Genomic DNA, 117,796 nt, shown 5'->3' on the forward strand with positions numbered 1-117,796 from the left:
GAGGAGTGCCTACATGTAAATTGCCCGGTATCAGGTGCCAGGAGAGACTCCCTAGCCATGGGAAATTGAAGCCCGCTACAGAAGCATCCTGTGTAAGTGAAGCATTGTTTCATCCATGCTGTGCTTTCCTTGGAGACTCTGATACCAGTATACAATGGACAGGCATATGTTTTTGGAGTGCTCCCTTGGGACTGATAATCGGGTACACGTTGTTCTGCTCAACACTTATTTTAAGATAGAAGCAATAGTGTCTTGGGAGAGAAGAGAAATGAAAGAGGCTCATGATCACCACAGAAGGAAAGTATCCACCATTTTCTGAGAACCTGCTATGGCCCTGTAACATTGCTCTTCATTTTGCATTGGATACCCCAATGCTCCAAACACCAAACACTGTGAGAAGTTGATTTTTATCATCACTTTGCAGGTCAAGAGATTAAGATGTAGGAGATAAAGTCATTTGTCCCAGACCACAGAGCCAAGGCTTTTCAGACTCATGATGTAAATTCTGGTCTGTCCAGCCCCTAAGCCTCTTCCTTCCACTCCGTATCTATAAGAGGGAGCCCTCTTATTCAGACATTCCCCCATCATCTCCCACCAAACTGATATTCCCCAATGAACCACAGAAGCAGGATGTACAGAGAGAAATATGCTCATTTATTTATTGACCAATCAACAGGTATTTGCTGGCAGCCTACTGGGTGCCAAGCCTTTCTGCAAAGAAGATATTGGTGATAGGACCAAGGCTTCACCACGGAGTGCCCCAGTGACCCAAGCGTGGGAGTAGAAGGGAATTGCCAGACCACACAGAGTAGGAATCCAGAGCCACTTCCAAGTGGCAGGAATCAGGCTGTGAGAGAAAATGAGATCAGGACTTCAATACAGGAACCAGCCAAGTCATCTCCACATTCTCTCCCCAAGAATCCCCTTGAGATAGAGAAAATAGCAAAAGGTGCTGATACAGTTGTATGAGTCTTGGTATCAGGGGGCTGATTTCAAGTCTCTATTTTACTAGAAAACTCTAAGGTTGGAGCATTGAGCAAGATTATCCTCAAAATCCACTGATCTCTTGGGCTTTGACCCTAGACATCTTGGAAGTAACCTTAATAATACATACTTAGTGCACAGTGCTTTTGACAATGCACTTTCAAGTTCATTATGTCCATTTTACAGATAAGGAAACTGAGACTCAGAGTCACTTGCCCTGGGGCCCTTATTCAGAAGGGCTGGGATATAATCAGAGCCATGAGCCATCCTATGGAAATCCTTGCCCTGAGGCCTGGGGAACAGGGCTCTCGGAAGACAAGGGAGTCAGGCAGAGGCTTTCCTTGGGGTCCAGATCAGGAGTCCCCCTGTTTATATGCCTGGAACTCCAGAGGGTTGAGACTGAGAGAGCTGGGGGGAAGGAGGTCAGCCTGCCCCAGCCCCTCCTTACCTTTCACAGGGGCCAAGCATTCTTTCCCACAAGCGCCCTCGCAGCACTTTAATTCACCCACGCACTGGCTGTCTGTCTCACATTTATTGGGGGGGTTAACCATCAGACATCGGTAGAGGAACACTGGACACTTCCCAGGCTTCTCCTCAACTGATGAGAGTAGAGACATGGGTTAGAAACCTTGTACCTTCCATACTAGCCCCCTGCTTCTGGACCCCAGGCCCTGCCCCAGGCCCTGCCCCAGCCTGAGCCTCCCATCCCCATGACCACAACATCCCTCCTGAGGCCGGGATACCCCCTGAAGGTAGGCTCTGGCTCTCTTCTGACATTGGGCCCCCAGTCAATGCAGGTGGCCAGTTGTCCAATGCTGCATGGCTGGTGGCTCTCCCACCTCCTCACCTGGGTTCAAGATGTTGACAGGATCCAGGCATGTGATCCCGCAAGTATCAGGGCAACATTTCTTCTTCTCTGGACACTGCCAGTCATTGTTGCACTTGGGTTTCTCATATATAACGCACTGGGCAGGTTTTCTAGGAGGGCAGTCTCCAGCCTTGAAAGCTTTGGAAGAGAAGTTCAAGAGTTTTGGAGGAGGCTGGGTGTTGAGTAACCATCACGGCTCCTGGACAAAGCACCGCTTTCCAGGAGTGACCCTCACTCAGGGGACCATCCACAAAGTCCAAAGTGAAGTCCCTGTCTGATCTCCATGAAGAGTGACAGGCTTGATGAAATCACACACGTGGTCAGGAGGAAGGCATAGGCTTCCCAGCTAAGGTTTCTTTCCCCAGGGAGAAGCAAGGCTCCACACAGGCAGAGAGGCAGGCTGAGCATGATGGAGATGGAGGGAAATAAACAGAGATAAATAGAACCGACAGAGCAGGTGAAGAGCTAGAGCCAAAGACAGGAAAACAGAGATTAACGGAAAGAACCAGCAAGAGTCAGACTGATGACTGGAGAGCCACTGACCGGGAAATGAGGCAGAGAGAAAGAGAGAGAGAGGAAAAAGAATAGAAAGGCAGTGAGACCTGGGCTGACAGATGGATGAGTAAAAGAAGAATTTCCAGATGCTCAGAAGCTTGCACAGAGACCTTGGAGCCCAGATGGACATGAACACACCCCCAGGGACGTCTCCTGAAACTAAGCTGAGAGATTACAGTCTAGAGAAGGGGCCATCCCCACACCACTACGAGCCCCCATCTCTGACCCTGCAGCCAGGATCATACCAGGGTGACTCCAACTCACCGTTTCCAGCACCTTCCACAGCCCAAGGTGCCAGGGTTCCCAGGGCAAGAAGCACGAAGGGGAAGAGACCACTGAACGTCATGGTGAGGGCAGGGGTGGCTCTGCTGGCCCAGCCGCCCCCATTTATACCTTCCCTAGTGGGTGTGGCCTCACGAGCATTTCCTCGGCCCCTCCCAGCTTCAATGGCATAAGCAGGAAGCTTGGCCAGAGACCAGGAAGCTTGATACCGGAGAGACAGTGGCTCATTCCTGTCCCGAGCAAGACTGCTAGGCCAACAGAGTAAAGGCCAGAGAAGAAATAGGAGAGGCTGGCCTGGGAGATGTCGCCAGGCTGATAAGGAAACCATTTCAGGTGTCCATCTGAGCCCTGAGCATTGTAGGGGCCCCAGGCTCCTTAGCCTTGTTAGTGGAGATGGAGGGTAAAAGGTCAAATGCAAAAATGCTATTTAGACCTGGATTCTGAGCTGAGACGTTGGGCAATGCACCCCTAGTTCTCCCACTCCTGGAGGCACTGTGCCAGGCCCTGGGGATACAAAAGTTAATGGGACACATAGATACAACACAGTGTAGTAGACAAATGTATGAATGTTAGTGTTAACCTAATCTGGATTCAAACCTTGGTACCACAACTTACTATCCGTTGCCTTGGACAAGTCAGAAGACCTTCTAGTGTCAGTTTCTGTAAAGCAGGCACCATTATACTTTTTCTCCTTATAATTGTCATGGGGAGTAAATGCGCCTCTGGCCCAAGGCCTGGGATATAGTAGACACTTAAAAATGGTAGCCATTATAATTATTATTATTATTACAAAACAGTCTCTCTCTGATACACACGCATGCGTGTGCGCACGCACGTACGCACACACACATACCTCGGAGCTCACAGAAAGTTATCCAGTCTTCTGCTAACTCGGATTATTTATTACATCTCGAAAGATCCTTAGTCCAACTGACTGTCTGTGTAATCTACTTCTGTATTCTAGAGCCTCTGTCACCGACTTGCTGTGTGACCTTGGTCAGAACACTGCAGCTCTCTGAACCTCAATTTCCCCATCTGTACAATGAGAGGGTTAAACTACGAGGTGAAGTTCTCGTCTAGAACCGGTACTGCCATGACTCAACAGCCCCACACAGACTGAGGGCACTGCTGGTAGAGGCTCTCCTATTCTCAAGGCCCGCCTTGGCTATGCTCACAAGATGGCCTCTTAAGATCGAGGGTAGGAAGAGAGACCAGGAGAAAGACTGGTGGCTGTTCCTTCTTAAGGAAGGCTACCATACCTCATCTCTGGTTCTTGGCTGTAAGACTCAGTCGTGCCTCTGATTGGCTCTCTCTCTTTCACTCACAAACGCCATCTGCCTTGCCACCCACTGGTGTTGGGGGAAGGGAGAGTAGGGGGTCGCCGACATCCTTTATGTCAGATGCTCTTCTCTGGGCCTCGCTTTACCTACTTCTTTGCCTATTGATTTGTTTCCGCACAAGACTATGATTTCTTTGAGGGAGAAAACATGTCATTAAAAGATCACAGACTTTGGAATTACACTGACCAGGTTTCAAATCCTGACTCTCCCACTTAATAAATGTTCCTTTACATAATTACAGCTAATAATTACTGAGAATTTGTTATGTTTCAGGCACAGTGCTGAATACTTTGCGTGATTTATCACCCTTAAACCTCATAACAATATATTAAGTAGGTAATATGAGTCATCCAGTTTGGTCCACCATACAAGGTGAGAGGAAGAGGAAATACTTTGGGTGAGGTTGGTCAGGGACGGCCTAAGAACTGATGTTTCTTGCCTAGACATGGAAAGCAGCCAAGAGGTACCGTGAGTCCAAAGCTGGGGTCAGAGGAGAGAACCCCTGTGAGGTTCACATCTATAGTTTGTGCAATTCATGTGCCAGATGATAAATGAGCTCCAGAGAGAAACATCAGTTAGCATAAACTTTGTGTTTGGTGTCATCTTTTAAAAAGGATAGGGAAATCTCTGGTGGTCCAGTGGTTAGGACTCGACACGTTCACTGCCGTGGCCCGGGTTCAATCCTTGATGGGGGAACTGAGATCCCGAAAGCTGTGTGGCGTGGCCAAAAAAAAAAAAAAAAATTTTTATTTTGATGGAGTCAGTTTTACCCATCTGTCCCTCTATGGATTGTACTTTTTTTTTTTTTTGCGGTACGCGGGCCTCTCACTGTTGGGGCCTCTCCCGTTGCAGAGCACAGGCTCCAGACGTGCAGGCCCAGCGGCCATGGCTCACGGGCCCAGCCGCTCCGCGGCATGTGGGATCTTCCCGGACTGGGGCACGAACCTGTGTCCCCTGCATCGGCAGGCGGACTCTCAACCACTGCGCCACCAGGGAAGCCCTGGATTGTACTTTTTACGTCAAACTATCCTTACACAATCCTTTCCATTTTGTTTAAATATTTTCACAAGTTTTGTCTTCCACATTCAAGTCATTAATCCATCTGGAATTTATTTATTGTGAATGGTTTGAATTAGGGATCTTGTTTCCATTTTTTCCTAATATGGAATGCCAGTTGTTCCCCCGTATCACTGATCCCTTATTAATTTATAAAACCACATCTATTTTGTACCAAGTTTTTGTATATAGATGGATGTGTTTCTGTGTTCTATTATTACTCAATTTATTTATTCTCAAACCAGTCTTCCTTGGTACTCTTTTCATTAACATCTCCGTTTTACATACCTTGGTGCTTTGCAGCACAAGTCTTTTCTGTTTTACTTATTCAGAATTGTTTTGGCTATTCTTGCACTTTTCCTCTACTACATAAATTTTAGGATCAATTTCTCAAGGTCCTCAAAAAAATCTGTTGAGATTTCTATTACAATTACATCAAAGCTATAAATTACTGAGTGGAACCAAAATATTTACCATATTAAGTCTTCACAGATAAAAAACTGAGCATCACTCTATTCAAGTCCTCTTCAAGTCATATAATAAATTTTAATTTTTTCATGTAATTCTTGCAAACGTTTTCTTGGTTTATTTTTAGGTAGTAATAAAATTCATGACTATTGTGAATAGGAGCTTTTTCTCTCTTTAATTTATTTCATAGTTTTTGGTGTGTAAGCATGCAACTGGTTTTTTGTATATTAACTTTTTAAAATAAATTTATTTATTTTATATTTGCCTGCTTTGAATCTTTGTTGCTGGGCGCGGGCTTTCTCTAGTTGCGGCGAGAAGGGGCTACTCTTCGTTGTGGTGAGCGGGCTTCTCATTGCGGCGGCTTCTCTTGTTGCAGAGCATGGGCTCTAGGCGTGCGGGCTTCAGTAGTTGTGGCACATGGGCTCAGTAGTGTGGCTCCCGACTCTAGAGCTCAGGCACACTAGTTGTGGTGCATGGGCTTAGTCGCTCCATGGGATGTGGGATTCCCAGACCAGGGACTGTAGCTGTGTCCCCTGCATTGGCAGGTGGATTCTTAACCACTGCACCACCAGGAAAGCCCTGTATACTGACTTTTGTAATTGCAAACTCAATATATTTTCTCATGAATTTTAATAGTTTACCCATGACTCTCTTGAATTTCATCTGAAGACATTCATATTATCTGTAAGCATTAACCATTCCATCTCTTCTTTTCCCACCCCTATTCCTCTTTATTTTTATGTCCAGTTTTATTGCATTGGCCTACGATCACTAATTTGATATTGAATCAGAGTGGTGACAGAGGGCAGTCTGGCCTTGTACTGACTTTAAGGATGCTGCTTCTAGAGTTTCACCACTGAGTATAATACTTGCTGTAGGGGCTTCCCTGGTGGCGCAGTGGTTGAGAATCTGCCTGCCAATGCAGCGGACACGGGTTCAAGCCCTGGTCTGGGAAGATCCCACATGCTGCGGAGCAACTAGGCCCGTGAGCCACAACTACTGAGCCTGCGCATCTGGAGCCTGTGCTCCGCAACAAGAGAGGCCGCGATAGTGAGAGGCCCGCGCGCCGCGATGAAAAGTGGTCCCCACTTGCCACAACTAGAGAAAGCCCTCGCACAGAAACGAAGACCCAACACAGCCATAAATAAATAAATAAATAAAATTAAAGAAAACTTGCTGTAGGTATTTGTAAATACCCTTCATCAGGTGAAGAGTATTCTCTTTTGTTCCTAGCATAGTGTGTATTTTTATCATGAATGAACATAGAGCAATATGGAATGATTTTTATGAATCAATTTAAAGATTCATTTGAATTTTTTTCTTTAAACTTTTAATTTACTTAATCACATTGATAATTTCTGGTTCTTGAACTACCCTTAAACTCCTGGGATGTACCCTATCCATTTACAAGGTTCTTTAGCACACTGAGAAATTCAACATCCTAACATGTTATTATACTTGTCACTTTGAAATAATGTCAAGCGTATAGAAAAAATTGGAAGAATAGTACAAAGAATTATCATCATATTCCTTTCACCCAGATACACCAAATGTTAATGTTTTGCCATGTTTATCATTCTCTTTCTTCCACGTGTGTGTGAAAGATAATGGTTTATTCTGACCATTGAGAGCAAGTTGTATACATCACATTCATTTATACATGAGGACTTCAGTGTATATTCCCTATGAATAGCTTGATTACATCATTACAGTAGCCCTGATGGAACGTTTAAATATTGGGGTACATATCACTTTACTACAACTTTTCCTTTGCTTTTATTTCATTCCTATAATTACAGTCAGGACACCATATTAACCTGTTTTTGATATTGCATGTATAGCAAAGTTATATTAGATATTAATTTCATTTCAGATTAGTAAAGGGGATATGACTAAAATAAAAAAGGCATCAGGGTCTATAGGGTTGAAAATCACTTATATAGATAATCTCCAGAGAGCCTCTGACTATGGTACAAGTTTGGGCTTGACTCTAGGCAGCAACCCCTCATCCATTTCCAACCCACCCAGAGATCCCAGCAAACAGGGAGGATCCCAGCAAACCATTTCAGAGATGGAGAGCAGAGGCTGTAGCAGAATCTATGGATTGACTTACTAACATCCGTTTCAACCTTTTTGCTGTATCTCTATATAGACCAGAGGCTGGAAAATTAAAAGCCACAATTATGAGGCCAACACTCCACCCCACTCCCAGAGCTGTGGTTCTGGATGTGATTTGAGTTTCACCAATCAGGTTCATTCTCTAAAGTGTCCAACCAGAACTTAGTCTGGAAGGAAGCCAAACGCAGGGCACAGACCGTAGCAGAACAGCATTCCTGAACTGTGGCCAAGGCAACATGACTCGGGATGTGTTGGGGGGTGGGGGGGAATTTATCCCAGAACCTCAATTTACAGCCTCCTTCTCCAGCCCTTCAAGCGATTTTATAGGATACAAATTCATGATAATAAATAGCTTTCTGCTTACGCTAGCTAGAGTGACTCCTGGTTTTGCAACTGACGCTTAACCAATATCAAGGATGAGAGAGATACAGGGCTTGCCTGTAGTCAATCAGCCATTCGATGGCAGAGCTGAAGTTCAAACCCAAGACTCTTTAGGATGTGGCCTCCTGCTCTCCATTCTCAAGCAACCCTCACTTCCAGGACCCTGATCAAAAGGAACCGGGGTAAAAGCACTTCTCAGGGAGACCCCATTGGTGAGGGAGTGACTCCTACCCTAGGGTATGAGGACAGCCAAACACATGATCCCCAGCACTGACTGGATGAGATCAACAGCAGTTTATCGGTTCTCAGCTCGAGGGAGAACACCACACACCACACAGGACCACGTGAGGTTGCACTTGGGGACAGAGTGAGCAACCAAGGGTCGTGGGAGGCAGGGTTAGTAGTGTCAAGAGGGCGGGATGTTCCCTGGTTCCCATATGAGGATGTGATTGGCTTGTTGAAATAATTCCACGAGCTAGCAGGGAACTGAAAGGCGTTACTCAGAGGTAAGCAGGAACCGCGCCTGGTCCTTGATAAGGGGGTTGTTTAGCTAGAAGATCTTATCAGTGGGAGCAGAGTGGATAGGGGACCCTGAGGTTAGGACATTCCAGGTCTCCTCCTATCTTACCATATGTCAAGGCAACGCGTCATATTGAATCCTAATTTGAAGTCTTGCATCACAGCTCCCTCGTACAAAATTGTTAAAGTGATGGAAGAAGGTGTTGAAGTTAGAAATGTCAGGTAGATGCTCTCCCTAAGGGTGAACGGGCAGGTGATCTCTTATCCATGGTCCAGGGCAACAGAGGCTTGTGCTCACAAATGGGTTTTTTGTGAGGTCAGCCTCCTTTGATCTTTCACAATGGGGATACATGGGAAATACACACTCTTGCAATTCTGTGGGGGTTTGAGGATCACATACTGGACTCTGGATACATCTAGGCTTGCATCACAACAGGGGAGCACAAAGCCACAGGTTTTCTCCATCACTATGCTTCTACCCAGCTACTCCCATAGGTGCAGTAGAGCCTGAGGATTACTTTCAGGCATGGGAAACCCAACTGTTGGCCAACGTTGGACTTGCCCTGCTATTACAACCTGTAACTTAGTCAGCTTCTGGCCTGTTGGCTTCCAATCAATGCCATGGACTCGCAAGCTTCTGGAAAGCAGCTGAATTGAGAGCACTCACCCCAGACCTTCCCCCTGTCTCCTCTCTTCTCCCAGACCTCTGCCTTTCGGCTGCTGGTACTAAGTCAGGGGAAAGCCTCCCAATTTCACTCCAAACATTCTCCCCGTTACGGATAAAGTGGAAAGAGCCCTGGACATAGATGTGCTCCCAGAATGGCTTTGGGAACATCTCTTCCCCTCTCTGGCCTCAGTTGCCTTTTCAGTGAAATGGAACTGGTGATACCAACCTCACAATGTTGCCATAAGAATGACATGGGATCGTATAGGATAAAGAGCCCATCACCATCCCTGGAACATAGGATGGTCTCTGTTCAGGTATGTGACCCTGGCTGCCTGAAATCCCACCGTGAACGGTGTGCCCTGTGGGTGAGCCTTACTCCCTTCCTTCCAGGCTTCTTTTAAAGTGCAGGTGCCCCTGGGAGGGGGACACAGAAGTCACTGGTCCCTCAAGGCATCAGAGGCTGTGCAGATGCTTCCTCCCATGCTGAACTGAGATGATGAAGCCCAACACGGGGAGGGGAGGGGTCTGGGCATGAGGGGCCCAGGCTGGCTGCCCAAACACACCTGCCTTCCCAGAATCATCTGTCACTCCCTTCCTGGCCCACTGAGCTCCCTGCTATTCTAAACGTTTGGCCAATCCTGCCTTGATCAAACAGGCAGAGGATCACAGCCACCATGTGAGCCTGTGGATGAGGTCACTCCCCACCCAACTGTGAGCCTGTGGGGGTAGGGAGAGTCAGAGATGAGGTTACAAGGGCTGGAAAATAGGTTCTAAGAAGCATGTCATTGTGTCTGTCTGTGGAATGTCAAAGAGCTGTAAATTACCCAGAATCCTCCAATAAGGGGCGCTGAAATGAAATATGACACCTACATAGAATGGAATACTATGCAGCCCTTACAAAGAATGCAGCAGGGCATGGCCAGAGGTCTTGGGTGCAAGCAACAGACACACCAAGCCTGGCTCGCTAAGCAGAAAGTTCTCTATTGGAAGGCTAACGAGAGGACCATTTCACAACGCTAGGGGGCACCATTCACACTGTGTTCTGAGTATACGCCTCTCTCCCACCAAGACTTTCGAAACTGTGCAACTTGGAAGCCTTGCCAGGATATCAGGTAGTTTGTGGAAATAAAAGAAACCAAGAAAATCGGCCAAGGTCACCAGCAAGAATCATCTGGTTAGGGCTCCATCAACGGACTCTCAATACAGTAAGTCCATACATACGAACAAGTTCCGTTCTGAGAGTGCGTTCCTAAGTCCAATTTGTTCGTAAGTCCAACAAAGTTAGCCTAGGTACCCAATTAACACGATCGGTTGTATAGTACTGTACTGTAATAGGTTTATAATACTTTTCACACAAATAATACATAAAAAACAAACACAGAAATAAAGAAAACATTTTTAATCTTACAGTCCAGTACCTTGAAAAGTACAGTCGTACGGTACAACAGCTGGCATACAGAGGCTGGCATCGAGTGAACAGGCAAGAAGAGTTACTGACTGGAGGAGGGAGAGGAGGTGGGAGATGGTAGAGCTGAAGGATCATCAGCAAGAGGAGACGGAGGGCAAGCTGCCATTTCACTCACGCCTGACGTTGATGGCTTAGGTTCTGCTTCCTTGCTGGATTCAATTCTATCTCCCCCCTTGAAAAAGTGATCCAGTGATGTCTGGGTGATAGCTCGTTTTTTCTCTTCATAGATGACACGGTAGCACTGGATCGCATTCTGAATGGCTGTGTAACCTTCGTGTACCATTCTACGTTCGGGTCCTGTGACTCAAAAACTAACAGTGCCGGGCTTCCCTGGTGGCTCAGTGGTTAAGAATCCGCCTGTCCCCAGTGCAGGGGCACGGGTTCAAGCCCTGGTCCAGGAAGACCCCACATGCCGCAGAGCAACTAAGCCCGTGCGCCACAACTACTGAGCCTGTGCTGTAGAGCCCACAAGCCACAGCTACTGAGCCCATGTGCCACAACTACTGAAGCCCGTGTGTCTAGAGCCCGTGCTCTGCAACAAGAGAAGCCACCACAATGAGAAGCCCGCGTACCACCATGAAGAGTAGCCCTTGCTCGCCGCAACTGGAGAAAGCCAGGGCACAGCAACAAAGACCCAACGCAGCCAAAAATAAACAAGTAAATTTATAAAACAAACAAAAAAACCAACAAAAAACTAACAATGCCTCCTCAAATAAAGGAAATTCCCTTGCCGCTTCCTGTGTTGTGAACCTCTGGGGTTCTTCAGTTACTTCTTCTTCCTCTTGTCGCTCCACTCTCTCAATTATTTTCACTTTTGTTTCCGTCATTATCACTTGGCACTTCTTAGCAGTACCAGCTACAACACTGCTGCTTTTACGCTTGCTTCCGGACATCCTGGGCTACTGCACAGCACTGTACAATAAAGTTCACAAAAGCACAACCACTTGTACGGGATGCATGCATGGACAATGTACGCCAGACACGTGAACTAACTTACGTGATTGGACATGTGAACACACGTTCGCATCTTTGAAAGTTCACAACTTGAAGGGTTTATATGTAGGGACTTACTGTACTGTCACTGCACTGTCTTGAATGACTTCCCAACTGTCCCTGAACCTTTGCCTTGTTCCCTCAAGACTCACAGTCCAAGGAGAAAGAATCGAGTTTATGAAACCCCAGCTGTTCATTTTTGTTTTTTACATTTTGTACATGCTATGTACCAAGCGGAGTTCTAAGAATATAAAATGGATTATCTCATTCAATCCTCACAAAAACCCAGTGGCATAGGGAATACTATCATCTCCATTATACAGATGAGAAAACTGGGTCTCCTTTGACAGAAGCACAGAGAAATTCAGAAACTTGCCTAAGGTCACACAGCTCATGGCAGAGCTGGGATTCGGATAGGCAGTCTGGCTCCCATGTCTGTGCTCTTAACAGCTGCACTGTGCCCTCATGCCCACATTCTAGCTTCCAAAGAGTGGATAAAGGAGTTCTGCCTCCTGCAGCCTCCCCAAAAGAGAATCAGGAAATGGACAAGGGAACCAGCCCTTGTCAACACCTACACATAGTTAGTAAATAGCAGGGCTGGTCTTCCAATCCAGGAGTGTGTGGTCACTGCCTAGGAAATGAAGCAGCTTCTAGGCTGGGGTGGTAGGGTCCGCCAGAGTCGGGGGAGGGGTGTGAAGGGGGAGGAGGGTCTTTCGGAGAAGGGCAGGCCTGGCTCAGCACAAGTGCCAGCCCCCAAGGCCTGTAAGGGCTCTGGGACCCAACTCCAAATCAGAGCTCCAGGCGCCATCCAGTGGCTACTGTGGAGATTACAGGAGAAGAGCAGGCGAGAAAAGAAACCCCACAGAAGACAGTCCTGGCCAGCTCCAGGCAGGAGGCCTCACCTTTGCCTCAGTGCCACCTCCATCGTTGAAGTCCCTGTTACAGTCAGACCCCCGGTTCTCTCACTGTGATCTTGGGCAGACAACTCTGCCCTCTAGGCCTGGTTTCCCGGCCGCAAAACAAAGGGGTTGGACGGGCACTTTTCCTCATCTGACCCTCAGGTCCAGGTGAGACCTCAATCATCCTGTCATCCTGTAGGTTAAGGTTTGGCTGGAAGTCACCTCCTCTGTGATTTCTCCCTCCTTACCCGCCCTTTGCTCCATCCCTTCACCTGAAGGGTCCTCTTTCTGTTATAGTCAGGTGGACTTTACCCCCTCCAGCCCTGGGCTCCCCCAGCTCCCTCCTCGCCATGGCCAGTGAGGGGCCAGGCATATGCGTGCTTAGCAGTGCCTGCTCTGGGCTCTGTCCTCCTGGCTTCAAGCCCTGTGTGGTAGGCAGAATAATGCACACACACACACACACACACACCCAAAGATGTCCACATCTTAATCTCTGGAACCTGTGAATATGTTACCTTACATGGCAAAGAGCGTTTGCAGATGTGATGAAGAGCTTGAGATGGAGAGATTATCATGGATTATCTGGGTCAGCCCAGTATAATCACAAGGGTTCTTATGCAACAGAGACAGGAAGGTCAGAGTCAGAGAAGGCGGTATGATGCCCGAAGCAGAGGTTGAGGTGATGAGAGGAATTCGGGTAGTCTCTAGAAGCTGGAAAGGGCAAGGAAACAATTGTTTCCAGAAGGAATGCAGCCTTGCCAGCCCCTTTGAGACTGCTAACCTCAAAAACTATTTGTGTGTTTTTTAAGCCACTAAATTTGTGGTGATGTTACAGCAGCCACAGGAAATGAAAACACACGGGTTCAGCTTCTTTTTTTTTTAATCATTTTTATTTGTTTTATTTATTTGTTTATTTATGGCTGCGTTGGGTCTTTGTTGCTGCGCGAGCGGCGAGCGGGGGCTACTCTTAATTGTGGTGCACGGGCTTCTCGTTGCAGTGGCTTGTCTTGTTGCGGAGCACAGGCTCTAGGCGCACGGGCTTCAGCAGTTGTGGCACACGGGCTCATCAGTTGTGGCTCATGGCTCTAGAGCACAGGCTCACTAGTTGTGGCGCACGGGCTTAGTTGCTCCGCGGCACGTGGGATTTTCCCAGACCAGGGCTCGAACCCGTGTCCCCTGCATTGGCAGGCGGATTCCTAACCATTGCGCTACCAGGGAAGCCCTGGTTCATCTTCTTACTTGTCATGTGACTCTGGGAAACGTAACCTCTCTTTGAGTCAGTTTCCTTGTCTGTAAAAGGGAATGATAAAGGCAATAATTCCTACCTCACAAGGTTGTGAGGATAAAATGAAAATACCTGCAAATCACTTTGAATAATGCCCAAGACTAAACATGTTAGCTATTAATAGTAAAAGCTGCCATCTGAGAGCCTAATACGTAGTACCAGGCACAAGGTCAGATGCCTTAGAATAATTTCCTCCATTCTCACCATCACCCTTGGGCATAACGATTTCAATCCCCATTTTACACATAAGGAAACAAACCCAGAGTAATTTGCCCATAACCACTCTAGGACTGGAAGCATTTTCATCTCTGCACTTTGGGAAATTGTACCGGTTTGTGCTCTTTACCTAAAGAGGGTTCGTTTTTATTTTGTTTTTTTGGAGGTAAAACACAGGCTGGGAAGGCTACTCTGGGCCAGAGGTCCTGGCTGACACCCCCTCCTTTTCCTATCTAGGGCAGGGAGATAAAATCCAGGCGAAACTCACCTATCCTCCCCGCTCCCGTCCCTTTAGGGGATTCGATTACTGCCTCCCGCTTCTCGCCAACACCTCCGCCCCCGTCCCGCCCAGTTCGAACAGTTTTTGAGCCAGACTCGGGGACACCAGGAGATAGGCACGGCCAGAGAGCGAGGTGTCCGATCCGCTGGGGGATGGAGGGGCGCAGACTTGCCCAGACCCCCAGGGTACCCGTGGAGCCCCCTCCCTTCCCGCAGCCCGCATAAGGAGCCATCTGTTCTCAGCTGAATAAACAAGCGGGGGGAAGCAGCCCCCGGTCCCCTGCCCCCCGGCCCGACCCCCGCACAATGCGCCTTTCTCCGAGGAGACGCCGCCCGGGCGCCGCCGGAGCGCGCTCCGTCTGGCCTCCCCTCCGCCTGGCGGCACAGCAAGACACGCACACCGACCCCGTGGAAACCAGATTTTTTGTTCTTTTTTTTTTTTTTGTAAGAAAAAGAAAACAAAAAAAGAAATCCTACAAAGAACTGAGCGCAGCACGCGTCCCCCACATCCCCTCCCACGATCCCCCGCAGTCCGGCTTCTGGTCCAGGCGAGGCCAGCTCGAGCGCAGCGCTGGGAGCCCGCCAGCGCCTCCTCCCCGACAGCCCAAGCCTGGGGGACCCAGCTTCTGCCCGGCCCCAGCGCCCGGAAGGCGCACGAGGGGGCCCAGTCCGCGGGGCCGCCCCCCTTGCCCGGGTCCGGGCCACCCGCGGCCCTCACTTCTGGGTGGCCAGTTGGTTCTCCACATCCTCCAGGCGCGCCGTCAGCTGGGCCAGTGAGCGGTTAAGGAAGCCGCTGGGGCTCGCGGGGGTCCCTTCTCCCCTCCAGCCCGCGCCCCTGGACCCAAAGGATATGGTTCTGCGACAGACTCTCGAGCGCCCCCAGCGTGCGGCCCTGGAACTCCACAAGACTTTCGCACTCGCAGGGGCTCCGAAGCTCTGTCCCCGCGCTGATGCCCTCCTCTGGCAGCCGGGCACAGAGAGTGGGGGAGTGAGAAGCTGGAGGAGGACCAACCGGCCCTGGCTGAGGCTCTCCGATATCCCTCCACCCGGCCTGGCTGAGTGTTCGGGTTTGGGATTCGGACAGACCTGGGATGAGTACCAGCTAGGTAGCTGTGAGATATTGGAAAACCCCCTCAACCTTTCTAAGCCTTAGTTTCCTTACCTGTAAAAATGGATACAATGAGAATACCTTTTCGTCCGGCGGTGCTCAGCATTCAGTGATTTTCGTGTGTGTATGTGTGTACACATCTTAGAAGGTTTCTCAAACCTTGATGCTCATTGGAATCACCAGACCTTGTTAAAATATAGATTCTTGTTCTTAACAGGGAAGGGGCTGAGACACTGCATCTCTAATAAACTCCCAAGTGATGCTGCTGCTGCTGGTCTGTGGACCACACTTTGAGTAGCAAGAGTCCACAGCAGCACTGTCCAAATGAAACTTTATGTAGTGAAGGAAATGTTCTGTATCTGCCTTGTCCAGTGTGGTAGCTACAAGACACAGGTGGTTATTCAACACTTGAAATGTGGCTAGTGCACCTGAGGAACTAAATTATTTAATTTAATGTAATTTAATTTAAATGGGCGTATGTAGCTAGTGGCTACCTTATTGGAGGGTGCAGATCTAGAGCATTTCCTGACGCAAGGAAACACTTTATAGGGTATTTCAACTAGGCCAATTGTTCTCCAGGTGTGGTCCCTGAACCGGCAGCATCAGCAACGCCTAGGAAGTTATTAGAAATGCAAATGATCAGATTCCACCCCAGGCCTACTGAGTCAGAAACTCTGGGGTTGGAGCCAACAATTTGTGTTTTAACAAACCTTCCAGGTGAGTCCGATGCACACCAATGTCTAAGAACCACTGATCCAGGGGACTTCCCTGGTGGTCCAGTGGTTAAGAATCCCCCTTCCAACGCAGGGGACATGGGGTTAGATCCCTGGTGGTCCAGTGGTTAAGAATCCCCCTTCCAACGCAGGGGACATGGGGTTAGATCCCTGGTGGGGGAACTAAGATCCCACATGTCACAGGGCAGGGGGTGGAATAAGCCCGTGTGCCACAACTACAGAGCCTGTGCACTGCAACAAAAGATCCCACGAGCCCCACGCAGCCAAAAATAAAAAATAAAATAAATAAATATTTTTTTAAAAGACCCACTGATCCAAGTCTATTTCCTCATACATTTCAACATCTCTGAAATCCAAATAGTTGCCTTACAATTAAATTTGGCATCCTTTTTTTCTTAGCAGTATAGAAAATAACGAATCTCACAAGGGATGGCATCTTAGATTCACTGAATTCTGTAAACGTGTGCCGTTTTTAATATTACAGAACAATGCCTGGCACTTGGCCTTCAATACAGAGTTGCTGTTATGATTTAAAAGTTATATCTTAGTCTGTATGTCATGTTTATCAATGGTATTGATAACAGTTCCAGAAAGGCTCCTAACTTTGCAGATGGGGAAATCAAGGATATAAATATATATTAAATATATATACTTAATACACATCTTTGTGTACCTGGAACACACCCAGTCCTGCCACTTTGCCAGGTCTGTAAAGTTGAATTCCAACAAGGTAAAGGGCTTATGATGTGGCTCCCCTCACCAATGCTGAGTTGGGCGTGCCTTTGAAAAAATTTCCCCCAAATTATTCTGAACGCCCACTAATTTGGGGAACAGGTGGTTTAGTCCAGGGCTTCTTACACTTTAACATAATGCTAATCCCCCGAGGGTCTCGTCAAAGTGGAAAACTGTATTCGGTAGGTCTGGAGAGCGCTGGAAATGCTGTAGTTTTAACAAACCACTAGGTGACAGCCCTGCCGCCGGTCCCCGGACCACACTTTGAGTAAAGAGGCTCGGTCCAGCGAGCCCATCCCCTGGCTGTCACTCAACGAAGGGGGCGGGAACGAATAGGACCGGGAGATCTCGGAGGGTAGGCAGTGAGAGAAGGGGAGGGGTCCCGAGACCGATGTGCTCACCCGGGCAGATGCTGCCTTTGAGGTTCTCCAGCAGGTGCGTCATGGTGCTGAAGTCGGGGGAGTAGGACACGTGCAGCTCCGCTGGCTCCGAGGCGATCTCTCGCAGCTCGTCCTCCACCGCCTTGCCTACGCCCACGGCGTACATGACGATGCCTGTAGCGTCGAGGGACTCAGGGGGCACCCTAGGCCTCAGGAAAGCCGCCTCCCCGCATCCAACCCAACCTCAGGCCAGCGCGGCCCGCGCCAAGCCCACCTTCCTCCTTGGCGCGCGCCGCCCACACCGAAACGTCATCCTGGGAGCGGCCGTCGGTGAAGACCAGGCCCACGCGGGGCACGTTGAGCGCCCGGGGCCGCGCGCCCTGCGCCTCTGAAAAGCTGTGCTCCACCATGTGGCGCAGCGCAAGCCCGGTCATGGTGCCGCGCTCCATATACTCCACAGCCAGGACCGCCTGCTTCACCTCGGCCGCCGTGCCGTAGCGGCCCAGTGGGAACTCGGTGCGCACGCGGCTGGAGAACTGCACCAGCCCCACGCGCGTGCCTTCTGGGGACACGTCCAGGAAGTCCACGATCTGGTTCACGAAGCGCTTCACCAGCTCGAAGTTCTGCGGACGCACGCTCTTGGAGCCATCGACGAGCAGAACCAGGTCCACGTGGCCTTCCTGGCACCCTACACCCACCAGAGCAGAAGAGCTGGGATTAAGGGATCAGATCCTTGGCTGGCAGCAGCCACCTGCTCATTCATTCACTCGCAAACATTTATTATATAACAGATACTATGTGTGAAGTCCTCCCTATGCCAGGCACTGTGCTAACTAATAATAATTATTATTATCATCAGTGGCATCATTATAATCTTTGCCATTTATTAAGCGCTTACCACAAGCCTGCTAAAAGCATCTTTTTAATCACCATCATCACAGTAGCTACCATTTATTGATCATCTACTATGTATCAGACAGAATTCTAAACTTTACCACTACTAACAATAATTAATAAAAACAGAAACATTACTATTTGACAGCTTACCATGTACCAGGCACTGGGCTAGGTGCTTTATATATTTTTTCTCAATTCTCCCAATAACCTTGGGTATTATCCCCATTTTCTAAGAATCTGAGATTCTGAAGGATAAAGTCATTTGTTTGCTCTGGATTCCACCACTAGTAGTGGCTGAGCCAGGATTTGAAGCCAGGCCTGTCGGACCCCAAAACCCAAGCTCCTAATCACTCTACAAGATCGCCTCCCCTGTTCTGAGACAGGGACCTTGCTAGGCCCTGAAGGAGGTTTGCCAATAAATGAAACATAATCCTGACCCATAGGATATCAGGAGAGAGCAGAGCAGTGAGGCATGCCATTTGCTACCATCAAGGAAAGTGCTTGAATAGAGGGGCTTGCAGGGAGCAAGGTAGGGGTAATTCATTCTTCCTGGAGTTAGTGAGGAAGGCTGCATGGAGGTGGTGACACGTGATTTGATCTTCAGGGATGAGTAGGAGTTCTCCAAGGCATGAAGGGACATTCTAGATGTTGGGGGCAATGTGTGTGGAGGCATGGAAGCTGGGAGCCCTGGACACGTTTGGGAATGGGCAGGCCGGTATGGCTCAAATGTTCGAGTTTGTCAGGAGACAGGCTGATGGGGTTGGCTCAAGCTAGATTATAATGACCTAAGGCGGTGGTTTCAAAAATTTGACCACAACCCACAGTAAAAAAAATAATAATTAATAATAATGATGTAACAATACATCATGATGCACTTATACTCACATATAATTAAAATTAAGTTTCGTGAAACAATACTTACTCTTTCTACATCCACGCAGTAAACTCTATTTTCTCTCTCTCTTTTTAAAAAAAGTTTCTAGTTTTTAACCCACTAATTTGATTTTGTTATCCACTGTGGTTACACCCGCCATTTGAAAACCTCAGGGGTAAGGCATTTGATCTTTATTTTGTAAGCACTGGTGAGCCACAGAAGGCTTTCGAGCAAGGGAGAAATGTGATCAAATATGTATTTTTGAAGTTAGCCTTGGCAGCAGGGTAGAAGATTGAGGGGAAAGACATGGAGGCGGGGCATGGCACACCCTCCAACTCGGCCACCACCAGCGCACACACACACACTCATACCACATTCTTGGGCCACAGCAAGGACAGGACAGAGTCAAGGATACTCAGAACGTGGGCAGTGGGTCAGAGGCAGACAGAACCCCCTCCCACCCATAACTCACGGCTGCAGCTCTTGCCATCTGCCTGGAGCTGCCACCGCTCAGGGCACAGGCAGCGGTAGGAGAAGCCCTCACTCACGCACTGGAACTCGCACCCATGGTCTACGCCATTGCAAAGGTCCTGGGCTTAAAGGAGAGACAAGACAGAACGAGTCAGGGTGGACTCCACCAGCTAAGATCCCTCGTCGCTCTGCACAAATGCAGGAGACCCCTCCTCACCCTGACAGCTCCTGCCGTCGGGCAGCAAGTTGTAGCCCCCTCTGCAGCGGCACCGTGGCCCACCAAACGTGCTAACACACTCATGCTGGCAGCTGTGGTTCCCAAAGCTGCAGTGGTCAACGGCTGGTGGGAAGGAAGAGACAGCAAGATGTCACTTCTGACCGGAGCCATCAGAGACCTTGGTCCAGGTGCTAATTGGGGGGTTCGCTCACCCCTGCAGCTCCTCTGGTCCTGCTGGAGTACAAAGCCAGCTCGGCAGCGACAGAAATAGAAGCCCGGGGAGCTGACGCAGTGATGCTCACAGCCATGGGTCCCTTCAGTGCACAGGTCGAGGGCTGAGGAAGAGGTGAGGTCAGGCTATGCCCTGGGGCTGCCCTTGTCAGACCTGACAGCACAACCACCTGGGGAGCTTTTTAAAAATACCTATGCCTGGACCCCAACCCCCCAAAATCCTGACTTAATACGTCTGGGGTGGTACCCAGCCTTCTGTAATTCCTCCAAGCAAAGGCCCCCTTCCTACTGAGCCAAGCGGCCCTCCCAATTCAAGCTCCAGATGTATCCCAGTGGGCCCATGACTGAGCCAGGCATAAGAATGGGAATCCACAGTTGTAGAAGACAGGACCCCTGCCCTCAAAATGTTCACTAACTCACAGAGGAGGACCAGAGTTAGTGAGGCTCTGCCACTTTACCTGTCTGAGCCTCTATTTCCCCATCTGCAAAATGGGGATATAATGGAAGAGAACAGTTGTTATTTACAACTGCCTTCTGAGGAGGGTGAACTATTGCCCCGCTGAGTATCTTCATGGTTTCGATGTGCAAATATGGCCTAGAGCTGAGCTGGGGAATAGGGGCTGGAGAGAGGTGAGATGCCCTGCATAAAAGTGTGAGAATGTGGGGTTCCTAGAAAAGAGATGGGGAGTGGAGAGAGGAAAAAAAGGACAAGAGAGATAGTGTGGAGATGATTTACTGTGGGTTGAGTTTGCCAATGGAAAATCCCCTATAGAGGGGTGACTGAGGACTTTCGGGATCAAGGGTGCCTAATATTCAATTATAAATAATGGGTGTTTCTTTTTCTGTGTGTATATTTGACTTCACTTAGATGTAAGTCACACCTCTGTCCACCCCCCATCTTTAGTAAAATAGATGTATGCACGACTTAACATATACATGCCCTTGTGTGCACAAGTGTGTCAACCAAGGAAGAGGCTGATTTACATCCACAGGACAAGAACAGCGTGTGTGGATTGAGAAACTGCGCAAGGACCCATAAATTGAATTCAGCAGAAGCTCAGAGCTAGAGGTGACCACAGAATGTAAGCACTTGGGGAATTCCTGGAGATCTTGGGAAGGGTTTTGAATGTTCACAGCTCATCAAATGGGCCTTCACGCCAGCCTTTTCTAAGCCCCAGAAACAAGAAGACCCCAGCTGACATCTGGGTTATTGGAAACACAGGACCTCTTTTTCCAGAATGTGGTGAGCTTGAGAGATGATGCATGTAACGCTCCTAGCTTAATGTCTGATGCTAACCTGGCATACAGTAAATGGCAGCTGCCGTTATGATCAAAGGATTGGACATATATACACAGGGGGAAAAATCCTAACTGTATAAGCAAGGCATTGTGTGTCATAGCTTTTCAGAAAGCAAAAATGAAGAACCAGGCCTTGAGAGATCTGCAGCTGCAAAGAGGAGTGGCAAGAGCAGCCCAGGTGAGCAGCCCGGAAAGAACTGAGATGCAGAAGCAGGAATGAGCAGCGTATATGGGGGTGGGGAATGTAGGAAATGTATGGAGACCCCAACTCTGTCAAGTAACAGAAACAGTAAGGATATGCCTGTGAAATTACACAAGTTTGGGAGCTGTTTTGAAGCCAGGTAGGAGATGAGCCTGAAAGAGGGGGGAGACAAGGCTATAGAAAATACACTTAACTGTATTAGCTGTATGACCTCTGTGAGGTCAAGATTTCTAGCCCTGGTCCCACCAAGGACTTACATGACCCCAAGCGACACCTTCCCTTTCCTAGACTTGTAAAGTGAGGGAGCTGGACTTTGACCTCCAAAGGTCCTTCCAGACTCATTGTACTGATGCTAGGCCAATGGGGAGCCACAGAAGGCTCAGGAGCAGTGAGACTGGAGGGTGGGGGTAGCTCTCACCCAAACAGCTCTTGTCATCTGCTGCTAGCCGGTAGCCGGGGTTGCAGGCACAGTGGAACGTGCCGGGGGAGCTGACACATTGGTGCTGGCAGCCGTGTCCCCCCTCAGCACACAGGTCCTTTCCTGAGGACATACAAGAGTAGAATCAGCAGGGGACAGATGGGGAGAACCCTCCAAGAAGAGAGAGCTGAATGCGGTCAGAGCAGACCCCATGCTCAAGGATGTCTTTAGATGGAATATGACTTGGTTGAGAGGGGCCAATACAGGTGGAAGGTCTTAGGGAAAGTATAGGTCCTCAGTGGCCCCTGTGAATAGGCTCGGAAGACAGGAGCACGGGGCCAGAGGTGTCAGTGGGATAAGGGAGGACTACACGGTGTAAAGTAGAGGAAGAAGAGAGATGCTAAATCAAGGTAAGCGGCATTAACTCAAGGTGTGACGAGAACAGATCTTGCAGCATTATGGGAGGAGCTAAAACGAGAGGGGGAGGGGTCATCCCCAAGTGGGCGGGGCTTGACGCCCGAGTGGGCGATGGCTCTCTGCCTTGAGGGGTGATGCTTCTTGTGTAGAGAGGCGGTTTTGGAGTTAGACATTAAGCCTGTGGTAAACCACAACAGCTCATCAAGGTACGCGGGCACGCTATACGTTGCTCCTTGTGGGCGAAGCCTTGAGCAAAAATGGGCAGAGCTGGAATTCCACACAACCCGCGGTAGGCCAGGGCAACTCCACGGCCTGTTGGGAGGGGCTAAAGATGGCGTGGGCGGGGCCAGCCGGGAGGGGGATAGGATTCACTGTGGTGGGAATGAGAATCGGAACGGTTGGAGAGTTCGGGTCTCGCTCCAGCGCTCCCCTCACTCACGACACAGCCGGCGCTGGAACTGAAGGCCAAATTCCTGGATACGGTCGAAGGACTCGACGAGGAAGACGTGCTCGTCCAGCGGGGGGGACGCCATGGCGCGCAGGGAGGCCACGTCAGCGCGCTGAACCCCCACGGCGTAGATCTCGATGCCGCGGGCGCGCGCCTGCGCCGCCACTTCGGCCACGCGATCCTGGGGCCGCCCGTCCGTCACGATTACAGCGACGCGCGGCACGCGCGCCTCCGGCGGGCGCGCGCCCTCGGCCACACTGAAGGCCACGTTCATGGCGTACTGGATTGCCAGCCCGGTCATGGTGCCCTGCGCCAGTGGCACTAGAGTGCGGATGGCGCGCTCCATATCCTCGCGGCGTGAGAAGGTTCCGAGCGGGAAGACGCTCTGCACTTGACTTGAATACTGGATCACGCCGACGCGCGTGGCGTTGGGCCCCACGTCCAAGCTGCGGAGGAGGCTCACCAGGAACTGCCGCATCGTCTGGAACTCGAAGGGGCGCACACTGCGCGAGCTGTCAATCACGAACACCAAATCCAGGGGCCCAGTACGGCACCTGGGACCTGCGAGGAGATCAGGGAGGACTTTCCTAGGTTAGCCAAGCCTCACCTCCCGGGAGAACCCCACAGAAACCCAGGGCGGAATGGTGCTCTCACGGTGTAACAGCGCCCAGCACAGTCTTAACCTAGCAAATGCAGGTTAGCTCCATCCACTCACGCAGCATTTGAGGAGGGCCTGGACTGGGAGACTGCACCAAATCTCTATCCTACAGCTCTGAGGGCTATACTGAGGAGGTGTTATCCACTTGGGAGGAGGGCGAGGGGACGTCGCAAACTCAAATGCCTACAGGAGTTAGGCAGGCAATATAAATAAATATAAATAAATGAGTGAATGGGATGGGTTAGGACGGAGGACCCAGAGAGCCTCTATAGCTCATAAAGTGGGCAGCTCCAGACAAATGTTGCCTTGCAGCCGTGAGATCTGCCAACCCCATGTTGGCAGATCTTGGATCTTTTCAAGAGAAGCCCGAAATTAGGGTTTTTATGTGAAATCTCCTGATTTTTTTCAATTAACTTAAAAAAATTAAACACCAACTGGACAGTTCTTCATGAGGCCAACTTGGGTACCTCCAAGCCACATCCTACAGATGGGAAAACTGAGGCCCAGAGAGTTGAAGCTGTGAACTCGAACCCAAGCCCTATGGTTCCAAAGCTCTTGTTTTGCTCTCCCCAGCAGGCAGTTGGCTGCAGATGGAGAACCTGCTTTTGCTCCCCTCCCCCTGCTTCTGAGGGCTGGGCTCTGGCTCACCTGCGAACTGGAGCTGGGTTTCCCAGGGCTGGAGAAGGAGCAGGAACATGGGCAGCTGCGAGCATAGACGCCCCCTCATCGCCCTCGGGGAACAGAGAACAGGGGTATCAGAGCCTGAAGGGAGGAAGGAAAATAGCAAAGCAGTAGAATTTGCAGAGTTCTTATTCTAGGTGATGGGCATTTTGAGGGGAAGGAGGGTCATGGGTTTATTTTACTAATCTCTCTAGTTTTGTGTATGTTGAAATTTTTCGTAATAAAAAAATTTCATCACGGTGAGATTGCTGGAAACACAAGGAATTCTGCTTTGCAGAACTGCAGAATAGTAAATACATAGAAAGTAGATTAAAAAGATACAGAATTTAGGGCTTCCCTGGTGGCACAGTGGTTGAGAATCTGCCTGCCGATGCAGGGGACACGGGTTCGAGCCCTGGTCTGGGAGGATCCCACATGCCGCGGAGCAACTGGGCCCGTGAGCCACAACTACTGAGCCTGCGCGCCTGGAGCCTGTGCTCCGCAACGAGAGGCCGGGACAGTGAGAGGCCCGCGCACCGCGATGAAGAGTGGCCCCTGCTCTCCACAACTGGAGAAAGCCCTCGCGCAGAAATGAAGACCCAACACATACAAAAAAAAAAAAAAAAATACAGAATTTAAAAAGGAAAAGCCTTGGACTTCCCTGGTGGTCCAGTGGGTAAGACTCCAAGCTCCCAATTCAGGGGGCCTGGGTCTGATCCCTTGTCAGGGAACTAGATCCTGAATGCCACAACTAAGACCCGGTACAGCTAAATATATAAATAAATATTAAAAATAAAATAAAATAAAAAGGAAAAGCCTTTCCTTAATGCCAGCCACGATGTTAAACGTTTTTCATGCATCGTGGCATTCATTGAACCCTCTCGACAATTCTATGGGTCTAAGGCTGTTGTTGTCCCCATTGCACAGATGAGGAAACAGGCTCAGAAAACTTCAGCGCTAGTACCCAAAGTCGCGCGGCAAGAAAGTGGCTGCACCAGGATATAATCCTACGCCTGCGGGGTTCCGAGAACCAGCCCGCGTGAACCTTTGCAGAGGGAAACGACTCCCCACCGCACCCCCTCCTCTCTGCACACAAGGCGCCTCTGTGTGACTGTCCTCCCGCCCACCCCCCCAACCCACCCCACAGCCAAACAGGCACCGCCCCAATGCAGGCCTGCATCGCGTTGGCCTAAATCCTCCATGCAAATGAAGTCGCGACTTGGCGCCGCCCCTTCCCGCCAGCTCTCAGGAGAGGCCGCCAGGGGGCGCCTTCGCGCGTCTGGCTGTGTTGGCTAGGTGGCCGTGGGAAGCCCACATCTGCCCAGCAGGTGCCCCTGCCCAAAGCAAATAGGGGGCTGGGAGCCCCAGGGCCTTGGAGATAAGGCCCGGGCAGAATATATCCGGCGCTAGGGCCAAAGATCAGAAGTGCGCAGGGTTCCGGGGACAGTGGCATTGGACGGGCCCCGGACGCGAGCCGGCCCGGGCCTCGGAGCGCAGCCATGGACCCTGTGGGGGCAGGTGAGCGCTCACTCTCCCGCGGCCCTTGGCGACGCCCCTTGAGAGTCATGAAGGACTCCCATTATACAGATGGGAAAAGTGAGGCCCAAGAAGGTGTCCCGCCGAGCTGCAAAGGAACCTAGGACTCCTGGCTTCCCTTCTCCCTTCTGAGCTGTCTGGCAACCTGGCCCCTAGGCGTCACCTCTTTTTCTTCCATTCGCTCCCTGGGGTCCCTACCCCCCTCCCACCCCCGCACCCCCTGCTGAAGCTGTGTTAGCCATTTTTCTGTTTCTGTTTCTTGGCAGAGGGGGCCAGCTGACCCTAATCCAACCGCAGCCCCGCCCCCTCCCCAATTCCGTGAATGGTCCTATTCTGAGCAAGGTCGGGTGCCTGGAGGGAGCGACAGGCGCCCTTCCCATCCTGGATCCTCACCGTCTTAGCCTTTCAGGCCTGGTAGAGGAACAAAAATCCCTCTGGCAGGACCCATCGTGGGAGGGTGACTAAGCCAGATGTGCCAGCTGGAGGTGGGAGGGTGTGGAATGCCTTCTCCAGCTTGGGCCACAGTCTAGGCAGGCGAGCACCCTTGCGGAGTATGAGGGTAAAGGCACAGGGGCCTTCGCTGCCTCCCATCCGTTCCTACCTGCAGAAGCCAGAGCCCCCAAACCTTGATTAAGTTTCCCCTTATCTTGCTCTTGGCCTGAGCCAACATCTCGCCTGGCACCCCACCTCCACCCAATCCTAGAAAGTCGAAATAGTCCTTGCCTCAAAGTTCATCACCTTTCCAACCCCTCATTCTACAGAGGAAGAAAGCAGGACCAGAGAGGGTAATGTCTTGCCTAGGTCACACAGCAACGTGGCAAGGTGACAAAGCTGACACTAGAACCCGGAGCGCCTCTGAGGCGGTTAATCGTAGCTTTAAGAAGAAATGCCCTTAGGGTGGGGAAAGTGGACTCTTGAGGGAGGAGAGGTCTGCGAATAATTCCTCAAGAGTTGGCTGAATAATAAACACTTTGAGGACTTTCCGGGGAGCGGCGGGGGGCGGGGGGAGCCGGGGGAGGAGGTTCCTGGAGGGAGGAGGTCAGGGAAAAAGTCCCCCCCTCTCCATTTTGGCGGCCGTGCTGGTGGGGCCTCAATTTGTAAAGGACCCTACATAGGTGGGGAAGGGCACAGCAGGTCGGACGGGGGCATCGTAGGCGGTGCAGCCGCGCTTAAATATGGTCGCCTGGTCTGGCTGGATGCCTGCTCCCCGCAGACCCCTCAGCGCACCCAGGCCCTCTGACTCACCTAAGCCTGCCGGACAGCTCGGAGGCGCGGCCGCAGAGCGGAGCCGACGGGCGGAGCCTCCCGGGCAGTTGGACCAGGTAACGGCGCAGGAAGCGTGCCCGAGGTGCGGATGGCCAGGCAGCTGGAGCGAGCGGAGGCGGCGGCCGCATTTAACCCGGGGGCTGGCGGGTGGGGAGGGGAACGCGGGCCGCGACCCCTCCCACTGGTAGGGAGCGACTCCCCTTCCTCCGAGGGCTGGGGCGGGGCCAGCGCGGCGCCCCATGCTCCCGCCACCCCTGGAGCCGCAGACGCCAGCTGCGGGGCCGGAATCGGGCTACGGTTGGAGGCTGGGCGGCTACGCTCTCCGCAGCTGGAATGCGTTGGAAGCCTCCGAGGCCCTTCCCCGGGGAGAGCCCCAAGGGGCGGAGCGGGGCCTGGCTCGGCCGCCGGCTGCTTGGCTCCGCTTCCGAGGGCGCGGCCCGGCTCTTATCCCCCGCCGTCCCCTCCAGGGGTGGGGAGAGGGTCCCGCACTCTGATCCTGCGAAGAGGGTAGCCTCAGGGTTCATTGCTCTTCCCAGGCCCCACCTGGTAGTCCCTCAAATTCCGCCATCACCGACGCCTTTCCACGGTCTCTGCAATTACTTAGGTCTTGGGCCCATCACCCTCACCCATCAAAACTCCCAGGCGGAGACGCCACCAGGCCCCTAGGCTCTAACTGGCCCACTCCACAGGGCCGATGGAGGCCCTGTAATCAGGAGAAGGAAAGCTAAGACAGCAACAGGCACCTTCTCTTGGGAGAAAGGGGGCTGAGAGTGTTGCTTTAACCTGGAAAAGACGAAAATATTCCCCCAGGATCCTGGGCACACAGTTTGGGGGCCCGTCCATTTTCCCAGGCATCCGCAGGTAGGCAAGAGAGCACTCTGGTCCAGGGGTCCAGCAAAGCTCCCCCCCATCAAGACTGCACCGGGGTGGGTCCCCCTAGGGTGCAGGGAAGCCAGGCGCCCTCACAAACTCTGCCTCCATCACAAGACTGGCACAAGCGGGGCCTTTGTGGCTCTGGGGCCTCTCCCAGTGCTCCAGGCTGCAATGGGAGTGGAGCCAGACCTGCAGAATGGCGCCTGGGTGGTCCCGGGTGGGCTCCAGGCAGACCTCAGTGAGCACCACGCAACCCAAATATTTAGCCCACAGCTTGCACCCAAGTCCCCTCCCTTGCCTAAGGCTTCTTCTCTTTGACCCCGAGGGGGCAGACCTAGAACGGTCCCTTCCTCCCATTCATTGCATTCCACCTGCCCCCTTTGGGCGCGCTATGCCACCTCGCCCCTTGACGCTCCCTGCTGCGGGCGGCCGCTCTGTCCCCACTCCCAGGTCATCCCCAGAGCCCGCCGCGGTCCTGAGGGAAGGTGTGCGCCAGTGCCTACAGCAACAGTGCGAGCAGACGGTGCGGATCCTGCACGCCAAGGTGGCCCAGAAATCATATGGAAATGAGAAGCGGTAGGTCCCTCAGTGGCCCTCCAAGTTCCCTGCGACCCGACCTTCTGCCCTGTGTGCCCCTCCCTTTTTAGTGTCTTTTAGAACCTGGAGAGGACTCAGCGCTCAGCTATTGGCCAATCAGGGGCCTTTTCCTTCAACCACCATCAGCCCTGACTTCGGTTTATAGCAGAACCTCCCTGTGAATCTCTAGTCCCCATTCACTCCCTCATTCACCCATTCATTCATTCTTTCATTCCACAACTACCTACTGAGTGCTTATCATGTGTCAGGCTCTCTGGCACTGCTGGGCACCGGGCATACAGTTGAACAAGACAGCTATGGTCCCTGCACTCCTGGCATCTTCACTGTCGTGTGGGAGAGACAGACAATAAACTCCTCACAAATCGGTAAACAAGAGGCTTCCAGATTGTGGTGAGAGCTAGAAGGGAAATAGAACCAGGAAAGGTGATAGAAACTGAGGAGTGGGGATGTACTTTAGCTAGCAAGGTCAAGGTGGTAGAAAGACCCTTTAAGGAGGTGACATCTGAACTAAGACTTGAATGTGAAAATGGAGCCAGACATGAGAAGATCACGGGGAAGCGGGTTCCAATTAGAAGGAACAGAAAACACAAAGACCTTGACACAGTACTAGCTTGGCCTGTTCCAGGACAAAAGAAGTCAGAGTGGCTGGGATTAGAGAAAGAGGTGGGCATTGCAGGAAGTAAAGTTGGAGAGGCAAGCAGGGGCTGGATCATGTGAGGACTTTGAATTTAAACCACTGGAGGATTTTAAGAAGATGAGTAACATAGTCTAAAAGAATTTTTTTAAAAACACATTCTGGCTGCTGTGTGAAAAACAGGTTGAAGCGGGTAGGAGTGGAAGCAGAGAGACCAGTTGGAAGGCTGATGCCAGAGGTCCAGGCAAAAAGCCATGGCAGTAGGGACTAAGGTGGAGGTGGTGAGAAGTCAGTGGATTCTGGATATGTTTTAAAGGGAGTGGATAGGACTTACGGATGGATTGAATGAGGAATGTGAAAGAAAGAAAGATTCGGGTGTTCATGGGGTTCACAGTCATGAAGAAGCCTGGGGAGAGCGGTGAGAAAGATGGGGGGGGAATCAAGGATTCTGTCTGGTCTTTGCTACCTTTGAGACGCCTACAGGACAGTCAAGTGGAGATGGATACACGAGTCCAGCGCTTACATGTCTCCGCAGGTTCTTCTGCCCCCCGCCCTGTGTCTACCTCGCAGGTCCCGGATGGAGGGTGAAGCCAGTGCAGGGCCAAGGTGAGGGCGGACTCCAGGGATGCCGGGCGCCACCCTCTGTAAGGGGACCCTCAGTAGGGCTCGGGAGCGGGACGGTTCTCAGTCGCAGTCTCAACGCGCCCTCTGGCGGCGAGAACTAAGCTTGCCTGACACTTGAGTCCTTCCAGAGCCCGCTCGCGTCCCTTTCCAGCCCACCAGGCAGGGGAGACCGGGCCCATCGTCTGCGGTTACATGGGACTGGACGGCGCGTCCGGCAGCGCTGCCGAGACGCAGAAGTTGAATTTCGAAGAGCAGCCGGACTCCAGGGTGAGAGCGCATGGGAAGAGGGTTCGATTCTTGCTCCCATCCTTGCCTCTCTCTTTGGTGCAGGGGGGCTCCTTTACTCCCCTGCAGAAGCCAAAAGATAGGTGAGGATGCCGAGAGACCGGGGTTCTGCCTTGAGGGTGAGCCCAAGAGCTTGGACGTGCAGCTTCATGTCACGTCCGACGGGGCGGACGTCAGATAACTGGGGAAAGTCAGTTCATCCAGGGACTGAGGGCTGGGTTGAGACGACCCCATCTCCGCCAACCCTGTAGGAATTCGGTTGCGCCAAGACCCTGTACATCTCGGACGCAGACAAGAGGAAGCACTTCCGGCTGGTGCTGCGGCTAGTGCTCCGAGGGGGGCGAGAGCTGGGCACTTTCCACAGCCGCCTCATCAAGGTCATCTCCAAGCCCTCGCAGAAGAAGCAGTCGCTGAAAAACACCGACCGTGAGCGGGGTGGAGCTTGGCCGCTGGGCGGGGCGGGGAGGTGCCCCTGGTCTGGAAGCTGCTAGGTTTGGGAGGGGGGAGGGGGAGATGCCTGGATTGTAGGGGTGGGGTCAGAGTGGGAGAGGTGGAGTTTGAGCCGGAAGGGGGCGGGGTCTGGGTAAGTAGGTGTGGCTTAGGTCGGGGAATGGGAAAAGTTGGAGAGGCAAGAGCAGAGGGAAGGGAACAGAGGCCGACTTGAGGTTGGGGGGTCCCCAAAATGGCCGGCAGGTGCTGAGCCAAAGACAGATTAAAAGTGATAATGAGGGCTTCCGTGGTGGCGCAGTGGTTGAGAGTCCGCCTGCCGATGCAGGGGACACGGGTTCGTGCCCCGGTCCGGGAAGATCCCACATGCCGCGGAGCGGCTGGGCCCGTGAGCCATGGCCGCTGGGCCTGCGCGTCCGGAGCCTGTGCTCCGCAACGGGAGAGGCCGCAACAGTGAGAGGCCCGCGTACTGCAAAAAAAAAAAAAAAAAAGTGATAATGAAAGGGCAGGGGAAATTCAGTTAAAAATATTTATCCAGTGCCTGATGTATATGCAAGTATCTGTTCTGGAGGAATGGACAGTCTAGCAGAGGAGAGAGACACACACAGCTGATCAGTTTGAGATAAGTACTGCCCTGGATGCCAAGTGACAAATCCCAGGGCTGATGGTTTTGAAAATACGAGGAAACAAAGCCTGAATGACAATGACAACATCACTGCTACCCTCGCTGGAAGACGGAAGGGAGGAGTAGGGGACGGGGGACTTTCTTGGCAGGTATATACATACATCACCCTGTTTGATGCTTATCCTTGTAAGGTGAGTCGTCCATGAGGAAAATGAGGTTTGGAACATTCATGCATTCATTTAAGAAATATCTGGGCCTGGGACTTCCCTGACGGTCCAGTGGTTAAAACTCAGCGCTTCCACTGCAGGGCACGCGGGTACAATCCCTGGTCAGGGAACTAAGATCCCACATGCCATGCAGCATGGCCAGAAAAGAAAGGAAGAAAGAAAGAAAGAGAGAGAGAGAGGGAGGGAGGGAGGAAGGAAGGAAGGAAGGAGGAAAAGAAATATTTGGGCCTGTCACCTTCAGATGACTTGCCTAAGTTTTCCCAGCTAGAAAATGGCCCACCCAGGGTTTGAACTTGAGTCAATGTGACTGTGAAGCCCAGCTCCCACCCCTCCACCTTACTGTCTGTTAAAAACCTTGAAGAATGTCTCAGATCCAGGCAGTGCTCTGGCTGGCCCTTGGTGTCAGGAAAGGGCCAGGGAGGGGTAAAGTGGTACAGTGTGATGGTTTCGAGCGCAGATTCTGAAGCCGGGCGGCCTGGGTTTCAATCCTGGCTCTGCCACTGGCTAGCTGTGTGATCTAGAGGGAGTTGTTCTCTTGAGTAGAGATAATATTATCTGCCTCTGAGGGTTGTTAAGAGAAGCAAAAGAGCTAACACATTTTAAGCATTTAAAACAGTACCTGAAACACAATAAGCGTTAGCTAGCATCATTATGCAATGGACAGGAACTTGGGTTAAGTATACATTGCGCACCAACAGTATGCCTAGCACTGTGAGGGGAGAGAGGGAGATGACCCAGTGCTTTCTCCCCAGGTGGTCAAAATCCAATTAGAAAACAAAGTGGCTGCTCTGAGCCTGTGTTAAAAGGCTGGACGAGATCAATGTCAAGCCCTAGAAATGTACTGCTGTTTCACACCACGCAGCCTTTGCTTATGCAGCCCCCTGAGCAACTCCTACCTACTTCATGCTTCCCAGCTGAGAGTATAACCTCCTCCAGGAAGCCCTCCTTAACCCAGCCAGCCCTCACTATATCATATGGAAATTTTATATTTATTCCCTGTCTCCTCTCTGAGACTGTGAACTCCTCTAGAGCAAAACTGGGTCTAATTCACCCTTTGGCACCCAGTACCCAGCACAGTGCCATACCAAGTAGGCACTTAGTAACTACTTGATAAAATTCTGTTTATTGAACTGAAGGATGCCCAGGCAGCAAAAAGAACCAGACAAAGGTACAGAAGCAGGATTACAGCAGGTGCTAGATAAATAGCGGTGACATATGAATGCTCAGTGTGTCTGGGAATTTGAGCCAGACTGGCTCAGGGGACAGAGGATGGGAACTTACCTGGCAAGTCCAAGGGACCAAGCCAGGCAGGGGCACTGATTCCACCTCCCCTCACAGTGTGCATATCCTCGGGCTCAAAGGTCTCCCTCTTCAACCGCCTGCGCTCCCAGACGGTCTCCACGCGCTACCTCTCTGTGGAGGATGGGGACTTCGTGGCCAGTGCACGCCAGTGGGCTGCCTTCACTCTCCACCTGGGTAATCCCACCAGCAGGCCTGGGGCTGGGCACTTCACATGCATTCCCTTTTTAAATCTTCACAACTCCTCAAGGAAAGTAAAATTTGCCCCATGGAACAGAGGCTCAGAAACACAAAAAGACTTGCCAAAGGTCCCAGTGAGTTGGTGACTGATCCAAGCTATTCAGACTCCAGTGTCCAGCCCCTTCCCTCAACTCAGCCCCCACCCCAGGGGGCAGACATTCGCAAGGATGACCACAAATGACATCTCCAGGCTGAGAATCTTCAGCCTTAGCTGCCTTCCTGTGTGCCAACCTTGCCCATAAGACCCATGTGCAATGTGAGGTGGAGCTAGAGGCAAGAAGGGTGGGATTTGCGGCAGAAGCTTGGAACCCCTGAAACCCTCCTTCCTTCCCTCCGTCTTTTTACTCCCAGCTGATGAACACTGTTCCCAGGGAGACTTCCCGCCTCGAGAGGGCTATGTCCACTACGGCTCCCTGGTGCAGCTGATCTGCACAGTCACGGGCATCACGCTACCTCCAATGGTATGGGAAGGAAGGGCACAGCTGGAGGGGTCCCCCCAGATCCACACAGAAGGTGTGACCCACAAGTGCAGTGCTGGAGAGTGAGAACCCAAAGCATGATGACACCGATCCTCACTTGGGATACTCAGTGCTTTGTGGGCTGGCGTGGGGGGAATATGCCAGTGTCCTGCCTGGCTATCGAAGAAAGAGAGAAGGGAAGCCTGTGGGCACCCAGGCAACTTGCTGCCACGCTTCCTCCCACCCTTTTGCTGTAGATCATCCGCAAAGTAACTAAACAGTGTGCGCTCCTCGACGTGGATGAGCCCATCTCCCAGCTGCACAAGTGTGCATTCCAGTTCCCAGGTGGTCCTCCAGGAGGGGGTGGCACCTACTTATGTCTCGCCACAGAGAAGGTGGTGCAGTTTCAGGTGAGAAGCAGAGAATATCAGCACCAAGGCGTCCCAGAAAGTCAGAATGCAGAGAACGTAGAACGTAAGGTCACCATCAGCATCACGGCTGCTACTTACTGAGCAATACTGCCTCCCGTGGAACGTTAGAATCGTAGACTATCGGGACAGAATCAGAGAATGTAGACAAAATAGTGATAATGGTGTTGAGCAATACTCCTTCCCAAAGGATATTAAAGTCATAGAATGTTGTGATGTAAACTTGTAGAATGTAAATTAAAATAATAATAAGTAATAGTATTGAGTATTATTGAGCAAAGACTATTAGAATCATAGAATGTTAAGACAGAATTGTGGAAAATTACTATTATTATCATAGTAATAATATATTACTATAAATATAAATAAACTATTATATTATCATAAGAGAGAAAACCATAACATGTAGAAAATAACATTATTATTGAGCAATAATCCCTCCCAAAGAATTTTTAAATTTTGGAATGTTAGGGCACAGAACTGCACAATGTTTAAAAACATGGAATTCTAGAATTCTAAGAAAATACACCTTTAGAAACCAGCTAGTCCAGCGAGCTGATTTAACTCTAAAGAGAGAACTTAAGCGTTTTGTCCAAGCTCACACGGCAGGTAAACCGCAGAGCCGAGGACCCGAACGCTAGGAACGCGGAAGCCTCTGCACTGCGCTGGGTGGACACGCTGACAGCCACCATCCGCGGCTTCTGCCCCATCCCCTCGGATCTCCCCCCAGGCCTCCCCCTGCCCCAAGGAGGCGAACAAGGCGGTGCTCAACGACAGCTCTTGCTGGACCATCATCGGCACCGAGTCAGTGGAATTCTCCTTCAGCACCAGCCTGGCGTGTACCCGGGAGCCTGTCACTCCGGTGCCCCTCATCAGCACCCTCGAGGTGAATCGGGCGCTGGGGGTCGCTGGCGGGCGTGGATACCGACTGCGCTGGAGGGTGGGAGTGCAGGTGAGGGAGGGCTGCGGGCTCTCGGCCACCGCTTCTCCTACACCCCCTGGTCTCACCCTCCCCCAGCTGAGTGGCGGGGGCGATGTGGCAACACTGGAGCTCCACGGTGAAAACCTCCACGCGGGGCTCAAGGTTTGGTTCGGGGAAGTGGAGGCCGAAACCATGTACAGGTATGAGGAGGGGGGACTCCCATGTGTCCCAGGGAACGAAGCAGGTTAGGGGTGGGGGGATGCATGTCATCACTATCACTGCAGCCCTGACCTCGATGCCCCACCCCCAGGAGCCCGCGGTCCCTAGTGTGCGTGGTACCAGACATAGCCGCCTTCGGCAGCGACTGGCGCTGGCTGCGCACACCCATCACAGTGCCCGTGAGCCTCGTGCGTGCCGACGGCCTCTTCTACCCCAGCGCCTTCTCCTTCACCTACACCCCGGAGTACAGCGTGCGGTCCGGGCCTCCGGGTGCCTCTGCGCCCGCCGCTGATGCTGATGCGCTCCTGGAGAGCATCCATCACGAATTTACACGCACCAACTTCCACCTCTTCATCCAGACGTAGTAGGTGCGGCCTGGACGCTGGGCCTGATCCCCGGCCGGTTTTCTGGGTCCTGGGCCCTGCCCTCTGCCCCTGTGCTGCGGAATTGAAGGTTGCAGCCCGAGCAGCAGAAGCCTCTCGCCCTAGAAACCCGTCCCTGTGGGTCTAACACGGGTCACTCACTCATCCTTTTCCAGCTAGGAAGACACGACCAGAGTGACGCTCCTTTTGTGTCCAGTCAGGAGTGTGGCTTTCCCTGTCTTTGTTTCTGGTTCACTCTCTAAATCAATCACACACTCTCCCTCCCTCAGTAACTTTGTAAATCTCTCTTATTTGTGCATCCCTATCCCTCCATCTTTGTCTTTCTCCATCTCTCTATGTGTCTTGCATACAGTTCCACACACTCTGAAAAGTGTGTGAAATTCCAAGCCTGGAGCATTTCCCCTCCCGGCAGCTGTGTCTCCCCTAGAAGAGGAAATCCATAGTTTCACATATCCGGGCAAGGGGCAGTGGGCTCCTGAGGCATGGCCGGCTTGCCCTGATGTACCAGGTCTTACGTGGAACACTGGATCCCACTCAGAGCACTGAGTCCCTTCTGGAGCGTGGGGCCCCGCCCTGGAGCACTGGGTTTCAGCCTGCGATACAAAGCCCTAACCCTCCTTATTCTTCCTATGGCTGGAGCCAGGCACAGTACCCATGCGGGCTGTTTGGTCTCTGGTCCACAACTTTGGTGGCTGGTTAGGTCCCTGGTGTGGTGGTCAGGTCTTGCCATCTAAACTGTCTACCCAGGCATTTCTCTCACAGGCCCAGTAAAATGCAGTCCTGAGGGTCAGAGATTGCTCTGCTGTCCTATCCAAGGCAGAGTCTTATCTGTATGACCCACCTCCACACAGAGGGAGGTGCCCCAGTGTACTTCGCCCCCCATACACACAGAGGAAAGGACCACACGTGCGATGGAGAAGATAGCTTACATTTGTGACCCTTTCTGGAGGAGGAATGGGGGTTCAGAAGCAGCCAGCGTCCCTGAGTCCCTGTCCCTGCCCTGGGGACCACCTGTTGCCTCTGGGGATAAGTTACCCTACTAACGATCCCTCCACCTCAAGCAAAGTTGCACCCCAGGCCCAGGGGCAACCACAGGACACAAAACAAAACTTTCCGAAGACAACTCCAGGCAGAACTCCTGGGATCGACTGGGCGATAAGCCAGCCAAGAAAGTAGCTTCTTTGCTTGGAGCCCAGGGACCAAATCAAAATTCATCCCTGCGCAGCCTTCCCACCCTCTGCCAAGTCCACGCTCTACAGGGAGGGTCCTGGCTCGGGCTTTTGGAACAATGAGGCAGATCTCAGAGGTGCCAGCTACTTGTACCAGCCCCTGGGGGTGCTGAATGGGGAGAACTGGTCTGAAATGTGGGTTGAGAGCTCTCACCCCTCTGGGTCTTCCTTTGAACTCTAAGTTCATTTCCTGTGACACTCTTCCCCTAGAACATGGAAACCCCCGTGAAAAAGAAGAAGCTGACATTTCCCAAGGGGGCGAAATGGGCTTTGCTCTTAGGCTCCCCAAAGTCTTGGCTAAGTTCTGTCCTCTACCATCAGCAAGCCGAAACCCACAATGATGGGAAAAGAGAAGCTTGTTCAAAGCCTGGCATGGCCCCTGAGAGTGGATCCTGGCTGAGGAACGCAGAGAGCAAATTGATAGGAAATGTCCTCGACATGAGTGCCTGCCCGAGGAGAGTTTGAGCTCACTGCCCCGTGAAGATGTTGAAGCAGGAAGCCACTTGTAAAGAGGCTAAGAGGAGTTTCATAGCACATCACACGGGGAGTTAGGGCTCAAGGGCCTTTCCAGCCCTGCCCTCAAGAACTTCTTCTACCACTCCACAAGGCAGGAGTCCTAGAAGCCAAGGACCTAGGTTGACCTGAAAGCCCAGGCCCAGCCATGCAGCTCTGTCTTTTTTTGCACTCCCCTCAGGGCACCCCAGGACCCTTGGTTCCACCTACGCACCCACCTGAAAGTCTGTGGCCTCAGGGCTCCAACCCTGGCCTGTCTTCTGAGTTCCAGCTGCTGGACTGTCCTTGGACGTCTTTCCTGCCGCGAGACTGAATCCATCTAACATCAAACGCCCCTCTCTCTCCCCTTCCCTTTGGTAGAATAGGTTTCTTCCTCTACTCCACTGCTGCCCTGTTCTCCAAACTCAGCTCACAGAGTAACTTCTTCAAGATTTCCACAAGGCAAGACTGGCTACATAGTTTGTAGGACCCAGGGCAAAATGAAAATATATGGCCCCTTGTTCAAAAATTATTAAGAATTTCAAGACCGCGATAGCAGAGCATGAAATCAAGGCAGGGCCCTGCTAAGCACAGAACCTTGTGTGACTTTCAAGGTCACAAGCCCACGAAGCTGGCCCTGGCCCCAGGCTTTCCACCTCTTTTTCCCATAGAATCCCACTGGGACCATATAATGCCCACCTTGGATCAAAGGGCTTTATATATGTGTCAATTGTCCCCTCTAGACTGTGACCTTCATATGGAAAGGAGCTCATTCTGGTGTGTCTTAGGAGGTGCATTACAACGCCTTGAACAGAGTCGGCACTTAATAAATACCAAATTGCTTGGCATTGCGTTGGCAGGTATTTGGATTTTCCAAGTGCAAAGTGAAACCAGCAGATGGCACTGTTCTCCTCTCAAGAATTGAGTTTGTTTTGTTTTGTTTCGTTTTGTTGCGGTACGCGGGCCTCTCACTGTTGTGGCCTCTCCCGTTGCGGAGCGCAGGCTCAGCGGCCATGGCTCGCGGGACCAGCCTGTCCGCGGCATGTGGGATCTTCCCGGACCGGGGCACGAACCGCCATCCTCTGCATCGGCAGGCGGACTCTCAACCACGGCGCCACCAGGGAAGCCCAAGAATTGAGTTTTCATTTATAGCTGGAAGAACTGTTGGGGTCCTTAAAGATAATCTTAACTCTTCCATGCTCTCAGGATCAGAACCCCACAGGGTTGAGAGTCATTACTGTGGTCCATATTTCCTCATTTTACACATGGGGAAACTGAGGCTCTGAGAGAGAAAGTCCATGAAACTGAGAGCAGGTTGATGGCAAGCACTTGATTTGAATCCTATACTTTTAATGCTAAGTCTGGGGCTCTTGAGATTCTTTTAGTTTTCTACTTAATACTCTTAATTCCCTGCTACGTGTAGGTAGAATGTGTGTGTTACAAGGGGCGGGGGGTGGGGGGATGAGGTAGGGCACATAGTGTACTCTCACTGTGAATAAGGTCAAAATCTCCGTTCCAAAATCTCCCAATTTACCAGCTCTCATGCTGCCTGAGACCCCACTGGGAAAAAGCTAATCTTCCGGTTTAAGCATTGACCTTTGGGTTTCTCTCTCTGTTCTGTTTTTTTCAGTTGTTTCCTCAAGTAGAAAGTCATTATATAACCAGTGTGGGTAAAATTCTCATACCCCTCCTCCCTGAGGATGCTGACAGCTGTGGGCACAGACCGTGAAGATGGCAAGGGAGAGAGGAATTAGCTTTAAGGGGAACGAAACCAGTAAGATGATATATACGAAGTTTTGCAAGGTCAGCCCTGACCCTATTCACCCAAAAAGGCCCCCCCAGGCAGACCTGGCTCTGTTCCAGACTCCAAGGGACAAAAGGCAGGCCGGGCAGCGGTGCTACAATAATGATTTCTGTGGTTAAGTGGTAAACACCTGTTACGGCTGGCTGTTCGCCTCCTAGGGGGACGGGAGGGGCAGGTAAAGTTCAGGGATGGGGGCAGGGGGTAAGGCAGATCCTTGTGACCAAGTTCTCTATGGACTCAGTCTGGTTATAGGGCATTGAAGTGGGCCTCACTCTGCCAAGCTCATCCCCAAGCCGCCATCTGGTTCTAAGTATCCTCCTCCCAACCCTGGCTGGGGTCCGGAAGTACACAAAGAGCCCCTCACCCAGGGTGGGAGTATCCTGGGCTCGGCTGGTTGTGTCCTGGTATATACACATACAGATGGTCCCCAACTTAACCATGGTTCAAATTACAATCTTTTCACTCTGCGATGGTGCAAAAGCAATACGTGTTCAGTAGAAACCGTACTTTGAATTTGGATCTTTTTCCAGGCTGGCGAGATGCAGTCAGGTTTTCTCTCCTGATGCTGGGCAGCGGCAATGAACCTCAGTTCCCAGTCAGCCACGTGTTCATGAGGGTGAACGGCTGATACACTGACAACCATTCTGTTTCTCACTTTCAGTACAGTATCAATAAATCACATGAGAGATTCAACACTTTATTATAAAATAAACTTTGTGTTAGATGATTTTGCCCAACTGTAGGCTAATAGAAGTGTTCTGAGTACGTTTAAGGTGGGCTGGGCTAAGCTAGGATGTTTGGTAGGTTAGGTGGATTAAATGCATTTTCAACTTATGATATTTTCAACTTAAAATATTTTCAATTTACGATGGGTTTATCGGGACATAGCCCCATTGTAAGTCGAGAAAGTATATACGTACACTATATGTATATACATACATTCCCTTCTCACACTAATGACTCGTATGTATTTTCAGAGAAGTCACCTTAAAATGAAGGAATGCAGAGCTAACAGTGACATTTCAGACGACAGCCAAGCTGTATGTACTAGGTGGGTGAGTTTGTCTAGTTCAAGGCACTTAACCTCTCTGTGCCTCAGCTTCCTCTTCTGTAAATGGGGAAAATAGGATTGGTTTCGTAAGATGTCATGAAGAATAAGATAATACATGGGAAGTACGGTCAACAGTGGCCCAGAGTTAACCACTTTATATGGGCCCGTTGTTGCCATCGTTACTCCAGAGGCACTTTTAGAGGCGATCCAAACACTGCAATTTTCCTCCAACAGGTGAGGAATCTGATGGTCCAGAGGAGGCAAGTGACCTTCCTGTATTCGTGTTCCATAACTAATTACCACAAACACAGCAGGTTGAAACAACATGGCTTACTGTCCCACAGTTTCCATGGGTCAGGAGTCCACACACAGCTTGGCTGGGTCTTCTGATTAGGGGCTCCCAAGGCTGTCATCAAGGTGTCAGCCAGGGCTGCAGTCTCTCCGAGGCACAGGGCCCTCTTCCAAGCTCACATGGTTGTTGGCAAAATCCATGTCCTGGTAGCTGCAGAACTCAATGGCAGCTTGCTTCTTCAGGGCCAACAGGAGAGCATCACTCTCATCAGGAAGGTCCCAGACCCTCTTATCCATACCTTCAACTGATTAAGCCTGGCCCACCCAGGATAATCTCCCTTTTTACTAACTCAAAAACCAACTAATTCAGGACCCTAATGACATCTGCAAAATCCTTTCACCTGTGCTACCCAATGTGCCCTTACCATGGGGGTGACATCTGTCATATTTAGAGGTCTTGCCCATACTCAAGGGAAGGGAATAGACAGGTTATGTACTCCAGGGGGCAGAAATCTTGGGGGTCACCTTGGAATTCTGACCATCCCATTCCCCAAAACCACATAGCAAATTATTGGCAAGGGGGAATCCGTTTGGCCTGTAGGCCTCCCTCTGCCCCAGGAAGGAACTGCCCCATACAGGGGTCAGTGCTTCTGGTCCTTCAGAAGATTGGCAGGATCATGAACAAAGCTGGCCCAGTATTGTCCAAAACCACTCTGCATCCCCTGCCCAATTCTCAGAAATAAGATTATACCACGCTCCACTCAGAGTTAGCGTTCCACATAAATTAACCCCTGTCCAGAGTTGACCAGCTGTGGTGCTGTAAGAACCAGCCTTTAAGATGGCTTCTGACGAGTCCTGCCTCCTGCCTTCTGTAGTCCCCTCTCACAATGAATAGGGTTGACCCCTTTGATCAATGGGATTTAGTAGAAACGACAGTGTGTGACTTCTGAGGTTCGGCCATAAAAGGTATTATAGCTTCCACCTGTCTCTCTTAGATCACTCTTTGTCATGAGGACACTCAAATCAGCCCTATGGGGGTCCACATGGCAGGGAACTGAGGACTCCTGCCGACAGCCAGCACCGCTTGCCATGTACGTGCACCATCTTGGGAGTGGATCCTCCAGCCCAGTCAAGCTTTCAGATGACTGCAGCTCTGGCCAACATTTTGACTACAATCCCATGAGACTCCAGAACCACCTAGCTAACTCCTGACCCATGGAAACTATGTGAGATATTTACATTGTGATAAATCCCTAAGTTTGGGGGTCATTTTACACGGCAATAAAAGATACAGGGCTTTCTGGAACTAATACCTCACCCAAAAGATGTGTTTATGATGAGAATAAAGTGACACTTATGGAACACTTCCTATGGACCCAGTTCTGGCCCACCTCCCTGGAGCCCATTGGAGCCCAGAGTAACAGCTAATGAAGCTGAAATCCAAATCCTGGGATCCTGAGCTAATCTCACACCATCCAACCTAGCCCTACCGCATCCGATAATGTTCTGTATCTGCTCTATCCAACAGAGTAGGCACCGGCCACGTGTGGCTATTGAGTACTTGAAATGTGGCTAGTGCCACTAAGGAACTGAATTTTAATTTTTTGAATTTTAATTAATTTTAATTTAAACAGTCACATGTAACTAGTGGCCACTGGATTGGATAATGCAGATCGAACAGATGGGAGGAACTGGGACTTCCCTGGTGGTCCAGTGGGTAAGACTCTGCGCTGTCAATGCAGGGGGCCCGGGTTCCATCCCTGGTCGGGGAACTGGATCCTGCACGTATGCCGCAACTAAGAGTCTGCATGCCACAGCTAAGAAGTCCGCATGCCGCAGCGAAGATCTCACGTGCCACAACTAAGACCCAGCACAGCCAAAATAAATAAATAGATAAATTAAATTAAATTTAAAAATTAAAAAAAGGATCTTACCCACCTCAGAGGGTTGTTATGAGGATCGAGAGGCATCAATGGTATCTGACCAGAGCCTACCAGCTTCGATGCCCAGAGGCCAAGCAGGTGGACAGACTGCCAAAGCAGAGAACCTGCATCTAAACAGGCACCCGCCCATCAGCAACTCCCAGTGGTTGCCATGCAGCCTAAGAGTTGCCAAATCTTGATTTTTTTCCCCCAGGGAGAAGTAGGGAATCAGTCTGGATTTTTATGGGAAACATCCTCACTTCCATAGTTGGCAACTAATTCAAGGATTTCTGCGTTTGTTTTTGAAACACGGTGCCGCCTAAACAAAAGTCCGAGGTAGGCAAGACATGGCCCACAGGCCAGTGTGCATGTTCTGACTTTCCTCCCTCCTTTCCAGGCTCTTTCCTGGCGTCTTACATCTCTGCCTCTGGTGTCTGGCAGCAATCACCTCAGGCTCCACTGAGATCAAGGGAAAGGATGACGTCTGATGAACTTAAAAATGATAGAGGCAGGCGATCTAGAAAGTACCAGGTTTTATTATCTTTTTATCAAAAAATCAGTAACAGACAACAGTGTGAGGTGCTCACTCCCAACATGGCCAGAGGAAAAGGACACCAGGGGAGGAAGAGGACCCAGCCAGCTGGGACCCTGGGGTTATGGTGATGAAAGGTGAGGGAAGCAAGGGTAATCTCCCCCCAACCCCAGCCAATGGGGTCAGGAGATGTCGCCTGCCCTGGCTAAGCCACTAGGCCTCTCCAGGCCTCTCCTCTCTGGAGAGGAAGGGTCACAGATAACAGGGCCAGGGCCTGATCAGCCCTCCCCCATCCCCCTTTGTCCAGGGAGACAAAGGTCATCTCAGCAAAACTGGGGCTGTGACTTGTTAAACCAGCTTAGTTCTCGAGCTGTGCTGTCCAACAGTCGCCAGTGGGCTCTGCCTACATGTTTGGTACACCAGCCACCAGCCACATGTGGCTGCTGAGCGCTTGAAATGTGGTTACTATAACTGAGGAACGAACATTTAACTTCGTGTAGTTTTAATTGATCTCAACGTGGCTAGTGGCTGCCATATTGGATAGCACTGCTCTCCAATTTTCTCTTAAGTTAGGAGACAGCAAATGAAGGAACCCCAGCTAGGCTCAAAGCAAAAGCTAGAGAGAAGGTTTCCAGCCCAATCAGGAGAAGGCACCAAGGAACAGGACCAGAGAAAGAGGCAAAAATCCACTCAGCCACACAAAAATTCACTCACTCAACCACCCAGCCAGCTTTACATGGGAATATCATATCACACTATTTCCTGAAAAAATATATTTATCTATTTTGCTAGAACCAAGGAAGAATAATAATATATTACATGAAAAAGAGACACAAATATCCCATCCCCTAGGTTATATTTTGGGATCTGCTAGAAAACTATATTTCAGCAAAAGCTTCTTAGAGGAAGCAGCTTTAGAAAGGGCCAAGGTCATAAGCAGGGAAGTATGAAGAATTAAAAAAACAAAAAACACGGGCAGGGGATTTAAAGAAAAAGAGGCAAGAGGGAAGGAGAGGCCCTGTCTGAAGCTATAAATAGTAAAAAAAAAATTAATAAAAATTATATCTCCAACTCTGCTCGCTCTTTCGAGTAACAAAAAAAAAACATTAAATACAAACTTAGCAAGTACTGTGGAAAGGTGCAAGAGGGAGGAGAATGCCTCGGCTTCTGTGTATTCTTGCCCAGGTAGAGAGGCTCTGTACAAAGGAATGAACCATTAAAAAAAAATCCCACTAAAAATAGACTTATGAATATTCTACAAGTCCATTTCACAATGAACTTTCAGCTCTTCTCCCCACCCTCCCCAAATAAAAAAGGTTGATTTCCAAAAGTCACTTGGAAGAGCCTGGAATGGCCCAAGGTGTACCACAGACTCTCATAGTGTGGTTGCAGGTGCCCTTTGAGGGACACATCTCCAGGTGCAGACAGATGGTTCTGGTTCCTTCTCCCAGCTCCTGGCAGAGGGGCCAGGCTGTGGAAGGAAGGGAGGGAGGGAAGAAGGCCAGGGGTGGGGGGTCCCCCTCCAGCAGGATTCACACAATAGCTTAGAAAGGCTCTGGATGAGGTCTGTTCAGTACAGGCTCTCAGCTGGGCCTCGATTCTAAACCGGAAGATGAAGAAACGATCCAATCCCAGACTTGGCCTTGAGAAAGGCCAAGTTTAACCTTGTTTTTCTGCTGGGACAACGGAGGCCCAGAGAATCAAGAAGAGGCAGGCAGGAACAGTAGAAGATGATGTCTCTTCTGACACTGAAACCCTAATCGGAGCTGGAGATGCTGATAGATCAGGACTGGGTTGCCCTCCCCCTCCCCTAGTGTCCACCCTTCAAATCCTTCAGCGGCCCTCCCCGGTGAAGTCCAAGCAGGTGCTCAGTTGGAAGCTTCAGGCGTAGAACTCGTTGGTGGGGGCTTTTTTGTAGATAGGTTTCTTGCCCAGGTCGTAGCTGCCCTCGTCCTTCTTCTTCATGCGGTACACCAGCAGCAGGACCAGGAAGATGGCAAAGAGGATGCCCACGCCACCGCCCACAATCAGAGCTGGAGAGGAGAGAGGGGAGCGGTGAGGTGAGAGCTGGCTGCCCGTCGCGACCTCGGGGTACACTGGCCACTTCCGCCTGGTCGGTTCTCCTACCACTAGACGTCCTCGCCATCACTCCCCTGGGTGTGCTCTGCTGATGCCTTACTGAATTTGATTCTCACAACCTCATTAATGAGAAGGGGGTCACTGTAAGTCACCGAAAAAACCATAGAACCAGAGTGACAAAGGCACCATTCCAACCCACATCTGCTTGAGTCCAAAGCCAGGCTCTTTCTCAACACCAGGCCAACTCCCAGCTCAGCCCTGAGCCAGGAAGAAGAGACACTGCAGGCTGTGGAAATCCCCCTTAAACCAACTTACCCCATGGTCCTTAGCACAGCGAGCTCTCTAGCTGACCCCGTGTGCATGCATCCCTGTGCAGACCTACATCTCTATAGACTGGTATATACATTCTATACACACGCAGGTATATGCTACCATACACAGTTACCACATGCGAATGTGTCCACACTCCCACGTTATAGATAATTATATATGTGGTTTGGGACTTCCCTGGCGGTCCAGTGGTTAAGACTCCATGCTTCCACTGCAGGGGGCACGGGTTTGATCCCTGGTCGGGGAACTAAGATCCCACATGCCGCACGGTGTGGCCAAAAAAATAATTGTACATGTGGTTTATGTCCCTACATACGAACTCAGTGCTTAAGGCCTACGTTCCATTCCTATCTCTGCCACTTAACTGGCTGCGGGATCTAAATAATAAAATTCCTTCATCTCTCTCATTGCAAAATGGACACAATAGTGCCTTTCTCATAGGTTTGTCCCCAGGATTAAATAAATTAATCCACTTAGAGAGCTCAGAACAGTGCATAGCATATGGTCAGTACTCATTAATGATGAACCTTCGTGGTTTATATCTGTGTCCCTAGCACCCTGAATCATTCTGGCACAACAGTAGGTGCTTAATATATGACACAGTTTGGCTCAGAGAGGAGCACTGGCCAAGGGCACCTGGTTAGTGTCAGGCAGGTGTGGGCTTTTCAGGTGAACGTTATGTTCTCTGTATGACACCAGGCTGCCCGGAGGGCTCACTCCTGTTTGTTGAGCGGGCAGGGATATCTCCCAGAATCCTTTCTGTAGCAGATTGAGTCCCCTAATTCAGTCTTAACCTAAGAAGATTAATTTTCTGCCCCTGCACACACTCCAAATCCATGCACAGAATGGGGACAGAGTGGCAGAGAACCAAATCAGGCTCTTTCTTGACTAAAATGACGAAAAAGCAGCAACAAAGTACCCCCAGGCAATACCAGAAAAAGGACGTGGACTATCAGGTATCAACCCCCTTCCCGTTTCTATCGCCTTTCCCTCTGATGACTCCTCTGTTAGACCCTTGGTCTGTGCTGGGATTCCCCACAAGGTCAAGGCTCAAGGACAGTCTCAGAAGTGCCTGTGGTCCTAGGTTCCAATGCCAGGTCTACCACTGTCTGGTCTTGTGCCTTTGGACAAGTGACTAGGCTTCTCCAAGCTTCAGTTTCCTTATCTGTAAGAGTATAGATAACCATACCTGGCGGATATGGTTGTTATGGGGACTCAATGAGGCAGGTGCATTAATCACATGGCACATGACAAGCACTGGATAAAGTCCCAGGTGCTTTTTAAAAACTACTGGAATGGAGGGTCCCACCTCAGCTAGCTCATCAATATAACTTTTCAACTGAAGATCTCACACTTGTGTAATTCTCCATTGGAAGTATTGAGATGACCCGGTTCTCTCTTGCTAAATGACCCAAAGTAAGCGGTTTGCTTTCTCTGGGTCTGAGTCTCTCTATGTGTAAGAAACAGTTGTTTGGACTAGATCAGTGGTTTTTACGTTTTTCTTTAAAAGCAGTAGAATGCTTAGTTGGTAAAAGCCAAAACCTTATGCTTATCCCACATCCACCAGATAAAAGTGAAACTCTGTGGGTGAAGAAAGATGGGGCAGGCTTTACCTCTGAACTTCCACCAAGTAGTTTGAAACTTACAAAGGTTAAAAGGTCTCTAAGGGCCCCTCTAGTTTCGACAGCATCCCTCACCCCACCCACATCACACGTAAAGTTCAAAGAACATTGACTCTGGGACCCGTGGGCCAGGGTCAGCGCTGAGCTGGGCCCAATGTCCCCAGGGGTTATACCCTGGCAAGATGCAGGCAAGATCCTTCATCTGTCCTGGTTGCAGGCAGCGCACAGGGCTCTTTCCCTGTACCTCCAGCCTACTCGGAGCTGCCGGCCCAGCTGCTTGCCAGAAGACAGGAAAAACCCAGCCTGGGCCCAGGGTGCCCCTTCACCAGGCTGGTTCATCCAGGCTGGCCCTCGGCCTATAGAACCTGGCCAGAAAGGGAGTTGCCTCTGACAAAGCCCCCCACCCAGCTTTGGGGACCCCCACAGCTGCCAGGGAAGAAGAGAAGAAGCCAAATACCACCCCAGCTGAAGGCCCCACAGCCGGGCTACACAGAGCCACTCCTGAAGCCTCTCCCCAGGACAGAGTTTTCGCCACACAGCACATTACAGTCAAGAATGCTACAACTCTTGCCAAACATGTACTCTCTCTAGGCCTCTGTTTCTTAATCTGGCCCATGAAGTTTCCCTGGGTGCCACCTACTACTAGTATACTATACTGTACCGTCTACTATTGTGAACTATACTAACAAACCAGAACGGCCCTTTACAGTTTGCCAAGTTATTTTAGATTCTACTTTTCATGAAGTCATGAAACCCAAGGGGATAGCACTGTACCCATTTGCAGACAAGGAAACTGAGGCTCACTTCATCCATTGAGGCTGGAAAGCTTCTCAGCCTGGGTCACAAGGCTGCCAAGTGACAGAAGGGGGAGGGGAAGACAGCCCAACCCAAAGGAGCCTCTGGGCTTTCAGGGGAAGTTTTCAAGGTAGGTTAAACTTTTAATAATTGACTCCCCAGGTGCTAAACTCAGGCTGGGAAAGTGCTTTGTAAATAAGAAAAGGACTTATGGCAAGTGACTGACTCAACATCTATTTTTTTTAGCCCTTGAGATGTAGTTCTTCCTCTCTGTGCAACAGGCTGCACACAGAGTCAGAGTCACCTCTCTGGGGAAGTGTCATCCTTCAAGGCCCCAGGGCACCCAGGGGTTGTAAGGAAGGGGTACCAAGTTGCCTAATGGGCTAGAGGCATCCTTGCCTGCAGCTCTATTCTGCCCCCACCTGAAGCCCTCTCCCCCTTCGGGGTATCTTGTGGGAAGCATAGGACCTTACCTGCCAGAACCTCTGTCCTCTCAAAGATGTTGCTGCCCTGGGCTGTGCTGGACATGGACACCTTGTTGGACACATCCTCGTCCCCACCAAAGGGTGACATCCTCTTGGGGATGACCTCATTCTCCTCCAGTTCCTTGGGTTCGGTGGGGACCCGGCTCCCAAGCCCTGTCTTCTCAGGGATGTGGTTATCTAGAGGCACCTGGATAGAGGGAAGGAAAAGAGACCAACACTCAGCGTGGTTTGGGGAGGGACCCAGGGCAGGGGACAGGGACATTCAGCCAGGTGAGGAATCTGGTTCTGCATCTCGCTGGCCAAACCACGTGGTCCTAGAGCAGAAATCAGCAACAACCTCTCAACAATTATGCTGTCAACTTTTCTAGTAAATCTGTCCCCAAAAGGGAATGAATAATGTGACCAAGGGCACAGGGAAGCAGGTGTTCTAGAATATTCTAGAGTAGTAGAATATTACTATTCTATTCTGGAGGGTGGTTTGGCAAAACTGCAGGAGTAGCTTCTCCATTAATGCAGCAGTTTTGCCTCTGGGACTCTGTCCTAAGGGGCTAATCAGAGATTTGTGTAAAACATGCTTGCTGTAGTGTTGTCATTGAAGGATCAAAAAATCATAAACCTCTTTTCCATCAATAAGGGAAACTGGGTGAACTCTGATTACGCAGGCCATAAAAATGAATAGGAAAAACATTTAATTACGTGGGGAAATACTCATGATCACTTTAAGTGAAAAACGAAGTACATAGAACTGTATGTATAATTAGATATTAATGTTGAGAAATACCTAGAAACGCACACCAAAAAAGAGGCTGGAAACACATCTAAGTGTTTATCACTTACTGATTACCCCTGCAGAGAGGATGGCTTGCCCATGACCCACAGCTGTGCCTGTCCCAAGAGTCCAGGGCCACAAATAGAAGCCTTCTTGCAGAGTGAGGTCAGACTCCCACTTATTCTGCTCCCCTCAAGAGGTAATAAGAACAGGAGACGCAAAAGTGTGTAGTTGCTTACCAAGGGATGAATCACTTCCGGGAAGATAGGGGTGTCCTCTGAGTCATCTGTAAGGACAGAAAGGCCGTGTGAATGTGAGGTCGGTTACCCCCAGGTCAATGACCCAGGGCTGGTGGGAGTTCGAAGTCACAATCGGCCCCCAAATGTTCAGTGTCCAGCAGGTGATCATTCCCACCCCAGCCGCAGTCACCTCATCTGTAAAATGGGGCTCCTGAGACCTGCCTCCCTGGCTCTTTCACAGGAATGTTGAGTTGGTAGCTGGGCAGATTTTTTTGTCAGCTCCAAACTCTTGCTCCATATAGATCCCAGGACCAACAGCATCACCCGGTAGCTGGTTAGAAATGCAGAATCTCAGGGTCCACTAAATCAAAATCTGTATTTTAACAAGATCTCCAGGGAATTCATTTGAGAAGAATCTAGATTGCAACAGTAAATATTAGAAATTGCAATATTCGTGTATTTCCCGAGTGTGTGGTAAATGCCGAGGGCTTTCATTCAGTCCCAACTCCACAACACAGACACCGATGCACTGTCATTTCTACTCCCATCTTACAGATGAGGAAACAAAGGCTTAGAGGTCACCGAGTGGCAGTTGGAACTCGGGACTACGTGTCTCCAAAGCTCAAACTTCAAATTATTACACCACCTCACACATAGGAGGGATGCTTCTTGCAGTTCTGTCTAGCCTGGCAGCCGGAGCCAGGAAGTCACAGACCAGGAGAGTTACCGGCCCCTGGTCTGGGCCCCTTCACTACTCCCACGCCCTCTGAAGCAGGGGGTTTGCTCTCCGTTCCCACCCACACCTCTCATCACCTTGCCCCCAGGCTTCTGAGCTGCTCCCTTTCCTTTTCAAAGAAAGAAAAACACTCAACAGTCCTCCTCCCCACGCCCACCCCACCCAACCCTGTCCGAAGGTGGACAGGTTCGGGCTGGCGCAAAGATAGAACTAAAATTGAACTCAAAGCAACAAACCATTTGCCCAGACAGGGTTTCAGGGATGGGTTGATCCGGCAACTTTTGTTTCCCCCCTTTTTAGGGGGAGGGGCACGATAGGAAAATCCAACTTCAAGGTGGGGTCACCCTTATAGGAGGAAGAGGATGGGTTCCCTCCAGCCCTGAGCCCCGGCCTGCCCACCACACCCTCCGTACCCAGATCTCCAGAGCCAGACAGCTCAAAGTCATGGGGCTCCTGCCCAGGTACCCCAACATCCTCGTCGTCCGGTAAGTCTCCGGAAAAGTGTCGGCCTTCTAGGAGGTCTCGGGGATCGATGACCTCAGTTTCTCGGATCTAGGGTAAAAACAGGAGACACATCAGTCAGTCGCCTCCCAGTGCTCTATAGCAGCCCCTGAACCCTGGAGAGGCAGTGAAGTGGGCGTTCAGGAAGGTGAGCTGGGGTGCTGGAAGAGGATCAGGCCAGAGCCTGGAGACCTGGGTCCTGGCCCCCTCCTGGCCCCTAACTTGCTGTGTGACCTTAGACAAATCCCATTCCCATTCTGAGCTAATAAAAATATAAAGGTGGTCATAAACAGAATATAAATATCTTAGGTGCCCTGTACTGAGGCACTTGCTATATGCCAGGATCTGTTCTTAATAACTCTAAAGGCCAGTCTTTAACTCCATTTTATAACTGAGGAAGCTGGGTATCAAAGATATTAAATCATGTTCTCTTGGTGATGGGAGTAGCAGATGGAGAAGCGAGGACTCCACATAGGGCTGTCCGCCTTCAGAGCCACTGTTCCCCGTCCACACTCCAGGGCGCTATGATGCTATCACAGCTGATTCACCCACGGCAGGGAGAGGGCCACTGGTGCTGGTCTCGCCCTGTCCAGGACAACTTTCCCAGCTGAGTCGGACTGGGCTGGGACAGGCAGGGCTGGCCCACCCACACCCCAGGACAGCTTCGGGTCAGGGCTCTGCCCGGAGCTAGGGACTCAAGAGTACATGAGCACACTCGTGTGTTCAGCCTTCCAAACGTCTCCCACAGAGTCATTCTGCGATGTGCTAAGTAAGCCCTGCCTCTGCCCTCACAGACCATCCACTCCAGGACCCATATGTATCACTCAGCTGCCACCTATTGGGGCTAGCTGTTCACAGCAGAATCTTAGGTCCATCCCCACTGAGGAGCTTTCAAAAAGAAAGTATGAAAGATCCAGGAAGGCGAAGAACTTTCCCCAAGTCCTACAGAACATCAGCTACCCTGCTCCCATCCCCTCAAGTTCAGCTGAGTGTAAAACAAAGCTCCTTCAAGAGAGTCGGGAAATATATGGGATGCGCACCACCCTTCCCCCTAGCTTCTGGGCTAAGCCTTCCTCAGCCCACAGAACAGCAGCCCTGGGCAAAGTTCATTCTTTCACTAATGAACTCAAATATTAAAGTGCCTATTATTTCCCAGAAGCGGTTTCGAATACGTTCAATACGCACCCCTGCCCAAGACATTCTCTTTTCCCCAACCCCCTAACTGCAGGGGGTGGAAGGTCTCCTCAGAACCAGGAACACCAGCTGGAGCTCAGGGAGGTCCCTGTCCTCCCATTTCACAGAATTTGCAAGATGAGTCCCGGACACAGCAGTGACTTGCCCAAGGTCACACAGTGAGTTAGCTACATAGCTCAGGAAAGAGGCCAGGGCGTGCTTCTGACTGCCCAAGCTGTCCTTCACCCAGCAGAGACTTGCCAGTAACACAGGGGAGAGCCTGAGAAGGAACATCCGTTCCTAAGACAAGGTTACCATCTGTGGGAGAGGCCCAGGCTTCCGGGGAGAGGTGGGCGGAACCGGACTATCATATCGGGTCCCCTTCCACCCTGTCAAGGGCAGCTGGATTCCCGGAAGGGAGCAGGGTCAGGCCGGGAGGAAGGCAGTGGGCAGGCAACCCCCTCCCACGGCCAAGGAGAGAATCTCTGCTGAACGCTTGGTACACGTGGGGGTGGGGAGCCAGAAGGGGTTAAGCCCTGGTGGGGGATGACTTCATGACTCGGGAATCAGGAGCTGTGGGGTTGCCGGCGCTGGAATTCCAGCCCCCGCACAGCCCCATGCCTGTGGCTTCAGTTTGGCAGCACTGGAGGAAGGCTCCTCCGTGGTTGCGCAAGCTGCCTGTACCTAGGGTGGGGTCCCTGTGCTCTACCCCCATCTCCTGCTGCAAATTCCCCTGGGGCCCAGAATCAGAAACAGCAGGACCCCGGCGGCTTACCAGACTAAGCACTTAGCGTGAATGAGCTCCACCTCATAGCCCTTATTTGCAGAAGTATTAAGAGGCGGGGGATGCTCAGAAAATTAGTCACTTCCCCAAGATCACCCAGGCAAGAAAGTGCCCACACTGGACCAGAACCCAGGCATGGGTCACCTGAGCCTTTAGCCACATACGGATAAACACATGCATGAACACACGTATACACAGAGTGCCCACCTACCTCGGTTAGGAGGGAGCCCTGTCAAGTGGAGGTCAAACCCAGCCCAGGAGGGAAAGAAGGTACTTTGGCCACTTGCTTATCTGGCCTGGAGACCAGTCAGAGCTCAAAGTCCTCAAGATGGGGGCTGGGGTCCCAACACTGTGTTGTTTCAGGCTGAGACCTTCCCCTACCTTCTCATTCCCAGGAGCCACGACTGCTTATTTATGAATCCTGCCTTTCTTTTAGTGGGTGAAAGTGCCGAGGAGTGTTTCAAAACAACCCACGGGATCAGCACACTGACTGGTTGGTAACAGCTCTGTTTTACATCAGGAAATGAAGACCAAGTCTGCAGCAAAACCCAGGCTGAAAACTAGATTGATTCCTAGTTCAGCCATCTTGGGGGTCACCAGGTCATCCCTAACCCTTCATTTTTTGTTGTTGTTGGGTTTTTTTGTTGTTTTTTTTTTTCTGCGGTACGCGGGCCTCTCACTGTTGCGGCCTCTCCCGTTGCGGAGCACAGGCTCTGGACGCGCAGGCTCAGCGGCCATGGCTCACGGGCCTAGCCGCTCTGCGGCATGTGGGATCTTCCCGGACCGAGGCACGAACCCACATCCCCTGCATCGGCAGAAAGACTCTCAACCACTGCGCCACCAGGGAAGCCCCTAACCCTTCATTTTTATACCAGGTTCCTTGAGAGCATAAATGACTTTCCTTAAGGTCAGGAATGGCCAGAATTAGCCAGGATTAGATCCCATCAGACACCTATCTCAGCTCTAAAAGGACAGGGATTGGGAATTCCCTGGCAGTCCAGTGGTTAGGACTCCAAGCTTCCACTGTAGGGGGCACGGGTTCGATCTCTGGTTGGGGAAGTAAGAACCTGCATGCCATGTGGTGTGCCATAAATAAATAAGCAAGTGGACAGGGATCCCTAAAGGAACCTGCATGGCGTGTTGTGCGCCATAAACAAACAAATAAATAAATGGGCAGGGATCCCTAAAGGCTGCATTAGATGAGCCCAGGTGCCCTCTTACAGCAAGTCAAAGGGCTTAGGAGGAGCTCTGTGAGGCGTACTGATGGAGGACACGGGAAATTAAATCCTCTCCAACTACAGAAGTGGCCCCTTCTCTGCCCAAGACCCCTGACAAGAGGGAAATTCCCAAGTGGGCAGAATCCCTAAGACTAGACCAGCAAGACTCAACCAGGCTCCCTGGGATTGTGGGCAAGTATCCCTTTTGTGTCTGTATGTGGATGGGGGGATGCCAAGAGCCCTCCCTTCCCCCACCCTCTTTTCAGACAAGGCCCATTCAGTCTGAGGTGGCTTTGAAGAACCAGGCCCCCCAGCAGCCAGGCCGAGCCCTGACCAGAGAGGGACTCCACCCTGCACCTGGCTCACCCCATCCCTGCCCGGGGAGCGTGTGGTCACACGTGTGTGCACGCACAGGCACCCTCTCTGGGCCCTCAGGTCTCTCTATATCTTTGTCCTACTCATAGACACACAACAGAAATCAGCAACTGAATAAGCAGACCCTGGTGGGCACCTGGGGTTGCTGCCTGGAGGTTTAGAGATGCTGGATGCTTCCCCAGAGTCTCCATAGCAAAGAAGAGGGGTAGGCGCTATTTTGTGCTGTAAAGACTAATGCCTACCTACAGAAGGTGTCTGAGGCCCAACCATCTCACTTTATTACCCAGATTAAAATATAAGGGCCTTTGCCAAGGTCACCCAAGCAGAACTGGACTTAGAACTTAGGTCCCTAAAAAAAAAAAAAAAAAAGAACCTAGGGCAGAAATAGAGACACAGATGTAGAGAACAAACGTATGGACACCAAGCGGGGAAAGTGGCGGGTAGGGGGGTGGTGTTGGGATGAATTGGGAGATTGGGATTGACATGTATACACGAATATGTATAAAATGGATAACTAATAAGAACCTGCTGTATAAAAAATAAATAAAAATTCAAAAATTCAAAAAAAAAAAAAAGAACCTAGGTCTCTGGGCTCCTGGGTTGGACTTGTTTTCCTTTCCCACTTCTAGGGTCTGGGCTGCCCCTTAAGGGCTCAGCAAATCCACGGGCAGCAGCTGTCACTCCAGATATAACCCACATCCAATCCTTAGGCGATTGGCATGAAGCTAGGAAACGTCACCAACCCTACTGCAAAGTCCTACAGCTTCAGTCACCCAGGAAAATCATGGGGCCAGGCACTAGTACCCACGACATGCCGGGCACCAAACTGGGTTTTTCTCCGTATGAGTTGTTTTTATTCACACAACAGCCTTGTAAGGTGCTCTACCCATGTTGCCGGAAAGAGAGCTTCAGTTGAGTCATTCATGTAAAGTCACAGAGCTAGAAAGCGACAGAGGTGGGATTCAAACCTAGATCTTTCTCAAGACCATGTCTTAGCCACAACCAGACTTCTCACTGCCACCCACAATTTACCTCTCCACCCCAGTGCCACAGCCCAGAGCATAAAAATTCCAGGCCAGGGCTCCAGGGCACCCCTTCCCCTGGTCAGGGAGTAAACAAAGGTAAAAGTGATATTGCTTAAACAAAAGAACAGAAACTTGGCTGGGACACCGGGGAGTTCAGGGTCAGAGAACTGGTGGGAGGAAAAGAGAGGCGAGCCTTCCCCCACCTGGCCCTTCCCCAGGGGAGGAAGCCACCCCCAGGGGTCAGGGACACACTCGACCCTTCTTTCGGGGGTGAGACCAAAGGTCAGTTGGGCAAGCCAAATTTGGGGGGAAGCTGGGATGCCGAGTACCCTGGGCCCTAACTGCAGAACCCAGCACAGTGGTCCCCGCAGGAGATCCCCAGAAGGGGCCACTGATCCAGGCATGGTCCTCCCCCATCCTCCTTCTGAAGGGTCAGATATCCTCTAGAATGAGCAAAACCTGGGTGCCACAATCAGGACTCTACATGTTGGCAGAAATGGAAGGATCCACCACCAGAGTGGTGACCTGTAAAGGCAGTTCCACCAGCAAACCACAGTCCTATCACTCCCTAACTATACAAGCCTGGGCATTTATTTCACATCTTAAAGCCTCAGTTTCCTCTTTTTGTAACCAGGGCTAGTAGCACCTTGCTGAAGGATGAGGATTAAGTGAAACGCATTGGGGTGTGCAAGGGACCCAGCACGTGGCCTGGTACACAGCAGGTGCTCAGTGAGTAGCAGCTATTATTAATCCCCATCTGCCTTCCTTCTGGCTAAGGGGACTAGTGCTCAAAGGGTCAGAGAGACCTGGGAAAAGCTGTAGAAGCAGTTGCATTGCTAGAAAAGTGGTTGGTGGGTGGGGAGGTGCTTTGCAAACTGCGCAGGGACATACCATATAACTTGTATCTATTTTGCTTCCGAGACCAGAGACTCTTTAACAACCAGTCAGGCCCCCTGATAGAAGAGAGAAAGGCCCAGAGATGGGCAGAGATCTGCGCAAAGTCACACAGCTTGGAGCACCTGTCCTAAGCAGATAGAGGCAGAGGAGAGACCAACTGCATTTTTCCAAAAAGAGCAAACGGCAGTGACCAGAGAGACACTTGAAACTCTACTTGGGGACCTGTATCCCCAGAGTATTTCCTGACCTGCCTTGAGGATGAAAAAAATATCTAGAAGGCCAGAAGAAACCACACACAAATCCGGGACCTGGTGTGCTGGTATGGGAAGGGTTAAGCCAGGTCTGGGGATGGGGGTTCGAATGTCGGCCCTGCCCACTCCAAGGTCGGGTTACTAGGAACACAATCGCTCAGGAGAGAAGCCAGGCCTGGCATTGCCAGCAGCTTTTCACCAATCCCCCCTGCCCATCCAGGGCAGCTCCAGGACCCAGGGGTGCCAGCTAGTAATAGAGACTGGAAGGGGAAGGGTGGGGAGAGCTTCTGGAGCCTCTGGACATCCCCCTGGCCGAAGCCGATGCGGCATCCTTGTCACTAACACCCCGGATAATCGTGGGAGATTCTCTCTCTGGGCCTCGGTTTCCCCACCTATGAAAGGCGATTCTCAAAGAGACAAGCCTTCCTCTGTCTGGAGGCCTGGTAACCAAGCTGGGGACTGCTCCGATTACCGATTACCGGTGGAGACAGCCGGGAGGGGGCTGGTTCCCTCAGGGCCGCAGAGACAGAGGTGCATTGAAGCTGGGCTGGTAATCTAGGCAGCGGATCCGAGGTCCCTGCTGGATCCGAGGGCAGGGTATAAACAAGCCTCCCGTGTTCTCTAGGGCAGAGTCGATATAGCCTTGTCTCGGCCGATTAGATCAGCCCTGGGTGCTGGCTTCCTGCCCCTTCCCAGCCTCCCCCACCACTCGGGGAAGCCACAGCTCCAGATCGGGTCAGTCTGTCCCACAGACGTCTCTTGGCTGGGCTTCCCCAGGGCAAGGAGTGTCCCAGCCATTGGTCACCACTGCCCCCATGCCCCGAGGTTGAACTCCCCCGCAGGCCTGGCCACGACCGGCCGGGCCCCACCAAGTCACTGTTTCCACACATACCAGCCTCTCCCTGCCTCCCCTTTCCATTACCCCAGGTGTCACCTGACTAGCAGCCTCTGGTACTGTGCCAGAGAAAACTGGGGCAGCCGAGCTCCAAGCCTGAAGGAGGGGGAGGGGGGGATGCAGAGTAAAGCAGGGGGGAGGGGGCTGAGTAGGAGGGCCTGGGGGTGGGGTGGGAGGTAGGGAGTCACAGAGGTGGGTAGGGGGGACCACAGAAGGCTGAAGCTGTTAAGAACTGTTAGGATCACAGAGTGATCTTTTTGGGGACTCCTGGAGCCCTGTGAGAGGGATAAAAAGTTCTGAACCCCAAGAACCGCAACTACTGGTTTACGTTTCTCAGCGCGCACACAGACAACCACCTCCCCACGCCAACCTCTGGCCAGGTTACGAACCCTTGTCTAGCCACTAATAATAAACTAAACTTAAACCAGAACTTCACAAGTTTGCCAGACACTGATGACGACCCCGGAGTGACACAGGTGTTTTATAGCGGACGCTGGGGCTCACACCGGCCAAATGACTTATTAACTAACTGCGTGTCCCTGGCTGAGCAGTAGAGCTGAGACAGGAACTCAGGTTTTTCTGACGTGAAACGTACCCATTTTCCAGTCTCCCAGCCTCCCGGGGACAGGGCCAGAGGGGACCACGCCCAAAGATCACCAGTGAGTTAATAACAAACCCGCCCAAGTCAGGTTGCTTGAACTCTTAGGGTTAAATCAGGCCCCAGCTGTTGACACAAGCCTTCTCCTCTCTCCCTAGGCATCACACGTTGAAAACATCTGAAAACTGGCATTCCAGAACACTGTACCTTTTCTGTCCACCATCACACTCCCTCCCCCAGATCCCAGGGCGTTTTTTTTTGCAATTCCCTCGGCCTCTGGACTGGAAACACCGGCCCTCCCCCTACTGCACAAGGCTCCTCCAGCATGGGAGGCCAACCCCTGAGGCCTGGGCAGTGTCCTGGTTGTCCGGTCCCCCTGCCCCGTCTCTCTCCAGGCTGAAAAATTGCTCAGCAGGGGGATTCCTACCGATCCCCGCAGGAGGGGTAGGGCTGCCGGGAACTGGTTCTTGTTTAAATATCAACCCATCCGATAATTAACAAACTTCTAAGACAAACAAATAGGAGATTTGGGCTCTGTCAGCCCCACCCTAGACTCCTCCCTTCCCACCTTGCAGCTGTTGGGGGGAGGGGAGAGAGCTCTCCTGGGGCCCCTGAGGGTGGGATCCTCTAAAGGAAAGGACCATCTGGCATCAAGGCAGCCTGGGCAAAGCTGGGAACTTTCACTGAGAAGGCCTCCTGCCTACCAGGCGGGATCCTAAGAGCTTCACTTGCGGCCTTGTCATCTCCTACAAGCCTCCCCACAAACCCCATCTTCTTATAGACCAGAAAGCAGAGGATTGGAGCGGCCCAGTGGCCTGTCCCAAGCCATGGGGCTAGTAAGAGGTGGGGCTTCACATCTCTGGAGTCAGGTCTGCCTAAATCCAAATCAATGTTCCAATCCCAAGCAGCAAGAGAGAGCGTCAGAAAAATCAGAATCCTGGGATCAATCTGGACTGTACCAGCTTTGCTCTGTAAACTCAGACCAATTGCAGCCTCAGTTTTGCTTTAAGGGAGGCGGGGGTGGGGTGGGGTGGGGGTGGGGGAAGAACTACCTGCTCTGCAGGGGTCACTTCTTTTCTTCTCTTTTGCTCTACGTAATCTTTTTTTGTTTTTAATTGAAGTACAGTTGATTTACAATGTTGTGTTAATTTATGCTGTACAGCAAAGTGATTCAGTTATACGTATATATACAATCTTTTTTATACTCTTTTCCATTATGGTTTATCAGAGCATATTGACTATAGTTCCCTGTGCTATAGAGTAGGACCTTGTTGTTTATCCATTCTATGTGTAATAGTTTGCATCTGCTAACCCCAAACTCCCACTTCGTCCCTTCCCCACCCCCCTTCCCCCTTGGCAACCACAATTCAGTTGCAGAGGTCAACTCTATTCCGTCAGAGGCCACACACAGGCAAGGCGCTGTGAAGGTCTGGGGCCTGGTACTAGTATTTCCTGTATGTCCCTTCAAGGCCCTGGACACTAGTTGACTATCCCTAATAGGCCCCCAAAGGACAAGGTGAAACTCTGGAGCCCATGCCAACATGCCCGCTGCAGAGCCATCCTATTAGCCAAGAGGTTGAAAGGAAATGGGTGATTCAGGCAGGCCAGCTACCACTCTCCTCCAGTGACTCACAGAGCCCTGTCCAGCCCCTTCCCCCAATTCTAAGTCGTCACTTGGAAATCACACCCACCAGTCCAGGAGGCCAAGGACAGCTAGGAGCCAATTCCTCCCAAGAGGGACCTGGGGCGGGGGAGCCAGGCCAGGCTTCCCACCCCCTCATTCAGGCCAGCTCAGCACTCCAAGTACTTGGAAAAGCCCTGTTTCCAGGAGCTGGGGATGGCAGGAGCTGAATGTCTCCACTGCCCGCCTCCCCACCGTTGCTTCCTGCGTAGACTCCTAACCAAGGATGCCAAGAAAGCTCCTCTCCCCCCACCAGAAAGGACCCTTTAGAGGGCTTTGGTCCAACAACCTCATTCCAGAGTTGGGGACACTGAGACCGAGAGGGCATGTTTGCTCAAGGTCACCCAGCAATTCAGAAGGAGGACCCAAGGCATCTACTATCAAACCCAGCCAATTTCCTCATCTGGAATGTTCTCCAAGGACCTGCAAATCAGACACCTTGTGTTACCTGACAGACCTGGTTCTGACCTTGGCAAGCCCCTACATTCCTCTGAGCATCACTTTCCTGTAAAAATGGAGATAATAATACCTACCTCACAGTATCGCAGGGAGGCAATCATGTTAGTAATAAATAACCTCAGTGCACCTTTTAGAATGAAGTTACATGCATACACTTATTTGTTCATTCATACACACATTTCCTGAGTACTAACTATGGGCCAAGTATTTCACTGAAAGTGAATAGAGCGGAGTTCCTGGCCTGGGTGTGTCGGGGGCTGGAAGAGGGGCGGAGGAGGAAGGGCTCAGAATTTGATGGGGTAAGTTAATACCCTCATGAGCCATAAGTTTCTTCAAGGGAGGGAATGCCTTAGATGTCTTTATGGTTTCCACAACCCTTTCAAAGAGTAGCTACTTAATTATTAATAGAATATCCGAGTTGGAAGGGGCTCTCTATTCAGTTCAAACTCCATTTTACAGATGGGGGATGGCAACCCAGAGAGAGAAAGGGACCCAATCTCACAGAGCCCTCCAAAGCATGGCCCAAATATTTTCCTTTGGTAGCTCTCTGTGCTTCTAAGGATTCCAAAGAACTCTCTCTGGCCACTCAAGGGTCCTAGATCCCCTGGGCTTCCGTCCCCACAGCTACTTCTGTGCAATCAAGGAGAGAATTCTCAAGAAGACCAGAAACATCTCTTAGCTAAAGTACACGGGGTGCGTGGGGGACACTTCCCCAGGACTGACTGGGCCTGGTGCCACGTCTGTGCCCCTGGGCAGCAACACCACGGGGCGGGGGTCCAGCTCCCAAAACAAGGCTGCCTTTAATTGGCCAGGGAGGGAGTGGCAGGAAGGCAGATCAGGGGAATGCTTCCAGCTGGACAGGAAGAACTGGTTTAGGACGGCAAGCCCCACCAAACAGAGAAGAGTCTGGCTCAGCCTGGGTTCCCTTCCCAAAACCTGTGGCACTGAGGGGGCGGAAAGGAGGGCACTACCCACGGGGAGGACAGGCCTTTGGCTTAAGCCTAAACTTTGGGCAGTGGCCCCAATAGCATTATTGGAGGGAGACTACAGGACAAGAGATTCTGATGGCCTGGGAGCTCTCTGCTACCCCAAGATGGTACCATTTCAACTCATTTGTAAAGTGGGCATAATATAATCCCCACATGCTAGGGTTTTTATGAGAATAAAATGCACCAGACCTGGTATATGGAAAGCACTCCATAAACAACAACTGTTATTACCAAAACCATTCTCTCTGGGCCTCAATTTTCTCCGCCTGCAAAAAGAAAAGTGTCGACCGGATCATCTCTGTGGTTCTAATCCATCTGTGACCAGGTCTGATTTTTCCGGCCACAACCTTGGGAGGAAAAGTGCTGGGAGCAGGGTGCGGGGGAAAGGGGGGAAGCCCTGGGACCCAGTTCAAGGGGGAAGATCTCGTAACATTAGCCAGGAAGGGAGCGCTGAGGTCAGGATGAGAGAGACGGACATCTCTCTCAGGAAGCAGCTGCCTAGGGCTCACTTCTCCAGCTGATGGGTCACCACATACCCTCCCCCAAACCACATCCTTCTGACTGCCCCCAGGCACAGCTGCCTGCTCCTCCCCCGACCCCCCCAAGCACCTGCAGGCTTGGCAGCCCCTGAACCAAGACCGGCATGTTACCTCTCAACCACCAGGGTCTTTCCCCTTTTCCCCACACCACCCAGGCCGATGCGACATGCCATGCCATTCCTTCGGATGCCTCCACAGCTGTGACGCCAACACATCCTTCAGCGGCCTAGTTTAGAGCACTGCACGGGGAGCAGCAGGCTTGGGTTCGAGTCCTAACTCAGCCACTCACCTTTTGGCAAGGTTGCCCTTCTTAGTTTGGGGAAGTCATCACCTCACTCTGGCCCTCGGTTTCCTTCTACTCCAGGATTCCTTGTGGCCGACCCACCCCAAATCTTTTATGGATTCTAAAGAGTGACCCAGGGATGAGACATAACAGCAGCCACTCAGAGTAGCATCAGACTACACGTCAAGATACGTACAAAAGAGAAAAAAAAGGGACCTGGAAGCCTGTCTGCTTCATTTGCATCTGACTCAGCCTCCTATCAGCTGTGTGACCTTGGGCAGGTTAGTTGACCTCTGTAGCCTCAGGACCAGTTTAAAACAGTAAACAGAAGGGCTGAATTAAACTAGCGGATAGAGCCATTACAACAGCTATTAGAACAGGACCAGAAGCACTAAATGTTTGCTGTCATCGCTCAGGGCTGCAGTTGTACGTGGGGACGGGGTGGAAGGGGGGCTGGGGTCAGGGGTGGGTATAGCTCAGGGTCTCACCCATACCTCAGATGAAGCCTGCCAGGCAGAAACGAGCACCCCTAAGTAATCCCAGAGGAATAGGAGCCCCATAAAGAATTGACATTAATGATTAAACGCCACTGGACTTGCTCTCCCCAAAACCGAGGTTTAAGGGCACCAAAGAAGCACAAAGCCCAGGCTTTTTTGGGGGGGGTCAGATTGCCTCTCAGCAATTCCTGCACCCCAACTTCCCAGATGTGATTGGCTCACTCCTTCCCAGCTGGCTGCTGGGACGAACGGAGCTTCTGGTGGGCCCCAGACTTTGTAAACTACAGCAGGGACCAGTAAGCGGTGAGAAGGACGCTCCTCGGGGCTCACTGAGACCTTCTCTTACCCCAGCCCCGCTTCACCCCACCCCAAAGTGGGAGCTTTAGGTTTCCCCAGCGCTAAACGCTCTTCTGGCGGAGAGCAGAGACTTGACTCCTGGCCAAGTGGTGAGCCTAAACCGTCCCCTCCAGTCCGCCCTTGAAAAATCAGCGTCCCAACTTTGTAGGGACCCTAAAGAAGCACTGGTCACCTCCTGTCCCAGTCCCCCATACGCTTTGGGCCGATGGGAAAATCGAGACTCAGAAGGGGCAGGGCCTTGCCGGGAGCCACAGGCCAGTGGCAGGGCTGCGGCCAGAACGGAGGTCAGGGCTCACTCCTTGCCCCGGTGTGTGAAACAAGGCCCTGCAGAACCCTAAACCCCTCCCCATTCCTAGTACAGGCAGCCCTCTTCACTCCCAGGCCATCTCGGATTCTAGAGGGCGAGAAGGGGCGTCAGGGCTCCGACCCTGCCCCAGGATCACCAGGGAAGGGGCGAGAGGGTGAGGGGAAACGGGGTGACACCAGCTTAGTCACGTCCGAGCCTTGAGCCCGCGGCGGGGCTGAGGCCAGAGGGAGACGGGAAGCGCAACAGGCTGGGGGCGCACGGCGCGCGAGGGGGCCCCCCACCCCCCCTCTCCCCGGAGCCTCCCTGGGACCCTGGAGCCAAGTTTCCAACAAAGTGTCTCTGGCCTCTGCGTCTAGCTGGGGGCGGCGCATCCCCCTCCCCATTGCCCCCGCATCGCAGGATCCCAGGAACAAAGGCGGCACCAGTCCGTCCCCCCGGGGATCTCCCAGTACCCACCGACTCGGCGGCGACGGCAAGGGCGCCCACGAGGAGCCACAGCAGAGAGAGCAGGCGGGCGGGGGCCATCGTACCACTGTCCGGAGAGAGCGCGAAGGCTGGTGGCCAGGGCTGGCGCGCGTGCCCTCTTATAGGCGGTGATCGGTCCCGCCCCGGCCCCGCCCCAGCCCGCCCCCGTCGCCCGCACCCGCCAGGAATTCCCCAGCGAAAGCTGGGCCTCCGGGGCGCTACGCCTGCCCGCCCAGCTGGAAACCCGAGGGACCCGCCCCGTGGACCGGGCCGCTCAGTCCACCCGAATCCCTGGCCTCCAGCAACCCGGATCCCCGATCCCCTGCTAGGCAGGTGACGGGAGATCACTGTGCCTAACCCCATTTTACAGATGGGCAACTGGGGAAACTGAGGCCCACGGAAAGGAAGGACTTGTCCAGGGTCGTGAATTTAGATTAGCGCCCTTCCAACCGGGTACGCCGCCCTCTGAGGGACAGAAGGCTTTCCAAATGGGCAGTGAATGCGGGTTGTTTTAAGGCAGGGGTCAGCCATCATTTTCTGTAAAGAGCTAAATATTTTAGGCTTTGCAAGCCAGATGGTCTCTGTCACAATTACTCAAACTCTAGCACAGCAGCTCAAAGGCAGCCTTAAATGTTAATACTTAAAAGAAGGACAGTGGCTGTGTCCTGATAAAACACTATTATGGACTCTGAAATTTGAATTTCATATAATTTTCACATGTCACGAGATAGCATACTTCTTTTGATTTTTTTTTCCCCCCAACCATTTAAAGATGTAAAACTATTCTTAGTGGGCTGAACACAAACAAGCTGCAGAGCAGACTTTTTAGTCTAAGGGTGGCTGACCTCTGTTTTAAGGGATTTGTTTTCCAGATTTTGAACTTCTTAAAAAGTTTGATCTCGGGCTTCCCTGGTGGCGCAGTTGTTGAGAGTCCGCCTGCCGATGCAGGGGACACGGGTTCGTGTCCTGGTCCGGGAAGATCCCACATGCCGCGGAGCAGCTAGGCCCGTGAGCCATGGCTGCTGAGCCTGTGCGTCCGGAGCCTGTGCTCCGCAACGGGAGAGGCCACAACAGGGAGAGGCCCGCGTACCGCAAAAAAAAAAGTTTGATCTCTTTGAGAACCGGTGGACAAGTTTATCTTAATTCTGAGATCTGCTCCCACCCTTTGTAAAAGATAGTTTCATGTTCTCCTTATCCCCTGAATATCCTCCTTACAGTGTATATTTGTGTGTGTGAGTGTGTGTGTGGGGGGGAGGGATTTGGTAAAATTCCCTGAGGCCCCAAGTACAAGTACTGTTGGAATTATTAGGGGGGGAGTATGCGATGACAATCAATCAGTGCCCAAAGTGCCTAGACTTGGGCATTGATTGTATATATATATATATGTATATATACACACACACAGACACCTGTATATATACCATAAAGATATGTGTACATATAATACATATATATATCTATCTTTCTAAGGCTGAAGCATGGCTTCAGAACCAGGGTATTTGGCCTCTGTTGGCACATTATGAATTCATACACAAAGTGGAGACTTGGGAGTAACTTTCCCTCTTCCATACCTTAATTATTATCAAAGGATGAAAATCTTTTTTTTTTTTTTTTTTTTGCAGTACGCGGGCCTCTCACTGCTGTGGCCTCTCCCGTTGCGGAGCACAGGCTCCGGACGCGCAGGCCCAGCCGCTCCGCGGCATGTGGGATCTTCCTGGACCGGGGCACGAACCCGTGTCCCCTGCCTTGGCAGGCAGACTCTCAACCACTGCGCCACCAGGGAAGCCCCAAAGGATGAAAATCTTTTGAGGTAGAGAGCCTTGACAGTAAAGCAAGCTTCCAACCCTGATCATGTTTTTCCCTACAGGTTTAAAAGTGAGCAATCAATTTCAGCTCTTCTCAATACTCTTCCTTAGGATTTGGAAATAAACAGAAAATAAATGAATTTCAGGTCAGAATAAGAAATCCTTTTGCAAGTCAGATGGGTTTTGCAATCCTTGATTTCCACAGAATGGAAGTAAGGTCTAATCCAGTTGTCAGTAGATAGATCATTAAAAATAATTTTTGATGATAGGTCACTATGCAATTTCAGTTATCTGTCATCACATCACTGTAACAACACTCCTTTTGTTCCCGTCAACTTCATTAACTGAAGAAGGTTTCTCAGCACTTACAGCCAGCCCTGTGCTGGTAAATGTGTAACAATAGGTTGGGGGAGGCGGGTAGTGCTAATTTGTACCATTGGCCAATTTCTGTGGTGTAAATACTCCCCCAGGGCTGATTTCAAGCTACCAATGTGGTGTCACTGAACACAGAGTTGGTTAGAGATGAGCAGTATTTCTACCGCACAGACACAATAGTTGCAGATAATATCAAGAGCATAGATAACAGTAAAATGTAGGGAAATGATTAGTAAGTGATGAGTTTTGAGTACTTATTTCCTTTGTTTTAAATACAGTTCATTTAGCTGTAAGTTTATATAATTTAATTTTTTGTAATCATTATGTGTTACAACTACCCACAAAATTTCCCCAAATTGAACCAGTACAAGCTGGCTTTGGCACACCACTGTTTGACCGCAAGAAAAAAAGAAAAATGGGCATAAAATTATTGCTAAAAACCTATCTCATTCTAGCACACGCAATATTCATTCAGGGATATGTGACTCATGGAGCGGGGAACCTTACTTTTTCTGCTTAACAATCATCTAAGTTTGTAAGACAGGTTTCCCAAGTGTATACATATGTCAAACGGTATGCTTTAAATACATGTCTTTTATTTTATGTCAATTATAGCTCTATAAACAGTTAAAATTTTTGTAAAACCTTTTTTTGAATTTTATTTTATTTATTTTTTATACAGCAGGTTCTTATTAGTTATCCATTTTATACATATTAGTGTATACATGTCAATCCCAATCTCCCAATTCATCACACCACCACCCCCCGCCACTTTTCCCCCTTGGTGTCCATATGTTTGTTCCCTACATCTGTGTCTCAATTTCTGCCCTGCACACCGGTTCATCTGTACCATTTTTCTAGGTTCCACATATATGCATTAATATACAATATTTGTTTTTCTCTTTCTGACTTACTTCACTCTGTATGACAGTCTCTAGATCCATCCATGTCTCTACAAATGACCCAATTTCGTTCCTTTCTATGGCTGAGTAATATTCCATTGTATATACGTACCACATCTTATTTACCCATTCGACTGTCGATAGGCATTTAGGTTGCTTCCATGACCTGGCTATTGTAAATAGTGCTGCAGTGAACATTGGGGTGCCTGTGTCTTTTTGAATTATGGTTTTCTCTGGGTATATGCCCAGTAGTGGGATTGCTGGGTCATATGGTAATTCTGTTTTTAGTTTTTTAAGGAACCTCCATACTATTCTCCATAGTGGCTGTATCAATTTACATTCCCACCAACAGTGCAAGAGGGTTCCCTTTTCTCCACAGCCTTTCCAGCATTTGTTGTTTGTAGATTTTCTGATGATGCCCATTCTACATAGTTTTTCAATAATCATTAGCGAGTAACTAGCAGAAAGGATTGAGGAGTGCTAAGTTGAGACAGTTAGTGAAAGCTCTTCTATAAATCTATCCTAACCTTCTGAAATTAAGAAATTAATCTCAGCTAACCATCGGAAAAAAAAAAAAGAAAGAAAGAAATTAATCTCTGCTTGTCCAAGTTCTGAGAATCTCTCTGAAGGCATCCAACATGTTTGAATGTAGTTATTTGTGAATTTGTGGGATTTTAAACTGTGCTCCTTGGATTGGGGATAAAAGTATGTGGATGGTCCCTACTTTTGTTGGGTATGTGTCTCTATGTAAAGTTTTCTGGGGCATAAAATTTGAGTCTCTCTTCAGATCCACAAAGTCCTGACCCCGGAAGAGTTAAAAACAATTTGACTGGACCCTGGGCCCCTTTAAAAAGTTCTAATAGGTTTTTTCTTGGCTCTCACAAAACAAAATGCAGTAGTCCAAGGTTTGTAGAACTGAACTGAAGTCCCCAATTCCCTGCACCAGACTGAGACACCAAGCTCAAGAAGCTACAACAAATCCTGTGCTTAATGACCCACCTCCAAGGCCTCCTCCTCCAGGAAGCCTTCGCAAATCCCTCATTCTTTCCTTCTACCTCTCATCTCTCCTTCCCCTGAGATAACTTGTATTTCATTTGTCCCTCTCCTTTGGCATACATCCCTTTCTCACTCGTGTTAGAGTTAGAAATTAAGATCCCAGTCTTCAGGGTCAGAAAGATCTGGGCTGTAATCCTGGCTGTGTGACCTGGGGCAGGACACTTTACCTCTCTGTGTCACAGTTTCCTCATTTGTAACTTGGGAGTTGTCATAGTTCCCATATCATGAGTGTTGAGAGTATGGTTCTCAGCACATATCTTGCACATAGATGTTACCCGTTGTTATGATAACAGAGGTCTACCTGTGACAGTCTCGAGTTGGGAAGCTCCCTCCCCAACAGGTCTTCACACACAGTAAACAACAGGGAATCACGTCACTATTTTCAGAACATCTGAGAGAGTGAGTCCTGGGGCCTTCTCTCTCCCAGAATGGCACCAACCCTCTCTGGTCTTCTTTGCTCCATGCAAATCTCTCTTCAGCTCCAGATAATGACAACCTGGGGTTTCCAGAGGCTGTGGAATGTTCAGCCGTTGCCTTGCATAACCACAGAAACTGGGAACACTGGGCTCAGAAGGATTCTCCCAGCCCATTCAATCCAACAGCACTCCCACTGAGACAGGCAAACCAAGGCCCACACAGTGAGTCAGCATCCACAAGGTATGTTAAAGAATTCTCCAAACAGCCCTCCCCTCTTTCAGTCACTCTTTTTCCTTGCTTTGCTTGACTTTTTTTGTCATAACACTTCTCTTACCTGACATCATATATTGATCCTTTTTCTTGTTTATCATTCACTTCAACTTCAGACATAAGCTTCACGAGAGCAGGGATATTGTCTTGTCTACGGAGAGATTCCTAGCACCTTGTCCAAGATCTGACACAAGTGGATATTCGGTGACTCTTTGCTCTTTGCTCTGTGGATAAATGGATAAATGCCATTTGAATGTTTTTCCATAGGGGCTCAGACATAGAAATTCACTCATTTGGTCATTTAAGTAATAAACTTTTTTTTCTTTTCTTTTCTTTTTTTGGCTGCGTTGGGTCTTTGTTGCTGCGCGCAGGCGTTCTCTAGTTGTGGCGAGCGGGGGCTATTCTTCGCTGTGGTGCGTGGCCTTCTCATTGAGGTGGCTTCTCTTGTGGCGCACAGGCTCTAGGCGCGTGGGCTTCAGTAGTTGTGGCACGCAGGCTTAGCTGCTCCGTGGCGTGTGGGATCTTCCCGGACCAGGGCTCGAACCCCTGTCCCCTGCATTGGCAGGCAGATTCTTAACCACTGCGCCACCAGAGAAGTCCTGTAATAAACATTTGATGAACATCTTCTATGTGAGAGGCCTTTTGAAAAACCATGGTGGATGAGACCCCATTCCTGCTCTTAAGCAGCTCCCTGATTAGTGAACAGTAGCTACCAGGGGCCAAGAACATACTATATGCCAAGCTCAGGGCTGGCAACTTTATATGCATCTTCTCCGTGTTAGTGCAATGCTTCCAAGTGCAGGGAGCAATGTCTCACTCAGGACTCTTTAAGAAAAAAGGGCTTGGGGGTTATTAGAGGGATATAGGGGGGCCAAAGACTGAAACTGAAAGGAAGATATCAATAGCTGAGGTGATTCCAGGGGCTGGCAGACTTATCTTCAGCTCTTGAAGCCTGCCTGATCTTTATTTGAGGGTATCTCCTCTTCCTGGATGTGTGCCTCTGTCTCTTTTACTGACTTACTGGCTCTCTATTCTAGTCTGAATTTGGGGGACAGCCAGTCTGATTGGCTTGGCCAGTAGCCTTCATTGTCTCCTAGAGTGAGAGCTTTCAGGTCAGACCACTTCTTGGATTACTAGTGGGTCTAGAGCGTGAACGTCATCTAGCTTCTAACATATCCTGAACAGAGGGTTTGTTTAGTTAAAAGGGAAGGTTGAACATCATCCTCACTCTGACCCTGTAAAGTAGTATTACTTCTATTTTACAGATGAGAAAACAGGCTCAGAGAGGAGAAATGACAGCAAAGCTGTAACAAAGCTGCCCTGGCTGACCTACAAACCCACCATTGAGAAATACATGCTGATTGCCCCTGAGATTTGGGGGTTGTTTGTTATGCAGCAACAGCTGACTAATACAGGATTTAAATCAGGTTTCATTGATTCTGTCTCACTGTGTTGTCCCACTGAGTTCGCAGCTCTCATTCCTGTTCTCCCCTCAAAAACATCTTTGAAGTATACTGTCCCCAAGGGAGCAGAGAGGAAGATGCTAGAAAAGAGGTTGAGAGATTGGTCCCCGAGAACCTCCTGCATACTGCTTCCCCTGCAGTCCCCTACTCTGACAGCTAGAGAAAGGCATAGATATCAGTAATTCCAACCATTCACAGAGTACTATGTAGTTCTACAAAGAGATTTCATCTAGGTTATTGCATCTATACACCCCACACAGTCCTAGAGGGTAGCCAGGGCTGGTGTTACTATAACCATTTAAAAACGAAAGCTCGGAGAGATGAAGTGAGTTTCCCAGGTTAAGAAGCTTTCATCTAAACCCAGATCCCTTGGTTTCTAGCCCTGGGCTCTTTCCACAACACCCTATTGCTTCTGAGTCCCTGATAGAGAGCATCCTCTGAGCACTTAGATGTGGTTGGCTTAGTGCCATGTGATTCACACCCAGCAGCACCAAGGGCTGGAGTGCAGCGCACAGAGCAGGGCACTTCCATCCTCAGCCCATCACCTCCCTTCACCAATCATTCAGCTCAACTTACAATTTTCTCCCATCTTTCCTTGTTTCCATGAGGTCTTTTTCCCCTGCCTCTAGCCACATCTAGTCAAGGCAGAGATAGCACAATTATTTTCTAGATGCCACAGCCATCAGAATCTGCTCTTTGCAAACAGCAGAAGCTATTGGTGCAACAGAAGGTAACAGGGCAAGGAGGTAAAGAACCTCGGTGGAAGCCTGGCTTGGCCATTTGATTTATCACATGGGCGATTGACATCCCATGTCTCAAGTCTGTTTTCTCCTTTAATAAATGAGAATCATTGTGTGATGACATAGGGACTGGTATAAATGCGCTGACACATCCTTGTCCTGGCTAACTCCACTCATCTTTCAGGGCTACTCCTTTCATACTACTTCCTCAAACAGACCTACCCCTGAGGCCAAATTATGTTCCTGCCCAAATTCTTTTACATGGTTTCTTTTATCACATTCACTGCAATTTATCTTTATTCAATTATTTCTTGATTTTCCTGCTTTATTGTGTATCTCCCCTGCTAGATCAGAAGATCCCTGAAGGGAGGAGCTATGTCTGTTTTGGATACCTATAGGCTAACACAGCGCTTGCTACATAGTAAGCACTCAATAAATATTTGTGGGGACTTCCCTGGCAGTCCAGTGGTTAGGACTCCATGCTTCTACTGCAGGGGGCCTGGGTTTGATCCCTGGTCAGCAAACTAAGTTCCCGCAAGCTGTGTGGCACGGCCCACCCCCCAATTTTTTGGTTATTAAAAAAATAATAAATAAATAAATATTTGTGAATGAGTGAATCTGCCCCCTCTTCCCATCCCTCCCGCCTACCCCCACCCAGCTACCCCACTCACCTCCCAGGGTTGTTGTAAGTTAAAAATAAACTGTAAGCTGTCCATTCTTGGTCAAGGGTGATGGGGTAACCTCCGTTCCTCCCTCTGTTCACTCAGATCCTGCCACACTGGCCTCCTTGCTCTCCCGTGAATATGCCAATCTCATTCCTGCCTGAGGGCTTTGCCCTTGAGTTCCCTCTATCTGGAATATTCTCCCCAGATATCCAGTTGGCTTCATCCTTTGCTTCAGTCAGATCTCTGTTTCAATGCCACCTCTTCCGGGAAGGCTTTGCTGACTGCCGTTTCTGAAGTGACAGCTCTCACCCTCCATACTCTACTGCCTCTGTCCCCTGACCCTCATTTTTATTCATAGTGCTTCTCACTGCTTGATGAATTTTATATTGTTGGTTGACTTGTTTATTGTCTCTCTCCTCCATGAGAAAATAAATTCTACGAGGGCAAAGGTTTTCTCTTTATTCTTTTTTGGCTGCGCCGTACGGCTTGCGAGATCTTAGTTCCCCAACGAGGGATTGAACACACGCCCTCAGCAGTGAAATGGCAGAGTCCTAACTGCTGGACCACCAGGGAGGTCCCCATTTTATTCATCTCTATCTGTATACTCAGACCGGTTCTTGACACATAGTAAATGCTGAATGAATATTTATCAAATGAATGATTGAATGACTGACTGAGCGAATGAAGACGAAAAGGAAAGTGAAGAAAACATCTTTTCTTCTTAAAATAAAGCCCTGAATCCTTCAAAGTCAGAGTAAGGAGTAATTTCTAGGGAGGGGCAGAAAGTATAGTACACGGTGGGGTCAGAAAACCTGAGGGGCTGGGGTAACTGTTTCAGAAAATCTCACTTCTCTCCAGGGTGTCTTTGGCCTGGGTAACCAATCCCTGGAAAAGAGTTCTTGATTCAAGAGAAACAACACCCTCTGCTCAGAGGCCCAGCCACCCACTGGAATGCTTGGCATCGTCCATCCTCCACAGAGAGGTGATTTGTAGAAACCACTGACCACTGAGCACAGAACACAGAAAACCAGTTCCTCGACCCCCTCTAGTGTAAAGAAGTGGGAGGCTGGAGTGGAAAGATTAAAGCTCCAGAGGCTTCTTAACTCTGATCATTCCAACTGACAAGACCAACCACACCTCAGCTGTATACTGAGCTGAGTCACTTCTTTCTCTGAGCCTCAGTTTCTTCATCTGTAAAATGGGGAAAATGTATATACCCACCTCCCCAGAGCTGTTGGAATGATAAGATCATGTAGTTGAAAGCTCTATGTAAACTGTAAAGTCCAGTGCACTTTCTATTGTGCGCTGGGAAGAGGTATGTGTGGAGTCAGGCTGACCTGGGTTGGAGTTCAAGCTCTACCACTCACTGGCAGTGTGGTCTTGGGTAAACTGTCCTTTTCCTCAGCCGAGGTTCTTCATCTGTTAAGTAGCACCATTCATTGTACCTACAATTCACAGGCTCGTTTTGGAAATTAAATAAAGATTAAACGGGGACTTCCCTGGCGGTCCAGTGTTTAAGACGCTGGCTCCCAATGCAGGGGGCATGGGTTCCACCCCTGGTCGGGCTGCGCAGCGTGGCCAAAAAAAAAAAAAAGATTCAATGTGATAATATGTGTCTGGCACACAGTAGGTGCTCAGCAAATATCCTTCCCCAGAAACAGAGGCACACGCAGCCCTTAAAACAGTGGAGGTAACAAAGGGTTCTCAGTCCAGAGGAAAAAACAAGCAGGCAATGAATGAACTCTCTCTGGTTTCCCTTCTAAGAGAGTGACTCACTGGCCAGAGCCCAGGATGATCACCAATGCAGAGGACAGGCAGCCAAACGCTAGCCTCCCACATGGAGTTTCCAAAAAATGTAAGCACAGAGTTGCATAACCTGAGACATGTGTCTCCCTTAAGTGTTTTCCTGCAAACCTTCCCTGAAAAAGATCACGGAGCAGAGGCTGTAGGGCAGCCTTGGGAGGGAAGAAGGGAGAAGTGCGGGGGGGCGGGGGGTTGGAGAACTCAGGGGTGGGATGGGATTAGGAAGAGAAGGTACCAAATTTACTGAGCTCCTATTATGTGCCAGGTAAGAGGAGCTCACTCTGTCTGTTATCTACTTAGATCCTTGCCATAAATCTGAGAGAACAGCTATTACCACTCCCACATTCCAAGGGAAGAAATAATAACAGTAATTAATTTGCTAATGTTTACATAATGCTGACCACATATCCGGCAGTGAGACAATGCCCGACACACATCTGATTCTCAGGAAAGCCCAGGACATGGGTAATATTCTGACCCCCATTTCATAGAGGAGGAAACTGAGACTCAGAGATAAAGTAACTTCCCTAAGGTCACCCAGTAAGACAGTAGTAGAGCCAGTGTTCAAAGACAAGAAGGGTTCCAAAGTCCATAGACCTCTAAGAGGGCATTTCCCAAGGGATTTACTGGGGTGGATCTAGAAAGTGCCCCCAGCAGGAGTTGTCTTTATGTGCTCACAGTGGGAGCCCAATGTGAGAGTGACGTCAATGACCAAGTGACCAGAGGCAGTCTCTTCTTCTGCGCAGAGAGGACAGTTTGTCCCAGCTTGTGGCTTTTTGTCATTCTGCCTCTGACCCCAAAGTTTAAAGTTTCATTCATAAGTTTGAAAACTACAAACTTGGCAGCGTGGGAAAGGCCCTTGGAGATCAGCTATTTTAGTCCAACCCACTCATATTACAGACAGGGGAAGAAAACCCTGAGGCCCAAAGAGAGCCGTGGACATGGCAAGGTCACAGCACAACTTTCTGTTAGCAGGAGAGTTAGTTTGAGGTCAATTACAGATCATCTTGTTCTGTAATTATCAAATGCGGATGTTCCCCTGAATCACTTGGGAAGCTCTTTACAGATTTCTGTACTCTGCTCCTGGAGATTCAGACTTCGGTTTGCAGCAAGGCTTGAGAATCTGACTGTATATGTTCCTCAGGTGACTCAGATGGCTCAGGGCCATGGACTGCGTTTGGAAGTTGGAGTCCAACAAACCTCTTTGATTTTATAGTTTGGGATACTAAGATCCAGCGTGGGACTTGCCCAAGGTCACATGGCAAGTTGACGGGGCCCTAGCACAGGCTTTGTGGTCTGAACTCAAAGCTCATTTTCCTTTTCCAGGCCACCTGTAGTCAAATTCTCAAAATGGGTCACGAAGACTGGCCAAGAGTATTACCGAGGTTTTCCTCATCTTAGTTTCCTTCTCGTAGCCAAATTAAGACTTGGGACACTGCCCATTTCCGGGGCTTGGAAAGGTAGGAATTCAAGAGCTGAAATTCTACAGGGAAAATGAAACTGCTGTCTGGCAGGCCCATGGGGGTTTCCCAAAGGCAAGCTCCAGGATCCAGGGATGACTCAGACACCAGCTATCCACCAGTCCCAACGCCTCAGGGCTACCTGCATTTTCCAGGAAGGAAGGCGTTCCCTCCCCTTTCTCCTGTGGGAGAGATGGGGTGGAGAAGGCCCAGATGTGACTTGAGGGGGCCCAACTCAGGAAGAGACACACCATCTAGCACCTGGAAGAAAGGAAGCTGCCTGCCGAAACTAAGTTGAACCTCTCAAGCACTTTTCCTGAGCCTCTCTTCCAACCTCTCCTTAATCCCTCACCCTGAACCACTTAAGCCTAGGGATTCACTGCTCCTTTCCCACTTCCCACTATCCAACACATACTTCACTGTCTTCTTCCTTTCTTTCTTTTCTCTTTTTTAAAATTCTGGAATGGTATCTTGGTGTTTGGAGTCAGGTGTCCTGGGTTTGGATCCCAGCTCAGCTTCCTATGAGCTCTCTGACCTAGGTAGAGTCACGCCCCACTCTCAGAGCCTCAGTTTCCTCACCTTTAAAGTGGGGCATAGTATCTATCTTCTCTGATGATGGTGATGAGTTTGGCCATTGTGGGATCTTAGTTCCCCAACCAGGGATCGAACCCAGGCCCTCGGCAGTGAAAGTGCAGAGTCCTAACCATTGGACCGCCAGGGAGTTCCCATACCTTCTCTGATTATGAGGATGAAACAAGATCACATAGATACTTAATAAACAGAAGATGTTTTCTCAGAAGCACTAGATCATATGAGTCATTAATACACCAGAGAGATCTGGTGAGCTGAAATGAGGTGCCTAAAAGAATAGTTGAACTGGAAATCACCTCAGAAATCTTTGAGCCTTAATGACTTCCAAGCTGGAGTCCAAGTGAACTGTTTACAATATTTCCAAACGATAAGGGAAATCACACACTTACTCTTGATAGTGTCTCAGGTTTCTTTACCTTTGTCTGGAATTGTAACAACTCAAGGTGATAACATGGTTAACACATGCTGTTCAGAAGTTCTGATTGGCAAGTTACATAGGTCTTTGATAAGCTTTTTTTAATGGGAAAATAATTAGTGGAGGGTAGATTAAATGATGGAAAACATTAATCTTGTCTAACTCCTCATTTCATAAACAGGGAAGCTGAGGTTTAAAGAAGAAAGTGGCTTGCTAATCACACAGCTAGTAGAGCAGGCTAGAAAACCTGGACTCTTCCTGGAACCAGTTACTTCCCTTCTTTCCATTCCGGAGAAGGAGAACCTAGGATCAAGGAAATCGATGGGTTTCGGTCGGCTGAGGCAGGAGTGAAATGACTCATCAATTTGCTGTTGCCCTTTCTCTATTCTTGACTCATTCAGCACATATTTACTGACTGTCCACACTATTTGGACTCAGAAGAGAAGGCAGAGAGAAACAGCTATGGCGGCAGGCAGCATCGGGATCTGCTTCCAGGTATGACTTCAGAACCTGGGCTTTTTACCCCATTTTAAATATATATATATATATATATATATATATATATATATATATATATATATATAAATGGATATCCACATTATAAAACACCCACTACTCTGCCTTCTAATACAGTTAGGTTGTGTCTGAGGGCAGGGGCTGTCTCATTCGAACGTGTGCAAATTTTCCTGGCACTCAGTAGGGCACGAAATCAGTGCTGTGGTATTGGAAATACCTGAACTCTAATTCTGACTGCCACTAATTCTATGCCTTTGAGACAGTATATTCCTTTCCTTCTCTGGCCCTTAGTTTTACCATCTGTAACCCAGAAACAGTGGCAAAATCATGTGTGGAATTGCTGGCAAGTTCATTTCAAGTTATCCCAGGATTTAACTAGGAGAAAGAAAACGTTGGGAATCTAGGCTGAAAACAGAGTCGACGTTATCACCTCGTTAATTCCCAAACATCTTTCCCTCGCCCTTGACCCCTCCTCTATCTTCTACCCTAGCCGTCCTCCTTTTCTTCAAGATTTCCCTCTAGAGGGCACCCTAGCTCTACCGTTCTGGTGCCCAACTTCCGTTCGCCTTCATTCTTACTTCTGCGCATGTGCACACTTCGCTTCCGGACTTCCCTACTCTCATTTAGGTGGCTCAACCGAAGACTGCACCCGCTACGCCGGCGCAATGTCAGCCCCGCCCCTCCACCGCTGTCCCCGGAAACGCTTCCTTCCTACGCAGCAGCTACAGTCGCAGCGGCAGCTGGAGCTTTGCCTCTCTAGGCCGGTAGGGCCTCTCCTCCATGGTCCTGCCTGTCAGCACCGTTCCGGGGGCCAGTCGGTGAGGCTGGGCTGCACTCGGAAGCTTCGATCCTCGAGTCCGTCACCCGGTGAGTGAACCCCACAGGAGCTCGAGTACGAGCGGGGCCCGAGCAGCTGCTGGAACGGGCAGGATTTCCCCTCACTCCGGGAATGGGTCTGTCCGCCCCGGCCTCCCCCCAACTCCCGGAATGGGCTCGCCCCCTCGGTCCCAGTCCCTCCTCCCGACTGGGCGACGTTGCCATGGTGACGGCCGGCGGGCTGAGGCCCGGCGTGTGTCCTCTCAGGTGCCGGGGCGGCCCGGGGCCCATGGCGCGGCGGTGGCGCTGACCCAGGCCCGGGCGGCGGCCGGGCCCCGCGGGCCGGCATGGCGGGCCAGTTCCGCAGCTACGTGTGGGACCCGTTGCTGATCCTGTCGCAGATCGTCCTCATGCAGACCGTGTATTACGGCTCGCTGGGCCTGTGGCTGGCGCTGGTGGACGGGCTGGTGCGCAGCAGCCCCTCGCTGGACCAGATGTTCGACGCCGAGGTATGGTCCCCGGGCCGGCGCGGGCGGCGTCTCGGCCTCACCGGGTGGTCTGACACTACTGGGCTCTAGACCTGGCTGGGCCACCTTCTCGCTTTGTGGCCCTGGGAAAGGGATATCACCTTTCTGAGCCTCGGCTGCCCTATCCATAAAATGGAATGACAGGGAGGCAGATTGGTACAAAGGAAGGGGCCTGCGTTCCAGGCAACCTGATACATCTCCTTTCTGACACTGAGAAAGTGACTTCACTTCTCTGAGCCCCAGATTCTCGGGTGCCAAATTGGGGACGGGGGGATGGATAAAAGAGCATTCACGGAGTATAATGGGAACTTCCTGGACTTTGGAGTCAGGTCTCTAAGTTCCATGTACTAGCTGTGTGACCTGGGGCGAGTGTTGTCATCTCTCTGAACCTCAGTTTTCCTGTCTGCAAAATCATGAGACCGCTGGCATAGAGGTCGTGGACTGCAGTACAGAGAGCCTGGCTTTGGATTCAGAAATGCTTCGTGTCCAATGTAGGCTGAAACATACCAGCTGTGGGATTTGGGGCAAGTTGCTTTATCTTACTGAGCCTGTGTCCTCTTCCGGAATAGAATAATTCTCAGCAAAATGTTATGAGGGCCAGAGGGGCCTAGGAGTAAGAAAGTGCCTTATAAGGTGTAACGGGAGGGTGGAGAGGTGTTTTGCTTCAGAGAGGCAGCTGTGGTATATGGTAATAAGCACAGTTCTTGGAGCCAGGAGATCTGGGATGGAATCTTTCCTCCTGCTGCTTATTCTCTATGTAGCCCTTGGGCAAGTTATTATCCAAAAAAAGGTAATAATAAGCAAGTTATTATCCAAAAAGAGGTAACAGTAACAACTTTATGAGGTTGTTGTGAGGATATGAGATAACGAATGTCAAGGCCTTTGAAAGCTGAAAGTGTTCAGATGTTTGGTATCGGTACCGTATGGACAGTGATGGAGGTCACTCACCCACCAGGTGCCTAGTAGTACCTTCTTAGGAGCCTTGCTGAGCCCCGTTCTAACTCTTTTTTGCTGTTTATTTACCCTGTCACTTTGGGCAGGTGACTTAACTTCTTTGAATTTTTATTCCTCCTTTGTAAAATGAGGATAATGATCCCTTCCTGGCTGCTGTGAGGGGTCAGATGAGATACAGTGGTGGATGTCTGTAAAAGCAGCTTGGTGGAAGTAGGCTGCCATACAGATGAAGAGGCCTGTTGGCTTCTGTGGTCCTGGAATGATGTTTGTTCCTGAGCGGGGCTGCTGGGGTCCTGGAGCCTGGGGCTCTGCCAGGTCACTTCTCCAGCATATTTCCATTTGTGATTCCCCCTCAGATCCTGGGCTTTTCCACCCCTCCGGGCCGGCTCTCCACGATGTCCTTCGTCCTCAACGCCCTCACCTGGTGAGTATCACCAGTTTTGCTATCCAGCTTTTGGGGTCTTAGCGCTGGAACTAACTTCCTAAATTCGGACATGAAACAGGCTGGCACTTGTTCCTGGGCAGTGGTGGACTAAAATGGGTGGCAGAGGCCAGTTCTGGGACCGGCTCCACTATAGGGTTTCTTTGATCGCTGTTTTGACTTAGCTGGAAAGCTCTTATGTCACTCTGTGCATGCTGCCTTGGGACAGCTTTCATCTCAGATCACTTCCCTGATGTGGAATCAGATGAGGAAAGGATTGCACTGGGAGTCAGTCTATTCTTGGCCCATGTGCCATTGGCCAAGTTCCTTCCCTTCTCTCTAGGCCTTGGGTCCTCATCTGTACCCTGAGGGCTTTGTCTGAGAGGTGGTTTAGGGAAGTGATTAAGAGCTTAGGCTCTGGAAGCCGACTCACTTGGCTTTGACTCTCAGCTTTACCACTAGTCTAGTGACTGTGGACAAGTTAATCTGTCTAAGCCCCAGTTTCCTCATCAGTAAAATCAGGCTAATAATATTACCCACCTCATGGTGGTAAGGGTTACAGGAGTTAATTCACAGGAGGTACTTAGAACGATGCCTTTCACATTACTGTTCTTGACCTTACACTGGAGGTTGAAAACTGGTGGGGTGACTTCGACCTGAATTTGGCTCCCAGATATGTTCTGTTTGGCTTACACAGTTGTCAACCCATGCAGGGTGCTTAAGACTTTTTTCACTTAGTTGAAACTCAGGATATTTTATGTTAAAAATACAGATTTCTGGCTTCTCTTAAAAAATGGGATGATCGATTGATTCCAGGCCAGCATTCTAGCATGGAGACTTGCCTAGCTGCAGGCCCCACTTTAGATGAAACATGTATGCTTCATGCTGCTACAGTGTCCGCCAGTCGCTGGGATCCCTTTGAGTGGCAGCTGCATTGATCATCAAGCTCGTACTTTTCCTTCTCCCCAGCCTGATCCACTCTCAGCATCACCTGGCAGGTTCCTCTGGGCATCTGATAATGTAACCCCTGCCTCCCGCTTCTCTCGCTTGCTTCTGACCACTATGCTGTCATCCTAATTGTCCCTGCTCCCCCAAATAACCTAATCTAAGACCAGGACAACCCAGTGACAACTCACTGCTGTCCTCTCCCCACAGTGCCCTGGGCTTGCTGTACTTCATCCGGCGAGGGAAGCAGTGTCTGGATTTCACTGTCACTGTCCATTTCTTTCACCTCCTGGGCTGCTGGTTCTACAGCTCCCGTTTCCCCTCGGCGCTGACCTGGTGGCTGGTCCAGGCCGTGTGCATTGCACTCATGGCTGTCATCGGGGAGTACCTGTGCATGCGGTCGGAGCTCAAGGACATCCCCCTCAACTCAGCCCCGAAGTCCAGTGTCTAGAGTCAGGTCCTTTGGACACCCAGCTGGGCACTTGACACCTTGGGCTGCTCCGACTGTCCAGATGAGGTCCAGCCCAGGCCTGAGAGGAACCCGGGAAATGTGAAGTCTCTTTTGGTGTGGGAGAGACAGTGAGGCCCCGTCAAGAAGGCAGGTAGCAGGCAGGAACACAGCTGCAAGAACGGCCTCCGTTCACTGAAGCCTTGGTATCTGGGAGGTCGGCAAGGGGGACCTCTTTCAGGGTAATAACAGAATCAGAACCATGCCACTCTTGAGCCACCATACCTGTCACCAGCCTGTTATTTTAAAAAGGAAAAAAAAAAATAAGGGTATCTGATCACAGCGCACCACTCTTCTAGCCACCTGTCTTACCTCCCTGGGACAGCTGTTAGCTTTGCCATGCTGCTGGACTGCAGCTGTTCTGTTTGGAGCAACACTGGGCTTCTGGATCCAGAGCCACAGAAAGATGTAGGCGCAAAGTAGCAGGCTGCTGTCAGTGAGAGGATGGCAGGTGGAGGCATCAAGCAGAAAGAAAACGCACAACCTGTGTCCTGCTACACACATGTGTGTACACCAGTGAACCCGTGACTGACTTTCTTCCGGTTCTCTCTACTGGGCCTCCACCCTGCTGCCAGCTTTCAACATAGCAGGCCGTAGGACCCAGAGAAGAATCTTAGCGTCGCTCCCCATCTAACCCTCGAACTAGAGTCACTGCCTGTTCTCTAGGGATGACCGGGCATCCCAGCTCCCACGGACCTCCGTTCTGGCAATAGTTCCCTATTCCCGCCTTGTTTGGAATTACACAGTGCGAAGGGTACAGTGGGCGCCCAGCCTTCCAGCTTGAGGTGCACTTGATAGTGCCGAGGGAGATAGGGATTTGCGACTAAGATTTTTCTTCGGGGTGGAGTGTCCTCTGTGAGGGGCTTACAGCTGCCCTTCCCGTGTACATAAATACAGTATTTTCCACGGCTCTGCCTGTGCTTATTTTGTAATGCTGTGCTCGGGAGCTATACAGAATGATTAGGCCACCTTCTTTTCTTCCTGAACCCGAGTATTCCTCCAACGGGTTAAAACACTAAGTGCCGGGGACACCTGTGTCCCACCCCCGCCTGCAGCCTTCTCCGCCACGCCTTGGGTGAACTGCCATGACTCTCAGGGTACCTTTGCCATTTGCCAGTGACTTCTGAACGTGCCCAGTGGAATGCCCTGGTCTAGACCCATTTCTGCCTGGAAACCATTGCTGCTCCCCTTTGGGTCCTCCAGAGCCTGCCTGAGAGAGCTGTCGGTGCTCAGCTTTCAGTGTTAGGGCTACACAGTTGGGGACTTTTGCCATCTCCCCAGGAAGCCTTTCTAGCCTCCTGGCTCCCAGCCCTGCAGAATAGGAAGTTGAGGCCGACAGGATGAAGGTTTAAGAGTGAACATGCCTGGGCAGAGGCTGGGAAAATGCTCGGGTGAGGCACCTCAGTAACTCAGGGAACTCTAGCCGAGCTGGGAGGAAGCAGGTTGTTAATGGGATTCTAATCCTGGCTGCGGGGTCCAGGAGGTATGACCAGCTGAAATGGCTTCCCCTGGGTGGATGGATTTCCCCCCAGACTCTAAAGGCAGGTGACTAACTTTGTTTTGAGGCAAGCCTCAGAGCACTCACATCGTGTGGCCGCAGGCTCCCGTGGCCAGCTCTGGTGGTGGTAGCTCCAGCTGTGTTGGCACACCTCTTTGGGAGTTTCCCACAAAGGCTGGTGCTGTCCTGCACATCTTCGATGACAGATCTCTGCCCCTTGAGTGTCAGTTGGATTTATGAAAACTGCCAAAGGTCAGGGGAGCCAAGGTGGGGGTTTTTTGTTTTTTAATAATATCATGACTAAGCTGAATGACAGTTGGGGGTCAAAAATATGTGAGTTTCTTGAGATTTTTATGAATTCTAAAGTGACAAAGCAGTGTCTAGAGGCAAGTTCCAGAGAGGACTGGGCAATGGAAGTGATAAATAACATCCATTGAGTGCTTCCTAAAGAGATGTCCAGCAGTAGACTAAGTGCTCTGCACCTCCTTGCTCACTTAATCTTCACAGCAACCCTCTGAAGTAGGAAACAGCATCACCTGTATCTTACAGATGAGGAAACTAAGGAACTTGCCCAAGGTTACATGTTAGGAGCTGGCAGAGCCAGGATTTGGGTTCTGGTAGTGACATTAATAAACTCATTCTGAAGAGATTAATAGTTAAAGATGTTTAAGTTCTTAGTGGTTAAACAGTCTGCACCTTATAATCATACTTTCTCATCCTACTGTATTGTTTTAAACACTAAGGATGTAAACTGTGTAAATATTACTTGCTTTCCAAGAAAAACCGATAGGCAGTACATTAAATATGGCCACAGATTTCCAAGTGAACATAGGAATGTTGGAAATATTTTTATTTCCAAAGGTTAAAGGAAAGTACCTAGATCCGAAAGTTACCGCCACCCTACCACTGAGTTGGTGTAGCTCTTGACTTTCTAGGGGTCTGACGTCTAGACGCGCCCCCCTGCCCCGCCCCGCCCCATCCCGTCCACTACCATTTGGAGAGACAAGTGGAGACTAGTGCCTAGCTGGTGCTCAGAATAGTTTATAACCCGCAAGAAGGACGGGAAAGGAGAAAGGGATGTCTAGCTCAGAGGGTGCCTCTAACCCGTAGTTCTAGGCAGGCCTGTCCAGATCAGAGCTACATGGGGGTCAGAATGGCAGCCAGCAGGCACCAGTGAGGTGGGAAGCTCCAGGTCCCCGTGAGTCTTACGTGAGGCACAGCTCAAACAGGTTAGGTTCCCCTGGAAGCAGAGTCTTAGACTCTCTTCAACAACTCCCAGATCAGGGTAGCTTCCTTCTCGCAGTCCCCGGGGGCAGTCAGCCTGTAACCCAGGGACTACAGCCTCAGGGGCAGGGGAAGGAGAGGCCAGTTCTGGGCACAAGAGAGGTTCTTTGTGGAGAGGGAATTAAGAGCTACTGCGTGCTTGAGGTTTTCTGTAGGAAAGTAGCAAAGGATGGTAGAACAACATTGAAACAAGGGGAGTAGAGGGAGCTGAGAGTTTTAATCCCTGACCTGCCTACCTGGCCAGGCCAGGGAGACTTCTAGGGGCCCAATGTTAGAAGGCTTTAGAGAGCTGCAATGGAGTGCAAGGTTAAGTCCTGGAGTCCCATTACCAGCTCTGAGACCTTGGATAAGCTACTTAACCTTCCCTGGGTTGAACTTCCCTGAGTTTTTGTGAGGATTCAGTGAGATGTCATAATGTAAAGCATTTAGTGCTGCGCCTGACCTATAAGAAAGTGATCCATGAATCTAAGCAGTTAGAATTATGGGACCGCTGCCCCCTTCCCATTTTACAGAGGAGATATCTTTCTTCAAAGCCTCAACTGTTAGGTGGGGGACAGGCTTGCCCATGGCCTAGGTACAGCCACCAAGTATTGAGCTCCTATGTGCCATGCACTGTAAAGTGATTTATGTTTCTAACTTAACCCAATGAGATAGGCACCACCGTTTTCCCCATTTTGCAGACAATGAAACTGAGGCTTAGGAGTAAACAGCTTTCCCCAGCATCAAACAGCTGATAAGAAGCTGGGCCTGTCTGCCTCAGCAACCTCATCCCCATTCATATACCAATCATGTTTAAGTGGTACATGGCCCAGATTGCGAGAGGGACAGTCTCCGGGATCCAGATGCTATTTTGTGAATGAACATAAGATTGGCTTTTGAAACAAGCAGCTAGTTCCCTAAGGTGGGCAGTTAGGCAGCTGCTCGTAAGTGAGAAACAGGGCCAGTTCTGGCTCTATTACAGCAAGGAGGCCTGGAAAAAAGGCCGAATGTTCAACGTCCCACAAACTGGTTTCAAGTACATCAAGCCTGATTTGCCCAAAGGCCTCTGGCATGGCTACTAGTATCCCTCTTTTAATAAACAGATGGGATAGGCTCTGAGAGGTCGTGTGACTTGTTAAAATTCAAACATTAAAAAATTTCCCCCAGTTAACTGTTAGGGAGCCATTTCTCCTGCGGTCTCTTATCTCTGAGATTATGGGTTGCAGCATCCTGCCCAAATCAGGATCTGACTGAGCCCTGAAGAGGGGCCTCAGGTTGAAGTGGTTAAACAATGGGAGAATGGTAGTGGGGAGACCCTAGTTCTGGGATCATGGGAGGCAGGTTGCCTGAGCCTAATGCCAGCAGGTGGAAGGGATAAGGCCGGAAGGAGCGCACTGCTGGGAGTCATTCACATGCATGAGGCCTGCATCCTTGCTTCCCCAGCGGCACCCTGGCCACGCTGGGTCCCAGCCTAGGCACACAGGCTTCTGTCTGCTCACTTGATGGCATTGCCCGTGGGCAGCTGGGGCCCAGCTCTGGCTCCCAATTGGGCAAAGCAGAAATTGCCAACCTCGCCTAGGCTCAGGCCATTCGGGCCCCCACTTGGGGCTCCCTGGGGAAGGTTCCCATGAAGACTAGTGCATGCCCCACCACCACCACCACACACACAGGGTTTGGCTTTTTGTTTGGGAGTGCCCTGCCCTAATCGCCCGCTGCTAGAGCACGCTGGACAGAACTTTACTTGAAGGTTGATGGAACGGAAGGTGCTTGGGAGGAAAGATCGAATAGAAGGTTGATGTGATTGATGATGCCCAGCAAGGGAACTGAAATGGAGACTACCCGGGAAATGGGCTGGATTGCAAGCTTAGCGGGAAGACAGCTTGAAGTGAAGGTTACGGGAGTGGAGGTTGCGCGGAGGGGGCGGGGTGGGGTGCTCGGGACGGGAGCGCCGCGCCTGGGTGGCCGCAGGTAGGGAGCGCGCTGCGGGGGGCGTTAGGTCGCCATTCCCGAGGCTGAGCAGTGCGGTGCAGAGCGGTCCAGCGCCAGGCCCCGCTCAGGCTGTTCTCGCGGCCCGGTTTCCGCTGGCGGCCTCCTGGCGGATGCTCAGTCAGGGTGCTGAGCCCCAGTGGAGAGGAGGGGTGCGAGCCGGCCGGTTTAGCGGGAGCCTTTCCCATCCTTCTCTCTCCCTCCCAATCTGAGGATCTCCATCAGTGTCCTGGCTCCCTGGGAGTGCGGGTGGAGGGCTCTGCGCCCCTCGATGGCTCTGCTGCTTTCCCGCGGGCGCCCGCTGCACACAGCCTGTCTCTAGGGGAATACGGAGGACAAGGATCATAGTCTTTGTGCAGAGAAAGCCTGGGCCCCCTCTGTTTTCCTCTCCCCAACTGCATATTCAGGGCCCTGTGGCTCCTACCGGACTCGGGGTTGGAGGATGGACGCGCTGTGTCCCACGGGAGCAGCAGGACGAAGTACCAGTTCCCCGCCTGACTCGGTGCTTTCCGTGACCCAGGCGGGGCACATTTCACATTTCCGGCTGGCATTTATTGACACCCGGAGCCGTGATAATCAGGGCGCAATGCACGTGCGTGACGGGCTGGATGCTGAGTTGCACCTTTCCCCCTTCTTCGGGAAATGGAACGGGGAGCAGCCAGGAGACCTAGATTAGAGTTCTTGCTGTGCCACTTCCCAGCGGCGTGAGCCTGCGCAAGACCTTAGCTTCTCGGCGCCGCGGTGGTTTCCTCCTCTCCTTGGCCTGCAGGGCCATTGTGAGGCACCTGGCACCCAGGAAGCGCACAACCAACGCCCCCCTTCTATGACTTCATGGAGAGCACCGCTCAGGATGCCAGCTTGCAGAGGCGGGGGAGGGGAGCAGCCCGCTTGCTTCTTTGTTACGGCTTCTACACTGACCGTAGGGACCTGGGGATGGAGTGGAATTAACCTGAAGTCGTGATTCACACTCTTCCCCACTCCCCCACCTTACCTCCGCAGAGGGCCTCTTTCCTCCAGCCCCAGATAAAGAGGCAGAGCCAGCGGCAGTATTCTTCAGCGCCATATGGGAGATTTTATTTGTAGACTCGGGAATTTTCCCGCCCATCCCTCCCGTTGAGATGGTTGCGCGATCTCCGCCCTCTCCGCACACCTCTGGCTCCCATCCAAGTTCACACCTGCGAGCAGAGACCTCAGCGTCAGTTAGGAGCTAAGACCGCCCCCAGAGGGCGCTGGCGTCCAGGAAGAGGACTCGGGGACCAGGGCGCTGCGGTGTCTGGCAGATTGGCGATGCCCGGTTTGCTGAAGGGGCAGCTTCCCATTCAGCTGGACCCCCAGGCCCACCACCCCCTTCCTTTCTTGGGACCTCAGTGGAGGGGCTGGAGTATTTCTACTTTTTCTTTTGCTAAGGAACTTTTGTTCAGAGTAGGTCTTATTTGAGGCCCTAATAAATAAAACAAATGCAGAGTTTATCTAAGAGGGGATGAGATGCAGAAGAGCCTTACTTGACCACGCCCCCTCCCCTTAGCCCCACATTTGGAAATCCCTAAACTCACTTACTCAGACTTCTGTGAGATTCTGAGCCATAGCAGATGGCCCCTCCTGAGGCCTCCAGGCGGTGGATGACCCACCTCAGAACCACACTCCCAGTGCCCTCCTTCCCCAGAGCCCCTACTTGGGTCCTGAGAGGACCCAGCCTGGCCACTGCCCTGCTGTGTGGACTTGGTCAATGGCTTCTGCCTCTCTGGGCTTCCCTCTCTGGGCATGAAGGTAGGGCCTCCCAGCACTGCCAGCCACAGCCCCCAAGACTCTGGATCCTAAGCCCTCTGACTCTGGGCTCAGCTCAGGGCCTGGCTTGGGGCTTGTGTCTCACCCTAGCCTGGCAGTAGCATTGTCACACCTTGTATGGACGGGCCATTGGCAGCTCAAGTGATGCCGAGCAGAGGCGGGTGCAGCAGCGCTTGACCCAGCGCAGGGCGGATGGTCTGCACATCACCCGGGGCCCTGGGAGGTGGACTCGTGTGGGCAGCCCCTCACACCAGATCCACTGGTCCGCTGTGTCCAGCTGTTTCATGTCCTCCATGGGAGGTCTGTACTGGTGGGTCTTCAGGAAGACGACCCGGGGGTCCGCAGTGGGTGATTGCCTCTCCTGGGCTCCAGGGCCAGTGGGCAGGCCACGACCCTTTGACGTCACGGGGACCTCAGGCTCCGGCCGCTCCTCCTCGTGCGGCACTGCTTGCTGTGCCGTGTGCCCCTCCCGCAGTGCCGCCTTGGGCCTTGACTGCTCCGGGTCCTCAGGCTCCCTCAGGGGCTCTGATTTCTTGGAGTCCAGTTTCTTGTTGGGACACCCAGCCTCCTGAAGATCTTTGTTATTTTGTTCTACTGTATCCCAGACGTCTTCGTGGCTGGCAGGGAGAGGAGCGGCAGTCAGCAGAGCGAGACCAAGGTCCTGGTCCTCCAGCTAGACCGAGACAGCGGTTCTGCAGTCAGCTCAGGGAGCCTGTCAGGAAAGCTAGAGAGGGCCTGAAAAGAAGCTTCTCCACCACTCAGAGGTCTTGTTCCTGGGGGCAGGGGGTGTGGTGGTAAGTACTGGCAGAAGGGATGTGAGAGGTTGGAAAGGCCTGAGGCAATGGCTCGTAGTTAGGACGCCTAGAAGTATATATTGCCTGCCTCGGCCACTAGGTTAGGGCTCTGCCTCTTTGGATTTCAATTGATGGAGTGGACTGGTCCAGTGTTTTGTTTTTGGGTTTTTTTGTTTTTTTTTTTTCAAATTGTGTTCCAAGAAATCTTAGAAAGTATCTCAAATGACCACCCCCCACCCCTGGAGGGGCAGGATAGCTTCCCTCCAATGACACAGTTGGGGCTTGGGGACAGAAATTTGAAGAGAGGCTCTGCTGCTTTAAAAAGGCTTGGAAATCTCTGGGACTAGATGATCCTGACCCTTTTGGCTCAGTGTTTCCTGAGCACCTGCATCGAGGAGGACGCCAACTCAGAGGGAGGAGCCAGAGGGATGGAGTTACCTAGAGGGGTTAGGAGACTTTCCCCAGGGGTGTCTGTCGTAGACTGAGTCCCCTGCAATGTGGCAATCCCCATCCTAGCTGAGTGTGTGTGGAGAGAGAGGCCTCAGGCTCAGGGTAATGACAATACAGAGGATGGATAATAATGGCCACTGCCGATTGGGTGCCCACTGGGTGTCAGGCCCAGGACCCTCACAACAGTCCTGCAAAGCAGGAGGCAGGGAAGAGGCATAGTGGCTTGGAGAGCCCAGGCTTTGGAGACAAACTGGGGTTCACATTTGCTTCTGCCTCTTACCATCTGTGTGATTTGGGGCAAGAAAGGTAACCTGTCAGAGCCTTAGTTTCCTCATCTGTAAAACTGGGGTAATTCCTTCTACCTAATAGGATTTTTGTGAAGAATAAACTAAGTGGGAAAATGCTTTGCATGGTACCTGGCACTTAGCAGGTGCCTCATGTCAGCTTTCTTAGCATCCTGATGTGACTTGTGAGGAAACTGAGCCTCAGCAGAATGACTAGCTTGCAGGTGAATCTCTGCGTGGTGTTGACTTGGGAGAAGCAGAAGGGGTGGCCCCTCGTGCTCAGAGCACCAGGTGGTGGTTAGTCCCGTGGTTGGATTATTATGACCAGGGTTATGACAACAGCTCTGATATCAGCTGGGAATGGCTTCAAATCCTAGCTCTGCCACTTACCAGTCCAGTTAACGGGACAAGTTACAACATCTCTTGAGCCTCAGCTCCTCAGTAAAATAGGGCTAATAAATAACTACCTTTCTGCCAGAGCCTAGTCAAAATGCAAGTTGCGAAATTCCTTAGCATAGTGCCCGTTCCTAGTAAAGGTGGCTATTGGGCCCATGATACGGGCCGCGGGTGGGCCATGCTCACCCAGAGGAGACCCTGCGGATCTTCGGAACTCTGAACAGTGAATTCCAACACCTTTTGGCCAGGTTATGCAGTTCTTGGGTCCGAGGGTTCGAGCTCTCGAGCAGCTTCAAGAGCGACAAGTTTTTTAGCACCTGCCGGGGGCGAGGAGCCAGAAAAACTGAAGCTTCAGCTTTCCTGGGATAGCGTCCCACCCTGCTACCCGGACTTTGGCTCAGCTCAGCTCAGGGCAGGGCCAGGTGACTCCTCCCGGGTCACTCGGCCTGGCAGCCAGGAGCAACACTGCATGGGGGCTCAGGCTCTCCTAAGCAGACACCAAAACGGGGCGCCTCACCGCTTTAAGTCGGTTCCGCGCAATTACTTTGCTGACAGGCTGCTGTATCTTGTCCCGTGGTTCCTCATCTTGCATCTGACAGAGAGAGAGAGAGAGAGAGAGAGAGGGAATGCTAACACAGTAGGAACCCCCCGAACGCCTCCATAATGCCTCTCCATTGGGCTGGGCTTGGTGTGACCAACCCTAGACTGGGAGTTTTGTCACCTTGGTTTGGGGGTGGAAACAGGGAGCCCATTCTAACTCTCCTGACCTCCCTTCACCCTTCACCTCTCCCTCTTCCCCCCAGGCTGGAAGGCCCCCATCCTGGGCATGGTTGGACTCTTTGTTGAGACCCCCACTGGGTCTAGTCCCAAATCCAACCTTGGAAACCACTGTATTCTTGAGCCTCTTCTTTGCTGATGGACTCATGCTGGAGCTGTGAGGCCTCAGAGACAGATGGAGCAAGGCACCGCCTGCCCCCTGCCTCTCTCAGCTCAGCCAGTGCTCAGGCTGGGCATCAGGATGATTGTGCTGTGGCTCCCAGGGAGGGGGCTGTGACATCACTGAAATGTGTGACAGTGGCAGGGCTGAGTCTCCGAGGAGTATGTGGATGGCAGGGGTGGAGGGTGAGGAGGAAACTCCTGTCTGTGGAGAAACCTGGTAGGTGCCAGGCAGAGGCATATGTTGTCACCATCTCCCTGTGAGGTAGGAAGATTCCCCCATCTTTTTGTTTGTTTGTTTGTTTGTTTTAATAAAGAAGCCAGGGTTCAAAGAAATTAAATAATTTATCCACACAGCTGGATAATGTTGGAGCTGGAAATGTAAGGTCTGACCGTCAACCCATGAAACGTGGGTTCCCAACTATGCTCATATGTTCATTCATGTCACATATGTTGACTGTGTATCTGCTACGTGTTAGGTGTGTTCTAAGCGCTGGATTAAAAAAAAAAACAATTCCTACCATCAAGGAACTTACATTCTAGTGGAGAGTGTGTGTGCTTGTAAAGGTTTAACAATAGGCTCTCTGAAACAAAGTGTGTATATGTGTGTGTGAATGTGTGTTTATCATAAATTTTACTGAAAGAAACCTAATAAAATTCTACAATACTCTTTATTGTGAATTCGGTATAGCCAGTTTATTCTTACAGTATACTTTTCTTGAATTTTGCCTAACTCTTGCATCCATAGTCAACCTATGGTTATAACTGATGAACAAGTGTAGTTCCAACATGAATGTTGATGTAAGAAAGTGAAAAAGTGAAAGAACGAAGATGTTGGAATTCAACTCATTTCTCAATGACCTGATCGACTTCTTTGCTGTATTAGATCGCAGTTTTCAAATACCGGCAGTATATTTGCTCAGCTTTTTTTGCGTGTGTGTGGCTATTTACAATGTACAGGCATACCTCAGAGATACGGCAGGTTCGGTTCCAGACCACTGCAATACAGCGAGTTACCTGAATCTTTTGGTTTCCCAGTGCATATGAAAGTTATGTTTACACTATACTGTAGTCTATTAAGAGTGCAATAATAGCATTATGTCTAAGAAAATGTACATACCTTAATTTAAAAATACTTAATTGCTAAAAAACACTGATCATCATCTGAGCCTTCAGCAAACTGTAGTAGCAACATCACAGGTCCCAGATCGCCGTAACAAGTGTAACAGTGAAAAAGTCTGAGATATTGTGAAAATTACCAAAATGTGACACAGTGACATGAAGCAAGCAAATGCTGTTGAAAAAATGGCACCTATGGACTTGTTCAACTAGGGTTTCCACAAACCTTCAATTTGTAAATACCGCACCATCTGTGAAGTGCAGTAAAGCGAAATAAAGTGAGATCTGCCTGTAGCAGCTATAGACAGGACATATTTACATTTAATCTACATTATTAACGTTTCCTCCATTACTTTCTTAAGGCTAGACCAGGGGTAGGCAAATTTCTTCCGTAAGGAGCAAGATAGTACATATGTTAGACTTTGCAGGCCATGTAGTTGCAACTACTCAACTGCTCTTGGGATGTGAAAGCAGCCACAGATATGGAAATGAGTGGGCCTGGCTGTGTTGCAATGAAGTTTATTTACAGAAAGAGTTGGTGGGCTGGATGTGGCCCATGGCCAACTGCTGGTCTAGACAGTCAACAGAACAATAAATCAAAACCTGAGTTATCATACTTACCTATTTCTGTGGTGTAAATACTCCTACCAGGGCTGATTTCGAGCTACCAGTGTGATGTCAATGAATGCGGAGTTGAAAAGAAACGCACAGTAGCATGCCATTATATAGTATATATTTCTACCATATTTCTACAGCTGTAAAGATTCTCAAGATCATAGATAATAGCAAAAGGTAGTAAAAATTAGAAAGTGATGAGTTTGAGCATTTTTCACCTTTGTTTTTATCTTTTTTAATATATTTATTTATTTTTGGCTGTGTTGGGTCTTCGTTGCTGCACGCGGGCTTTCCCTAGTTGTGGTGAGTGGGGGCTGCTCTTCGTTGCAGTGCGTGGGCTTCTCATTGCGGTGGCTTCTCTTGTTGTGGAGCACGGGCTCTAGGTGCTCGGGCTTTGGTAGTTGTGGCACGTGGGCTCAGTAGTTGCGGTGCACGGGCTTAGTTGCTCTGTGGTATGTGGGATCTTCCCAGACCAGGGCTCGAACCCGTGTCCCCTACATTGGCAGGTGGATTCTTAACCACTGCGCCACCAGGGAAGCCCCTCACCTTTGTTTTTAATATCATTAACTTAATGAAGTTGGTATAATTTAATTTTTAATGATGGCATTGCTTAACAACCAGCCAGCCAAGTTCCTAAAAATGTCATAGGCTTTTGTAAGCCCTCAGAGTCGGTTCCAGCACGCTTCTGTTAACGCTGGATGGGAGTAAGCGTGTGGAGAAAAGTAAACAGTGTGGGCCGGAAAGGGAGAACAAAAGTAGAAGCTTTGCTGTATTAAAAAGGATGGAATGGGACCATTTCACCGACAAGATGAGATTTGAGGAGAGACCTGGAGGAGGTGAGGGAAGGGGGAAGGAGTGGCGTCAGGAGATGAGGGCAGAGGCGGAGTCGTGGTGAAGGGCTGGGGATGGATCATGGGAGATTTTAACAGCTCAGGCTGCTCTGAGTAATCTGCCCAGCTGGCTGCATCATTAATCAGAAGAGCTGGTGAGATCCAGCCTCTCGGGCACCGCCTCACTCAGTCAGCCAATCTGGTACCAAATCCACACCATACCCGGGCGGAGGGGCATGCGTGCATCTGGGGTGCTTAGCTCTGCCTTTTAGGGGTGATGGACCAAGACCAGACTACCGAACAGCTTCTTACATGTACATGCCCTTTATTATTAGGGCAAAGATAAGCACGTGGTAAAACACTCTGTGGACCAGGAAGAAACCCAGGAGGTGGCTTGGGAGGGAAGGCGCGGAGCACAGCCCTGCCCCTCTCCCTCTGCCTCAGCACTCTCCGTGGCTCCTCTGCGTGATTTCAGCTCTTCCTGGACCCTGCTGGACTCTGGTGGGCTGCATCAGGGTCATCTACCCCCGCCACTCAGCACCTGGGCACCAAGGGCTGGGGCCCCGCTGTGCGCTCCCCACTGAAGATGGCACACAGGCCCAGGGGAGAGGTCCTTCTAGAATATGGGTTCCTCAGGGGCAGGGACTTTTGGCTGTTCTCTTCATTGCTAACCCCTCAGAGCCTAGAATAGTACCTGGCTGACAATAGGTGCCCACTAAGTATTTCATGAAAAAGTGAAATAAATGGCGTTACCTATGATAAGGGCTGGGGGCCGGGCGCCGCTGGAACACAGAGGAGCAGTGTGGGGAGGCCAGGGAAGTCTTCAAAGAGATGGTGAGAGGAACAAAGGAGGAGTATGGCCTCCAGGCAGAGGGTTGTGGGCTGGGCAGGGCACTCTCAAAAGAGGGGATTTTAAAAGTACAGGTGTGGGAGGGAATTATGGACTGGTGTATGTGCTGGAGTGGAAAGTAGGAGCCCAGAGCGGCGGTGACCAAACCCGGAGGAGTGAGCAAGACACAGACTGCTAAGGGCTTGATCACAGGCTCAGGGGCTTGGAGTTTGTCCTGAGGGTCAGAGCATCCTGGGAGCATTCCAGCAACCGAGGCAACGGGGCTTGATTGAGCTCCAGGGGCTGGCGCCCGCCTCTGCCGTTCTGTTCTAGTCTGTTCTTTTCATCGTCACTCACTTCCCTCCCTTTGGAAGCTTAGGGAGTTCATCCCCAAGGGGGCAGGGCATTCTCCCTGACCAGACATTGTACCCCAGCAATGGCTCCTAAAGCAAATTCCCATATTCTGTCTTGTTTGTCTCTTCCGTTTACACAGGAAAAACCATTTATGGGAATAGTGACACCCAAGGACACACAGCTGGTCAGCCTTTTGGACCAAATCCAAGGCACTTGAGTGAGAAACTGCCACTCTGTTTTTCTTAGTTGTGGTAAATACACATAACAAAATTTACCACCTTAAACATTTTAAGTGGGCAGTTCAGTAGTGTTCAGTACATTCACACTGTTGCATAACCATCACCACCATCCATCTCCAGAACTCTTTTCATCTTGCAAAACTGAAACTCAATACTAAATAACAACTCCCCATTCCCTACTCCCCCTCAGCCCTGGCAACCACCCTTCTACCTTCTGTCTCTATGAATTTGACTGCTCTAGGGACCTCATGTGAATGGAATCATACAATATTTGTCTTGCTGTGATGGCTTATTTCACTTAGCATAATGTCCTCAAGGTTCATCACGTTATAGCAGAATTCCCTTCCTTTAAGGCTGAATAATATTCTGTTGTACGTATAGACCATATTTTGCTTATCTACTCATCCATTGGTGGGCACTTGGGTTGCTTCCACCTTTTTGGCTACTATGAATAATGCTGCTATGAACATGGGTGTACAAATATCTCTCTTTTTAAATTTTTTTTAAAAAAATTTATTTATTTTTGGTTGTGTTGGGTCTTCGTTGCTACGCGCGGGCTTTCTCTAGTTGCAGCGAGCAGGGGCTACTCTTCGTTGCAGTGTGTGGGCTTCACATGCGGTGGCTTCTCTTGTTGTGGACCATGGGCTCTAGGTGCACAGGCTTCAGGAGTTGTGGCACGTGGGCTCTAGAGCACAGGCTCAGTAGTTGTGGCACATGGGCTTAGTTGCTCTGCGGCATGTGGGATCTTCCCGGGCCAGGGCTTGAACCCGTGTCCCCTGCTTTGGCAGGCGGATTCTTAACCACTGTGCCACCAGGGGAGCCCCGATATCTCTCTTTCAGACCCTACTTTAAATTCTTTTGAGTGTACACTCACAAGTGGAATTTCTGAGCCATATGGTAATTCTATTTTTAATTTCTTTCAATATTTATTTATTTAGCCTGCGCTGGGTCTTAATTGCGGCATGTGGACTTCTTAGTTGTGGCATGCAGACTCTTAATTGAGGCATGAGGGATCTAATTCCCTGACCAGGGATCAAACCTGGGCCTCCTGCATTGGGAGCTCGGAGTCTTACCCACTGGACTACCAGGGAAGTCCCTCTATTTTTAATTTTTTGAGGAACCACCATTCTGTTTTCTCTAGTGGCTGCACTATTTTACATTCCCACCAACAGTGCACAGGGTTTCAGTTTGCCACATCCTCACCAACACTTGTTATTTTTCCTCCCTCCCTCCCTCCTTTCTTTCTTTCTTTCTTTCTTTCTTTCTTTCTTTCTTTCTTTCTTTCTTTCTTTCTTTCTATAGTAGCTATCCTGATGGCTGTGAGGGTCTACTCTTTTTTCGTCATTGTTTTATTTTGTTTCATCTCATAGTTTGTACTTTACTTTCTTTAAAGTTAGGTTTATTGGGGTATATATATATACATATATATATATATTTCAAAGTGGGATACATATTTAATTTTTTTCTTTTTTTAAAAATAAATTTATTTATTTATTTTTGGCTGCATTGGGTCTTTGTGGCTGCACGTGGGCTTTCTCTAGTTGCGGTGAGCGGGGGGCTACTCTTTGTTGGGTTGCGTGGCCATCTCATTGCCCCGTGGCTTCTCTTGTTGTGGCACGGGCTCTAGGCACGCGGGGTTCAGTAGTTGTGGCTCGCGGGCTCTAGAGCGCAGGCTCAGTAACTGTGGCACACGGGTTTAGTTGCTCCGCGGCATGTGGGATCTTCCCAGGCCAGGGCTTGAACCCGTGTCCCCTGCATTGGCAGGCGGATTCTTAACCACTGAGCCACCAGGGAAGCCCCCCATCTCCATTTCTATATTTTTATTATTTCAGGAATGTTACATGTATGAAATCATACAGTATGTAACATTGCAGGCTTGGCTTTTTTTGTACTCAGAATAATGCCCTTGATATCCATCCAGTTGTGTGTATCACTAATTTGTTCCTCTTTTGCCAAGTATTATTACACAGTATGGATGTACCACAATTTGTTTAACCATTCACCCACTGAAGAACATTTGGGTTGTTTCTCATTTAGGGCTATTACAAATAAAGCTGACATGAACACTCGTGAACAGGTTTCACATGGACATAGTTTTAATTTCTCTGTAATCAATGCCAAGGAGTATGATTGCTAGATTATGTGGTAAGTATATGTTTAGTTTTCTAAGAAACCGCCGAACTGTTTTCCAGAGTGACTGTATCATTTTACATTCCACCAGCAATGTTTGGATGATCTAGCTTCTTTGCATCCTGACCTGCTTTTAGTATGGTCACTAATTTTTAATTAACTGGTATAAAATAGATGTGTAGTGATACCTCATCATGCTTTTAATTTGCATTTCCCTACTGGCTATTGATGTTGAGCATATTTTAATGTGTTTATTTGCCATCTCTATGTCCTCTTTGGTGAAATATCTGTTCAAATCTTTTGCTTATTTTCTAATTGGATTTTTTTTTACTGTTGAGTTTTGAGAGTTCTTTATATATTCTAGATATGAGTCCTTTGTAAGATGTGTGACTTGCAAATATTTTCTTCCCACATCTGTATACCTTTAATTTCCTTTTCTTATTTTATTGTTCTGGCTATGACTTCCAGTACCATTTTGAATAAAAGTGGTGAAAGCAGACATCCTTGCCTTGTTCTTGATGCTAAGGGGAAAGCATCTTATCTTTCACCATTAAGTATGACGTTAGCTGTAGATTTTCTGTAGGTGGTCTTTATTAAGTTCAAAGTTACCCTCTATTCTTAGTTTGTTGAGTTTTTATCATTAATAGCCATTGAATTTTATGATTTTTCTGCGTCAGTTGATATGATCATGTGATTTTTTTTCTTTTGTTAATTACTATGGTTGATTACATTAACTGACTTGAATATTGAACTAGGCTTGCATCTCTGAATAAACCTCACTTGGTTTTGGTGTTTAATTCTTTTTATATTTGCTAGACTCAATTTGCTCATATTTTGTTGAAGATTTTTTTTTTTTCTTTTTTTTCGGTACGCGGGCCTCTCACTGTTGTGGCCTCTCCCGTTGCGGAGCACAGGCTCCGGACGCGCAGGCTCAACGGCCATGACTCACGGGCCCAGCCACTCCGCGACATGTGGGATATTCCCGGACCGGGGCACGAACCTGTGTCCCCTGCATCGGCAGGCGGACTCTCAACCACTGAGCCACCAGGGAAGCCCTGTTGAAGATTTTTATGTCTATTTGTATGATGGATATAGGTCCTTTTATATGGTACCTGTACTACCCTTGAACTGGTATAGTTTGAGAGTGGACTTAAATTAGTTGTAAACATATGTTACAGACTAGGGAAGCAGCTAAAAATTTTTAAAAAGAAGTACAATTTATAAGCTAAGGAAGGAGAGGAAAATAGAATTTTATAAAATACTTAAAACAAAAGGAGAAAAAGAGGGAAAGAAAGAAAAAGAAACAAAGAACAAGTGCAACAAATAGAAAAGTTATAAACATGGTAGATGTTTATACTAAGTATATCAGTAATCACTTTGTGACTGGCCTAAATATTAAATATTGAAGGACTGAGACTGTCAGAGTAGATAAAAAAAATAAGACCCAACTATATACTGTCTTTAAAAAAATCCCACTTTAAATAAAAAGACACAGATAGTTTAAAAGCAAAGGGATGGAGAAAGATGTGCCATGCTAACACCAATCAAAAAAAAAAAAGCTGGAGTAGCTATCTTAATTTCAGTCAAAGCAGACTTCAGAACAAGGAACATTATCGGGGATGAAGGGCATTAAATAATAATAAAGGAGTCCATTCTCCATGAAGACAAACAATCTTTAATGTGTGTGTCCCTAACAACAGAGTGTCAAAGTATGTGAGGTAAAACCTGGTGGAACTCCGGAGACTTCCCTGGTGGTCCAGTGGCTAAGACTCCGTGCTCCCAATGCAGGGAGCCCAGGTTCGATCCCTAGTCAGGGAACTAGATCCCACATGCCACAACCAAGATTTCCCATGCTGCAACTAAAAGATCCCACATGCTGCAACGAAGATCCTGCACGTGGCAACGAAGATCCCACGAGCTGCAACTAAGACCCATCACAGACAAATAAATAAATAAATATTTTTTTAAAAACACCCCAAAAAACTGGTGGAATGCCATAGAGAAATAGATAAATCCACTACTACAGTTGGAAACTTCAACACCACTCTTTCAATACTTGATAAATCAAGCAGGCAGAAAATCAGTGAGGATATAGTTGAACACTACCGTCAGTCAACTTGATCTAATTGGCTTTTATACTATAAAATTCTATAAAATTTATAGAATACTTCATCCAAGAACAGCAGAATACCCATTCTTTTCAAGCTCATATGGAACATTCAAGATAAACCACATTCTGGGCCATAAAGCCTACCTGATCAGATTTTTAAAAGTAGGAATCATACAAAGTGTGTTCTCAAGCCAAAATGGAAACAAACTAGAGACCAATAACAGATAGCTGGAAATTCCAAGACGTTTGGAGATTAAACAACACACTACTAAATAACACATGGATCAAAGAAGAAATCTCAAGAGAAATTTAAAAATATTTTGAACAGTGTGAACATACAGCTTATCAAAATTTGTGGGATGCTGTGAAAACAGTGCTTAGAGGGAAATTTATAGCACTAAATGCATATATTAGAAAAGAAGAAAGATCAGAAATCAATCTGATCTTTCACCTTATAAAACTAGAGAAAGAAGAGCAATTTAAACCTAAAGCAAGCAAAATAAAAGAAGTAATAAAAATTAGAGGAGAAGTCAGTGAAATTGAAAATAGGAAAACAATAGAGAAAATCAATGAAACCAAAAACGGATCCTTTGGAAAAATAAATAAAATTGACAGACCTCTGGCCAGACTAACCAAGAAAAAAAGAAGACACAAATTACCAATATTCGAAATTTAAGGGAGTTCCCTGGTGCCCCAGTGGTTAAGAATCCACCTTCCAATGCAGGGGACCCAGGTTCGATTCCTGGTCGGGGAACTAAGATCCCACGTGCCACAGGGCAACTAAGCCAGCGCGCTCTAGAGCCAGTGCACATGGCAGCAAAGATCCCAAGTGCAGCAACTAAGACCCGACGCAGTCAAATAAATAAATAAATACATTTTTTTTAAAAAAAAGAAATTCTTTTAAATTTTATTTTATTTTAAATAATTATTTTATTTTATTTTATTTATTTTTTAAATAAATATTTTTAAAAAAAGAAATTTAAGAGGGGCCATCACTACTGATCTCAGGGACATCTAAAGGATAATAAAGGAACATCACGAATAACTCTATGCCCTCAAATCTGTTAACTTATATGAAATGTGTCTATTGTGTTTTGTTTTATTTCAGTACTGTCTTTGTCTGGTTTTGGTATCAAGGTAATACTAGCTTTATAAAACAAGTGGAGAGGTGTTCCCTCCTATTCCATTTTCTGAAAAAGATTGTATAAAATTGGTATTAATTCTTCTAAAAATGTTGTGTAGATTTCTCCAGTGAAACTCTCTGGGCCTGGGGATTTCTTTTTCAAGAATGTGTTTTTTTGGTGTTTTGTTTTTAATTAACTGCAAATTCAATTTCTGTAATAGTTATAGAGTTATTTAAATTATCTGTTTCATGTTGGATGAATTTTGGCAGTTTGTACTTTTTGAAGAATTGGTCCTTTTCATCTAAGTTGTCGAATTTACGTGTGCAAAGCTGTTCCTATTGGTCCCTTATTATCTTTACAACATCTGCAGAGTCTGTAGGGATATCTTCTGTTGCACTCATGATTTTGAGAGTTTAGGTCACTCTCTTCTTTTTTCTTTGTTAGTATTGTCAGAGGTTTGTCAATTTTATTGATCTTTTCAAAAGGGAGAATTCAAAAATAGGGAGGGGGTGTAGGTCTTTGTTAAATTTTGGGAAATTTCAGCCATTATTTCTTTGAATGCTTTTTCAGTTCCACTTCTTTTCCCTCCACTTGAGACTCCAGTGACACAAATGTTAAATCTTTTGTTATTGTCTCACAGGTTGCTGAGGCTCTGTCCTTCCTTTTTCCCTTCCTCCCTCCCTCCCTTCTTTCCTTCCTTCCTTCTTCTTTAAAATCTAATTTTCCTTGTTTTTCAGATTGGGTAATTTCTACTGTTCTATCTTGAAATTCACCAATCCTTTCGTATGTTATCTTCATTCTTCTATTGAGCCTATCCAGTGAGGGTTTTTTTTTTATTTTAAATTAAAAATTTTTTAATTTAAACTAATTTGTGTTAGTTTCATAGGGTTGCTCTAACAAATTACAAGAAAGTTGATGGCTTAAAACAACAGAAGTTTATTTTCACACAGTACTGGAAGCCAAAAGTCCAAAAATCAAGGTGTTGTTTCCTTCTGGAATCTCCAAGGGAGAGTCTGTTCCATACCTCTTTCCTAGCGTCTGGTGATTGCCAGCGATCCTTGGCATTCCTTGGCTTGAGATCTATCATTCTGATATCTGCCACCATCTTCACATGGTGTTTTCGCCTGTGTGTCTTTTTATGTCTTCACATAGTCTTATAAAGATACCAGTTATTGGACTTAGTGCCCACCCTAATCCAGTACAACACCATCTTAACTAATTACATCTGCAAAGACCCTATTTCCAAATAAGGTCACAATCTGTGGTATTAGGTAGTCATGAATTTTTGGAGGACACTATTCGACCCAGTACAGTTACTTTTTCTTCAGTGCTAATATTTCTATGTGGTTCTTCTTTGTATCTTCTATTTGCTTCCCTGAGATTTTTATTTTTTCATTTATTGAGTTGGCCAAAAAGTTCACTTGTGTTTTTCCATAACATCTTTTTGGCCAATCCAGTATTTCAAAAAGTTCACAATTTGCTTGTTTTTTTTTTGTTTTAAATAAATAAATTTATTATTTATTTATTTTTGGCTGCGTTGGGTCTTTGTTGCCGTGCGCGGGCTTTCTCTAGTTGTGGCGAGTGGGGGGCTACTCTTCGTTGCAGTGCGCAGGCTTCTCATTGCGATGGCTTCTCTTGTTGCGGAGCACAGGCTCTAGGCTCACGGGCTTCAGTAGTTGTGTGTCGCGGGCTCTAGAGCGCAGGCTCAGTAGTTGTGGTGCACGGGCTAAGCTGCTCTGCAGCATGTGGGATCTTCCCGGACCAGGGCTTGAACCCGTGTCCCCTGTATTGGCAGACGGACTCTTAACCACTGTGCCACCAGGGAAGTCCTGCAATTGCTTGATGAAGCATTTTTATAATGACTGTTTTTAAATCCCTGTCACGTCATTCCAACAGCACTGTGATCCACTAGCATCTGTTGATTGTCTTTACTTGTTGAAGTTCAGATTTTCCTGGCTCTTGGTATGGTGAATTATTTTCATTTATGACCTGGATATTTCAGAAGTTATGTGGTGAGACTCTGGATCTCATTTGACTCTTCTGTGTTGGTAGGCCTCTATTGTCCTGGGCCAGTGAGATAGGGGCACCAACTTTTTACCACCAGGTGGGAGTGCAGAAAGTCCAGGCTGCCCACATGGCCCCCACTGACACCACCCTGTAGGGGGAGGGGAGGGTTGGAAGGTTGGTTCCCTCATTACTGCTGGGCGGAGGTGAACATCTAGGCTCCACTCTTGGCCACCTTTATGTTGAGGGGAGGGAGCGGTGCCTCCTTACTGTTGGATGGGGAGGGCAGCCTACCTCCCCACATGCCCTCCACTGACATCATGGAAATTGTGGGGAGGGGTACTTGTTACTGCTGAGCATGATGAAGCCCAGCCTCCCCATTCCGCCTCCTCTCACATAACACCATCTGGAGGTGAGAGGGAGAGGTGCCTTGTTACCATGAGACAAAGACTGGGAGTGAGGTTTCTCCTCTAGTATTTTGCTGGAGGGGTCACTTCATGTCAAAAGATTTCTGTCTTGCTAGGGTGCCTCTTTCCCAATCCTTTGACAAGAGGGAGCAGGCTTTTCATGGGGGCGATTTTTGTCTGTGCCTGTTTGGCTTCTCCAGAGCTCTAGCAAAAAGAAAACCCAGGGACTCACTGCTATGTCATTTGTGTTCTTGGGTTCCTAGCTCGTCTGTCAACTCTGTTTACGTTTGTTTTATAAAAATGCCCAGCATGTTAAGCTGCACTTAGTGGGAGGGAAAGAGAGGAAGGCATCTACTCCATCTTGTTCAGAACTAGAAATCCTTTTTTTTCATTTTATACTCTCTTTATCCCTCTAAGTCCAAGTGGAGATGTTTCTGGATATAGAATCCTTTTAAGAACTTGTGGGTCACTCTGAATCTTATTCAGATCCACACTATTAGACAAAAGCCATGCCCCAAATTTCTCTGAGATAAGCCCTTCTCTCTATTAGGCTTCTGCTGAATTGGCTAAGGGGCAACACCCTTAAGCTTTCTAGAATCCTTCTTGCTTGATTCAAAGGATCTGTGAGGCACACCCATCATTTCTTTAGGGGTCTTTTATCTGACAGAAGACTACTCTGATGCATTGTCTTGAACCTTCCTGAGATGCAAACAAAAGATTTGATAGTCACATTCTCGGACCATGTTCTTCTGGTAATGCTCTGGATTTGAGCTTTGCTAGGAAACCTTTTTTTTTTTAAATTAATTTTTATTGGAGTAGAGTTGCTTTACAATGTTGTGTTAGTTTCTACTGTACAGCAAAATGAATCAGCTCTACATATACATATGTCCCCTCTTTTTTCAATTTAGGAAACCATTTTTTAACTTTACTATCATTTGCCATTTAGAGAGAGTGAGAATTTTCTACCGTGAAGTCCTGGCTCCTTCATATTTAACAGTCCTTCCTCTTAGTTCAGGATTTCTCAACCTCAGCACTACTGACATTTCAGGCAGGATAATTCTTTTTTGTGGAGGGAGGAGGTGGTGGGTGGTAAGAGGGTTTTGTCTTGTGCATTATAAAATGTTTAGCAGCATCCCCGGCCTCTACTAATTAGATGCCAGTAGCAACCTCTCCAGATTTTTTTTTTTTGGCCTTGCCATGCGACATGTGGGATCTTAGTTCCCTGACCAGGGATCTAACCCACGCCCCCTGAATTGGAACCACGGAGTCTTAACCACTGGACCGCCCAGGGAAGTCCCCTCTCCAGTTTTGACAACCAGAAATGTCTCCAGACATTGCCAAATGTCCCTACACACACACACACACACACACACACACAACCGCGCTCCCACCCCCCACCCCCCCACCCACCGCTGCCTCCCCGCCCCAGGTGCCATCTCTCTCATTTGAGAGCTGCTGCTTTAGTTTCTCTCTCCCCTCTTGCGTTTTACTATAAGGAGCAAGAAGACACCAGGTGGCACCTTCAACACTTGATTTGGAAATATCCTTAGCCAGATCCCAACTCACTGGGCACATTTTCTGCTTTCCGCTTTACCACAGGCAACAGGGTTGCTAAACTGTGCCACAGCATAACAGGAATTCCTCTTTCCCCAGTTCCCAATAGTGTTTACCTGACTTTCCTGTATACCCTGGCTGCAATCTTATCAAAGGCACGAGGCTTCTTTTAAGAGCTTTTTCAAGGCATTTTGGGCTTTGAGTACACTCTTCCCAAGTCTATGGCCAGTCCACTGCCAGTCCCATATTTCAGAGCGCTGTGATAGTGGCACCCTGTTCAATACCAAAATCCCTGTGTGTTATTTATTGCTGCATAGCAAATCATCCCCAAATTTAGCAGTTTAAAAAAAAGAAGTATTATCATCTCAAAGGTTTTGAGCATCAGGAATCCAGGACTGCTCTAGCTGGATGGTTCTGCCGCAGTCTCTCCAGAGGTTGCACTCAAGCTGCTGGCCTGGGCTGCAGTCATTCCAAAGGCTCTACTGGGGCCAGTGAATCTGTTTCCGTGATCACTCATGGGGTTGCTGGCCGGCCTCTGTTCTTCACTGGCTGTTGGCTGGAACCTTCAGTTCCTAGGTACATGGGCCTCTCTGTAGGGCTGTAGACAACATAATAGCCTGCTTCCCCCAGAGTGAGTGATCCAAGCAATAGAGAGAACACACACCCAAGATGGAAGCTCTGGGTTTTCCAATTTTTTTAATCCTAATTTTGGACGTGATGTACCATCATCTGCCATGTCTTACTGACCACATAAAGTAACCTTGATCCAGTGCAGAAGAGGACGACACAAAAGTATGAATAAACAGAAGGCAAGGAACATTGGGAGCTTTTTTGGTGGCTGGTTGCTACATTTCACTTTTATTCAGTCAAGATATTTCTCTAATTTCCTTTCGGACTTCATCTTTGACTCATGGGTTATTTGGAAGTGTTGTGTTTTATTTCCAAGTATTGGGGTGTTTTCCAGATCTCTTTCTGTTTTTATTTATATTTTCATTCTTTTATAGTCATAAAACATATTTTGTATGATTTAAGTTCTTTTAAATTTGTTGAGGTTTGTTTCATGGCCCAGAAGATGTATCTTGGTGAATGTTTTATGTGCGGTTGAAAAGAATGTTTATTCTGCCGGTAAAAGTGCTATAACAGTGTCAGTCAGGACAAGCTAGTTGGTAGTGTTCAGGTTTTCTGTATCCTTACTTTTTTTTTCTACTTGTTTTATTGATTACTGAGAGAGAAGCGCTGAATCCTCTAACTGTATTATGGATTTTTCTCTTTCTTATTTTAGGTCTATTTTTATCTCGTGTTTTTGAAGCTCTGTTAACAGATGTACACATACACATTTATGATTGTTAAGTCTTCTTGGTGAAATGAACAACCTTTTATCATTATGTAATGTCCCTCTTCATCCCTGGTAATAGTCCTTCTTTTGAAGTCTACTTTTTCTGATATTAATATCTCTATTCCAATTTACTATGATTAGTGTTTGCATGGTGTATCTTATTCCATCTGTTTACCTTTGCCTCATATATATCCTTATAGTTAAACTGGGTTTCTTGTAGACAGCATATTATTGCCTCTTGCTTTTTTTTTCCCCAGTCTACTAACCTGTCTTTTAATTGGTTGCTGTTCATTCACACAATTGGATGAAAATCTTCCATCACACTATTTGTTTTCTATTTTTTCATCTGTGCTTTTTTTTTGTTTTTCCTCTTTTTCCCCCCTTACTTTGGATTAATTGATTATGCTTTGTCAGAGATAAAACCTCATGGGTACCAAAAAGAGACAATAAGACTTACTGCATCCAATCAAGACAGTTTATTACTCATAGAACATCAAACAACATGAACATCAGCATAGTTTTGTGTTGATTCCTTCAGCCCGAAGTTCAACAAGTGATACAGCAGTCCCAGATGCACGGTACACACACAGTGGCTTTGCATCATGGCTGAGGAACCCAGGCCCAGCACTTTTATAGCGAGCAGTCAGCAAGCCTGCCTTTGTCTGAGAAAGACCTGGTCTTATTTCTCAGAGCTGCCAGCTGTATTAATACTGAGCAAGGGCCCAGGTGAAAGAGAAGTCAGATCCTTGCAATCTTGACATGTTGAACACAAAGAGGCCCAGGGAGCATGCCTCCCAGTACTTTTATGACTCTATTTTGTCTCCACTATTGGCTTGTTATCTATACCTCTTTAAGCATTTTTTTAGTGGGTTGCCCTTGCATTTACAATATATATCTTCAATTAGTCATAGTCAATCTTCAAATAATATTATACCACTTCTTATATAGCAGAAGGACTCTTTCACAGTGTTTTCAATTCCCATCATTTTTACTACTGTGATTGTCATACATTTTACTTTAATATGTGCTCTACATCCACCATGTATTGCTACTCTTTTGCTTTAGACACTTATCTTTTTTTTTAATAAATTTATTTATTTTTAAAATTTATTTTATTTTTGTCTGCGTTGGGTCTTCGTTGCTGCCTGCGGGCTTTCTCTAGTTGCGGCAAGTGGGGGCCACTCTTTGTTGTGGTGCGCAGGCTTCTCATTGCGATGGCTTCTTTGTTGCAGAGCATGGGCTCTAGGCACGCGGGCTTCAGTAGTTGTGGCAAGCAGGCTTCAGTAGTTGTGGCTCGCAGGCTCAGTAGTTGTGGCATACGGGCTTAGTTGCTCCATGGCATGTGGTATCTTCTGGGACCAGGGCTCGAACCTGTGTCCCCTGCATTGGCAGGCAGATTCCTAACCACTGTGCCACCAGGGAAGCCCAGTTATCTTTTAAGATGATTAAAAAACAAAAGTCTCATATTTACCTTTATTCCATCCATTTCTGGAGATCTTCATTTCTTTATGTAGGTCCAGGTTTTTCTCTGGTATCATATTCTTTCTGCCTCGAGAACTTCTACCATTTTTTGTAATGCTGATCTGCTGGTAATGAATTTTCTGTTTCTGATCATCTGAAAAGAATTATTATATCACCTTCATGTTTGAGAGAGTTTCTTGCTGAGTATAGAATTGCAAGTTGACAGTCTTTTTTTTCTTCCAGCATTTTAAAGATATCATTCTATTATCTTCTAGTCATATAATTTCTTCTTTAATGAGAAATCTGCTGTAATTCTTATCTTTGTTCCTCTGTAGGTACTGTGTCATTTTCCTCTTGATGCCTTCAAGATTTTCTCTTTATCTTGGGTTTTCAACAGTTTGAATATGATAGATCATATTGTGTGTGTGTGTGTGTGTGTGTGTGTGTGTCTGTTGGTATTTAATGGTTTTTTTTTTGATTCTATGATTTTCTTTGCTCTGTGGTTCTTTCATTATTTTTGGAAAATTGTTGACCATTATTTCTACAAATGTGTGTGTGTGTGTGTGTGTGTGTGTGTGTGTGTGTGTGTTCCTATCTCTATCTCTTCTCTTTCTGGGATTCAAATTATGCACATGTTAGCTTTGGACCTTCTGGGGTTTTTGTTCTGTTTTGTTTCACTCTTTTTTTTCTCTTTTCTGTTTCAGTTTGGGTAGTCTCTGTTGACCTATCTTCAAGTTCACTGATTCTTTCCTCAGCTGTGTTGAGTTTACTGATGAGGCTGTCAAAGGCATTCTTCATCTCTGTTACAGGTTTTTAAAATTTCTAGCATTTTCCATATGACTCCTTTTTATAGTCCCCATCTCTCTGCTAAAACTCCCCTTCTGTTTATGCATGTTGTCCATATTTTCCAACAGAGCCTTTCACATATTGTTATAGTTGTTTTAAATTTTCTGGCAGGTTAACTCCAGAGAGTTATCTGGTTCTGTTGATTGCTTTGTCTCTTGACAATAGGGTTTTTTTGTTTTTCTTAAACTGCTTTTGATGTGCGTGTTGTAATTTTTGATTCCTGGACATAATGTGTAGAACAGTAGAGGCTGAGGTCAATATGATTTTTGCCTGGAAATTGTCATATCTCTTCTTTTCTTAGGCCATTAGTGTTGAGAATTGAGCCAATCTTGTCAGGAGTTGAACAAAGTTTGGTTTTGTTGTTTCTATGATTACTTTTAGTGTCTGTGACTCCCAAGGATTCTATACTCTCATGCTAGCCACACCTGGCCTTTAGCAATAAAAAGTGTAGCTGAACTCTTCTTACCTGTTTGCACAGAAACCTTGCCTTCCTCCTACTTCAGAGGTGTGCCGTGCCTACATCCTATTTCTTCTTGGAGGTGCCTGTCCTTTGGAATTCAGGTTAATTGGTTGCTCTGCAGCCTTAGCTCACTGCTGGGTTTGACGAAAGTAATAATTTTATAATTACCTAACAGTTTAAAAAAATTATTAGTGTGGTAATGATGCTCTTCCCAGCTTTGGCATCCTAGATGGAACCCAGAAGTCTAAGCCATCTACTTTTTCACTGATCCTTTCAACCCCTTTTGCCATCCACCCTTGGGTCTGCTGCCTGGGCCTCTCTCTTGGCTAATACCCTTCCAGCTTAGCCCTGTGAATTATTTCTAACTTGGATGCTTTTTCCCCTTCCACCCTTGTATGTGGCAAATATCTGGCAAAGGGACAGAGAGGTTCCTGATCTGTCACCATCTTGGGGACGGCTCAAAATAATCCATGCAGTCCTGTTCCCAGGGATAGGCCTGAAAAGGGGGGAGGTGACTTTGGGAGCTGAGCTCTCATCCACTGTACTTTTGACTTGGCCTCATTCCTCTGTGCTAGAAAACGGGACCAAGTATCTACTCCATCCATTAATGAGGAATAAGAATCAGACTGACCAAAACATTTCTCGGAAGATGAAAGCTGCAACGGGATAAAAGCGGAGCAGGCTGGGAGCCATGGTTATAAGCACAGTCTCTGGAAGCAGCCTACTTGGGTTTGAATTTCCGCTCCATCACTTAGTTGCTGTAAGGCCTTGGACAAGTTCCTTCACCTCTCTATATCTCAGTTTCTGTATCTGTAAAATGGAAGTAAAAATAGTATTTACCTCACAGGATTATTAAGAGGATTAAAAGAGTTAATACATGCAAAGCACTTAGAACAGTGACAGGCACATAATAAGCTCTGTAGAAGGTTAGAGCCTACTTCCTATAATTTCAGAAATTCATGGAAGAAAGCAGTTTCCTCCCTTTCTCAGAATCGATTACAGTCAAAACAACTAGTGTTTATTGTTTACTGAGCATCTCCAGAGCGCCCAAGTCCTGTGCTAAGCATTTTATATGAATTATCTCATAGGAGGCGGGGATTAATTATTCCTACCTAGTAGCCAAAGAAATCAAGGATCAGAGAAATTGTTTACACAGCTGGCTAGACACCAGAGCTAGGTTTACCACCCAAGGAATTCAGGTCCAAAGCCCACATCCTTAACCTATAAGATAGATATTCTCTTACTTAAAACTGCTAGGAGACTCCCAGGCCTGTGCTCCTAACCACTGCACTTTTTGCCTCCCACAAACTGGTTTCCTTGCTTGTAAAATAATGGGAAAGCTGCTTGCTGTACTTACCTCACAGGATTGTTTAGGGATCTCAGTAACAATAGAAGAGGCAGAGCTTTAGGTATTTGTACTGAGTGCTGGTCTCCTGACAGGGAAGCCTGAATATGTCCGGACTTTTCACACCTCTGTCCCTCTGTGCATGCCCTTCCCCCTCTTCTCTGCTTGTTGAACTCATTTCTTTAAGACTCAGCTCAGATATCAGCACCCGGATTTCATTCTAACAAAGGAGGGATTTAAGCAGGGGGTGGCACATCGGACCTGCGTTTTTGAAATGACTGATGTGGGGTTCCATGGTTAGCACTCTCGATTCTACAGTGACGACTAACTGCTGTGGGGATGGAGCACCGCAGGACCAGAGTACAAGAAAACCAGAGAGAAGGTTTCCGTAGGAGCCAAGGGAGAGATGGTGGTGGAAACGGAGAGGAGCGGCGGATGGGAAAGATATTTAGGAAGGAGAATCGACAGTTAATGGAGATGTGTTTTAATGTGGGCATTGAAAGACAGGGAGATGCCAAGGATGACTCCTAGTTTCTGGCTTGCTCGTGGATGTTTGTTGAATGAATGATCGCGTGACCCCACGGCAGAAGCATCTCCGACAGACGCCCCCCTACCCTGCCACCCCGCGGTTTCTGGAGCTACGTACGGGCACAGGGTGGAAGGGAGGAGGAGGAGAATGAGCACGGTGCCTCGGTCCAGGAGACTTGTGGCCCTGGTCTGAGCCAGGAGGCACTGCGAGAGGGGCAAGCGTTTCCCCTCTGGGCCCGCAGTTTCCGCTTCGCTCCTCCACCCCCGCCAGGCGGGACGCGCAGCGCCCCTCTTGGCACCCCGGAGGAGTTGGCTCCCCGCCGGCGTCCACCCCCCCACCCCGCCCCGCCCCGTCCCCGCGCCCACCCCGCCCAGTGCGCTGGAAGGCTGGACGGCGGCTCTGCCCATCCCGGAGCCGGGAACCGGGGGCTGCGGGGTGAGTCCCAGGGTCGGGGGGGCCTCCGCCGCAGTGCACCTGCCCTGATGGGCGGCAGCGAGTCCCCAGCCCCTCTGACCCTGCATACGCCTTCTCGAGGGGTGTGCGTCTAAGCGTGCCGAACGTGGCCGAGGGTGCTGGGGAGTCCGGGTGCCGGCGCGTGGAGCTTGCGTCGGGGCTGCCCGGGAGTCGGGGAGCAGCCGGGAGCAGGGGCTGAGAGCCCGCGTATGGGAGCGCGCGGAGCCGGGCGGAGCGCCGAGGGGCCCGACGGGTCGCGGGGAGGAGGGATGCGTGCCGGGAACTTTTTGCCCGCCCTGGAACTGCGAACGATCGCGCCCGCAGGGGCTCCTTGCGGCCGCCGGGCGACCGGCAGAAGCGTGTGTGCCCGCCGCCGCCCCTCCCCCACTTCCGCCTCCCGCCGCTTCCTCGTTCCCGGCTCCCAGGGCCAGTCCGTCCCGGGGGAGACCCGGAGGCGCGGCCCCACCCCGGCCGGCGCTGCCCGGTACCACGCCCCCACCGCCGTCGCGCCGCAGCGGACAGCCTGAGTCAGCGGGGGCTCTGGGCGCGGCAGGTAGGGGCTCCGCTGGGCGGGCGCAGGTGCAGCGGGAGGCCGGGGGGACCGGAGCGCGAGCGGAACGGCCGGGGGACCCCTCCGCCTTCCCCCCCTTCCCCCGCGGTCGCGGCGTGTCCCCTTTTAGGGAATTCTTTCGCTCTCGCTGACTCCAGTGCGGGTGGGGCAGGACGAAGAGGGAGCGCTCCATTCCACTGGCCGGGCCCCTGGCCGCCTCCGGCCACCCAAATCTCTACAGCTCTCTCCACCCTTCTCCCCTGCACCTTCAGTTATGTAAACAGCCCCCTTCCTCTCCCCAGCGCTTAGCTCCGCACCTCCCCAGGGGGCAGCCCCTCCAGTTTCCTGAGGTTGATGGGGTGAGGGGGAAAGAGAGGGGGCGTCCCGGAGCCCGTGGTCCCCTCCAGCTCCCCGACCCCGACCCTCTTTGTCGCCCTTCCCCGCCCCCAGACAGCCCCAGAGGCCCTGGGTATTTTTAGTATTGTGACCTGGGCGGCAGCGCTAAGAGCCTTTCCCAGGAATCGGCGTCAGCGCCTCCCTCCTCCGCTCCCAGCCCCGGCCACATGGTCTCCCCACACTTCCTTGGCCCTGCCTGGCCCACTTGGGTTTGGGTCTCTCGCGGCCCACCGCAGCGCCGGTGGAGCCGGCCAGGGTCTCAGATATGCCGAGTGCAGATGAGGTGGGGAAGGCAGTAGGCGGAGGATGATGACCTGGTCCTCAAGCTTGATACTCCCTTGCCTCCGGTGATGGGCTCAGGAACGGAATGGAGCGCATCCGAGTGAATGGCGTTCTGGAAAGCTCTCAGCACTGGGGGCCGGAAGGCCTGGTCTGAAATGCACCCTTCCGATTGCTACTCGATGCCTAGTGGGGAGAGCAGACATTGAGATGTGTCAGAGGAGAGGAGCTCAAAGAAAGAGCTGTGGGGGGCAGAGCAGAGATGGTGTCCTCTAAATAGCACGGGGACCAGAGCTTTCCGTTTTGCAGAGCACCTTCACCGCCTGTGTCTTGTGCTGGAGGCAGGTAGGAGGATGATGCCATTTTCAGATGTGGAGACTGAGGCTGGAAAGCTGACTTCCTTAGGGGCAGAGCCAAGCCTAGAAGTCACGTCTGTGATTAAAGAGCAGGATTTGGAGGGGATGCTGGTGGTGGGGGTGTGTGTGTGTGTGCGTGCGTGTGTGTGTGTGTGTGTGTGTGTGTGTGTGTGTGTGTGTGTAGAGAGGGAGAGTAGGGGAGGGGGTACTTTAGCTTTCGTCTGGGTTTTGAAGAATGGCCAGGAACCAGAGCTGCAGCCTGGAGGAAGGGACCTTTTTCTCTGTCCTCTTCCCCAGCCTTCTGAGGAGAGGCTGGGTCCATTGAGCGGAAAACGTGCCTCCCCCATTTGAGCTGAACCAGCCCTTCCAACCCCTCTCCGAAGGGCATGATGCTGAAACTTGGCCATTGACTGCGTTCCCTGAATACAGTGGAGCCTCTTTTGCTGTGCCTGGAACTGGCATCCCCTTTGTGGAGCTAGGGTCAGCCCCGCCTCTGCGTGAGACTTGAAGTTTGTGGTAATGGACTTTGTTTTAGGAAAGGGGAGGAGGTAGTCAAGTCCAGAGGCCCCAGTGCTGGGATGCTGGCTGCAGGGGGGCTCCCCAAGCCCAGGCCCCCACGGAATCCCCTCTCAACTTCATAGCTGTACTTGCTCTTCCAGGAGCTGACATGGACCCAAATCCGCGGGCAGCCCTGGAGCGCCAGCAGCTCCGCCTTCGGGAGCGGCAGAAATTCTTTGAGGACATTTTACAGCCTGAGACAGAGTTTGTCTTCCCCCTGTCCCACCTGCATCTCGAGTCGCACAGACGTAAGTTCTGAATCCTGGGGAGAGGGACTAGGGTGGGGCAGGGAGGAAGTCCTATAGGTCCTGAATCTTGATACCTCCCCCCTGGTTTTCTTGGCCCTCTAAACGTCTTATCTCCAGACCTGACATATGTCTCTGACCATCCTGTCAGCTCTGGCCTGGCTTCTCCTGACTTGCCCCCTTCTTGATCTGCAGCCCCCATAGGTAGTATCTCATCCATGGAGGTGAATGTGGACACACTTGAGCAAGTGGAACTTATCGACCTTGGGGATCAGGACGGAGCTGACGTGTTCTTGCCTTGCGAAGATCCTCCACCGACCCCCCAGACATCTGGTATGCCCCTTTACTTCGGGCACTTGGGCACCGGTTAGCCAGAGTCGGATGTCAGGGCTCTGAAGTGAGGTTGCAAGGCTGGACTGGGGAAGTATGCATGTAGGAGCTGGGAGTGGGCATTTCCACCCATTAAACAGTTGTCTGTTCTGATTTTAGGGAAGTTGACCTTGAGGGAAGCTGGGTTACAGATTCCTAATCCAAAACTCTAGGAAGGCCCAACCCCTTTAGCCTTTGTCAATTTTATATTTGTGAAATTAATGTAGTTAATTAACATAATTAAAATAACATAAAAATATGATTTTTATATTAGACAACTTAAGCACTTTTAGTCATCTTAATATTTATTTTGCACTTTATTAGGTTTCTAATACTGTGCTAAGCTATTTTACATGTATTATCTCAATCCTTACAATGTCCTATGAGGGCAGGTGGGATTATTCCCATCTTATAAAGAAGGACGTTAGAGGGACTTCCCTGGTGGTCCAGTGGTCAAGACTCCAAGCTTCCAATGCAAGGGACGTGGGTTCGATCCCTGGTCAGGAAACTAAGTTCCCACATGGCATGCGGCCAAAAAAAAAATATATATATATATATATATATATATATATATATATATATATATATATAAAAGAGGGACATTAGACTCAGAGATATTGTTGTCACATAGCCAGAAAGTGGAAAAGCTGGATTCGAACCAGAGCTATCTGACTCCAAAGCCCACATCCTTAACCTATAAGATAGATATTCTCTTACTTAAAACTGCTATTGGGCTTCCCTGGTGGCGCAGTGGTTGAGAGTCCGCCTGCCGATGCAGGGGACACGGGTTCGTGCCCCTGTCCAGGAAGATCCCACATGCCGCGGAGCGGCTGGGCCCGTGAGCCATGGCCGCTGAGCCTGCGCGTCCGGAGCCTGTGCTCCGCGACGGGAGAGGCCACAGCAGGGAGAGGCCCGCGTACCGCAAACAAAACAAAAACAACAAAAACAAAACAAAAAAGAAAACCTGCTATTTATTGGTGGTCTATGTGCCAGACAGTTTATGAGCATTCTCAGATTTCATCATCCTCAAAACCCTCTGGAATGTCGGGGTCCCTTTATTACGGAGGAGGGGCAGAGTCCTTGAGAGGGAAAGTAAGTGACTTGCCCAAAACTACTCAGTAGCAAGGAAGTGACGTAGGTAGAATTTGAACTCTTGACTTGATTGACCAGACTCTAGATCCCAGATGTGGTGCGGTGAAGTGGAAGGAACTGGGAGTCAGGAGCCTGGCCGGGTGACTGGTCAAGTCCCTGCTCCCCTCTGGGCCTCAGTGTCTCCTGGCCAGAGCGCCTCTAAGAGTCCTCTGAAGCCCTGTTCGTGGCCCTGACGGGCTCTTCTCTCTGGGCAGGGGTGGACGACCGTCCCGAGGAGCCGAGCCTGCCAGTGCCCACGGCAGACAGGACCACATCCCGCACTTTCTCCTCGTCCTCTGACCCCTCCACCAATCCGCACAGCCCGGATGTCAGTGATGGCGGAGCAGACACGCCCTTGGCACAGTCTGACGAGGAGGAGGATGGGGGAGATGGCGGGGCAGAGCCTGGAGCCTGCAGCTAGCAGTGGGCCCCCACCTACAGACTGATTGAGCTGCCTATTCTCCACTTGAGACCGCAGGCCCAGCCAGAGCGCTTCAGAGAAGACCAGACTCTTTACCTGCAGTAGGCACCAGAGGGGGGAAAGGACGGTGGGTGGTGTACCTTTCTGGGAATTAACCCGCTCCTGCTTTACTGCTAACCTTTCCCTGCTGCAACCTCCCTGCCAGGTTTTGGCTTACTCCTGAGGTAGGGCCTGCAAGTGAGGAGATGGAAGATGAGATAGGACAAGATGCCACTGCCTTTCTTAGCACTCTTCCCTCCTCCAAACTATCCTGCAGTCTCCTGATAGCGTCTCCTAAACCAGTGTCTCTAAATGGACGTGAACTCCTTAACACTCCCAGTGAGATGGTACTCCAGCCATCCTGCTTCCTTACATCCTTTTCGGAACAGGGCACGGTATGAATATTATTCATATGATTCATATTCATATTCACGGTATGAATATTATGAACATACTGAAAATAATAAACAGATAATAATATGCCAACCATTCCACTTCATCTGTTCACATTGTACAGATATCAAACCCAATACATTTCTTTAGCTCTCTAACCAATACCATATTCCCATGACTCATTTACTCCATGTATTCAAGTCTTTATTTGGAATTAGCTGCAGATTTGGAATACAGTTTTGAACAAGACAGGCTGCCTGCCTTCATGGAGGAGAAAATCAAGTCAACACCACAGTTCGCAGCGTAATAAGTAGCATGCCGAGGAACTGTTCTGTTACCAGAAAATGGGCATCTTAACCTGGTTTTTATGGTCGTTGAAGAGGTGACTTTTAAGCTGGGTTGCCGAGGATGAGGAGGAGTTAGCCAGGTGGGGCTGTAACCCAGGCAGAAAGAGCAGCTTGGAAAGACTTTAAATGGAGAGAAAAGTCCCGAGGAACTGAAAAACATTCAGCTTGACTGAATTGTTGAATTTGAGCAGATGAAGGGAGAGGCAAGATTGACAAAGGTCAGGTCGTGAAACGCTTTGAAGCCTGTATCAAGTTTCAGTTTGCTAGTAAAATATCAGTGACTTAAGGTATAAACCTGGTTTCTTCATGTAAAGGAAGTCCAAAGCACAGGGCGATGTGGTCGCTCCACGGTTATTGGACACCAGGGTCCTTCTTGGCTCTTTTTGCGCAGCCATCTAAGGCCCATGGCTGGAATTCTCATTGATACCTCATGGCTGAAATGGCTGTTGAGGCCCCAGCCATCATGTCTCTGAAGCTGGTAGAAAGAAGGAGAAGAGATTAAGGATGGGCAAAAAAGGCCCGGCCTGCTGCCAAGTCCCACCTCGACAAGCATTTCTGGAAGTCCTAACCAATGGCGTCCACTTACATCTCATTGGCCAGCACTTGGTAACCTGAGGGATGTTTCATTTACAGATGTTTTATAGACTTAGGGACACAACATTATCTAGAAGAAAGGAAATTCTGGCGTTTGGAAAGACAATAACCCTTCAAGTTTCAATTACCAATGCGTCTGATTCCTATACTTCCTGTCAGACCTCTCAGAAGCACCCTGGCTACTGCAGAGGCTGGGGTAGTCCTTTGGTAGGACACCCTGCTGTCTTGATAAAATCAGGGTTATGTAACTGAGAAACAAGGGGACAGCAGTCATTGGGTAGATAACTAGCAGTTTACACGTTACGACTTTGAACTTTATTGGGAGTAATGAAGGATTACAAGCGGTTGATGTTGCTTCCTAAAAAGATAATTCTGGCTGCAGTGTAGAGAACATACTGGAAGAGGACAGGCTCCAGACAGACGTAACACAGTAATCCAGGCAAGAGACAACGGTGGCCTAGAAGGTAGTGGTGATGATTAGCTTAACTGGGTTGAGGCAGGGCATGAGCAAATAAATGACATTCATTCAACAATATTAAATGTCAGTGTTAACATGTGTAAGATACTGAGCTTGGCCTTGGGAATGTGGTAGTGGCACAAAAAAAGAGTTCAGGGTCTATTGGGGACCCAAATGTAAAACTGCAACCAGGACTAGTGCTAGGAAGGAGGTAATAGCCTATTAAGAAAGGTCAAGGGGTGTTTGCCTGGAGGAAGTGGTTTTGAGCTGAGATCTGAAAGTGGAGTAGGAGTAGTTTAGGGGGAGAATGGGTGCAAGGACTCCTGGTAGAGATGTACTGATTGGAGGGGACCAGAATGGATGCCTGGAAGCCAGGAGATGATTGTAGCCACCTAGGTAAAAATGGAATAGGGTGGAGGTGGGGTGGTTGTAGAAAAGCGGAAGGAATGGAGAGATATTGGGGAGGCAAATTTCAAACTATTTTCATAGGTGGGTGTGAGAGAGGAAGGGCTCAGGGGTGCCATCCTTGCTTCTGCCCTGTGCAGCAGGATAATTTGGAGGGTTCTTCATCCAGATGGGGAGTTTAGGAGAGCACTAGGTTTGGGGAAGCGGCCATAAATTGGGTTTTGGACATGTTGAGTTCGAGTTGCTTTTGAGACCAAGAGGACATTTTGAGTAGGCACTTGGACCCATGAGAGTGGAATTTAGATCAGAGGATTGGGCTGGAAAATCAGTAGGTGGGTTATCAGTGCATAGGAGGTAAGTTTAGGAATGGGTGCAAGTGAGCTTGCCCAGGGAGAGACTGGAATAAAAGGAGGGTTATAGGACCTAGCCTTAAGGAACATCAAGTCATTTTTCATATTAGAAAAAATAAATCATTCCACCTCCCTTCATACATCAAACCATCCATGGAGTCAGTGACCTTCGGCCTAAATCCCAAAGCTCTTTGTACCATCCAGGCTGAGTGACAGGGGTGCAGTCTTCCCAATAGCCCCATTTTGCTTCCACCCCTGTAGGAGGCCATTGTAAGTGACAGTTCTTAAGTGCTTTTCCTAGCGCTACTGAAAAACTTGTGGGAGTTCTGTGTTCCTGTTGTCTAAAAGTGTCTGTGTCCAAGTTGCGATCATCCACTAAGCTGGGCCAGGGCCCAGCCTCATGTTAAATTTTGTGGTCTTTCTGGGTTGCCGATGACTTTGCTGCACACAGAAGACATGGTCTCTGTCCTCTTGTTCTTTGTCCCTTCCTTTGGAGTAGCGAGGCTCAGCCTCCTGTCTGACTGCGGCTGAGCCTTCTCCTGGGGTGCACCCCATAATATCCACAGCTCAGCTCTGAGGGCTTCTCAGCTCCTGGGATCTCCCCATTCTCCTCCAAGGTGAATGATGGGAAGCTAGCCTAGCTTGGTTGCTGTCAACATGTCAACAACCCCAGGCACACAATGCTAAGATCTGTGGGGTCTGGGGCAGGGAGCCTGTCCGGGGAGAGGGATCTGCAGCCCTCTGGAGAGGTGGAATTGTTTGTGAGCCTACGGGGAGCCTCCAGTTCAGCTGCTATGAGCCCCAGCCCTGCCTGGGAAAATCTAGGGTCAGCTGAGACCCCAGGACCACTTCCTGTTTGGACAATGACCTCTTCTTCTGCCAAACCACAGGGGCTTGGCTGGCCTTCAGAGCCAGAGCCAGTATCTCCAGCTGACTGTTTTATTTGAGGCCACACAGGGCCCTTGGAGATGGGGGATGATTTGGCTCCAACTCCGAGGCAAGCAGCCCAGCTATCAGTCTCCAAGCCACAGTGTGGTGTCTTCTGTCCATTGCATAGACTTGTCATAGACTCTGGAGAGGAGGGAAGAAGACAGACTCCTCCTGTAGAATCCTGTGCTGTGGAGGAAATAGGAGGGACCACATCTCAGGGGAGGATTCCCAGGACGGCTCACGCTTTAGCAGTCCCCAGGGGTGCACAGAACTTGATACTGTGAACAGTACGGCGGTGTGGGGACAACGTGGAACGGTGTTATGATGTTTTGTTGTTTGTTCATTCAGACATTACTGAGCCCCCACCATGTGCTAGCCTCCTTGCTTACGCAACAGAAACACTAAGGTGGCCAAGAGCTCTTCCAGGAAGAGACATGGCCACAGATAATGGAACTATAATGTGGGCTGTAGCACACTAGAGAGGGAGAAGGCAAGTCTTCTCTGGGGGTGGCTGGGTCTTGAGTGATGGGGACAGGCAATTTCAAAAGGAAACAAAGCATAGAAGTACACGGTAATCGTAATCATAACAGCAACTCCCTTAAAAAATTTGTTTTTGAAGTTGATAGTGTGGACTCGAGTTCTGGCTCCATCACTCACTGTGATCTTAGGCAATTATCTCAGTTTCTGTACTCAGTTTACTCATCTGTAAGATGGAGATAATAGTGCCTGCCTCATAGAGCTCTTTGAGTAAAGGTTAGTAGAGGCTATTAAGCACTTACTACATTCCAGATTCTACGTGTACCTAATTTCTGATCCTTACAACAACCCTGAAAGCAGCTTTATCCGTTTTACAGAGCAGGAAGAGTGGCACTCCGGTTGCTCATGCTCATATGGATTAAAGGCTGGTGTGGGGATTTGAACCCACGTCTGTCTGACATCTAAGCTCGTGGCCTTCCTTCTATTCCATGTCTAGTGGGGCAGGAACACTGGTTGTAAGTAGAATGAGAGCATAATGAGACAAAGACGTCTTTTTGACACTTCCTCTCCAGTTGGTCAGGGGTATATCTAGGCAGACCTGGCAGACACCAAATCTCTGGTTCTTCAGAGCCAGATGGTTGTCAGTTTTACCAAAAGACTGTCTACAAAATCCTTCATGAATGTGTACCCCATTGGGCAGGTGGAAAAACCAAAGCAGGAATTGCTTGGAACTCCTACAACTCAAGTCAGCACAAAAGGGGAGAGGTGGAAAAAGATTTTAACAGATCTTTCGCAAAAAAGATATGAATGGCCAAGAAGCACATGAAAAGCTGTTCAACATCACTAGGTACCAAGGA

The 117,796-nt window shown here is 49.6% G+C and overlaps 7 protein-coding genes and 1 pseudogene across 19 annotated transcripts; 4 read left to right on the forward strand and 4 right to left on the reverse strand.

Annotated features, from left to right (window-relative positions):
- Positions 1 to 633: 633 nt before the first annotated feature.
- LOC111184447 (antileukoproteinase) lies at positions 634 to 2,781 on the reverse strand. The gene is made up of 4 exons (XM_030762852.2): positions 2,672 to 2,781; positions 1,832 to 1,990; positions 1,433 to 1,582; positions 634 to 847 (listed from the first exon to the last, which is right to left on the reverse strand). Exons 1-4 carry the CDS (start codon positions 2,751 to 2,753, stop codon positions 843 to 845), a joined length of 396 nt encoding a protein of 131 aa, XP_030618712.1. The 5' UTR covers positions 2,754 to 2,781; the 3' UTR covers positions 634 to 842.
- Positions 2,782 to 10,622: 7,841 nt separating this feature from the next.
- MATN4 (matrilin 4) lies at positions 10,623 to 30,392 on the reverse strand. 4 transcript variants are annotated; one of them, XM_022592943.2, is made up of 11 exons: positions 26,906 to 30,392; positions 24,113 to 24,226; positions 22,798 to 23,367; positions 21,942 to 22,064; positions 20,004 to 20,126; positions 19,792 to 19,914; positions 19,576 to 19,698; positions 17,607 to 18,020; positions 17,354 to 17,506; positions 15,231 to 15,338; positions 10,623 to 15,151 (listed from the first exon to the last, which is right to left on the reverse strand). In XM_022592943.2, the coding sequence occupies exons 1-11, from the start codon at positions 27,165 to 27,167 to the stop codon at positions 15,093 to 15,095; spliced, it is 2,172 nt and encodes a 723-aa protein (XP_022448651.2). In that variant the 5' UTR covers positions 27,168 to 30,392; the 3' UTR covers positions 10,623 to 15,092. The 4 variants fall into 4 exon arrangements, 3 of the variants coding, with proteins under 3 accessions (XP_022448651.2, XP_089753079.1, XP_089753078.1); XR_016387928.1 differs by lacking the exons at positions 10,623 to 15,151; positions 15,231 to 15,338 and adding exons at positions 15,429 to 15,866; positions 15,981 to 16,098 and having other exon boundaries at positions 26,906 to 30,391; XM_089896953.1 differs by lacking the exons at positions 10,623 to 15,151; positions 15,231 to 15,338 and adding an exon at positions 15,429 to 15,671 and having other exon boundaries at positions 26,906 to 30,391.
- On the forward strand, positions 28,285 to 38,316 carry RBPJL (recombination signal binding protein for immunoglobulin kappa J region like). Of its 5 annotated transcripts, none has more exons than XM_089896955.1 (9): positions 28,285 to 29,636; positions 29,783 to 29,921; positions 30,191 to 30,365; positions 32,577 to 32,714; positions 33,129 to 33,238; positions 33,493 to 33,645; positions 34,394 to 34,785; positions 34,896 to 35,172; positions 37,111 to 38,316. In XM_089896955.1, the coding sequence occupies exons 1-8, from the start codon at positions 29,554 to 29,556 to the stop codon at positions 35,167 to 35,169; spliced, it is 1,464 nt and encodes a 487-aa protein (XP_089753081.1). In that variant the 5' UTR covers positions 28,285 to 29,553; the 3' UTR covers positions 35,170 to 35,172; positions 37,111 to 38,316. The 5 variants fall into 5 exon arrangements, with proteins under 5 accessions (XP_089753081.1, XP_089753082.1, XP_089753085.1 ...); XM_089896956.1 differs by having other exon boundaries at positions 34,896 to 35,168; XM_089896957.1 differs by having other exon boundaries at positions 28,297 to 28,375; positions 29,566 to 29,636; positions 34,896 to 38,316.
- A 4,178-nt stretch (positions 38,317 to 42,494) lies between these two features.
- On the reverse strand, positions 42,495 to 62,944 carry SDC4 (syndecan 4). Its single transcript, XM_022592313.2, has 5 exons — positions 62,848 to 62,944; positions 49,977 to 50,115; positions 48,828 to 48,874; positions 47,808 to 48,006; positions 42,495 to 44,541 (listed from the first exon to the last, which is right to left on the reverse strand). The coding sequence occupies exons 1-5, from the start codon at positions 62,914 to 62,916 to the stop codon at positions 44,390 to 44,392; spliced, it is 606 nt and encodes a 201-aa protein (XP_022448021.2). The 5' UTR covers positions 62,917 to 62,944; the 3' UTR covers positions 42,495 to 44,389.
- A 12,281-nt stretch (positions 62,945 to 75,225) lies between these two features.
- On the forward strand, positions 75,226 to 80,415 carry SYS1 (SYS1 golgi trafficking protein). 3 transcript variants are annotated; one of them, XM_022592306.3, is made up of 5 exons: positions 75,226 to 75,313; positions 75,962 to 76,201; positions 76,397 to 76,659; positions 77,988 to 78,055; positions 79,208 to 80,415. In XM_022592306.3, exons 2-5 carry the CDS (start codon positions 76,000 to 76,002, stop codon positions 79,446 to 79,448), a joined length of 774 nt encoding a protein of 257 aa, XP_022448014.2. In that variant the 5' UTR covers positions 75,226 to 75,313; positions 75,962 to 75,999; the 3' UTR covers positions 79,449 to 80,415. The 3 variants fall into 3 exon arrangements, with proteins under 3 accessions (XP_022448014.2, XP_089753101.1, XP_022448015.2); XM_089896975.1 differs by having other exon boundaries at positions 75,256 to 75,313; positions 75,825 to 76,201; XM_022592307.3 differs by lacking the exon at positions 75,226 to 75,313 and having other exon boundaries at positions 75,454 to 76,201; positions 76,418 to 76,659.
- On the forward strand, positions 77,961 to 113,472 carry DBNDD2 (dysbindin domain containing 2). Of its 4 annotated transcripts, none has more exons than XM_089896982.1 (4): positions 77,961 to 78,055; positions 110,883 to 111,029; positions 111,222 to 111,359; positions 112,742 to 113,472. In XM_089896982.1, exons 2-4 carry the CDS (start codon positions 110,891 to 110,893, stop codon positions 112,945 to 112,947), a joined length of 483 nt encoding a protein of 160 aa, XP_089753108.1. In that variant the 5' UTR covers positions 77,961 to 78,055; positions 110,883 to 110,890; the 3' UTR covers positions 112,948 to 113,472. The 4 variants fall into 4 exon arrangements, with proteins under 4 accessions (XP_089753108.1, XP_022448019.2, XP_022448018.2 ...); XM_022592311.2 differs by lacking the exon at positions 77,961 to 78,055 and adding an exon at positions 108,507 to 108,624; XM_022592310.3 differs by lacking the exon at positions 77,961 to 78,055 and adding an exon at positions 108,735 to 109,195.
- On the reverse strand, positions 86,144 to 88,892 carry TP53TG5 (TP53 target 5). Its single transcript, XM_030762874.2, has 4 exons — positions 88,839 to 88,892; positions 88,479 to 88,553; positions 88,148 to 88,278; positions 86,144 to 86,654 (listed from the first exon to the last, which is right to left on the reverse strand). The coding sequence occupies exons 1-4, from the start codon at positions 88,884 to 88,886 to the stop codon at positions 86,144 to 86,146; spliced, it is 765 nt and encodes a 254-aa protein (XP_030618734.2). The 5' UTR covers positions 88,887 to 88,892.
- Positions 106,893 to 108,841, forward strand: LOC149747504 (uncharacterized; annotated as a pseudogene).
- Positions 113,473 to 117,796: the final 4,324 nt, after the last annotated feature.

This window comes from Delphinapterus leucas, chromosome 15 (genome assembly GCF_059928025.1).
Source record: "Delphinapterus leucas isolate spDelLeu-1000000601 "Yukka" chromosome 15, BTC_Dleu_Yukka2, whole genome shotgun sequence".
NCBI classification, from domain to species: domain Eukaryota; kingdom Metazoa; phylum Chordata; class Mammalia; order Artiodactyla; family Monodontidae; genus Delphinapterus; species Delphinapterus leucas.

Excerpts from the sequence above, each read along its gene's own strand:
- LOC111184447 (XM_030762852.2), bottom strand. The coding sequence starts at position 2,753 with ATGACGTTCAGTGGTCTCTTCCCCTTCGTGCTTCTTGCCCTGGGAACC. Across the intron at positions 1,991-2,671 it reads TGTGGAAGGTGCTGGAAACG|CTTTCAAGGCTGGAGACTGC; the intron begins GTGAGTTGGAGT and ends TCTCTTCCAAAG. Across the intron at positions 1,583-1,831 it reads TGTCAACATCTTGAACCCAG|TTGAGGAGAAGCCTGGGAAG; the intron begins GTGAGGAGGTGG and ends TACTCTCATCAG.
- SDC4 (XM_022592313.2), bottom strand. The coding sequence starts at position 62,916 with ATGGCCCCCGCCCGCCTGCTCTCTCTGCTGTGGCTCCTCGTGGGCGCC. Across the intron at positions 50,116-62,847 it reads TTGCCGTCGCCGCCGAGTCG|ATCCGAGAAACTGAGGTCAT; the intron begins GTGGGTACTGGG and ends TTTTTACCCTAG. Across the intron at positions 44,542-47,807 it reads GAGGACAGAGGTTCTGGCAG|CTCTGATTGTGGGCGGTGGC; the intron begins GTAAGGTCCTAT and ends TCTCCTCTCCAG.
- MATN4 (XM_022592943.2), bottom strand. The coding sequence starts at position 27,167 with ATGGGGCGCCGCGCTGGCCCCGCCCCAGCCCTCGGAGGAAGGGGAGTC. Across the intron at positions 24,227-26,905 it reads GAGCTGTCCGGCAGGCTTAG|GCTCTGATACCCCTGTTCTC; the intron begins GTGAGTCAGAGG and ends TCCTCCCTTCAG. Across the intron at positions 18,021-19,575 it reads AGATGGCAAGAGCTGCAGCC|GGTGCCAGGAAGGCCACGTG; the intron begins GTGAGTTATGGG and ends TGGTGGGTGTAG.
- DBNDD2 (XM_089896982.1), top strand. The coding sequence starts at position 110,891 with ATGGACCCAAATCCGCGGGCAGCCCTGGAGCGCCAGCAGCTCCGCCTT. Across the intron at positions 111,030-111,221 it reads GCATCTCGAGTCGCACAGAC|CCCCCATAGGTAGTATCTCA; the intron begins GTAAGTTCTGAA and ends CTTGATCTGCAG. Across the intron at positions 111,360-112,741 it reads ACCGACCCCCCAGACATCTG|GGGTGGACGACCGTCCCGAG; the intron begins GTATGCCCCTTT and ends CTCTCTGGGCAG.
- SYS1 (XM_022592306.3), top strand. The coding sequence starts at position 76,000 with ATGTCAGCCCCGCCCCTCCACCGCTGTCCCCGGAAACGCTTCCTTCCT. Across the intron at positions 76,202-76,396 it reads ATCCTCGAGTCCGTCACCCG|GCCCGGCGTGTGTCCTCTCA; the intron begins GTGAGTGAACCC and ends CGGCGGGCTGAG. Across the intron at positions 78,056-79,207 it reads GTCCTCAACGCCCTCACCTG|TGCCCTGGGCTTGCTGTACT; the intron begins GTGAGTATCACC and ends CTCTCCCCACAG.
- RBPJL (XM_089896955.1), top strand. The coding sequence starts at position 29,554 with ATGTCTCCGCAGGTTCTTCTGCCCCCCGCCCTGTGTCTACCTCGCAGG. Across the intron at positions 29,637-29,782 it reads GAAGCCAGTGCAGGGCCAAG|AGCCCGCTCGCGTCCCTTTC; the intron begins GTGAGGGCGGAC and ends GAGTCCTTCCAG. Across the intron at positions 29,922-30,190 it reads AAGAGCAGCCGGACTCCAGG|GAATTCGGTTGCGCCAAGAC; the intron begins GTGAGAGCGCAT and ends CCAACCCTGTAG.
- TP53TG5 (XM_030762874.2), bottom strand. The coding sequence starts at position 88,886 with ATGAGTCCATCAGCAAAGAAGAGGCTCAAGAATACAGTGGTTTCCAAG. Across the intron at positions 88,554-88,838 it reads AGAATACAGTGGTTTCCAAG|ATGCAAGATGAGGAACCACG; the intron begins GTTGGATTTGGG and ends TCTCTCTGTCAG. Across the intron at positions 88,279-88,478 it reads CGCGGAACCGACTTAAAGCG|GTGCTAAAAAACTTGTCGCT; the intron begins GTGAGGCGCCCC and ends CGCCCCCGGCAG.